At 39.9% G+C, this 113,104-nt stretch overlaps 6 protein-coding genes and 2 non-coding genes across 18 annotated transcripts; 4 read left to right on the plus strand and 4 right to left on the minus strand.

Annotated features, from left to right (window-relative positions):
• The first annotated feature begins 528 nt into the window (after nucleotides 1-528).
• Nucleotides 529-1,079, plus strand: LOC131222632 (arabinogalactan protein 14-like). The gene has a single exon (XM_058217776.1). The coding sequence runs from the start codon at nucleotides 633-635 to the stop codon at nucleotides 819-821; it is 189 nt and encodes a 62-aa protein (XP_058073759.1). The 5' UTR covers nucleotides 529-632; the 3' UTR covers nucleotides 822-1,079.
• Nucleotides 1,080-22,621: 21,542 nt separating this feature from the next.
• On the plus strand, nucleotides 22,622-22,764 carry LOC131224585 (small nucleolar RNA U19). Its single transcript, XR_009161058.1, has one exon. It is a non-coding gene; the product is annotated as a small nucleolar RNA U19 (small nucleolar RNA).
• Nucleotides 22,765-26,945: 4,181 nt separating this feature from the next.
• Nucleotides 26,946-28,449, minus strand: LOC131222633 (uncharacterized). Of its 2 annotated transcripts, none has more exons than XM_058217778.1 (2): nucleotides 27,533-28,449; nucleotides 26,946-27,305 (listed from the first exon to the last, which is right to left on the minus strand). In XM_058217778.1, exons 1-2 carry the CDS (start codon nucleotides 28,289-28,291, stop codon nucleotides 27,264-27,266), a joined length of 801 nt encoding a protein of 266 aa, XP_058073761.1. In that variant the 5' UTR covers nucleotides 28,292-28,449; the 3' UTR covers nucleotides 26,946-27,263. The 2 variants fall into 2 exon arrangements, with proteins under 2 accessions (XP_058073761.1, XP_058073760.1); XM_058217777.1 differs by having other exon boundaries at nucleotides 26,946-27,337; nucleotides 27,533-28,446.
• A 13,278-nt stretch (nucleotides 28,450-41,727) lies between these two features.
• On the plus strand, nucleotides 41,728-47,880 carry LOC131222634 (cadmium/zinc-transporting ATPase HMA2-like). Its single transcript, XM_058217779.1, has 10 exons — nucleotides 41,728-41,978; nucleotides 42,412-42,672; nucleotides 43,164-43,261; nucleotides 43,524-43,779; nucleotides 43,866-44,003; nucleotides 44,296-44,623; nucleotides 45,256-45,458; nucleotides 45,551-45,678; nucleotides 45,786-45,854; nucleotides 47,122-47,880. Exons 1-10 carry the CDS (start codon nucleotides 41,771-41,773, stop codon nucleotides 47,713-47,715), a joined length of 2,283 nt encoding a protein of 760 aa, XP_058073762.1. The 5' UTR covers nucleotides 41,728-41,770; the 3' UTR covers nucleotides 47,716-47,880.
• Nucleotides 47,881-51,159: 3,279 nt separating this feature from the next.
• On the minus strand, nucleotides 51,160-66,241 carry LOC131222635 (5'-adenylylsulfate reductase-like 7). Of its 2 annotated transcripts, none has more exons than XM_058217780.1 (4): nucleotides 66,001-66,241; nucleotides 52,947-53,131; nucleotides 52,715-52,839; nucleotides 51,160-51,917 (listed from the first exon to the last, which is right to left on the minus strand). In XM_058217780.1, the coding sequence occupies exons 1-4, from the start codon at nucleotides 66,163-66,165 to the stop codon at nucleotides 51,493-51,495; spliced, it is 900 nt and encodes a 299-aa protein (XP_058073763.1). In that variant the 5' UTR covers nucleotides 66,166-66,241; the 3' UTR covers nucleotides 51,160-51,492. The 2 variants fall into 2 exon arrangements, with proteins under 2 accessions (XP_058073763.1, XP_058073764.1); XM_058217781.1 differs by lacking the exon at nucleotides 66,001-66,241 and adding an exon at nucleotides 55,259-55,588.
• A 19,656-nt stretch (nucleotides 66,242-85,897) lies between these two features.
• Nucleotides 85,898-93,712, minus strand: LOC131222637 (pentatricopeptide repeat-containing protein At4g28010-like). 7 transcript variants are annotated; one of them, XM_058217788.1, is made up of 4 exons: nucleotides 91,291-93,712; nucleotides 86,622-86,853; nucleotides 86,373-86,495; nucleotides 85,898-86,278 (listed from the first exon to the last, which is right to left on the minus strand). In XM_058217788.1, exon 1 carries the CDS (start codon nucleotides 93,502-93,504, stop codon nucleotides 91,360-91,362), a length of 2,145 nt encoding a protein of 714 aa, XP_058073771.1. In that variant the 5' UTR covers nucleotides 93,505-93,712; the 3' UTR covers nucleotides 85,898-86,278; nucleotides 86,373-86,495; nucleotides 86,622-86,853; nucleotides 91,291-91,359. The 7 variants fall into 7 exon arrangements, with proteins under 7 accessions (XP_058073771.1, XP_058073770.1, XP_058073766.1 ...); XM_058217787.1 differs by having other exon boundaries at nucleotides 85,898-86,284; XM_058217783.1 differs by having other exon boundaries at nucleotides 85,898-86,495.
• Nucleotides 93,713-96,681: 2,969 nt separating this feature from the next.
• Nucleotides 96,682-96,763, minus strand: TRNAS-CGA (transfer RNA serine (anticodon CGA)). The gene has a single exon. It is a non-coding gene; the product is annotated as a tRNA-Ser (tRNA).
• Nucleotides 96,764-98,123: 1,360 nt separating this feature from the next.
• Nucleotides 98,124-112,079, plus strand: LOC131222638 (uncharacterized). 3 transcript variants are annotated; one of them, XM_058217789.1, is made up of 11 exons: nucleotides 98,124-98,475; nucleotides 104,442-104,493; nucleotides 104,605-104,618; nucleotides 104,729-104,779; nucleotides 105,324-105,393; nucleotides 105,763-105,829; nucleotides 105,957-106,024; nucleotides 107,243-107,366; nucleotides 108,520-108,559; nucleotides 110,329-110,396; nucleotides 110,493-110,812. In XM_058217789.1, the coding sequence occupies exons 1-11, from the start codon at nucleotides 98,287-98,289 to the stop codon at nucleotides 110,557-110,559; spliced, it is 810 nt and encodes a 269-aa protein (XP_058073772.1). In that variant the 5' UTR covers nucleotides 98,124-98,286; the 3' UTR covers nucleotides 110,560-110,812. The 3 variants fall into 3 exon arrangements, with proteins under 3 accessions (XP_058073772.1, XP_058073774.1, XP_058073773.1); XM_058217791.1 differs by lacking the exon at nucleotides 110,493-110,812 and adding an exon at nucleotides 111,632-112,079 and having other exon boundaries at nucleotides 98,146-98,475; XM_058217790.1 differs by having other exon boundaries at nucleotides 98,151-98,475; nucleotides 104,463-104,493.
• Nucleotides 112,080-113,104: the final 1,025 nt, after the last annotated feature.

A 113,104-nucleotide genomic window follows, 5' to 3' on the forward strand; every position in this document is an offset into this window, starting at 1 on the left:
ACCCATATACTGACATCACGATGGATGGCTTACATTTAAAAATAAAAACACATGAAACAAACACATATTTTTTTTCTATATTTTATCACTACTAATTTGACCGTTAAATGTTTTAATTATCCACCGTTACTTTAATGGAGAAAATTTTCAGCGGCATATAAATTTCTGATAGGCCAAAAATTTTAGAATTATAATATCCATGCTGTGTCTCTCTACATGGACGGACCAGATTTGAACATAATCCTTCCACGTTTCATATAGAGAGATGGTCTACCATATTCCGGTTCATCCGGCTCGCTCTACCGTATCAACTAAAAAAATAGTAAAACACAAAAGAAGGGAAGGTGGTTGAGAAGGACAGCCAGGTGTGGGGACCACAAAAGCCTCTGCCAGTTGTATGGCACCAAACGGCGGACACCCTGTCAACAACGGGCAGCACCAACCACGAAACTGGATATCGTAGGCCGGGCAGCTCGGGCAAGAGGGGCAACCCCACCGCACATGTATAAAAGCCCAGCCCCTCTTCGTTTCTTCCCAAGATTCATCCCAGCTTCCGTCTCTACAATTCCTCTTCTACACTTACAAAAGAGGAATCGTAGAAAAAGCTCCGAACCCCCCAATTTCCCAAATCAATGGAAGCCTTGAAGGTTAGAATCTTCGCTGTTGCCCTGATGGCCGTGATCATGGCCACTTCCATGATCGAACGGACCGCAGCCGCCGACGCTCCGGCTCCCAGTCCTACATCCGACGCCACCTCCCTCTTCGCTCCAACCCTCTTCGCCTCCCTCACCGCTCTGATCTTTGGGTTGTTCTACTGCTGAGAAGATTTTAATTCTTTCTTTATATCTTTTTTCGAATTGGGTATGATTCGATGATTATTGTGGTGGTTGATGGCGTTGTATTTTTATGATGGTTGGATTTTTTTAGATGATTAGGAAATAAAGGAAAGAGGGAGGGAGAGAGAGAGAGAGTAGAGGTTGGGGTAGTTTCGGCATTCAATCTATTTCTCTCTCATCGTCTGCTTGTATTTCTTACATTACATGTGTAATGACAAATAAACGATTTTGTCTATTGATCAATGTGGAATCCTTGTATTTACTATCTGCTTTTTGTGGGGAAAAGGTTTGTGTTGGATGGCTGGGATCGATTTGGTTGTTTTGTGGGACATCTCGCAATCGTGGTGTGGGACCCATCTCATCACCCAACCATCGCACGAACGTGCCGAACGTAAGATAATTCCTCTTCTGATATACGTGTAGCAGTTCTAGTTAGAAACCCCACGAGCGTACCTCATGGTGGGTCCTTAACGGGTTTCTTTGGCAAACCAAGAGCACCTACCTACGTGCATGTAACACTTTCAAGAGATCCACACCGTCCATCAGGTATGCTGCCTCATGTTCACTGTTGAATCCAAGAATAAGGAAAATGCAAAACTACGATGGGCCACGCTTAGGGAACAGTTAGGATGGAACGAACGATAAGGCCTGCCGTGGTGTTTATGTACCTCGAAATCTATTCATCTAACGTGCCTCGGCGAGATGATAGAATAACTTTAAAAAATCATACTTCCAAAACTCAGATGGACTATACCACATAAATTTAATTCGTTTTCATGTTTCGTGGGGTGGCTTACCTGACTGTAAATCAAGGCCGGACAGTGGGAGTGTAGTGGGTGGAAGGCGTGGATTCCATGTACGTTAAGTCGTTTTCCCGTGTCAGGAAGGTAACCCAGGTAGACGTGGCGCGAGGTGGGCAAGGGTGTTTTCCCCTAACCACCGTGTTTTTTAAAAATGGTAGTCGTGGTACGGTAATCTTGACCGTCCAAAGCTCTGACCCAACTGCGGGTAGATAGTAACCCAAAATTAACGCTTGTGTTTTACTTGTAACCATTCTTTCATAGTTAGGAATTGGCCGGCTAGGATTACTTGATGGTGTGATTTTAAAGATGCTCCATTTGGAATCCGGAGGACCGGATGCACTTGGAAACGGATTGGCTAGTGGTCGGTGTTCCGTGGGCCCCACCATGATGTACGTGTTTCATCCAAGCTATTGACCCATTTTTTCGGATCATTTTATGGAACGAGTCCAAGAATGAGGTAAATCAAAATCTCAAGTGGACCACACAGTGTTGATTGAACTCCCGCCGTTAAAAACTTCATGGAAGCCACAAAAGTTTGTTTTTTATTTTTTTTATTTTTTATTTTTTATCTAAGTTAGATATTTAGTTTTTTGCATTCATCCATGTCCGTATGACCTCAACAAGTTGGATGTCAAATAAACACTGCAGGCGGCCGGTTTCCCATGGTGTGGTCCACCTGAGATTTACATCTGTCTCATTTTTGGTAACAGGCCCTAAAATGATCTTTAACAATGAATGAACGCATACATCACGGTGGGCCCACCGACACGAGCCACGTAGCTAGTGACAGCTTCACTAGCCAAAGCGCATCCGATGCACCTGGGGCGCGGATTGCGTGGTTTGGCACCCACCACCGAATGGGTGAAGAGAAGAAATATCGGCTTAACTCAGAACTGTGTTTTTTTTCTTAATTGCCTAAAGCAGTTTTCAATGTTAAGGGTATAATCGTCACTAATTGTTTTGATGTGCTTTAATTGAGCTTTGGATCTGACCTTTTTTTAAATAAAAAAAAAACCTCAAAGCGAATGCCTGGTTTAGGCAACTGCATTTGGTGGGATTACGGAGGATAGAATTGCAATAGTTACAATAAATGCATGTGTAAGGTATCGTCTTTGAATTAGGTGTATCTCACGTTTTCTAACTCCATGTTTGGAATATATGCATTACGAAATAAATTTCGATATTTACTTTCAAATTATACTTGAATTGAACTGGGATAAAGCAAAAATTCATCACCCATGCTATTTGTAATCCCATCTCACACTTTCCAATACATGTTTATTTTCCAAAGCCACTAAAGTTAATTTTCATCTCATCTCACACACTTTTCAAACATGTCATTCTCAATTTCAAAGTGAGATTAGCAATGCAATCTTATTTAATATAACTCAATACCCCTAGCCAAACAGGCCCTAAAATGATCTCATGGAATGGGTGGAGGTTGAAGATATAACACTGTTAACACATACATCATCGCAAGGACAACTAAACTTCGCCACTTCGACACGCTACCGAGGTTGGTGTACCACCTCCATTCACTTGTAGGTTTGACGTCCCATCATTTCTGGTCGGGATTTATTTACCGTACTTTAGATCTGAGAGTGAAAGATGGACCACGTCAAAAGCACAGATAGATGAATGAGATTGATTGGCTATGCTTGTTAGTTATTCATTGGTTGAAGATCCTTGTAATTTTTTAACATGCAGATCAAAAGAATCAAACAGTCAGTCGAGTAAATCTAGCGGAGAGTGGGTATCTGTCGTAATTACAAATTAATGTAGTTATTTACAAACATATTATTTTAATATAGTCATTTGCAAAAATATCTATAGTTGGCAGCATCAGGTCATTGAGTTGGCAACGTTGCAATATGCAAAATTGCTTACAACAACTGTTTTTACATAACACATAGGACATCCAACCTTTGTATGGGGCCATCATGTCATACTTCTGACATCCCCACTCTTCATGGGGTGAGAACCCTTCCGCTAACCAGAAATATAATAAATTAGCCAAATAGAGAGAAAGATGGACCACCTTACTCTAAAAAATGTAAAATTAGGTCTAAAATTATAAGATTTTGCTGCGTGATGGTCTGTGTGTTGGATTCTGACGATTGTTACTCCTTTCGTTTCTGTAAGTCACACATGGGGAATGGATTTAAGGAAATATATACACATCATCATGGTTTTGCACGTAATTCTTTGGTGGACATCCCATGCCATTATGCATGTGGTGTGACCCACCTGAGTTTGCATCTCAATAATTTTTTCTCTATCCGGTGGTTTGTGTGTTTGCATAAAATAGTCTGTAGGATGCTGATGATCTCTAGTGCATTGGTTAGGCAGATGAGCTGTCCATTGTCCATGTACACATGATTAGGGATGCTGACTTTTCTAGACGCAGATTGCTTGCAACCAATTTCCTACAGGCCTAGCATTGTCCAATTATCAAGCGTCACGTATGTCATTTAAATCTGCGTCATGTATGTCATTTAAATCTAGTCTTACAACTAATGTTCAAAGTATTAATATCACTATAAATTTCACTGGCTAGAGATATGGAAACAATATTGATATTGCCGATAATATCGCTGATAACTAGAAATGCGAAGAAATATAGAAAAAACGGTGGAATTTTCAGCAAAACTTTAACAGATGTTAAAATGTAAATATTTGTATATTTAGAAATAAAAAATTTGCAAAAAGAATGCAAGCATAACAAATTTCTATTTAATGGAGCCTTAAAAGCACGTGTTGTTGTAAGAAATTAGTCCAACCATCCCCTCCGACATATTTAACTATCTAACCTTTCATCCAAACATCCATCGATATTGCAAAATTTCAACAACATATGATATTTCACCGAGAAATCATTAACAATTGAAAAAGAAATGAAAGATTGTGGTCTCAATATCTCGCATGTTGCGATATCGTTAATATCGAGATATTCTCAATACTTTCAATGACAAATTGAATACTGCATACAACCATGTGCCCAGAAAAAAAAAATTTAATGATATCAATACGTTAGCGATATTTTAATTTTTTTTCCTAATAAACAAAATTTTAATGATATCAATACGTTAGCGATATTATTGAAATATCATTAATACACTTATGATACAAGCACTACTTAGAATTTACATAACTAAGACATTGGTGATATTGATGCATTGCCAATACAAGCGACATCTATAATTTATGTAGTTGAAAATATTGACGATTACATTAGCAATATTGATACGTTGCTGATACTTAACGATACATTGCTAATACCTAGAATTTCTGGTATTACTAGCGTTATCAGTATCGCTGAGCTATAGATAAAGATAATATCGAAGATAATTCAAACACTGCTTACAATTGAGTTCAAAGATTATATTAAATGAAATCATATTTTTATTTTTTAATAAGAAGCTCACATCTAAAAAACACACATGATACATCATCATTGAACTACATTAAAGAAAATTCTCTATCATTAGGATAACCTGAAGTTTGAATTTCTCACTCACCTATTGCAAGGAGCACATGCAACAAAAGTTGTGAGGCCCATTGAAATATGGGTGACATCCACTCTATCAGTCAGTTGAGCCAAATCATACTAGGACTTAAAGCCCAACAAATCAGGTTTATAAAAAACTTCCATAGGACACAAAAAGGAACATTGGTGATGGGGATATGGACCATTGAAAGCTTCCTTAGAGGTACCATGGCTAATATTTGGTTTTACTGTTTTTAGCTTTTGGCTCACCTTAGTGAGGAGTTGGATTGCATATCAACATCACCGTGGGGCTAGAAAGTTTCAATGGTGGTTGCTTTCATCCCTGCTATGCTGTGCGGGGCTAGAAAGTTTCAATGGTGGTTGCTTGCTCCAGTAGAGTTTTGGACTGGCGTGTGTTTTTTTTACTCAGGCCATAACATAAGCTTGTCCAACGGATGGATGGGTGGATGCCACGTATCCATCATGGTTGCCCCACAAAGCTTTTTGTTGAACATGATCCCAATACCGTGGACATTAGCACTTCTTTCACCTTCGCCCTCCAACAAATCTGCTGTACAGCCGTACAGGTGGTTGGTCGGTACAGAAACCATGCAGACAGGAGTTAGTTGTAAGCCGAAAAAATCAGAAATCGATGGTTAGGACTGCCCGGTCAATGTAATTTTCGCCTACAGTCTGGCCCATGACTTAGAAGGTGCGGGTCCGTTTGAACATGTACCACTTGAGAGCTGGCCTACTTAAGTTCAGTCGGCGTGTCACCATTGGAACCAATGTGCTGTAACTCACACACGCTACCAGCCAGACAACTATTTCATTTGCTGGACGAACCAAAATATGGCAAAGCCATCTCTCCACGGCAGCAGATTGTGTCCTGGCAGGCAGGGGCTCCGTCGGCCCACCACAATGTATGGGATTTATTCACTCTTATACATTCATTTTTATTGGATTATTTTAGAGCTGCCAAACTTAGGCAGATTCAAGGCTCAAGTGGTCCACAACACATGAAGCAGTGGTGATAATGACACCATCATCCAGCCTATTCACATAGTTACATGGACTTAGATAAAGGAAAAATACAAATATGAGCTTGATCAAACTTCTTGTCTCTAAGGAAGGTTTTTTTTTTTTCCCCCCTTTTAATGGTCAGCATTCAATCCCAACTATCTAGTCCCACTGGATGTGATTCTGGGGGCTATGCCCTAAAATGGGTGAAAACTCATACACTGGGAGCGCTGCCTGGACCTAGGCAAGATGGAATCGCTTCCTCTGTCCACCTCAGGACACCTGTACGGATAGCTTACTTTTTGAAAGAGTATCTACTCATCTCATCCGGTGCTTTTTGTACAGGTTTACCACCCTGCATGCATCCTTGGCCGGTAACTGCTGCTCTTTTACACTGGATATTAAACGGCTCCAGGTCTAACAGCTCTATGTTAGATGGACATGATTGCCTGACGGGTGTAATTTTTGAGAAGCAAACCCTCCATACCTGCCCATGGGAAACGGACTGCGTGGTGTGCCGTGCACCACCGACTTTAGTGGTGTATTGACGTCACCAAGTTATGTGGGCCCACCATAATGTACGTGTTATATTCATGTCATCTGTACATTTGGCAAAATCATTTTAAGGCATAGGGCCAAAAACGAGACATACAAAGCTCAAGTAGACACTGCAGAAATTAGTAATAATAGAACGTCTACCAGGAACCAGTTTTAGGGTTATAGGTACTTTCGATGAATCTGAATTTATTTTTGCCCTTTATCTAAATATGTGCGATCTTGTGAATAGGTTGGATGGCAAATAAATATCATAGTGAGCCCTATGAATGTTTCAACGGCAGGAATCATAGTCATTATCCCACTGTTTTTTTTTTTTTTTTGAGCTTTGGATAGATCGTTTTTAGGTTCATACCCTAAAACGATATCTCTAAATGAATATACAGTGTGTGTATAATAAATACATCGTGATGGGCCCATGTCAACACACCATGATGTCAATGGTGTGTGGCACACCATGCAATCCACTTCTGTGCCCTGGGCAGATCCGATTTCCACATCACCTTGCCGCGTGTATTGTGAACCGTAGAATGTTGGACTCCCTGAAGGTTTGATTCAGAGGGCAGGCATTTACTTCCCATTTTATGACGCTTGAGTTTTGATTTGCCTCACTTTCCCCACTTTTTCCTCTGGCGTGGATCTCAAGAGTGTTGGATCCACTTTATTTTCTGTCCCTTGACCTAGAATGAGAAGTTAAAAATTAATTGATAGGGTGAATTTCTCACGGACATCATAGAGCCTCACGTAACTTCGGAGCTGGAATTTAGTGGGAGACCTTGTCGTAGGGAATCAACTTTACTGTTTTTTGGTTACTCTTATCTCTTTGGTATCATCCGTTAGGTCCCTACTATACAATAACAACGTAATTTAATCATACAACTCATTTTAAGAATTTTTTATTATAATAATATATAAAAGGTGGAGATCATACCTATACGCAATGTGCACGAATGAGATGCCTACGAAGCCTATCTCTTAAGTTAATAATTATCTCCCTAATTTATCTCAATACCAGAAATTTAAGATAGCCCAACGTCTAATCTTTTGATAAGTATTAAGGAAGACATATTATCCATAAAAATGAACCACACGTGAGAATAATAGAAAATTGTGGAGTGAATCTCCACTCTCTCTTAGAATTTCTCTCATTTTCCCTGGTCTCACACATCTCATGGGGCGGGACGCCCATGACTAGCTCTATCTTTCTTTTGAAATATGATCATATAAATAAGGAGTGGTTAGGATTTCAAGGGTACACCTAGTATGGTATTTTGTAACTTTATGGACTTCGGTGTAATTTATTGTGAAAGATCACTGTCAATCCCCCTCATCCATGTATATACTCATGATTCAATACATCCACTGTCATGCCATATTCACTAATTATCATATCACATGTCAATCAAAAGTAGATAAGCTTTAATAGTTAAAACAAAACTTTAATGGCAAAAAACTATTAAAAACCTATTTAAAACATTTCAAGGATTGGGTCTAGTGGAAAAACTACTTGATGAGTATTAGATTTATCTACATCAAAGACATAAACATGTTCCTAGGCAAACTAATGGATCCTTTATTAGCCTGTGCAAGAATCAATAACTCATGATGGAAGTTCTAATTACGTCTACTTTTTTATTGGCCCATATATGGACCTCGTAGAAAGAGCCAAATTGATTAGTTAAGATCATAACCCTTATATGTCTTCAGATTTAAGAATCAAATAATTTTTTATGCTTCATCAAGTATTAATATAACGATCAAAGTCCAAGCTAATGAGCCTCCAGACAATTCACTTGATCTCAATCCACCAATGTGAATTACCAAAGATCCGAATTTAAATCATTTATTCATGATACACTTATACTCTTGTGCAAAGTAATAGTAAGGCATAAATTGACACCATGCTGGCTCTCAAAGATATAGACAATCTATACTAACCCAAGTCAATCCTTCACATAAGACAACAGTACATCTTATGAAATGATATACATGAGTAAGCTCCACACACCTTTGATGGTTATAGTCTAACAGAATATTGAGTTACATGAACTATATCTTCCAAGTAATAACTGTCGTATCCAATTTCAAATTTCCAAAAATGACTAGAGGAATCACTCAAAGAAACCAATGAACTTAAGATGAAAACAACCCCTTGTTGGAAATTATACAGAATAATAATATTTCTGTAAAATATGGAACCCGAAAAATCAAGATGATCTAAACTAAGGACAGGCTGAAGCATGTCTGAGATGCTGTCTTTAAAGCGTTATTTGCCCTTACTTAAAAAGATTGAGTATGTTGATAGGTTACAGGCAAACCACTTCTAGGATACGACAAGCCTGATGTGGGTCTGTGTTTAGCAAACACGAATGCCCACTAATGGAGCTCTGTTATACACAGTATGGCAGAATTACAATAAAAGAAAATTCCCAAAAAAAAAAGAGAAGAGAATAATTTATTTATTTTTAGACCACTGCACTGGTCAGTTCTTCAGTCACTAGTTCAGTTGAACCGTTCTAAACCACATCGCTGGTCTGTTCTTCAAGCAATGGTTCAACCTTACTGTCTTGCTGAATTCACTGGAGTATAGGAGAGGAGTGGTTGTCTTAGTTCGTATGGGTCTGCTGGAGTGGATTGAGAGATGGTTTGGAATCCCATCCGGACCTTGTTTATATAGGCTGTGGCGGCTGGGGGGTTATGGTCCAGGGAAATAACTCCCATTAAGTCATTTCTAGCTGTTTGAAAACTAACCGTTTTATGGCCGTTTTCTGATGAGTCATAACCACTGCTGCATGTGACCATTCTGAGACAATAGCTATCTGTTTTCTAACTGTTGGGCTAGCCATACAGCAGTTACAGCTGGTCTCTGCACTAATGGCATAGCTGTTACAGTTTCTGCTGCAACAGTTCTTTTCAGTCTCTTTATATATACTGGAGGACTCTCATTCAGTCCTCTAGTCTTTCCTTCGGCCAGCCATCCTACTTAGCCAGTTAGTCGCACTGCGACTTGCACCTGTCTCACTCTGGTTCGCGAAGGGAGAGACCTTCTGCGACACGATGCGCACGTGCGAAGTGCAAAGTGCGCCACTAGCGCCTCTACAACCACACTGCCTCACATGCCCACTCCCTTACACCGAGCCCATGACCGAGACCGAGCTCGAGCCCATGCTCATGCAAAGTGCATCACTAGCGCCTCTACAGCCACACTGCCTCACATGCCCACGCCCTCGCACTGAGCCCGTGATCGTGACCGAGACCGACACCGAGCCCGAGCCCGTGCAAAGTGCGCTACTAGCGCCTCTACAGCCATACTGTCTCACATGCCCACGCCCTCGCACCAAACCCGTGACCAAGACCGAGACCGAGCCCGAGCCCATGCCCGTGCAAAGTGCGCCACTAGCGCCTCTACAGCCACATTGCCTCACATGCCCACGCTCTCACATCGAGCCCGTGACCGAGACCGAGCCCGAGCCAGAGCCAGAGCCCGAGCCCGTACAAAGCGCGCCACTGGTGCCTCTACAACCACACTGTCTCACATGCTCACGCCCTCACACCGAGCCCGTGATCGAGACCGAGACTAGCCACATCACGTGCGAAGTGCAAAGTGGGCCACTAGCACTTCTACAACCACACTACCTCACATGCCCACGCCCTCGCACTGAGTCTGTGGCCGAGACCAAGACCGTGATCTAGCCCGAGCCCGAGCTCGTGCCCGTGCAAAGTGCGTCACTAACACCTCTACATCCATACTGCCTCACATGCCCACGCCCTCGCACCAAGCCCGTGACCGAGACCGAGCCCGAGCCCATGCAAAGTACGTCACTAGCGCCTCTACAGCCACACTACCTCACATGCTCATGCCCTCGCACCGAGCCCGTGACTGAGACGAGATTGAGCCCGTGTCGGTGCAAAGTGCACCACTAGCGCCTATACAACCACACTGCCTCATATGCCCATGCCTTTGCACCGAGCCCGTGACCGACACCGTGCAAAGTGCGCCACTAGTGCCTTTACAGCCACACTGCCTCACCTGCCCACGCCCTCGCACTGTGACCGTGACCGAACCAGATCCCGTGCCCAAGCGCGGGTGTTCGGGTGCACGTAAGGTCCATTGTCCTTGGACTAGGTAAGCAAATATTATATTACTCCACTGTTTTCATTTAAACGACAAAAATTTCTCTTCCCTTTCTCATGTGGGACTATTCTAAAAAATCCCACGGAAGCTTTTTTACAAAACTTTTTATATATTTTTTATTTAAAATATATTTTATAAAATCACTTTATTTTATAACACCCCCAAATATAAGACATATCATATGTCCAATCTAAAATCCATGATCACCATAATCAACTATTGAGATCCGTCCAATCAGATCCTAGATAGTTTTTTAAGACACTAGATCCAACGTCATCTTCCTTTGAATAGTATAGTATTGAGTGAGGTTCAGTACATCAGTCGACCGTTTATGCTATTTACTGGGGGCTCTGCGTACTAGGGCTGGAATGCTATACCTGTGTTACGCAGACAGCAGTTTGAGTTGCACTAGGATGCTACAACGTGGAGCATGGGAGAGAGAGTTGTGATGGGTTTCAAACTCCCTCTCCACAGACTCTATAAAAGAGAGCTGGGTCCTCAATCCTACACCACAGCAGAAATTCGAGTCACATCTACTGATTTGCAGAAAGGGTGTGAAGGAGAGGAAGATCCTAAGTTCTACAGGTATTCTTATCCGGCTTCCATGACGGCGTCTCAGCTAGGTAAGCTATCCGACCCCTGATCGCCATGTCCCATGCACAGACAGATCCGTGGGCCTATTCCGCATCTAGATTAGATCCCACAGTTGGTATCAGAGCCAATGTGCATAGGAATGGATGATCAAATTCGTCAATTAGGGCTTTCAAATTCGAAACCCATACAGCAATTAGGGCTTTCTAATTTGGATCCCATATCAGATCAGCATCAGGGATTTTCAAATCTTTGAATTCCTGAAACAGATCAACATTAGGGATTTCGAATCCCATATCAGATCAACATCAGGATTTTTCGAATTCCTGAAACAGGATTTCGAATCCCAAATCCAGATTAGGGATTTCAGTTCCAATAGCCCTAAAATCTGAGATTTTAGATTCGAACCCCTAAATGCAGACATCCGATTAGGGACTTTTGATCCAGTAATTAGGGATTTGAACCCCAATTACAGAATCCAGAGTTAGGGATTTCGAAATCCCCAAATCCGGTTGATTAATTAGGGATTTCCGGAATCAGATCCCCAAATACAGATTAATTAGGGATTTCGGAATCCAGATCTCCAAATACAGTTTGGGAAATTTCGGATCAGATGCCCAAAATTCTTCTCGTTAGGGTTTTCCATACCCTCACCTGTGTCTTTAAAGGAGGCAGCCATGGATACCCTATTCACCGCCGGAGTTATGCATCATCTTTGACTTCAGCAGATCCGAGGTTACAACCTCCATTGATGGCCGACTGGATCCTTGTATCCACCATCTTCCATCCATGGCAGCGTCTCAGCTAGTTGTGTTCTTCCCTGGCCACGGTGGCCATCATCGTGACTGGAGATTCTTCCCGTCGGTCTGGTGATGGACGTCGGACATCCGGTCCCAAGGATGGCTGGCAGCGACGACTGCTTCGAAACTAGGGCGAGCAGCAGCAACGGCTGTTTTTTCTAACAGAAACAGCAGCAGCAGCAGCTGTTTTGTTTTCGAACAGAAGCATTAGAGGCAGGGATTTAACCTACCCGAATTTTTAGGTGACGGGTTTGCGGACCCGTTTGAATGTTAGTCGGGTCTGCAATTCAGGACCCGAACCGGATTTTCTATTATCCAATATTTCAATTAGTGGGCCCTAACATCATTCAAGGCCCATTGGTCCGATAATCTAGTCCACTTGATATCATTCTGATATAATTTTATTTTTTATTTTTGGCCTGGACCATATATGGGTTCAATCATGAGCGTATGATCTAACTCATTCAGGAGGATATGGACCATTTATTATGATCTGACCGTTTATTTGTTTGATCAAGAACTTTCATCTGACTTTTAACTCATCTATTCAAACTTATGGACGACCATACACAGATCTACCCATCAAATTTATTCAATCCATAATATCGGTCCATTATTAGAATGTCAAGAGCTCGATTTAATCATGCTCATTTGAACAAGTACAGATCAAATGAGAGTCCTGATTCGGCCATATTATTTGCCCATCACCCATATTTAAGAATTGATATGGACCGTTGGAATGTAAGGTGTGAAACCTATTTATATGTTTCACTTAAGGTCCATTTATTTCCAAAAAGGTCAGTATCAACTAACTTATGGGCTGCATCAGACTAATTAAGATATAATCCATAAAGAGGCAGGATTATAATAGCAATCCTTAAGTCTATATTTGTAGTTTTGGATTCGGTTGTGTTAGCCACCATAGTGACCTCAATCGATGAAAAAATTGCAAGTACAGACTTGTAACATTGGGATAAGTGGATTGCATACAGTTGCGTTCACATTTTCATGCATACGGTAACGAAAACACAGACGATTACCATTTTGGCAGTCAAGTGAACGGGTGAAGTAAATGGTGCTGGTAATGTAAAGCTGAAAGACTCATCTCACCCACAGGTGTTGAGTGTCTCAGATTTACATGATTGACATCACTTAGCTTCATGTTCAGGAGAATCACTAACATGTTGTTATTACCTCCCACAGGAAGAATGATGATGATGTAACAGATTCTCACTAAGATGTGATGGTTGGGCCCATCTTCATCTTGGATGATTCAGCCAATGCCTCCCTTAGCAACTGAATCAGTTATCTCTGCCTGATATTTGTTTACATTCACTAAATTGCTTTGTGAAATAATGAACTAATGTGAGTATATATGTATCTCTTATATTTCAGTCTCAATTCCAACTAATACACATCAAGTCCCTGCTTTAAATGGATCTAATTATACTTAATGGAAGAACGCCATTGAAGTTGTACTGGGCTGTTTTCAATTAAATCTTGCCACGATAACACCGTAACCGCCAAAGCCATCTCGATAATGCCACCGAAGTGAATATAATAGATAGGTTGCATGGTTTAGATCAAATGATACATGCCTAAAAGTCATTAAATATTCAATTTCGAATCGATGAAGGGTGTCATGCCCGAAACAGATAAGGCTAAAGTTTTCCTAATCGAAATGGGAAAACGATTCAAGAAATCGAATAAAGCTATAAGCATTCTTTTGAATAAATTGACTCGTTCGTCCTACGATGGAAAAGGCAACATCCGTGAATACATTGTAGAGCAGATCGAAGTTGTTTCTAAGATCCGTGCTCTAGGACTTGTACTCACTGATGATCAACTGGTTCATTTGATCATGAATAACCTACCTCCCCAATTCGGCACGTTCCTGGTAAACTATAACACTCTGAAGGACATGTGGACATTGGATGAACTCATCACACAGTGTGTCCAAGAAGAAGACAGGATCAGACAGATGATAAAAGTTCAAAATGTTAATATGGTAACTTCAGGACAAGGGCATGGGCAAGAGAATAAAGGTAGAAAGAAGAGGAAACAAGGTTCTAATAATGGATTCTCTGGTCCTCCATCTGGAAACCATGAGAATCAATCTGGAAATGGATCTAAACGCAAATGGGTTAAAGGCAAACCGTGCTACTTTTGTAAAAAGACGGGTCATCTAAAGAAAGACTGTGAAGGTTTTAAGGAATGGCTCATAAAGAAAGGTAATCATTCTGTTCTTGTCTGTTTTGAATCTAATCTGACCGATATGTCAGTGAATTCCTGGTGGATAGATTCAAGAACTACTATTCACATATGCACTTCTATGCAGGAATTACTACAGGCCAGGCCACCAACTGATGCGGAGCGCTCAGTATACGTAGGCAATGGTGTCAAAGTTGACGTGGAGGCAATAAGAGTTTATAGGCTTAAATTGAAGACTGATCATTTTTTGAATTTAGTAAATACATTCTGTGTGCCGTTTATAAGGCGCAATTTAGTTTCAATTTCCTGTTTGGATAAGTTGGGATATTCGTTCCACTTTGGAAATAAAAGTTTTAGTATTTACTTTAATTCGATTAAAGTTGGAACCGGCTCTTTAGTAAACAACTTATACCAGTTAGACTTGATTGCCTCTCACGTCTATAATATTAATACCTTGCATGGAAATGTAGTGGGATCCAAGCGAAGACTAGACTATGAGAATTCCTCCATGTTGTGGCACAGGCGGCTATGCCATATATCTCGTGAGAGATTAGACAGGCTTGTGCGAGAAGGAATTTTGCATTCTCTAGACTTCTCTGACTATAAAGTATGCATTGATTGCATAAAAGGCAAACAGACTAGAACGAGAAAGAAATGTGCAACCAGGAGTGTAGATCTATTAGAGGTTATACATACAGATATCTGTGGACCATTCCCTACAGCCTCATGGAGTGGCCACAAATATTTTATTACCTTTATAGATGACTACTCTCGCTTTGGGTACCTATACCTTATCAGTGAGAAATCAGATGCCCTGGATGCTTTTAAAATCTATAAAGCCGAGGTTGAAAATCAACTCGATAAGAGAATTAAAGTTGTCAGATCTGACCGTGGTGGTGAATACTATGGCAGATATGACGAATCAGGACGCAATCCAGGGCCATTCGCTAAATACCTATAGGATTGTGGCATTGTTGCTCAGTACACTATGCCTGGTACTCCAGAGCAGAATGGAGTTGCTGAGAGACGTAATCGCACCCTTATGGATATGGTGCGAAGTATGGTCAGCAATTCAACATTACCAGAATCTCTGTGGGGTGATGTGATTAAAACCGCAATTCATATATTAAACAGGGTTCCCAGCAAAGCAGTAAACAAAACTCCTTTTGAGTTGTGAAATGAGAGAAAACCAAGTCTCCGATATCTACATGTTTGGGGTTGTTCTGCTGAGGCCAAAATTTATAACCCGCATGAAAAGAAGCTTGATCCTAGAACCATAAGTTGTTTCTTCATTGGATACCCAAAAAGATCAAAAGGCTATCGATTCTACTGTCCTTCCCACTCCATCAGGATTGTTGAGACTGGGAATGCCAGATTCATTGAGGACACCGAAAACAGTGGGAGCACGAACATAAGAAATTTTGTATTTGAGGAACAAAGGATTGTACTTCTGTCATAGTCAATCCAGATCACGTGGATATTAATAATGCGGTCAATTCTTCAGTCACTGCAAAACACCACGTAGAACCTCATATACAAACCATTGATGAGGAAAATCAAGATCAGACCCAACAAGCTGAACCATTAAGAAGATCTGAAAGAGAGAGAAGGCCTGTAAATCGAGACGATTACATCGTATACTTACAGGAACACGACTTTGACATAGGAGTGGAAAAGGATCCTGAATCCTTTACACAAGTCAAACAAAGTGCTGATCCTTTTCGTTGGTTTAATGCCATGAAAGATGAGTTGAAATCCATGCAGGATAATAAAGTATGAGATCTTGTAGAGTTACCTATTGGAATAAGGCCGATTGGTTGCAAATGGATATTTAAAACCAAACGGGACTCCAAAGGTAATGTCGAACGATATAAAGTTAGACTTGTTGCCAAGGGTTTTAACTAACGTGAGGGCATTGACTTTAAGGAGACTTTCTCACCAGTATCAAAGAAAGACTCATTCAGTATCATAATGGCTCTTGTAGCTCATATGGATTTAGAGTTACATCAGATGGATGTAAAGACTGCATTTCTCAATGGAGATCTAAATGAGAATGTGTACATGTTGCAGCCCGAAGGTTTTGTAGCTACTGGCGCAGAACATTTGGTTTGCAAACTTAAGAAGTCCATCTATGGGTTGAAATAGGCATCACGACAGTGGTACCTTAAGTTTCATGAAGTAATTTCTTCATATGGCTTTGTAGAAAACACTGCAGATGAATGCATCTACATTAAAACCAGTGGGAGTAAGTTCGTTATGATGATTTTGTATGTTGATGACATTCTGTTAGCTAGCAGTGATACCAGGATGTTGAGCGACACTAAGAAATTTTTATCTCAAAAGTTTGAAATGAAAGACCTTGGTGAAGCTTCTTACCTCATTGGCATTGAGATTCGTCATGACAAAACACTTGAATTGCTCAGCCTGTCACAGAGGGCCTATATTATTAGGGTACTCGAAAGGCATGGCATACAAAATTATGCTTCCAGACAGTCGCCCATTGTGAAGGGCGAAAATTTTGATATATTTCAGTGTCCAAAGAATGATTTGAAAAAGAATCAAATGAAAGAATTTCCGTACGTATCAGTACTGGGGAGCATCATGTATGCTTAAGTCTGTACGCAACCGAACATTGCCTTTGTCACTAGAATATTGGAAAGATACCTATCTAATCCAAGAATGCAACATTAGATAGCTGTAAAGAAAGTATTACGGTATCTATAAAGAACGAAATACTTTAGACTCACATATAGAAGATCTAATCGGTTGAAGTTGATCGAATATTCAGATGCAGACTTTGTAGGCTGCGTTGACACTAAGAAGTCTACTTCAAGATACATCTTGATATGGTGGGAGGAGCTGTGTCGTGAAAAATCGTGAAACAATCTACCACAGCCTCATCCACTATGGAATCTGAATTTATTGTCTGCCATGAGGCATCTAATCAGGCACTTTGGTTAAAAAGTTTCTTCTCAGGTTTGCGGGTACTGGAGCATATCCCGAAACCCTTGAGAATATTTTGTGATAATTCAGCTGTTATTTTCTTCTCTAGTAACAACAAGTATTCATCAAGGTCGAGGCATATCGACATCAATATCTTGTTGTAAAGGAAAGAGTTCAGAATCATCAAGTGTCCGTGGAATTCATCGGCACTAAGCAGATGATTGCAGATCCGCTCACTAAAGGGCTCCCTATTACGCCATTTCAGGAGCATGTAACATCCATGGGAGTCATTGATCCCACAGATGTTTTCAGTTAGTGGGAGTTGAGCGTACTTTGATTTTCACAGACACTTAGAGATCTCGTTTTATACAGTTTGTTTGGATGATTTTGATATAAAGATTTATTTCTACTTATTTATATATATGCGCAAATTTTGAATAAGTGGAACTACAGTTGTGTCTCGTTGGAGACATGAAAAAGCTTCAGGACCTCTTAAGGATAGGCACATATTATCACACTAAAGTGTGTAATCCTTATACCACATTTCCTAGTTCGTGATCTATGTCGTTAAGATTGAAAGTATTTGTGATCGCGCTTAGACTCACTTCGCCTAAATTAAATGTTGTGATGACTACCGCGTTTCGATACTGACTGTTTTGATGGACCAGATTGAATAGCATTACTCATATTGTCCAACTGTTTTCATTGGTTAACCATTTAGATATTTTCTTAAAATATCAAAACTTGTTTACAAAATTATTATATATATGACTATCATTGACGTTGCTCAATGAGGCCCAAGTGGGAGAATGTAAGAACTCTATTTAGTGGGCTTCACTGATCAACGATGCTGGATTGTTATACGGTTGATGGATGATTGAGTAGACCGTGGGCCCCACTTCGGTGATGCGCCGCACTATCTGCGTAGCTCTGCGTCTTAGGGCTGGAATGCTATAGCAGTCTTACAGACAGCAGTTTGAGTTGAATTAGGATGCTACTAACGTGGAGCATGGGAGAGAGAGTTGTGATGGGTTTCAAACTCCCTCTCCACGACTCTATAAAAGAGAGCTGGGTCCCCAATCCTACACCACGAGAAATTCGAGTCTCATCTACCGATTTGCGAGAAAGGGTGTGAAGGAGAGGAAGATCCTAAGTTCTACAGGTATTTCCAGTATTCTTATCCGGCTTCCATGGCGGCGTCTCAGGTAAGCTATCCGACCCCTGATCGCCATGTCCCATGCACAGACAGATCCGTGGGCCTATTCCACATATACTATTGAGATCCGTCCAATCAGATCCTAGATAGTTTTTTAAGACACTAGATCCAACGTCATCTTCCTTTGAATAGTATAGTATTGAGTGAGGTTCAGTACATCAGTCGACCGTTTATGCTATTTACTGGGGAGTATATATGTTCACTACCAATTAACAAAAAAACGAAAAAACCATCAAATGGCAATAAAAAGTGAACTATGATGAATTTGGACCTCCAGCTACCATCAAGTGGCCAGGCATATCATTTCAGTCGAGGTTGACAGCCCATCTAAACTAGGGCCCACTTTTTGGACCGGTAAATTTAATTCATATATGCCACGTGTGAAAATTAATGTTCACGAGTTTGAACCACCCCGACTAGCAGAGCATGAAAAAGAATTTATCTAGGTAGGGTTGGGCCCATTGTATTCGACATAACATCGACTCTTCCCTGTAGAACGTGCGGCCAGGACAGATTGACAGCTGTATGCAGAGGATTTGTTTGTTTGCTTGCATTTAAACAACTAAAACAAAGCGCACACCATCTCTCATGGAACATTATATCAAACGTCTCTACCATGGGACCCACATGCACTTCATCCAACCAGTGGGCAAAATGTATATGTGTGGATGAGGACCCTGGAATTCCACATGGATTATATATTTGACAAGGAACCTCTGGCTAGCTGTCCGTGTATTCTTATTCATCTGCTCACATATTCGAAGATTACAGCTATCAATCGAGGGGTATTTGAGGTAATGTGGACTGTTGCTGTGTTTCTCTACTTAACTGTCCATATAAAGGCTGCAAATGACGAGGTTAGACCTGTCCTTTGGAGAAGATTTTTGGAGCAAAGTCATTCCATGGTGGGCCCTCGGAAAACAGTGGTCTAAGATTACCGAGCCATGGTCCCCAATTGTCAGAACTCAAACCCGCGCATGCATAGCTTTTAAAACCGTAGGTGTCTCTGCTTTAATATCTCGCGAAGAAAAAGATGCGGGTGGTGGGTCCCAGCAATTAGTGCCAGCATGTTACCTGTGCTCTCTCTCTCAAATTTCAAACAGAAAAATAGTGCAGCCACTTGTGATGGTAAATTAAGAGTTTTTTTTATTTTTTATTTTAAAACCCTGGCAGAATCTAATGGATGATTCACAGGCACTAAGAAAATGTACATGTGGAATGTGGTAATTCGTATCAAACCGTCCAAATAGTGAGAGGAGACTTATATGATTAATAAACCAAAGTTTATGCTGATTCGATTGCCATATCATCAGAATGGTGCACATTGTTAATGGATGTTTTAAATTTGTAATTCAATATGCCTGTCGATGACAATTCGATGTCATCGAACAAACTTTTGATGTTATCAAAGTCTTGCTCGATGTCATTGAGAAATTTCAAATTTTTTCATGTTAGTTATCGGACACTTTGGTGTCCTGCTCGATGCCATCGAAGGTTGTTCGATGGCATTGAAGGCATGCTCGATGCCATCAAAAAAATTTGAAAAATCCATTATTTATTGTTGGAGTGTTTTGGAATTATTTTGATGTCATTGATGGTATATCGATGTCATCGAAATCCCATCAAAGGTGTCATCGAACGTATACACAAAGTTATGCAAAATTGCATATCCGTGGAATTTGTTTTCGATATTGTTTGTGATTCTTCTAGAGACTATATAGAGAGGAATAATTGGGATCAAATGGTATTTTAGAGCTTTGTAATTCATTCATATGGTTTTCAAGTGCTTGTAAGGGGAGATTCGAGGATTATTCAAATCGAGTATTCCGTTGATCTAAAAGGATTTTTTCACATTAAATTCGGAGTTTTTGTGGTTGTGTTTGATTGTGCCATTAACATTCTTTACTTGATTCTTTTATGTGTGCTTCCGCATTTCCCCAAACATACATTTCATGGATGATCCAATGGTCCTAGTTCAGTAAGCATGTGTCCACTAATCAGTGGCTAGGATTATATAAGCAATCTGATTTAGGTCCCACAATTTGGAAGGTTTAATTTCGCTTAATATATGATACATGTATGTTATAATTTCAAACTATTAGGTGCTGGGGAGAACAGCAGCATGCTCGGCAAAATCGTGTGAGATCTTGGCAGAGTGGGCATTCATATGGAGTGGCAGACCGTCAACAAGCCCTGACTAAAAATAGAGGTGGACCACACATCACGAGGGTCGCACATGTATGAGAAAAGTACTGTCAGGAAAAAGATGTGCACCAATCCATATTCAGTGTACATGTCCGGCTCACCTTTATTTATTTATTTATTTATTTTGGGTTTGCTTCTTAGTACACATAACACCGTCAGTACACACTCCACTGTTAGACCTCAGGCGTTGAAACGAGGTATCTCCTCTCAGTCTACCACTTGAGATATGGATGAGGGTGTCATGTCGGCTCACGTTATGAATGTACCATCTTGATATGTTGGGCAGGTAACTGTCAGAGTGGTCCCCACCAGATGAGCGGCTAGGAACATCACACGTGAGCCCATTGGCTCATCTTACGTGAATCCCTTGCCTCAGGTCTCCACCCGCTAGCTAATAGCTTCCTGATTCCTCCCGAACATATGCTGGTCTATGCAAGTGGTAGGGCTCAACTATGAGTCTCGGGTCCCAGCTTGATGTGGACCGGGCTCGGGACACCACCACGTCGGCCAGAATTTGGTGGGCCAGCAAGCCCGTCTATGATGTTAGAGGGTGGACTTTTATCTGAAATTGAAGGGCCAATCCCATGACTTTAGGCCTGATTATTGAGCGGGCCAGGCATGGGCTGACCCTGCCTGGCCCATACCTAGCCCATTGAGACCCTTAGAAACACCTACAAAATTTTCTCAGATTGAAAGTCTTACACTTGTTCATTAATGTCCTACAAGTACACGGTAGAGAATATAAATTGAAGCCCTCATGTTCTAATGAAAATAGACACTGGATCCACGGCTAGGATTGACTGATTTGGGGAATTTTTGGGGCAATCTCTATGGATGGTGGGAACATCAGTTAAACTGTCCAAACCACTCATTATATGGCCACAGTTGCATGTTGAGTCGGACCATCGATTGCCCATTAATTGTAATGGTGGGGCACCTGATAATCTGATGGGCCTGACAATTGTGCCTGGTGATCTTGATAGGGCCTACTGCTTTGCATGGTATGAATGTCTTGAGCAAGTGGGGATTTACAGAGGCAATTTTAAATATACAAAATATAAATAAATAAATAAAACCCACTCCTTCCATCTCTCTCTCCACGACAATGCTCTCTCTGGTTCAGCCTCCAGCTTAGGCTGGACTCCGGGCGGGCCAACATAAAACAATTCAGGCTCCAGCTTCAGCTGGACTATTTTGGCCCGTCATGTGCTTGGGCCGTGTTTGGGCTTACGTACAACAATGCGGGCCTGGCTTTAACAAAGCTTCTCCTAGCCCTAGTGTGACCGTTGACACCCCTTTACACCTATATCCAAAACACTCACCACCCTTTACGGCTATAGTGTCTCGGTACCAACTTTGTATTTTTTACCGTTGATTTGATGGACACAATATAAATGTTTAGAAGCACCTAGTTCGTATCATTTTTTGTTTAGTCCTTCCATATTAAGGCCATCTATATGAACGGTTTCCCTTTTTTTTTTTATTAAAAAAAAAAAATCATAGTTCATCCATGTTAGGGCTAACTATATGAACGGTCTCGATCCGATGTATACACTTCCAGATGTACGAATGAAGGAGAGGATCTATATCATTTAGCCACACAGCCGCTTCCATCATATCATTTTCCTATAAATTGTAGAATATCCCTCTTCCATAAAACCCTAACCCTACATAGCCATCCCCCGAGGGAAAATAGGGTTTGTAGCAGCCATCTTTTCCCTTCTCCTTCCCTTCTTCTTTCACTTTCTTTGTATGTAAACCGCCTCTTTGAGTAGCCATGTGTTGTCGGAGGGCACAGTGCCTTCCATTTTTCTCTAACATCTGGCTTAGTTAGGAGGCATACATTGATAGAGATGTGAGGTTGAGATTATTCCTCTCTTCCTCTCAATCTCTTCTCTGGCCTTTTTTATTGGACTTTAAAGATATTCCAATCTATTGTCCTCCAAGAAGCCTTAGACATTTCATTTCAAGATTCTTTCATTTCTGCTGTATTTGATTAGCATAGGTTGATTGCCTCTCGAATAACCGGACGTTTGAATACGAGTCTGCGTTCGGCTCAGACGGAGGCGCATATTAAGAGGGGGGGTGTCTTGCGCACCCCCACCCGAATCGTTTGAGGGGAAGGAACGACTCACCTTTAACAGTTCCTTTCCTAGATAACTTCGGATACTCTTTTAACTCATACACTGAAACTCTGTGAATGATATGTCTACTCTCTGTTAAGAACCGGAGTCAGGGTGCATGACTCACATCGATCTCGGCGGTTCTCGAAAAAAATGTTCAATCCGAAAGGATTCAAAACTCATCTGCCTCGCAATATAGCTTATGCATTGATTTTTTATTTTTTTTGCACTGAGATTCGGTGTATAATAACATTTGGTTGTCTACTTAGTTTGGATGCCTAAATCGTTCCAGCAATGGCATCTAATTAGTCCACGCGATCCTTGATCTGGGATGTGGTTGCAACATGGGTCCGATGGGCCTACTTTAGGACGGGTCGGATTGGCTGTATTGAGGTAGGTGTGGCTCATGTTGAAAATCCTCAACCTGACCCGGCTCATATTTCTACTGAATATGTTTCTTGGCTTAAAGTAGATTTTGGAAAGCTGTTTAAATTGAGAAAATTTGTAGGATAGGAACTGTTTTGGATTGAGACAATATATATTAAAAGGCCTGTTTGGACAATGGAAATGATAGGAAATAATGGGGAATTGCATTTCCAACGTATCAAAGTTCTTGCAGAATCACCAAAATGTTTTCCCACCCTTGGGAAAACTTTATTTGATTTCCCAATCACCACTTTGAAGGTAGAAATCTCCAATCTTCTTCCAAAGTTGAGGGTACTTTTATTATTATCATTATTATTATTATTTACACACCTGAGCTCACACCCCAAACACAGTCACACTACCCCACTGTGGAATTTCACCACAACGGGTACGGGAACCCATTATCTCGTGACTCTTGTGATTCTACCACCGAGGAAGTTGAGGGCACTTGTGTTGAATTGATCCAGATAGTTGATATGGTGGATGGGTCGTGACACAAAATCATCTCCATTAGATATTTCCAACTAATGATGTAAATACTTTCAAATGGATAGCTAGGAAAGGATAGGACTAAATGTGGACAATTAGTTGAAAAAATGGTCCATCAAATAGAGCATGGACCATTTGTGATGAGGAATGCAAAATGAGCAATCTGTGCATCTCTATCAAGTGGGCATGCTTGTTCTAATTCTCCGCCAGAAAATGGTTGTGTGATTTGTAGGCTACCATCCATCCAAAGGATGGTTTGTGTATTTAAAGTCTACAGGACGCATTCACTCATTCAACGGCAGATGCAGTTATGTGCACTAAGCCCCAGAGCTCAATTTTGTACATTCATATTACAAATTGCAAATTGCACAAACCGGCAGCTCAATTTTGAAAATTAATATGCTGCGAATTGCATCAATTGGGGACGGCCCACACATGTTCACAAAGCATATCTTCATGAAAGTTGCCCATTTGAAAAAGCAGGCATGTTTGCTTATTATGTGGCTCATGATTTTAGAAACAAATGGATAGCAAGTAAAAACAAAGCCTATTTTCTTCTACTTGTGCACATGTGTACATGTCTTGGTTTTTAGAGCGGGTTAATATAAATTGTGGGACCATGAAGTCCTGATAGACCTGGCCCATCAGTGGGTGCAGGGACTGTTTTCTTGCACCCATATGCGCAAAGTATTCTTCATATGCCATTGTTCATCTTCAATTCCTTGGGAATATGTGTTAAAAAACTAATAAAGAAAATGATAGAAGAAGTGGCATGTGCAACTCTGTGGGGATATAAAGAAAAATGGAGGATATAAAGAAAGTGGGAGAGATTTTCGTTGTGGATATTAAAAAAAAATGAAGGATGCTAGATGTGGGAGCATACACACAAAAAGCAGTGGAGGAGAAGAGGGTAAAATTAGTGTTTTATCAGTGTTTTTATATGGATAAATTCAAGCCATCGGTTTATGAGCACAAATTTTCAGCTTTTCTCGAATTCCCTACAACACCCATTTTATATATTGTGTAAAACACCAAAGCCTGTAGGACCTATCATGCTTTAAGTGTAAAATCCACTCTATGGTGTGTAAAACACCCAACTACGTGGAGCCCACCATGCTTTAAGTGTAAAATCCACTTTGCTCATTATATTCCATCTTCGCTGTTAGCTCTTGAGGTAAAATCTGCTACATCTGCAACCATGTGCCATTCCAAGTAGAATGGGAGGTTGACTGGAAGTTTATGTGTGGACCACTATGTGATGTATCTTTCATAAAATTCATTAATCAAGCCCAACTCATTGGGATAAAGAGAAGATATAAAAACTATCCTCTTAAAAAACTCAAGTGAGAACCACATTGAGTGAACTTGGCAGTTTTGGGAGCAATTTTACATTGTTCCCATTATTAATGATCCATGAGTATTTTATGGGGGCTAATATTTTCTATATATAGATTAAATAATGGTTCTCACCATATGGATAGAATGGATTTTACATATACCACTTTGTGCATACTCTTGCTCTGATGGTAGACTCTAAGGAGTTTCAACACCTGGTCTTCGAGTACCCATAGGTGGTGAAATTCCCATTGAGTGTGTTGGGGTGTGTGCATGTGTAAAAATAAATAAATAAAAATAAATAAAAAGGTAAGGAGGAGAGGAGAAGTCACTCTTAGCTACCTTCAATAAAAGAAGTGAAAAAAGCAGGTTGAATCTTAACCATGGATTGCATTTGCATGTGAAATCTTAACTTTATGTTGCTTTCAAATTCTCGGAATGCTCATAATTTTATTTAAAATATCTTTTCATGTCCCTTGACCACGCAAGGTTATCTGATATTGGAAACTGATTGTTGCCCCCACTATTAGGGTTGTATTGTAGCTAGAGATTATGTATTAGACATCTTAATATCTAAGACATAATGAGTTGATTATAATAAATCATGTATTGGAGATTTATTAATTCAAATGAGATCAACTCGTATTTAGGAATCTAAAAATAAGGTTAACATTCGCCGGGGAACATAAAAATCAAGGAATGAATTCCCAAGAACCAACTAAGCCGTTAGTTTTTTAAAGTGTCTTAAGCAATCTTGTTAAAGGGTGTGGAAAGGTTTTTCAATTCAAGGTATTTTGGTAATTTAAAGAGCAACCGAAGCATTCCTTGAAATGAGTATTTTGGTAATTTAAAGAGCTCGGATTGGAGCTGGTATTGGGCTTTTGGGTCAGTCTTTGTGGTAGGCTTTTGGGCCAGCTTGAAGTGCTGAACTCAAGCCCAGGTATCTCCTTTACAGAGGGCTCAGGCTCTGGTCAACCTCAAAGATTCATCTTGTCCTAGACTCATCCTTTTATAGAACAGTTCTTGGGTGACAAAGTTCCAAAGGCTGGATGAATTGCCCAATTTCTTATTTTAGTCTGAGCCTTGGAGAATTGTAGTTTAAGATATAAGCCTGTCAAATAGCTGTTTGTGAAGGGGAGTATGGTGAAACATCAAGACTCCGAGCAGACTTAAAGAATTCAAACTAATTAGTCCATGTAACTCAATCTATCAGATCTTTTATAATAGGAAATTTTTATTTTTATTTATTTATTTATTATTATTTTTAAGTTCTCTAAACAAGCAACTATCAGATAGGCAGCCCAAGTGATGCTTGATCAGCTCAGATTTTATGGGCCAGGACTTTTGTGCCAGCCCTGTTCAAAATTTTGCTTTTGCTTGCCCAAGAAGCGCTCATTCCCAGTCTTGGTTGATGGAATGACAGAATTGGAAGAGAAAGAAATCCCATTCTCTCAAAACCTTCTCCTCCGTAAGATTAATGCACATATCTGTTGATTTTGGACCATCTGGTTATTTGATTTGCCCATGTGCCAATCCTGCTCTGGAAATATACCATGGAGGGGGCCTTCTTTTGGTTACTTAAGGGAAAAAAAAAAAAACACTGATTGGATGATTTGAAACTTTGTAGTTAATAACTACTAGTGGCATTTTATTACCATTCATAATTAAATGGTCTTGCTTATCATGAAAGTCATTTGATCGAATCAATCTCACCCTTTCATTGTGTTCTGTTTTGATTAGCAAGCAGTAAATTTCCACACTTTCCGTTCATTACACTAAAAATCATTGTTAATAGCATAACAAATTCTAGTAATTGAGTGTAACTGTAATCATCTGGAATTACACTCTTACATTAAAACTCATTTACCACCAGATTTTCTTCCAGATAAATTAAACTGCTCATGATAAACTATGGAAGTTTTACACAACCTTCTCATAATATATCCATCATTTACTTTTCTATGTACAAATACTTGAGTAAATGATAGAATACAACATGATCAATACCAATATATCTGATCTTCATGAAGGGATTCAACATTAGGTGCTCAACGACCGTCGTAGGAACCTCCGAATGTTATATGTGCTCTAGTCAGAGGGAGACTTGCAGCTGAAATCGCCTGGTTCAATCTGGTAGCATGGTGGACCACTTGTTTAATACTCTACAAACCACAAATCGAAACAGTTGAAGAACACAACATAAAGAGATTAAAATTGATTAAATTGAAGATGATCGACTAATATTCAGGACCTTGATGCAGAATTTTGAATTTGATAGGCAATATTTTGAAGATTTTTAATTTTGGTATGCTAATTTGATGAATTTTGGGTAATGGGTCTGTGAAGAATCTGCATACCTTGTTGTCGGCGTAGATCTGAAACTGAAGCTTCTGGTTTTCATGTTGCTTATGCCTTTGGTTGCTGCCCAAGATCAATACACAAATAGTAGCAGCAGCCATTCCAATTGAGCAAATTGCTCCAATTCCAGTGACCCTCCATTTCCAAATGTTAAAACCACAACCTTCCCAACAGCCTCTCTCTTTGATCTCTGAACCCATGTAATTCTTTCCATTCTCTTGTTCTGTTACCTCCTTAGAAGGCTTGTTCTCTTCAACACCATCGCCTTCATGGGCCTCTTCTTTCTCCTCAAATTGGAACGGTCCCACCTCAATTTGAGGCTTGAGTGACCTATTGCTGGACCTAGGGGAGTCCATTTTCATGTCGACGAATTCATTCTCCTTCGCTTTCTTGAAGAAGACTTGCGAGATCATGTCCTGATCTGCTGCTAATTTTGGAGAAACCGTCGGTGAAGATAAAGTTCCAATCTTGACTAACGGAACTTCACCGATATCTTTCACCAATTCCGGATATGGGTTCTTCTCCACCATCGAAACCGGCTGATTTCCATTACCCAAAAGACTCGAATTCTCCGATTTTTCTATCCCACTAGGAGAAAGAAGTGAAGGGCATATGAAGTAATCCAAATCATCCGCACCTTTTGGATCAAAACCCTTCTTTCCATTTCTATGTGGGAAATCAAGGTAGCCAGAATCAGGGAGGAATTCCCACTCTTCCAAATCCATCTCACTTGAATCTTTCTTCATAGAGGGAGCCATAAGGTTGGTGAATCAGATATAGGTGTGTTTGGATTCCAAGATTGAGTTGAATTATTGGATCAAGGTAGGAATCTTTGGCGGTATTTCCACATTAGCAACCTTGTGATGTGTCCTGTTGTTCTGTGGTGGAAGGTTTGTCCAAACAAAGAAGAAGATGGGAAGCTTATCTTTCCAAATTCTGATAGATGGAGCTGGTCCCATGGACCCCACCAATGTGCTGTGACCCTTTTGATAAGGTTGCTTCATAAATTCTTTTCTATTTGTTATTGTTGATAGAGCTTCGCCAAGCTCACACGCGTGTGCAATAATGCTTAGATACGTGCCACACATGTGCTTGCAAACCACGTTTCCAAGGTCCAACATCACCACCAAAGAGCCAGATTGTTCCACTGGTCAGGTGGGCTATAGTTTGTGAAACTAATTTTGGGCTATGAAAAACTTGGTTGATGTTTTTTAGTACACCCATCTGTTTCAAATATTGGACCCCACATGTTGAGTGGACTAGATTTATCTTTGGGAAAATGTGTGAAAGGTCGACCAACCTGATGGATGGATTGGATCTCTCACTCATTTCCATGATGACATGTATGGTGTGAATATAAAATTTATTGCGCGCGCGTGTGCTTAGAAAATTTCTTCTCATTGAATATTATTTGTTTGAGTGGGAGGATGTGGTGAGATTGCTTCTCTTTGATCTTTTGCTTTGTTCCAGGATTAGAACATGAGATCTGCTGGTATGCTGCATTGGTATTGTTACGGTATATGTGGGGAATATATCCTTGGATATGGGATCAATTTTTGATGATCCAAACCGTCTGCATGATGGGCCTCACCATGGATAGGTGATATCTGAAAAATAAAAATAAAAAGAGGAAAAAAATATCATATTCGAATATTTCAAATATTTGATATTTAACTCTCTTCCTTTGAATATAGGTGTCAAATATTTTCAAGGTGGCCACCATCATCCGTATTTTTCATCAAATTGACGGTTTGGATCACTGAAAAAATAACCCACCATGATATCAACCATCATAACAATATTGTGGGGCACATTGTAGCAAAATCTCCTCAATAAGGGAAGAGAATTTTACAACTGTACGACCCATTTATGGCCCATTTACATTTGTAAACAGACTTCTTTTTACCTCTCAATAATAAGCCCCACACGTACGGACGGCTTCCCAAAGGTCGAAAATGCCCCTGCTTTTCCTTCCGCAAGAGGATCGGCTGGTGCTCGAAGACGAGCGCTGACGCTCTTCGAACGCCGAGCTGTACGAACGGTTCAAAAGACATCAAAGTTATATGGGCCCCACAGTTATGTATTTATTATACCCGCAACGTTCATCCATATTTCGAGATCATTTCGAATCATTATCAATAAATAAATAAAAATTCATACCCAAAGATCAACTAGACCACACCACAAAGAGCAGCGGGAAAATTGATTTTCACCGTTAAAAATTTTGTAGGGCCCACCATAACATTTATTTTCCATCCAATCTATTCATAAGGTCACAGAAGAGGAAAAACAAATTTCTTAATGATCCAAAACTTCTACGACCCCTAAAAGGGTTTCAGTGGTAGACGTTCAATCCTCCACTGCCTTTTACAGTGTGGTCCACTTGATAGCTAAATATGTCTTATTTTTCGTCTCAAGACTTAATACGAGTTCGCCAAATAGATGGACGGTTTGGATATAACACATACCTCATAAAAGGACCCACAAAAAGCGGTAGGGATTACAACAAGAAAAAAAGCCAGGAACCTATAGCTACAGATTATAACCGTAGCCATAACCACATCCCATGCTTTTTCAACATATCCTTCGCTATGTATTGAAGGTCTTTCGACATGGTCGAAAAAGATCTAAAGCTGTCCAACGAATTTGCCTAAAAAAATCCTGCAATTTTTTATGCAAGCTGATTTTTCTCTATACCTACGGATTATAGTCGTAGCCATTACTGTAGTCCGCAAAAGTCAATGCAATTTTATTTAATTATTTATGTATTTATTTATTTTACACATGGAGAACTTTATTCTACCTACAATTTTCTCTAATACATATTTATATAAATAAGTATGTATAAGCATGTAAACTTTTTTTTCTCTCTTTATTCATTTCTTTCTTTATTTATTTAAAAAGAATATCTTCTAAACCAAAATTAGTTACTTGACGTACCCTATAAGATTTTGGGTAGGGGAAGCTACTTTAGCCAACCAACCTGATTATTTTCCAAGATTCCATCAGGTCAATGGTTGAAAATCCATTTCATTCGCTTCGTGATCAATTTCAATCAGCTTGCGGTTAATTTCATTCATTTTATTTACTACGCGATCAATTACATGCATTTCACAGTCATTTCCATTTATTTCAAGGTGACCGTGAAATGCATGGAAATGACCGTGAATCTAAACGGAATTGCCGAAAATGACCATGAAGTGAAGTGAATTGACCGTGAAATGAGTGGAAATGAACGTAAAGTGAAAGGAGTTGACCGTGAAGTGCATGGAAATGACTGTGAATCTAAACAGAATCGCCGAAAATGACCATGAAATGCATGGAAATGACCCTGACGTGAAACGAATTAACCGCGAAATGCATGGAAGTGACCGTGAAATGAATGGAATTGACCGTGAAGTGTATGGAAATGACCGTGAATCTAAACGGAATCGTCGAAAATGACTGTGAAATGCATGGAAATGACCGTGAAGTGAAGCGAATTGACCATGAAATGCATGGAAATGACCGTGAAGTGAATGGAATTGACCGTAAAGTGCATGGAAATGACTGTGAATCTAAACGGAATTGTCGAAAATGACCGTGAAATGAATGGAAATGACCATGAAGTGAAGCGAATTGACCGTGAAATGCGTGAAAATGACCATAAAGTGAAGGGAATTGACCGTGAAGTGCATGGAAATGACTGTGAATCTAAACGGAATCGCTGGAAATGACCGTGAAATGCATGGAAATGACCGTGAAGTGAAGCGAATTAACCGTGAAATGCATGGAAATGACCGTGAAGTGAAGGGAATTGACCATGAAGTGCATGGAAATGACCGTGAATCTAAACGGAATCGTCGGAAATGACCGTGAAATGCATGGAAATGACCCTGAAGTGAAGCGAATTGACCGTGAAATGCATGGAAATGACCGTGAAGGGAATTTACCGTGAAATGCGTGGAAATGACCGTGAATCAACACGAAATTGTTGGGAATGACCATGAAATGCATGGAAATGACCGTGAAGTGAAGCGAATTGACCGTGAAATGCATGGAAATGACCGTGAAGTGAAGGGAATTGACCGTGAAGTGCATGGAAATGACCATGAATCTAAACGGAATCACCGGAAATGACCGTGAAATGCATGAAAATGATCATAAAGTGAAGTGAATTGACCTTGAAATGCGTGGAAATGATTGACTTCACGGTCAAATCCCTTCACTTCGCGGTCATTTCCATGCATTTCACGGTCAATTCGCTTGACTTCAGGGTCATTTTCATGCATTTCACGGTCATTTCCACGCATTCCGTTTAGATTCGCGGTCATTTCCATGCATTTCATGGTCAATTCCCTTCACTTCACAGCCATTTCCATGCATAACCGTGAAATGCATGAAAATGACCGTGTAGTGAAGCAAATTGACCGTGAAATGCATGGAAATGACTGTGAAGTGAAGGGAATTGACCGTGAAATGCATGAAAATGACCGTGAATCTAAACGAAATCGCCAGAAATGACCGTGAAATGCATGGATATGACCGTGAAGTGAAGCGAATTGACCGTGAAATGCATGGAAATGACCGTGAGTGAAGGGAATTGACCGTGAAGTGCATGGAAATGACCGTGAATCTAAACGGAATCGCCGAAAATGACCGTGAAGTGAAGCGAATTGACCATGAAATGTGTGGAAATGACCGTGAAGTGAAGGAAATTGACCGTGAAGTGCATGGAAATGACCGTGAATCTAAACGGAATCGCCGAAAATGATCGTGAAATGCATGGAATTGACCGTGAAGTGAAGGGAAATCACCGGGATTGACCATGAAATGCATGGAATTGATTGCGAAGTAAATGAAATTGACCGCAAACTGATTGAAATTGTCCGCGAAGTGAATGAAATGTATTTTCGACCATCGACGTGATGGAATCTTGGAAAATAACAAGGTTAGTTGGCTAAAGTAGCTTCTCCTACCCCAAAATCATATATGGTCTGTCAAGTAACTAATTTTGGTTTAGAAGATATTCTTGTTAAATGAATAAAGAAAGAAATGAAAAAAAGAGAGGAAAAAAATTTTATATGCTTATATATATACATATTTATATAAATATGTATTAGAGAAAATTGTAGGTAGAATAAAGTTCTCCATGTAAAAAAATAAATAAGTAAAATAAAATAAATTACATAGACTTTTATAGGTTACAGTTCTCGACCTTTTTCGATCATATCGAAATACCTTGGATCCATATCGTAGGGCATATTGAAAAAGCAGAGGCTACGGTTATAGCTACGGTTATAATTCGTAGCTATAGGAAACCCAGCCTTCAAGATCACATTTCTGAAAAAGCAGGGGGCATTTTCGACCTTCGACAAGTCGTCCGTACGCATGGGGATTATTCTCGCGAGGTAAAGAGAGGTGGCTTCAAAATGTAAATGGGTCGTACAGTTGTGAATTTCTCATAAGAGAACTGAAAATTATGTGATGTTTTGTGAAGGATGGTGGATCATGCGCATGCAACGACCTGCTGTACAGATCGTACATGCATGCATTTGAAAGCCTGATTACACTTCAATCAATATCACTGGCTCACCGCTTACAAGCCAAAAAACCACATCAATAATTCTAACAGTCTAATTGGTGACCACCAAATGGACAGTCCAAATAAAATCAGTCAAAGGTCCAAAATTCATGTAGCAAATCTCAGTTGGTTGGATGGTTAGGATCTGGCTGTTGGTACTTTTGTTTTTCTGGGTCGTGTACTCTCTACAGAAAACCCATGATCGAACAGCTTTGGCCCGACTATATATGCTACTTGTACCAGGTCGACATCTGTGTATGATCAACTATACTCCGCCAGAGTATCATTTATTTCCTCGAGAAAGAAACCGAAAGGATGAGAGCTACAGGTTTTTTACCAAAGAGATTCCTTCTTTTAGAAAAACAAAAAAAACAAAAGAAAAAAGAGGGCAGTTGCTTGCGGGTCTTGCGTTGGAACAATGTTGAAGAGAAATGCGAAGTGCTCTCCACCAAGTTGCAATTTCCATACACTCGCGGCTCACATATGCTAATTTTGTTGATTTTTAAGAGATCCAATCTGTTCATCAGGTGGGATCTCAGTATACATGTCTGAGAGATAAATCAGGCTATTCTGATAGTCTTGTGGGCTATACGAATGCATGGGATGTGGACCATTGGTAAATCATTTTTAGCTGTCTGTTTCTTTCATACAAATCTAGCCTACTTGATGTTTCCATGGTTGCCTGATTTTTCTGCTATGCACATACGCGGTTGCGCTTCGATCATGAACGGCTTGAATCCCAGGCACGTATATCACGTTGGCACATGCAAACAACATGCGATGCAAAGTGCAAACAGCAGGGCTGTGATAAGGGAAGGGGCGTGGAAGAAAAGGTGAAAGCGAAAGACAGTGCATGCATCAGCTGGTTATCGGGTCAATACTGTACAGACAGTGAAAGATGCCTCCTTTTGTTTTTATTTTCAGGAAGGGGTTTTATTTTATATTCCAACAGCAGAAATTATACATGTGGTATGCATTTAAATTAAATTAAACCGACTAAATTGTGGAACATACTGTCGTTAACAAACTGTCCCGAAACCAGATTGGTTGAACAATTCATGGACACTTGTTTGTGAAATAAGATGGTTGGATATTTTATATTTTTAAATTTCCAATATATGTCCACTAGTATGATGGTCAGAAAATTGAGAAGCTTAAATTTGCTTCTTTTTTTTTCCTTTCTTTCTTACATTGTCTCTCACACACACAACATGGGCACTCGAACTCATAACCTGAGTATTGAAACACACTCCATCTAGTATAGAATTGGATGTGGATTGCCTACTAAAGCCTTTTACAAGTATTCTTGGAGCTCATCGTGATGTTTGTATGAAATCCACACCGTCCATCTATTTTTTCAGATGATGTTAGGATTTGTCAAAAAATGAGGCAGATCTAAAACTCAACTCAGCCTGCACAACAAGAAATATATATCATGGTGGGCCTCACTTAGCTTCCACAAACAAACAGCTCTTGCAAAAGGCCTTCGCAGAAAATCTGCATCCATGGGAACCTATGTAGATAAGATTTCATAAGTTAGTTTAATATAAGTTACTTGTGTGCCATCCAAGTTATTTTTATTGCCTTGAATCATCTATCATGTTGCTTGAGTATCAAAGTATTTCTCACATTGGAATTTACTAAAATGTACCTGGTGGATTATCATCATCATTTAAGCGTTATCCCAACTAATTGAGGGCAGCTACGCAAATCCTTTTCCACCATCTACTCTACCAGGAGCTATAAAATAATGTTGTATTGGTTGGATTCACGCTGAAAGTTATGGCATACATTTGATGCTAGCAGCCTACCCACTAAGGACCCGTGATGAGAGTGTAAAACTCCCAGATCTGCAATGTAATATATTATTGTATGGGTTGTTTAGAGTCAACCACTATATAATAATCTATATCGATTACTATGTCTTTTTTTTTTCTCACACAGATGGGTGTTGGCATGCCAAATTTGGGATTATGGCTCCAATTCAAACCGAACAAGAATGACTTTTGAGTGCCAAGTAGGCTTACATAAAGTATGACTGAGATCTAAGAGATCGGTCACCTATTTAACCACTCGCTCAATGTGTAAATGGATCAGGTGATAGTTAGAGGGTGAGGTTCGTCCTCTGATGATGGGTTACTCATTTGTCTTCCGTATGAAAGACTTTTCAGTACATATCATACGAAATGAGAAAGAAATCTTTACAATCGACCACTGCTAGCTGCTAAAGGATACTCCTCTGATGATCGGGTGAAATCCAGCATGTGAGCGTGAACTTTAATTACATCTAAGATTGCCAACTACTGAATTAATGATAAGAATTACACTACGAAATATAAATGGCAAGTTCAAAAAGTAAATGATTATACTAAGAACATAGTTGACTCGACTGGGAAAGGTAAATTATTACACTAAGGAATGTAAATTGACGAGATAATTACAAGGATAATTGAAAGATAGATTTTAGTTTGATTGGTTTGATATGAGACGAATTATTTTTTTGTGTTCTTCTTCTATTTATAGCTATAATCCCTTCATTCTAGATTATTTCCACGCTCTGACGGTTATGGTAACCGTTTCCCACTACTTGGCTTCTGGATGCTTCCCACATTCCGCTTCTTTTGCTTTCTCTTTAGCCTCCTGTTGAGCGACCGTACAAACTCGATTGCTTGTCATCTATCATTTAACCGTCAAAGCTCAGCCACTTATACTCCCGAATGTTTTTTTAGCATTTGGCCATAATTGATACATTATAGCTCTGCTTTTCCCAACATAACCGTACATATCCGCAAAAAACCCTCTGGCCGCTCCATGCATATCTGTACACATCACACATACTCTGCCCTTATTAGCTGAGACAGGACTCGGCTGGAATAGGCACGAACAATTAAAATTAACAAGTTGATTACCATCAATAAGTTAACTTACCATAAATATTACAATTAATATATACTAATATTAGGCAAGCAGCTTTTGGACATTTTGCCCCTGCAATTATTTTCATGGGTGGAAAAGTTTGAATATTCAAAGTACACTTTGATATGATTTATGTCCCATTTTTAGTTGGGCAATTAGTAAATTTAACCAAAGTTTCAAATATATTAATCTCCTAATTTTTAAAATTGGAATTAAAAGATTTCCAAATTCGTGATTTGGTACCCATCCAAATGCACCCTTTGGCCCAATCCAAATCCACAATTACCTGCACCATTGCATTGACTGTCCATGGTTGTAATTCATTCACTACCCACTTTCTCAGCATATTCATCAAATGACTAAGGATGCTTTACAGTTGCATTTCTCGGTTGGGTTCTATCCATAGGGCTGTTGATGGTCTAGGCTTCACTCGAGTCTAGGCTAGTAAGCCAAATCCATGCTGTTTATCTTTTAGGCCTGAATTTTTGGGTCTGGGCCAAGCCAAGGCCCAGTACATGACATGAAAGAAATGCATGAAATAGGGCTGTAGCCAAACCCTCCCAAGAAATGGTATTAAAAAAATGAAGACGGCTCATAGAAATCGGCACAGGGACCATTTAACTATCTGAATTTTGGAAAATGCGTCAAATCCAAGCCACCCATTAGGTGGACATTGACATAAAGGTAATCTCACCCAAGAATCATACTTCTCTGCTGAACAGGTAGAACACACGTATGCTGAAGCGATGATCGACGATCTACATCATCACCTTCACCCAAGTAATAAATGGACTGGCCAAATTCTTGGGCCAGCCCATTTGCACATTGTGCTGCACCAAATGGACGGGTTCAATCTTGCACAAGTGTGCCACACTAGCACGTGGACTTGGTAAAATTTCCAAAAAAATAATACCAAACAGCGAAAAACACTCAAACATCAGGTAACAAGGAATAAATTAGTACCAAGTCATAAAATTTTAAAAGAAGAAAAGGTCTATCCTAGTTTATCTAATGTACAAGACATAGGTAAGACGTGTCTAACAAAAGAACATGACAGACTGGCCGTCGATTATTAAAGACGGATTCTGATCGCTAATGAACTTTACCTAGCAAAAAGACGGATTATGCGACGGTCGAGAACCGTCTGTAATTTCTTCTTAAGACGGTTTTGAACCGTCGTTGTTTAACTGTGCCATTCTAGAAATGAAATTAATTGAATATCAAAATTCAAAACATTCATTTGTCAAATATTAATATGCATGCGATATTTAGGATACAATTTCACTTTATTTGTTAGTTTATGATCTATCTAAAGTAGGATCCACATTTGATTGCCTACCCCTTGGAGAATTTACTTTGATTTCTTTATCCCAACCATTTAATCAATGTTGGGGAAATGGACGATCTTTATTGGTTACAAAGATGAAAGGTAGATCAATGATCATGGCCTATCCAGCATCAAGGGCCATCTTGATTTTCTATTCCTCTAAAATCACTTTCATAGGATGATTTGAACCATCTCTCAATGGTCGTGAAAACGGGCAACCGATATCGATTAAAATAAGTAAGATTTGATCGATGGTTTAGACCATTGATAATGGGGTCCCACCTTGGATGATCCATCCATCTTAAACACTTTGATATGATGATCTGAACCATCTGATCATGGCTAGGAAATTGGAAGATGTGTGTGTATGTATGTATACAATAATTAGAGGTCTAGCAACTGATCAAGACCATTCATCACGGGCCTTTGATTGTCCATCCTCATAAGAGGAACTAGACTTGATGATCTTAACCACTAAGTAGCTAAAAAATTGGAAGGTTCGTAATCATGTTTGCACAATGATTTGTATAGCCCTCTCAAAGACATGTTGATCATGTGCCCAACTTCGATTGTGCATTCCTCTCAGAGGTACTTCGATCTAGTGATCCTAACTATCTAATTAGTGGCTAGGAATAGGATAGTCCATATTAATTTATAATAGAGAAGGCCCCGTCATTGATATGGACGCCCATCTTGTGGGCTCACCTTTGCTTGTCCAACCCTCCTGAAAAAATCACTTCGGCTGATCAGATAGCCATCCAATCATTAGCTAGGGATATATAAGATCTATGTAGATTATAATAGAGTAGGTGGGAGTCATTGATGTGGTTTGTCAACAATGTAGATTCACCTTTGATTGTAACGCATAGAAGGGTGTGAGGAGGAAGATCAACGGCTACCTCAAAATGCAAAACCTTGAATCCATAAGAACATTCTTGAATCTACAAGGAAAAAAAAAAAGAAGATCTAAACACTAATAAAGAAAAGCAAAAACTCTAATTAGAAGTCTTAATTCGACTAAACTAGAATTTAAACAAAATAATAAAATAATCTAAAAATAGAAGGTCCTAATTTAATCATGCTGATGATTCTAGTACGATTAGAAACTGTTGATGCAGAAAACTGAACGCCCTCCTTAGACCACTTGATACCTACAAGAGAAGACAGAGATGAAGACCTTGGCTGCAGCAGAGGACCGTCCAATGCCAAAGTCAAACATGAAAGCTAAGTCTGGTAGAATGTAGGATTTTAGATGTGATTTTTGTACGTACCTTTCTCCATTAAAGAGGTGGCATTTATTTATAACTGACAAATGCGGTGGCGTAGATGGCAATCTCCCTACTTGATAGGTGCGTATCGTAGAGGGTATCTTATCCCGAGCACGTCGCGGTAATCTTTTGAGATTTTCGACAAAGATCTCTTTGATAAACTCTGAGTGGTCGAGATTAGAAGAAACATATAGTAAGAGGCTGAGGTCGAGCATTCGAGGTAGCTTATACATAGTCATCCCGAGGAGTAGTTTACCGACCTGGATTCTCTAATGGGTCATGGTCGAGCTTGCCCTTAATGTTGAGTAGATTATTGACCTGCCGACCTGCCCTTGAACGTCATATCTGGACATTGAAACCGAGCTCCCTTCCTTAGTAAGACAGACGAAATCAGGGATGATCATCCTCTTCATCTTATCGTACGATGCAGGGACTCTTGCGAGTTTTTCGAGCAGGACATGCTCAGTCTTATACGGGATCATGCCTCAGAGGCTTCTTTAGGAAATCTAAACATTAGCTCGAACATAAATATGGCCATGGAGGACCATGGCGTCGAGCTCAGGGTCGTACAATAAAGTATAACAGAATACCACTTCTAGTCATTGAGGAGCTCCTTGGTCATGATTGGCGCTAGCTGACCATGTGACGCACACAGATGTATAAGCCGACCTCATACTTCTAACCAACTCATTTTTACCCATAATAAAAACGATTCTTAAAAAGACTGCATGTGCTAAAACTCTAAAACAAATGAGATATGTCCAAATTAAAAATATGAAGTTTTTCTTAAATTTGTGACTTTGATTTGGAAGAAAGATTTTTTTTTTCACAAAATAGACTAAAGCAACCTGCTCGTGAGAGTCGGTTGAGATTAGGGGTGTACAACGGGCCGAATCAAGTCAAACTGAGCTCAACCCGGCCCGGTCACCTGTCAAACCCAGCCCGTTCACCGGGCCAACATATACAGCCTGAACTTGGCCCTTTCAGCAATCGGGCGAGTTCGGGCCAATTTCGGACATGCTCCATCTACAAAGGGACGGGCGACGTTCTCACTTCTTTGTCTCAAATGATTAGGGTAAGAATTTAGATATATATATATATATATATAGATATATATATATATATATTTAGATATATATATATATATATATATATATATATATATATATGACCGAGTCCGGCCGGGCCTGGCCAAGTTGGATTTCGAACCGAGTCGGGCCGAACTGGGACATGTTCGAACTCGGCCTGAACTTAGTTTCGGGCCGAAGAAAATGGCCCGTCCCAGACCAAACTCAGTTCCGGGTCGGGCTGAGTCGAGCGAGTTAACCGAGCTAGCCCAGTTCGTGCACAGCCCTAGTTGAGATCGAATGGCCTGTCCTAGTAAAAATTCATAAATCTTGCATCCCGTAACTAGGGGTGTACATCGGTTGAGATCAAATGGCCTGTTATAGTAAAAATTCGTAAATCTTGCATCCCGTAACTAAGGGTGTACATTCGGTCCTGCTCAGTCACCAGGCACACCCAGCTCGAACTCGGCTCGGCTCGGTGACCGAGCCAGCATCTCCAGCTCGGCTCAGCTCGATCAGCAATTGGACCAGTTCGAGCCCGTTTCAAGCTTTCGAGCTTTTGCAGGTGTTTTACCATCCGATATTGAAAATGTGATCATACCATGTCCTGAATCCGCTAACGATCTTCTTCACCAAGTATGAACTGCAGCTTCACGTGTATTAGACCACCACCTTCAGGTGGAAACAAATCATCCCACAAACCCTTCTGAACCACCGACATGGTTGCAACATCTGCCAAAGCGGGCCACTCCACGTTTATCCCCTCCATCCATCAAGAAATCCCAAGTGGACCAATCCAGCAAGCAATTCAAGACAGAAAAAAAATTCACAATAAATCCAAGGAATAAAACCTGTTCGAGATATCTCATTCCCCTCTGCGTCGCAAAGCGTAACAATTAGGTTGTCCCGGAGGGTCGTTAAGGGCTGCACCTTAGAACTAACATCTATCAAGATAACTAACATCTATCAAGATAGAAACTAACACAACGCAATTCACCGAAAGTGCGAAGTAACAGTAGATGCACGAATTCAAAGAAGCAAGCGCCCAATGACATCGCCCACCAATCAGTAACCTTGCGGGCAGTAGTAGAAGGATGGATGAATTTACCAGTCGGATTCGCTCGGGCGTAGGTCTGGGACGAGCAGGGGCCAGGGAGAGAGGGAGCAGGGAGAGGGGCAGCACTCGGTTGTGTATTTTGAAAAGAGGGAAAGGGATTTCATACCGAGTTGATCCGAGTCCAGTCGAACTGCGGTCAGCTCGAACTCATTTTCGAGCCGTAAAAAACGGCTCGGCCAGGATCGAACTTAGTTTCGAGTGAAGCTGAGTCGAGCTTTTTCGAGCCAAGTCAAGCGAGTTGACCGAGCTGGCTCGGTTCATGTACACCCCTACCCGTAACGATACAAGATTTTGAAGTTTCAATGCACTGAAGGTCTCTCCCTCTCTCTCTCTCAATGGGACGTCACCAGCAACACCTGCCCCAGGGATTTTCTTTTCCGAATTAAATAAAACATCTTCTGAATTAAATAACACATCTGACTTAGAATGAGAAGAGTAGCACTGATACTCTCTCTCTCTCTCTCTCTCTCTCTCTCTCTCAATGGGACGTCACCAGCAACACCTGCCCTCCGAATTAAATAAAACATCTTCTGAATTAAATAACACATCTGTCTTTGAATGAGAAGAATAGCACTGATACACTGATGGACCACGACGATCCATACTCAATCACATATCAATCTTTTAACATGAACCGTTCAAACTGTCAGAAACACCGTCGATGCGTTATAATCCAGAAATCACACTGAAAGGTTGATCTTCACCATCCAATTATGTCCATCACAAAAACAGTTAAAATGAAAGACATCCAATTGTTTAGACTGACAAAAATGTCCACTAATCAGAGGTTAGGATCATCTAATCTAACTTTTGGTCATATGCACCATTTACGGTGGGACGTATTCTGATCAAAATAAATCTGTGGCACATGTATGCTGGCTATGTGAACATATATGGATTGATGTACCCTGCCAGCTTCTTAAACAATTCCTCTAGTATTACAGTTGACAAACTCCTGGTTGCAGCTCCAAAGAGATCAATGGCGGTAACTGTCGAAGCCAAAGTACCATCGGCCTTGCAGAAGACCACAACATTCCATGTGTTGGGCATGTGCTGCAGTTCAGAGGCAGCGATCATACACAAGATACTGAATCCTCTGCCAGGAATTGAGAATGTCTCTGTCAATGTTTCGGCAAAAACTGCAACTATTGTCCATGATCCCACCTTAATTCCAGCTTCTCAGATAGGTCCACTGATCTCGTGCTTTTGTTGTTGTGGTTGTATTAGTAGTATTAGTAGTATTTGTAGTTTTAAGTAGTAGTAGTTGTTATTGTTGTTGGAGCAATCGGAACCATTTATCTAGTGGACCATCATGAGGATGGAGGCTAAAAATCACACTGATGGAACTATGTTAACTGTCTATTTAGTGGTTTTGTATATTGACAGTTAGGCAATGGTTGAGAAAAAAAAAAACAAGCAATATTAGGATTCGATGAGCTAGAATTGCATCGATCGATAGGATTGACAAATCACCATGAATTTTGGGCTAAGCCAGTCCATCTGTTATCCCACCAGGTCAATGATTCTGATCATTGTAGATGTTTATCACATGTATGGTGGATATGAGCAGGCTGACATACTTTAACTGACTACTGTTCTTGTTTATATTGGAATATTCAGTGAACTCTCTGAACGATGCGAGATTGAATGCTGAAATTCGAGAGCTTGGACAATTTAAGACCAGAAAGCTGTCGTGGCCCAGCACAAACACTCTATGCTCCGGGGCTTTGATGGTCGTGGCCCTGTTTGGTTACATCTATCCTCCACTGAAATGGGTTGCCCTGGCTGCAATTGCTGTTGGAATTCCTAACATGTTGCTTCGATCAGTAACTGCTCTTCGGCGCTGCATGCTGGATATTAATGTCCTCATGGTGATCGCAGGTCAGTGATCATTTCATTGTAAAATCAAAGTTTGCTTAATCTCATCACAGGGAAGAAAGAGGAAGTATATGATTCTGTGCAATTCTAGACCATTGATCTGATGGTTCCCAAAATGGATGGACAATGCAACTAAAATCTAAATTGGAACATCCTAGTATCCAGTCTTTCGTCTTATTTTATTTGAATGTGGACTGTTGTTGTATTTATTTTCTCAATCATCAACTAGTAAACTCCGATCAAAGGGTTAGGAGCTTAGAATTGTCATGTGGAGATCTCTGGGGTATGGGCCATCCACAGGTCTGTCAGACTAATGATCCAGATCACTGAATCATGGGCCCAATTCTATAGACAGAAAACATGAGGATAATGAGCATGTAATTCACTGGGAAAAATGTTAAGTACATGTTTCATAAGATTAGATTTAGAACAAGGTTTCATCAAGATCAAAGGATTCAAAAGCATGACTGAGATCGAATGCAACATTTTTGTAGTTTCTGGAGCTGTCGCTCTTGGAGATTACCTTGAAGGAGCATCCGTCGTCTTCCTCTTCACATTAGCCGGGTGGCTCGAAACCAAGTCCACAGAAAAGGTAAAAATGCATTTGTATGCTGTGCTGATTTTGAATTGGGTGTGCGTTCTGATGTACGCCAAAATCACTTGCAGAATCTAATATTTTCTCATTTTGGAGGGTGTAGGAAAACAGAACAACATCAACAGGACTTAAAAAAGTTTTTTGTGTCCTGCATTTCACACCATGCCTTTCTAGGCACATCCAAATGTATCTTCAATCTGTTCTTGAAAGCTATGTTGGTTATTCCCAACATGGAGTGATTTTCATGTGATGTTTTCAGGCCCGAGCTTCATTGGAGTCACTCATGGAGTTGGCACCTCGAACTGCAGTTATTGCAGAAACGGGGGAGAGAATACCTGTGAAAGATATCAGGCTGCATACAGTGATTTCAGTTAAGGCCGGAGAGTGCATCGCCGTTGATGGAGTGGTGGCGGCTGGGCAGGCTGCTGTCGATGAAAGTAGCTTGACGGGAGAATTCATGCCTGTCGATAAGGAGATTGGTTCAAAAGTATGGGCTGGAACCATGGTCCTCACAGGTGGAGAATGGAGAGTTCTGTTTCTTTTCTTTTTCCTATTGTGGTATTGGTATCTTCGTTTGATCTCTATGCTCGGCATTTTAAAGGGTTCATAAACGTGCGGACGGAAGCGCTAGAAGAGGATTCGGCAGTTGCTAGGATGGTGAAGCTTGTGGAAGATGCACAGAATCAATGCTCGCGCATGGAGCTGTTCATAGAACGCTTTGCCAAGTATTATACACCAGGTGTGACAGCTTCTCCTTTCTTATAGATTCTGATTTGGGTTTCCTGGTAACACCGTCGACTTTGAAATTTTCAATCTATTTCAAATGGGTAGTTTTCATTGTTAATCTACAGCTCGTTCTTCCATGAACAAACAAAATAACAATTTTCAGCCGCTCTGCAGAAACATTTTAGAGCACACTCCAGAATGCAGACTAATTCATTGGAGTGGAATTGTGGTTTACTGCATTTGGGATTGTTGTGTTTTAGAAAAGATTCATCATACTAAAAAAACTGTCTTCACCATACAATCAGGTGTTGTCTTGATAGCTGCCGGCCTCGCAGTTATACCATGGGCATTGGGTCTGCATGATTTTCAACAGTGGATCTATATTGCACTTGTTCTCCTCGTGGTGGCATGTCCATGTGCGCTAGTGATCTCCACGCCAATTGCCACAGCATGTGGTTTGTCAGCTGCTGCCAAGATGGGTCTCCTAGTCAAGGGCGGAAACTACTTTGAGGTGTTAGCGAAAATAAAAACCATAGCATTCGACAAGACTGGGACATTAACCCAAGGAAAATTCGCAGTCACAGATATGCAGTGCATTGAATCACAGACCGATTCCAACCAAATGCTATATTGGTAAGACAGAATGCTGTTGGCTTAGCTTGTGACAGTTGCAAGTCCGTCTGCTTTCTAAATAGAGAACTGATCAACTACAGATGCCTGCACCACTAATAGTGGTACAAGGTTTTCTAGCCATTGGATGCATTAAAATAATTACTTTTTCTCTCCCAAATTAATCGATCCAGTGGCTAAAAAAACCCTATACCACTAGTAGTGGTACAGTCACCTGTAGGCGATCAGTTCTCTTTTAAATAATCATGGTCGTCCACGATACATGTGGCATACAGGTACAGTAATTCAGACCATTCATTTAGTGAGGTCCACTGTGGATTGAACATACCTCAGAAAACTCAATGGGATGAACTTCACTATTTGAGTTTGCCCTCCAAATTTCAACTGCTAACGTATTTGTTTTAGCCCTCAAATTGATGTCCCCCATTAGATGGTGTTATTGTTTGAACGGTATATTTTTCAGGGCGTGCTCCACTTGCTACCTGCCCTGTGATTTGGACAGTCTAGATTGATTTACATGTACACTACATCTATGGCATATAAAAACCACGGTGAATGCAAACAGTCTTGCCAGTCAAGGTTGCACATGCACTTATGCTTTCGGTTAAAAATCAGAAACCATTTTGTTTCTCCAGGATCTCGAGTCTAGAGAATCAGTCAAGCCACCCCATGGCGACATCCCTGGTCACATACGCCAGGCTCCATGGCATTGAACCGGCAACCGAGGTACAAAATTTCGAGAGCATTCCAGGAGAAGGGATATATGGTCTTGTAAATAATCACATAATTCAGATTGGAAATGCACGGCTAGCCCAACGCAATGGGTGGATGAAAGAGGGTAACCACGACACCCGTTTTCAAAATCATGAAGAATCCCAAGATTGGCCCTCATATTCAGTCGAAATTTCTAATTCTTGCTATAAATTACAGGTCAATGCCATATCAATGAAGCAGGAGTCATGGTTGGATATGTGGGGGTGGACGGACGCCTTGTTGGGTTCTTCTGCCTAGCAGACCAAATACGCAGCGAAGCAATAGCAGCAGTCCAGGAACTGCAGGTAAGAGAGGGAAGGATGATATGAATTCAACTCTAGTTTCCATATCCATCTGGGAATTTCCTATCTGGTTGGACAGAACTCTTAATTACTTATCTGATATGTTTCAGAAACTAGGGATCCAAGTGATCATCCTAACCGGAGACTCTAATGCCACAGCGGAACTGATCGGACAGCAGGTGAGAATCCAAATGCAGGTATTCTGATTGTAAGTTAGGATTGGCCGATCGCTGCTGAAAAGCAGCAGAGATTTCTCTTAGATTAAATGCTCTGAAAATCGATTTATATCCTTGTATAGACAAACTCAAATGCTCTGAAAATCGATTTATATCCTTAGATTACAAGCAGAAAAGAGAGAATTAATCCCATGTCAGACGCAGATAGTAAGAGACTAATTTTTAGGAAATAAAGGATAAGAAGAAATCTTAAAAGTAATCAATAATACATCACACATCCAAAGACGCATAGAGAATATGGAAAACTCAAATGCTCTGAAAATCGACTTGGACATTAGATTGTAGATTCTAAGATTCTCATTTTAGGAAATAAATAACTAATAAGAAATCTTAAAGGTATCAATAATGCACAGCATATCCTCCTGTGCAATATCCGATCATCAATCAAGACTATATGATCAGTACTCCCTACCTTGGATTGCTGATGACCGAAAGTTCATTCTGAAGAAATTATCTTAACCATACAATCAGCTGGATTCCTAGCCATTGAAAGTGATCTTTGCCTTTCCTGACTGTCCATTTATACGCTCTTCTTTATTGGACAGTCAGTCCAATCAGGCCATTGAAAATGAGACCCACAAGGGAAATAGTCCAGATGGATATGGTGGGTTCCACCTGCATGATAGGGACAGAACAGACACCCGTATGAGATGTACTGGATCCTTCCCACTTCAAACAAGAACCTAGCGGAATTTTGGCAACATTCAATAGTCAAACCACCTATTAATAAAAGGGGAATTAGAAGATATATTCATAATTCAAGTCTTCAGTTACTGCAAGTGCGGCCCTCAGTGATCCAGACCATTGTTCTGTTGGGCACCACCATGGTGGGCCATGAAAGTCTGTGTGGAAGAGTGGGCCGTCAAGATCTGACAGTCTACACGATATGGGACCTCCACAAAGTTGAGGATGGAAGGTCCAGATATAGTGATCCACCTAACCACTACTAGAGTAGATGGGTCCAATCACCACTCTGATTCTACAGTATAGATGGCCTCGGATTACAACCTATGGCTTACATTGTTCGGAGGACAAGATAGCTGGACAAATATTAATCTCTCAATTTTCTCTTTTTGCTCTTGTTGTTGCTCGATTACACATGCTCAGTGGACCAGATTTATTTGACCACCCTAGCAGATGGATTAGATCTTGCACCTAATTGTATTAAATAATTTCCCATGTAAAATCATCCTCTGCTTTTCTTTCTCAGATTGGAAACGTAAGGGTTGAGTCAGGTCTGGCGCCAGCGGAGAAAGTGAAAAGGGTCGCCGAGCTCAAGAAAGAGGGCAGCCCAACAGCTATGGTGGGTGACGGAATCAACGACGCACCAGCTCTTGCAGCTGCAGACCTGGGGATAGCAATGGGTGTAGCAGGGTCAGCAGTGGCAATAGAAACAGCCGATGTAGCACTGATGTCAAACGATCTCCGGAAGATACCAGAAGCGGTGAAGTTAGCAAGGGAATGCATGAGGAAGGTATACCAGAATGTGGGCTTCTCGTTGGGAGTGAAAGCAGTGTTCTTAGGCTTGGCATTTGCAGGAGTTGCATCGTTGTGGGCAGCTGTGTTTGCAGACATGGGAACATGTCTGCTGGTCATCTTCAACAGCATGCTGCTCTTACGACAGAGGAAGATGGAGCAGCAGCAGAATGTAAGAATCAGTGGTTCGAGTTCAAAATCGGAGAGGGAGGATGACTTGCTTGAACCTCTGCTATCATTAGAAGAGGGTGGAGAAAGGGAGGAGAATGAGAGTTCATGTTGTAGGAAAGGTTGTTGTGGGGAGAAGCGCACTGCAGGATCTGCTTGAATTGGCCTTGGATATTGGCTGGTGTGCTCTTACAAGGAATTTGGTATAGACCCATTCCATGGTTAGCGAACATATGCAGGGACACGATCTCATGTTAAACACCCAAAGCAGAATTTCATTCCTAGTGAAATGCAGGACGATCAGATGGTGATGGGAACTTTCTAAGAGGTGGCAGGATTAAGCAGGTCCCTGTTTCTAAGATCAGAGATAAGATTCACCTATGGTGAACTTCTGCTAGGGGTGTTCCGCACTGGATCCCTGTCCACATCAATGATGCCTTTCATAAAAAATAAATAAACAAGAAATTATTATTATTATTATTATTTTGAAAGATGAGAGTTTTTTTGAAGCAAGAAAGATTACAAAAAAGAACCTACAAAGAACAGAAAAAGACGAAGGGAAGGGTCCAATCCCTAAAGAGGGACTAACACCCTCAAGAAAACCCCAACCGAAGACATTCTAAGATTCTGAAAGCATCGATTGTTTCTTTTAGCCCATGCAGCCCACAAGACAACCAAGGGAAGGGTTCTCCATTTTATTTTTCCTAGAATTCATCCTAGCTCCGCATGCCAATGATAGAATAGCTCATCCACATAATCAGGCATTGCCCATGATACTCCAGCCAAACGAAGGACATTCCACCAAATGTCCTAAGAAGAGCAGTGAATAAAAAGATGATCCACTGTTTCCTCCGTTCCTAGATAGAGAAGACACATTTGTGATGGATAATCCTCTTTTTCTCAAGTTGCCAATCGCCAGAACTCTATTCCGGCCCACCAGCCACCTGAACGCTGCAACCTTGGGAGGCACCCTGTAAGACCACAGAGGGCCCATGTGGCAAGTAGCTGAAGAGATCACCAAAGCTAAAATGGATCAATAGAGCAATCTAACAGAGAAGAGGCCAGAACCCACAATCAACCAGCGAAGGATGTCTTCTAAGTTAGGAGGGGGCGAAAACCTGCAGGCGAGCAAGCAGAAGAATAAATTCCTAAATTTCTGATTCAAACAGGTTCCTACGAAAAGGGGGAAGCCAAACACATCCCCCTGCATCCTCCACAAAACAATCACACACTAAAATATTTGGATTTAGACTAACAGCCAAAAGAGTTGGAAAAGATTCGGCTAGGGTGGGAGCATCGCACCAAAGACCCAACCAAAATCTTATTCTCATGCCATTGCCAAGAGAGGGAGACCGTATCAAAAACAATCGGAGCCATCCTAGCTATGCCTTTCCAAATAGAGGAAGATGGATAGAGGGAAGTGTCTTTAATCCACCACCCTTGGAGAGAGACGCCATATTTTGCCACTATGATCCAACGCCACAAACTGTCAATTTAATTTCCAAATCTCGATATCCATTTATCAAGGAGGGCTTTGTTCACAACTTCAAGGTTTCTAATATCCGCGCCCCCTTCACTGTAGGGAGTGCAAACCTCATTCCAAATCAGAATGAGAATTTCATAGCTGCACAACTACCTTGCCATATAAAGTGCCTTCTAAGTTTGTCAATCTTAAGGATGACAGACTTCAGACAGAATAAAGAATAAAAAAGTATATAAACAAATTGGAGAGAGAAGTCTTTATCAAATTTAATCTGCCACCCAAATACAGTAAGTTGAGTTTCCAGCTAGAGAGCTTCCGTTCCATTCTTTCGATAATCTTATCCCAATGAAACAAAGGAGGTTTACCATTGCACAAGTGCAATCCTAGATAAAGAGTGGGGAGAGAGCTCATCGTACAACCAAAAGAAACATCAAGAGAAAAAGATACCTCAGGGGCCAAATTAATCCCAAATTACTCACTTTTGGAGAGACATAACTTTCAAACCTGAAACTATCTTAAACCAACAGATTATCATACTCAAAAAAGTAACTATATTTTCATCAGCTTCACAAAAGAGAAGCGTACCATCAGCAACTGTAAAAGCGCTATAGGAAAAACAAAATTTTCCACAGAGAAACCTCTAAATAGGCCCACCTCCTATCCCCTAGATAGCATACTACTTCATGCTTCCATAACTAGAACAGAGAGGTCAGGGGACAACGACTCGCCTTGCCTGATGCCCTTAGAAGCCTTAAAATATCTAAAGAGAGATCCATTAGTTAAAACAGAAAATTTGTGAGAAGAAATGCATATTCTTATCGAAGTCTTTCACTTAAAACCAAAACTCATCATCTCAAGCATATAATCAAGAAAAGACCAGTCAACATGGTCATAAGCCTTTCCAAGATCCAACTTTATATAGAATCTCTGATTTTCACACTCGAGAGCAAAAGTACAAACATTCATTGGCTATCAATACACAATCAAGAATGTCTTCCTTCCACAAAGGCAAATTAGAATAGGGAAATAACCTTTGAGACAAGTCCTAAGCCTTTGGATCAACACTTTGGACAGAATTTTATATGGATTACCAAGAAAACTAATAGGTCAAAAATCTTTTGAGTTCTAGGCTCCTTCCAGTTTGGGGATTAGGGCTAGGAAGGTGCTGCCCATTTTGTTAGCCAAACATTTATGTTCAAAAAATTCTTCAATAAAACAAAAAAGATCTACCTTCCATAATTCCCAAAATGATTGGAAGGAGATTAGTGGAAACCCGTTCGGCCCAAGAGCTTTATCCCTCCATAATCCCCCATCCTGCTTTTTTAACCTCTTATATTTCAACAGGTCTTTCTAGAGCTGTACACGAACCGAGTTAGCTCGGTTAGCTCGACTTGACTTGAAAAAAGCTCGATTCAACTCAGTTCGAAACTAAGTTCGAGCCGAGTCGAGCTTATTTTTTGAACTTGAAAAAATTTTGAGCCGGGTTCGAGCTTGCCCGAGCTCGACCCGACTCGGATCAAACCCCAACTCAAATCAAACCAGTTCGGTGACTCAATTATTTTGATATTGATGTTGCTCAGCAAGTGTTTGATGAAATGACTCAACGAAGTGTGAGCTGGTGGCGATGACAGTATGGATACACTTGTATCTTGATTTTTATGTTGCCTACCGAGTGTCTGATGAAATACCTGTAAACTGATGCTGCTGTTTTACATTCCGTGAGAAATTGAAGGTGCACGCCATGTGTTTGAGAAAATGCCACACAGGCTCGATCTTGGCTCGAACTTAGCTCGAACTGGCCCGAGCTGCTGACCAAACCGAGTCGAGCTGGCCAGTCAGGCTCGAGGACCAAGCCGAGTTCGAGCTGTGATCAGCTAGTGGCCGCACAGCTCGACTCGGTTCGACTCGTGTACACCTCTAGGTCTTTCTAATGCCATCAGCTTTATCCCTCCATAATCCCCCACCCTTCTTTTTTAACCTCTTATACTTCATCGGGTCTTTCTAATGCCATCACATCATCATCTGAAATTGATCGAAAAGGCAGATCATCGATTCAAGAATGAGCCACTTCATCCGTAAGATTGATGCCTTGAATGAAATAAAATGAGATGTGAAGATGTCTTTGTAAGAACCTTCTTGTATGAATAAAACATATAAGAAAACCATCCAAACACGTGAGTCCCTTCCCAAATGAAGTACCCCATGAGTACAAAAGAGAAAGTCTTCCCAAAGCCCATTGATTTAATTTACAGAAGAGGTTCTGAAATTTACATTCTCCCCATATGCCCAATCTCAAAAGAAAGCAGCTTCGGTTCACCAAAAGATAAATATAACAAAAAAAAACCCAAAAAAAAGAAAAGCTACCTACTTGAAAATCACAGCTCTCTATCCACCCATGCAGCTCTTTCTGTTCTTTCAGTACTGGAGTTCTTTGAGGTGACGGGCTCTAAGAAATCAGGAGTCCAACGGTGCAGTTCTTGTCGATGATGACTCACCCAAGGACACAGAAGCCAATGACGATGCCCAGACTCGAGCATTCTTGGCCCCATTCTGAAAGTTTCCTGTCTTGCACAGCCTTAGCTTGCTCCATGCCCTCTTCATGTTGACGACATGGAGAACACGCTCCAACAGCTGACTAGTTTCTCCAAAGATGCCAAGGTTTGGATGCCAACCATAAGAAACCCAAACGGCTATAATACGTGATAACATCCCTGGGAAGAAGTAGAGGAGTGCCTTTAAGCAGACAAACAGTAGAGAAAATACTAGGTAGGGCTCCCTTCTTAAGATCTCCCTTGGAGAGCCATCCCATAGATGAAGGGATTTCTGACTTCCCAAGCTGCCAGATTGATCGTCCTTGAAATATTCCATCGGTTCAAGACCTAGATCAAAAACAGTCAAAGACACCGTGTTATTTGAATTATGAGGAAAGCGACAACATCCAACCCAGCACTTGGCTTGTGGATCTTGCTCATCAGAAAGTGCATAGTTTGCTAACACAAGATTTTCTGGATGTGGGACCATAGTTGGGGATCGAAGTCATTGATCCATTGGGCCTTGCCTTGGATAAGAACTTCCCAGAATCACCAAGATCAAAAGGTTCCAAGCAATCTGACTGTTAGGCCTTTTCTCATTGAATCTGAATGGTTAATAAAATTTTCTTATTAGCCATCAAATTATGGGCCATTGATTGAATAGTTGTAATCTACAAACAAAGTTTTTGAATCCTCCCTATCCATAGAGGGGAGGGTCAAATCAAAGGTTTTGATCACCGATCTATCACCCTACATGTATGGAATCCTGCAGATCAGCAACCATCAACAGTGTACTTGCTAATGAGCACGGCCTATTACCCCTTCCTGGTCAGCACATTAAACTGTACATGTGGCCCATCTTTTGGTTTTCCAAATCATTCATACGGTGGAGTCGATGGTGGATGACAGGTGCTGCAAAAAATCTCCCTGGCACCGATCATAACTATGCAGTTGTGCCCATTGAAATGTGGCCCATTAGTTATCACTGACCAATTTCATCAGTTGGCCGCTATCATCTGAAAAGGGGAGGCCCATCCCATGATGGGGCCTACCAGATGAATGGCTTGAGTTAGCAAAAGTCAGGCCCCATCTGTAAGACCGCCTAAAATATTGAGTCAAGAAAACCTGGTCCAGGAAAAGTATACCTGTAACCCTTTTGTAGAAGAGTATGAGGGAGCTGAGATCTTTTGAACCATAATGGCGCATCCTCAAGGTCCGATTCGCTATCAATATGGCAGGCAAACTGTGAACTCCATATCTTGAAAATACACTGCATATGGGGCAGGAAACGGGTGAGTGGTTTACAATACAGTTAAACAATAACAACAACAGAAGAAAAAAAAAAATGGAGTAAAGAGTATGCTTAAGCATCCTCACACTGGCATGACTGAAGATTCTTCAACCACCAAGTGTGTGATTTGAGGAAACATGGAACTGAGCACGTCAAAGGTAGATCGAGCACTGCGTGAGAAAGGACACCAGGAAGCATAGAAGAGGACAGAGGTATATGCACTCCTCTGGTCAGAGGTGGTCAAAGCTCTGTCAAGGGACTCTCCATCCACCTTCGAAGAGAACAATGACATCAGATCTCCTTTTGTACTCGATAACCAGCAAAGGAAATGCAAACTCATAGCAAGCCTTTGATCTTTTGGATACTCAAGGCACAGTTAGGTGGGGTTTCGGAATATTAAATACCTTGGAATTTCATTTCCGAGGAATCCTTTTCCCCATTTGCAGGAAAAAAAAAATGGCATACAAGGCATTAAATCAATTTCCGATGCAAGGAAGCAAGCCAACAACAGTCTCATTTAAGTTTCCAAATTTTTTTCCATGAAAAATCTCGCTCCAAAACAAACAAACAGCAGTATTAATTTCAGAATCCACAGATTTCAATTTCCACAGTACTCGTTACTTTTCCATATCCACCTTTTACTTTGCCTCCCATCCAAACACAGCCTTAAGGCAGACCAAGCTAAAGACACCTCTTAGACATGATATTGGGACATGCTGTTAGGTCCTAAGACCATAAAGTAAACGAGTACCTCGGTAGCCAACCTATTTTCAGTATGGTTCATGTTCTTAATGCACACTAACAACTCATGCTGTTAATATAAATGAAATATTTAAGCATTTATCTTTATTGAGAAAAAATGCATCTCTAAACGAAAGAGTTCAGAAAAATTATTCTGCTGAAAGTCGGATTCATCCTGACTTGTCTAACATTAATAATCGGCTTCCCAACGAGAATATGGAAAAGAGAATCAGTCAGCTATCTAAAACATAAGTTCATGATGAACAGTGTAGTCAAAGGTGTTCCAGGTGCAAGCCTAGGCGTTTTGGCCCTGTTGTGCATTGCCTGGACCCAGGGCGAGACTTTACCTCAGGCGTGCACCTAACACCTAGGACTTGAAGCCGGCAGGGGGTGCCTAAAGCACCTGCAGCTTTTTACATATGGGTGGTACCTCATACGTGCGATTTTTATTTTTTTTTTCCTTTGTGTGTGTGTGCGTATCTTACCACCTAATAAGGGTGCGAATAGACAAGAAAGATATTTTAAACCCAATTTCAACAACTTTTCTCATTTCTTTTGGAGATTAAAACTTGAGGTATTCTTTCCCAAATTTCAACAACATTTCTGATTTCTTTTTTTCTTCTTGATTTCTTTCTTGAAAGCAATTTTACGTTTTGTTGGTTCCATACAAGAGATTTAAGGTGAATCGGGATTTTGGGGGAATTGGAAAATTTAGGTTCGAGGATTTGGGAATATTGAAAAATTGGATTACAGGGTTTTGAAAATTTTAGGGATTTGGGGAAAATTTATGGTTGGGATTTGGGGACATTAAGAAATTAAGATTTAGAATTGGAAATTTGGGGGGGAATTTGGGGATATGGGGCTTTGGGCTAAGAGGAACTGAATGGTATTATTGACTTTGATGATTTTAAAAAATAAAAATAAACCCATCTTATATCTATAAATAACTAGATATTAATAACTTTCTATATAAAATTTTAAAAAAAAATATAATGATTGCGCTTTGGAATCTAGGCATGTGCCTAGGCAGGCATAGGCATTTCATGGGCTACGGGGGCAGGTGTGCCTGCCGCCTTTAACTACGCTGACAATAAAAAACATGGTGAGACAAGTCTGGTCAAACTATAATTGCAGCAACAGGTTCAAATATGATAGCTGGGTAGTGTCCATTTCAAATATTAGCAAGTATAAACAGCTAGGTAGCAAAACCAGGAGAACCACTAGTTAGAAGGATGATGCAATTAAGTGCTAAAATAGCCTTTTTGGTAATCTTGAGAATTCAAATTTCAAATGAAATACAACTTGGGTGCTCCTTGGAAGAATTAAAGATTGTGTAAAGCATAATGTCGATTGAACTCTTTGTCGAATGCAATACCGCAAATGTAATATTGTGGAATTCAAGAAGAATCATGCCCATGAAAGTTTGCAACTTAGCCTGTATCACCAATGGAATTTTGATGTCTATCGGCATTAGAGATCTTCTTGAGTCAAATCACATGCAAGGGTAATAAGATAACCAGAACTATTGGTAAAGGACCATCTAAACCTGCTTTACATATTAAAAAGGCTCTCCACAGTTGCCTCTTTGTTCAAAAATAAAGTCATTATTTTCAAGAGAATAAATGAAAGAGGTCTCTGTAATATTACAGGGACAAACCATAGGAAGGAGCCAAGTAGTGTAAATTATGATTCTTTTCATTTTCTTTCCTACAAGTTGAAAGGCAACCATCCTCGCAATTGCTAATCTGCATCTTTCTAAGACAATGAATATAAGAGAGTGAATACCTCATCTGGAGGTTACACATGCTAAATCCATCAAAATAGAACTTCCCTATTGATTGAGAACAATGTAGCCAAGAGTAACCACATATGCACGCACACATGCAAGCATGTAACCCACATAAAGAAAGTACTGGTTCCAGAGCTGCAAGCAGGGTCTGAGAGTTCACACCAAGTAATCAGAGTAAATTGGACAATTTTCTGGATTGCCAAAAATCAGCTTCAGCTCCATCCTGACAGTAAGAAACTACCTATCAGATGTCTGCAGCACTGATGCAGAATCCCAAACAGTTGTGGAACCAGCAAAATTTGGATGAACCAGTTTTGTTACCAAGAAGTTGTGGTCAAAATTCTGCGAATGGAATTGATCTGGTCAACAAAGTTTACATACTGCTTGTTGAAGACAGCATGATGTTATCATAGGCCAGGCCCCTTTTTATTGTTTTCTCGTTTAAGCAGGTTCCTTTGGGGTTTATTTCAAATTTTGCTAATAACTTTAAAATGTGGGATATTTTTGGGTTCAATTGGTTAAGGGTCAGTTTATTCATTTTGAGCCAGGGTAACGTTACCCTTGCGATACCGGTTTAAAAGAAAAGAAAACTCACCAGTATCGGCTCCATAATGGCCTGTTATGGGGCCACTATGGGGCCATTTTTATGATAACGGCTGTTACAGCCCTGTAATGCATAAAGATTCCCACCATTACCGCTAGGGGTGTACACAAACCAGGCTAGCCCGGTTAGCTCGCTCGACCCGGCCCGAAAAAGCCCGACTCGGCCTGACCAGGAACTGAGTTCGGGTCAGGACGGGCCAATTTTCTAGGCCCGAAACTGTGTTCAGGCTGAGTTCGGATACGTCCCAGTTCGGCCCGACCCGGTCGGGTGTGTGTGTGTGTGTGTGTGTATATATATAACCTAGCCCTACCCATCCCTTTTCCCTTTCTGAGATCGCCCGACGCCAGCAACAATGCCTAACCCCACCAAACCCTCCTCTCTCTCTCCCTACACGACGGCCCGACCCCACCAAATCTCTCTCTCTCTCTCTCTCTCTCTCTCTCTCTCTCTCTCTCTCTCTCTCTCTCTCGTCCGACCAGCGGGCGGACGCTGTCCAACCAGGTGACCACAGTCCGGTGCCCTACTCGACGCTCTCACGGTCTCACCTCTCTAATCTCGCTCTCTCTCGTCCGACCAGCGGGCGGAAGCCGTCCGACCAAGGTATGATCTCTCTCTCTCTCTCTCTCTCTCTCTCTCTCTCTCTCTCTCTCTCTCTCTCTCTCAAATGGATACAAATTTTTCTTCTTTTTTTTGAATGGGTTTTGTGCAATTTATTGAATGGATTTGATTTATGTTATTTGGATAGAAATAGGTTGTTGAGTTTGATGGGATTGATAGAATGGTTATTTATGGGTTTGAATCTCTATTACATATAAGCAGAGCTATGGTTAAGGCAATCTGAACTATTTATCTCGTGGGTCCTGTTGCAAATGGCATGCTCTTGAAACATATAAGGTCCTTTGTGAAATTGTGACTAGTGTGGATTGAGTGTGGATTGCTAATCACGTTTGTTGCAGTGATTGACTATGGATTGCTCTTGAAAAAAGTTCATTCTTCAAATTATTTCTCTTAATGTGGCCCACTTGAACTATGGATGGGCCTGAGTTTTCAGACTATAGGCTTAACTTTTGGTGTGGCATTAGGTCAATCGGACCTTGATGAGGGGAAAACAAAAATATTAGCTTTATCTAAAACTCCTATAACTCTATAGAAGTTATAAAAAAAAAAAATAAGTGTCCAATCCCACTGTTCCTTGTGGTGTAGACCACTTGAGCTCTGCTTGTCTAAAATGAGCTGGCAAAATGGATGAATGGTGTGTATAAAACAAATACATAAAGGTGGGCCCCAATACTCATGTGTATGGTACGTACTCATATGCCTCAGGAGCACTGCATTTTTGTGCTTCCAAATTCTTAAACATGTGTACGAGGATCTAAGTCAGGCATCCTATGGTTCCATCCTTTGATCAGCCTTTTATTAGAGTTACTGGACTATCTTAACCATCTAATAAAATAATCATTTCTTATTTTATGTCATGGAAACCACTAGAAGTAAATGAGGGGCAACATCAATGCATTATTGCGAATTAAAAGTGGTACCTATCTGTGGTGGTGGATTATGCCATGGAAACCACTAGAAGTTAATGATATAATCCTAGCCGATCAATAGCGTAGCGTTGTGGCCTCCTTAAGAATAGCAAAATGCATCTGTGAACATTGTTTCCTATGAAACTTCCCTCTTTAATGAAATATTGTGTGATTGGGAGCATATGGAAGGGGAGTAGACTATACAAATGTGGCACTCATCTACATGTAGTAGGACCCACATCGTGTAGCAATTGTAGGTGGAGAGTATGGCCAAAGTCAATTGATCAAGAAATCCTAGTCATCCAACCAAGAGTAGAAAGATGGTCAACACTCCATGTGCAAAATTAAAAAAAAACTTTACTATCATTGTTTCAGTCAAATCATTGGTCATGCCTTATTAATTGTGGGAACAAAATAGGCCTAGGTGATGTTTGATTATGTCAGTCTCATGTCATGTTGTAATAGGCCAAAACCACTTTCAAATATGCTCTACGTGGTTGGTTGAACATCACAGCATCAGAATCTCAACCCATTGGCCACACCAGCTTTGTCAAATGTATGTAAATGTAGTAAAATTATAATATATCCTCTCTCTCTCATGAACTTGTAAATTGTAATGGGACGCGGATTACCTGCCAAAGCTCTTCCCATAAACTTGCCGTAAGGTTCAAAACTGGCCCGAACTCGAAGGTTCGAAACTGGCCCAAACTCAGCCCGAACTCGCCCGATTGCTGCCAAGCCGGGTTCGGGCTGGAGATGTTGGCCCGGTGACCAGGCCGGGCCGGGTTCGGGCCTGGTGCGGCTGTTGAACGGGCCTGGACGGGCTGAGGCCAGTTCGACTCGGCCTGACCCGTGTACACCCCTAATTACCGCCACATAACAGCTGTACATAACCGTAAAAAATAATAATAATAATACCTTATTTCACTTATAAATTTAAAATTATTATCAGAATTAAATTTTAGTTCTAGTTCAAATTCTACAGCCTGTCCACCCTCAACTGTGGCTGGTTGCAAAAGCCTGGGTATAAATAGGACGGTTGATGTCTAGTGGGCAGCCAATTGTAGAATTTTTGCCGATTTATCATTTAAAAGCCAACTCCAAATGTTAGGAGAAATGCTAAGATGGTGATGATGAGTAGAATTAGAGTTTAGGTCATATAAGACCTCATTATGCGGCTCTACTGGTAGTTTTCTGTTTTTGTTTTGTCTCATCCTTTTGAGAGCTGGTTGCCCCTTTTTAAGGATTATGAAGTCCTAGCATTTATTGTTGGGACCTTTCTCCATCATTAGCTGAATATTGTTTTTTGGACCAACAGAGCAGATTGCTGATTCTTCACCTTCTCCACATGTGATTGGCAAGGAACATGGCACCAGTGATTATTAGTAGTTGAAAATAACATATAAATTGCTGCATTTAGTTGAAGATTGTAGTATGTTGTGGAGTATTGGGTTGCTTTAGGGATCATTAACATAATTTGAGCAACCTAGTGAGGATTCTCTCCATTAGATTGCATTAAAGTGACAGTAAACAAACATATTCCAAATGTGGTATATAATCTAGAAGTTATCAAGGGTCAGTTATGAGAGAGTTGATAACCCCACGCAGAGCAGAAATACCAACCTGAAAAGCATGTGGAACATTTAGTGTTGTACAAGGTGGTCCCACAACGAAGATAAACAGGGGAAAATCCGGTTGGTCCAGTCTTCCAGTAGGGCACCCCTATACAAAAGGTATGGATGATTTAAATAAACTGCCAACAGTCCACACTAAACATATATGCATGGCTAGCCTCATAAGAGGACCAACCTGATTTTTTCATATGGTCATCTTCACAGTGAGGGCCACCACCTTAAGCACCGCTCAGACATTCCACCAACTTACTCATAACTTGAAGGCCACCTCTATATGCAGCACGCACATTCTGGGAGCACATCTACCCAGAGAACCTTTAAGTGAAATAAACAACCCAGTACTCTACAACATGGAAGTCAGCCATGTAATAACATGCCAAAATGCTGAAGTGAATAAATTGAAACAAAAAGACCGCAGACAATTAGACATTTCAAACACGGATGATGTTTTTGACAAGATCAGTTGAAACCTTTGACATCTTCATGCAAGTTAATTAATTTTCATACCCATTGCCCCATATATCCTTGGGTTGAAAAGTACATACAGTTCTAGCATCATTCCTTCAGGAAACCATGACATGCTCTGGTAAACATTAGCATTTAAGCGAACAGATTGGTATTCAGCCAGTAAGAAGTGCAAGAAAAGGGGTAAACTTTATAACAATACAACAGATAGCTCGAATGGTTTCCAGTTCACATAAGTCTTTGTGGGCCAATGCGATCAGACCATCAGAGGTAAATATGGCAGTTAAGATAGCTGGCAGTTCCCAAGGGTGGTTTCAAGGGGAGCAGGGTTTGTCATGTGGGAAGATGTTAGCAAGTCCGTATGTGCCCAAATGGGGGACGACAGAGATTTCAGAGATAGGGTCGGCCATATGATGTGCAATGGTGTTCGCTTCATGGTTGGTGTTGGTAACAGTGGGAAGACCCCTGGGTCAGAGACGAATCATACGATCCTCTAGCTACAACATCCTAGACAAAATTCTCTCTTTCTTGCTTGAAAGAAGGCCTCATTCAGGAGTTTCTTTGAGACAATTGCAGGGGTGATTGTTTGGAACATCGTTTTTCATCAGAAGTTGAAAATTGAGGAGATTAGTCACTTTGAAGATGTGATGGACAAGGTATTCCAAAACAGTTAGGTAATGGCCATTATGTAACTGTAACAGTGACAACGCACACATTACAGGCCCGTAACGACCGTAATCGCCGCTATGGAAAAAATGCCCCATAGTGGGCATTACAGGGTCAATTTTTATTTAAAGGCTGTAACAACCATCAACAGCCTGTATTGAACAGCTACAGTGGTGGGGCTGTTACGGCCACCATCACCATTATGGAATACCTTGGCGATGGGGATTCTTTGGGAAGTCCAAGGTCAATGCAAATGCTTAGGATCAAAAGATATGGACAAGGGATCCAAAGGGCTGTTTCTCATTGAAGTCTTTTTTTCCATCTGTTGCACTAGGGGATATGGAATTATCTCAAAACCCCCTTGCACCAAAGCACGGGCAACCAAATCCCTCACAAGTGGAAAGCCTTTGCTTGGACGGTGCAACAAGCAAGCAACTTTTTTTTTTGGAAGAAAAGGAATTTTGTCCTCATAACCATATGCTTCATGTGTTGGGAGCAAGGATTAAAATGGATGCATTGGATATCATATCATCCATGATCGATACCTGATACATACCTGACAATATGTCCAGGTTTCAGTAAAAAAAGTGATCCTAAAAACCCACAAAATGGAGTACAACATGCTAATAGACATTTCCTAAAAACCCACAGAAGCCTCCCTCTGGGCTTCTAACAGGTGAATCAGGAGGTTCTTGGTGTGGCTGACTTGTTTCATTGGGCACTAGAACCAATAAATGCGAGCAATGCGCATTGGTTTCAGAGAACCTTGGTTGGGGGGATGAGGCATCCTTAGACCACCTCTTCCTGCACTCTCCTTTTGTGAGGGAGATATGATACCACTTCTTGAAGTTTTTTGGCATGGCCTGGGTTTTTCATGGGAACTTCAAGAACTTCGATGTGGTCTTGGGGGGGCTTTTTCTCCCCAGGAGAACATTTTGCGGAAGATGCTTCCTCATGCTATAATGTAGGAGTGTGGAAAGCAAGTAAAGGAAGATTTTTCAAGAGCAAAGTAGTGCCAATATTAGAAGTAGACTTGCTTCATTAACAGGGAATTGTGCTATAATGAGACTGATTTTCATGATGTCTAGAAAAATGGAGCTTATCGGCATTTGGAACTTTTTGAAGAAAGACGAAATAGTGAACAACTTGTAGTATCCCAGTGCTATCCCTTGGGATGCGTTTTATGCCTTGTTCATCGTTTTCTAGGGATGAGTTTTATGCCTTGTTCATTGTTCTCTATTCTTATTGTTTTTGGTCTTTTAGGATGTGGACACAATTGCTTGCATCATGTTTTGAGGGATTAACAACAGGGTCACTCTTGCCGGTGTCATCAGTCTTTTATCTCCTTGTATAGCTTTTTCTCTTTTAATAGATCCGTGATTAATTTTCAAAAAGAAAAAAGAAACTTTTCCACGTAACTAAGTAAAAATCTTTCCACCAATAGGATGAAGACAGTATCCCCTTCTTTCTTCAAACACTGGCTTCAAAATTTCAAACAAAAAAACATCCAAGGTGCAACGGCAATCATCCACCACCATTCGGCTAAAATAGCAAAATTACATTTTCTCATACATTAGGCCTTAACCCTAATGCCCCAAACCACCTATGGTTTACAGAGTTCTCCCTATGACACTAGATACACACTTTACTTGTGATAAACCGTCAAATTGGAGATCACATTGAACTTCCTCTACTTTCTTCACAATTGAGTCTGAAATCCCATATGAAGATATAATAAATATGAAAAGTAGCTATCGTTGCTTTATCTGAGTGCTAATGTGTCCATTGACGGACTTAGATCACTCAGCAAAACAGCCAAGAAAGAGAAATTTCGGGGTCGTCACTAGCTCAATATCAAAGAGGAGCTAGAAACCTAAGTGATGGAGGCATGAACCAAAAAACTAAGTAGGAGAGGCAATAAAAGAATTATAGAAAGAAAAGAAAGATGATGTGGTGATTGTAAGTTCAGCTCCAATCCTAACTGTCCTCAGTTTGCACCGGAAGGTCTTCTTCCAATCTTCTCCTAACTTGAACCATTTGCACCAAAAGAAGAAATTGATGTAGTGATCTTAAGAGGTGTTGCTGCAATAAGGAGGTTAGTAGAGCCATTTCTCAAAGCCACATGGCTGAGATGTGCTCATTAGCCACACCCAAGCTAGAGATATATAAGGTCTCTGCATTTCAGGTACAATCCAATCCTCTGGTCTTGCCATCCAGTGCTGATGTGCTTGCACTTGACTTGAGAATTTTCAACTAGATGGAGTTTTGCTTGCAGAGTTCTGGCTAAATGCAGAAGAAGGCTCTTTGTGATGGTTTGTACATTTGAGCTTTGAGATCCCAGAGATGCCAGACCTGTTTTCTGATGGGGGGAATATTTATAGAAGATTGGGGTGGCAATTAGGTAAATGGAGAGAACCTTTGGGGTTTGATAAAGGGTAGAGTTTCTAGAAATATCTTACATTTGAATGAAGGGGATGACAATTGATGAGAGAAGGATAGGAAAATTACAACCATAGTTAGTTAGAGGGGTAAATTGAGGAATTAGAAGTGGCTTAAGGTAATTTAGATAGAGTTGATTCAAAAATGGAAGGAAATTGGGTTTGGGATTTGAATTGTCTGAGGGGCAATCTGGTAATTTCTTCTGAAATTCAGCAGGTAATTCACACAAACCCTCCAATTGCATGGGCCACAAAGCCTCACTGAAACATCGAATTGGAACAATCTAGGGCCAATTGGAAAGGTTGACAAATGGGCTTCAAGGTGGGCCCAATGATCACAACAATTAATCTTGCCGACTTGAAAATAGAACTTTGTGATAGCTGCAACCTCATTCGCAGGATAAGTATTCCCACCATGTAGAATACTTCACAAGATATCTGTGCCAAGAAAACTGTGCGGCGAGAAAAATCCCACCAACATAAAAGTTCATCAAAACCATGTGGAAAAAAATATGGTTGTGGGTTACAGAACATTCTCGCCAACATAAAACTCCATCAAAACCATGCAAAATGGGTGGGACCCACCCCTCCCACTACAATCCAACTGTGATGTGATGTGATGTTTTTGATGAACCTTGTTGGGGTTTGACAGCTTACGTGGGTTTAGGCTGGAATTTAGGATTGAGTTGAGGGTGAATTTAGGGTGAACTCACGTAGGCTTTGGGCAGGTTTTGGATTAGAGAATAGGTTAGAACCCTAGCAAAATTTCTGCACCCACACATTGGAACAAAACCAACATTCTAATTAAGGCTATTGCTCTAGGCCATACATGAAGTGGGGTGTCTACACAAAGCAACCAAGCCAGGAAGCAGCCTATTTGGAACAAATTGTCTCATTTCCTAGTGACGCAGCAACTAAAACATTCAACATTGTGCTTACAGTTCTAAATCAGAATGCAAAGAATCTCATTTCCATCCTCAGGATTCAAGAACTTCAAGGGTGAGATTCACATCATATCCTTCAAACACCTGAAGGTTCATGTATTCTGGATATGAACCATGTTGGATATGGTTCAGCCATGCCCTAATGTTTTACAGAAAAAAAAAAAAGTAAAAACGAGGTGAAGTAACAAAAAGTATAGAAAAACTAATAATATTTATTTGTATATATGATCTCATGTGGTGAACTTTGTTTTCTTTCTTTCATGCCTTAGTCAAGGAAGCAGCAAATCTTCACCCATAGATTGGAAAGTGAGGAAATGGAGCTACACAAGAATTGGCAGATGACAGCAAAAAATTTATTGAGAAGAGAAACGATTAAATGCATAAGATGGGATGCCCCTATATAGATACATTAGCCCTATCCCAATAACCTGAAATATTGGGGGCCTAGCCTCTCTAAAACCTAGAGCCATACATTTATCTGCCACCTAGACCCGTAACACAGCCTTGAGGAAAGGAAATCTCTGAGGGTCTAAAGAACTGCCACCCTTCACCACGTCAACACAGGGGTGGGGACTTCAGGGAGCACAGAGATGAACTGGAGGGTGTGGTGGGGGTCCCAATTCCCAAAAAAGACCAAGACAAGTGAATCATCCCTCCCCCCATCAAATGAGCATAAACAGGAAAAAAACTGCAAGAAGGAAACCATAGAAAAGTAAGTCGGTGAGGACAGAGGACAAGAGCTGAATCTGACTCTCTACGTTTTTGTTTGGACCCTCTGATTCAATTGAATTGCAATAAATAAACTCAATCAAGATGAAATGAAAAATGTTGGTGTTGTTCCATTTTAATTCAAAATTATGACTACATTAATGGTAAATTCATGTGTTTCAAGTTGGATTTTTCTATAAGCAATGCATTTCTATTGAAAGGAGAATAGATGTTACAATATCCACCAAGGCAGTGGATGAGACGAATTGATCAAGAGGGTTGGGCAAGGGACCTTCTTTTGCAAGGGAATCCCCCAACCATCTCACAACTCTCAGGAAATGCTTAAAAGATACATCAAGTAGCAACACAAAACATCTAATTCCGAATACAGTGAAACAAAATCCGCAAGGTTCCAAAACCTTCGAGGATGCTATCATGATTGAAAGTTTTGACTTTTGAGTCACCTTCCACAATTAGAGGCCAGGTAAAAGGATTCTTTGAAAAACTTTAACATGCCATAATGACCAAGATGCCAAGGTCTCCACTAGATCAGATCACCTTCCCCTAAAAGGGACCAGAAAAGTGTAACTTGATATTCCCCTTATCATCTAACGGAACTCCATCAATACCCAAAGCTTGCGGATTATTGATTGAACTTCCATCATTCTGAAGGGAGTGTAGTTAACCCCACAATCATCTTTCCTTGTGTACTGAATTTAACTTATTGAATTTCATCTTAATTGGGTAAATAGACCCTTTAATAATCCGACCAACTACAGCCCCATCTCCATAAAACTATGCATCATAGCATCAGCATCACAACAATAGTGCTATTTTCTTCATGTGCCTGGATTTCTTTCAAATAGCATAACGTCTTATGACTACTCTCCTAAGAAATATAAATAATAATAATAAACAAGAAAGCATCCTTAATGTTCCACCAAAGAAAAATAGGCAGGATCAAGAAACCCAAACTTCCAAAATCGAAAGCAACGAGAAAGTCATATAACTCGACAGAATTGAATTCAAATATTCTGGCGCAAGCAAAGTGAAAGAGAATCATGCAAGTACCTTTTGACTTTTCCTTGGAAACGCTTATTTGACAGAGAGAAAAAATAATAAAAGTCAATATTGCTCATCAACAACCCAATATCCATTTTCCTCTCTTCATTAAAAACCATCCAAATTCGAAAATATCCGGCCGGAAACACAATTCACGCAAAGTGCACGAGTTTTAAATTATATTCATGAAGAAATCACCCTTTTTTTTTCCAAAAAAGGCAGCCAATGGAATTTCATCATGAGAAATTCAAAACACAAATCAGGAATCCAAAATTCCTACCAATTCCTAAACGACCCAGAAGCAAAAGCATCCAATCAATTCATTTCTTACAACAACAACAAAATAAAAATAAAAATAAATAGCCATAGAAACAAGAAAATAACATAATCCGTTCATTCCCATTTGGAAAGAACGCAACTTCTGCCCATTGACCAAGGAATCGACACCGACCCAACAGCATTTGGATCGCGAGTTATAAAATAAAAGCGATTTCCAGAAAACACATCAAACCAAAAACAATAAAATCGAAAGAAAAACCAAAAAAGATGGCAAGAAATCGTACCTGTGCTGGCGGAGATGGGGGGATCGAAAGAGGGCATTGGGATTGGAGGGCAGTGATGAAGACAAGAGGCTGAGGATGGCAGAGGAAGGATGATGATGATGATGATGAGGCGAATCCAAGCGCGAAAATGGCAAAGATGCAGAGAAGGAGATTGAAGGATGCCATTGAAATTGGAAAACGAAGAGAAGAAGGGGGAAACTCTTTTTCTTTCACCTTTTTCTTTTGGGGTTTTTTGTTTTTCGTTCCTCTCTCCCTCTCTCTCTCACGCTCTCACCAAACCTGCCTTTGCAGCTCATACATACATGATACATCAGACCACAAAGAATACGGAGTTATATGATACTCTGGCTACGTGTGATACTTGATACTCATGCGCTTAAAAATGGTACACGTGGCATATATTGACTCAAATAAACCGACTAAATGCGGAACCCACTGTCAGTAATGACTTTTCTAAATCCTAACCCTTGATCCTTGGACAATTTTTTGTTGGAATCACACCATTAAATTTTCTTATGTTCAACCGTCTAATAAATGCTGAGCAATCTGATAATCAGATTTAACCAAAAATCGTAATGTTTTTAATTCACGATTAATCTAAGCTGCTAATAATATTTGTACGGTTTCGTTTAATTTGATAGCATGGCACGTATGCAATTTCTAAGTGCCTGCGTGTCAAAAATCACTTACTGCCAGAGTAACAAAGTTTTCCATGTAGAATATGCATTCGAGAGAGATTCTGACTCCAGAGGTCTCATCTTCAAGCACCAAACACAAACGCATCCGGCGTGCATACTTGTCACGCGTGCATGCTTGTCACGCGTGTAAGTGATCTGATACGTTCACCATAGTTTCGTCAGACGCGCAGATATCCTGGTCTAAAAATCAGGCCATCCTTATCATCAACATTGTGTCAACGCATGCATGATAAATGTTGACCGTTGGTTTCTAGCCCACTTGATAAATTTACGGGTGGATTTTGGATTAAAGATATTCACTATAGAAACACCCTTTGATTGTACAGGATTCCACACATGCGCCATTTTTGGCACGTTTGTTACGTTTGTGATTGCCGTTTGAAGATGAGGCGTCCGGACTTCGCATCCTTCACCGTACATGGCGAGAGCATTGCACATCATACCCATCCACATACTACCTCAACCCAAATCGTTCAAATGATGGGATCCACTGAGAATGGGGTAGATCTCGAAAATATATTTGGATTGAACCATCTTCAAATTACGATTATTTTTTCTTCCTAACATCTGGTCCGTTGATTGATTTTTCAGGCTAATGGACATCAAAAGAGTGGTTAGAATCCTTCTTCCAATTTCATTTGGATTTATACAGCATTCAAAGTGACACATCTGATTTTGACGACTTGGATTGATGTTCAAGCTTGCTAAATGATTAGCGGTATGTGGATGGTTATGATATTACATATTCTGGCAGAACATGGGATGATTCCTCTCGATTAGTCACACGACCAAACAGAACATGTCTGGACGTTGATTGGGTAAATAACCCCAACCCTGTAGGAACGGACGAAATCGGATTGGCTACTGAGTTACTAAGTTCGCTCCAAGAGTAAATTCAATTGGGGACACGTTGAATGTATGTGGTCTATCCACACCGTTCATCCGTTTTTCGATCTACTGTAAAGGGTTGAGCCCAAGTTTGAAACACATCCAAAGATCAAGTGGATCATACCACTGTTTCCCGTGGGGATAATGATTTCTACAGTTGAAACCTTTCCAGGCCCCACATTAATGTTTATTTGTCATCCAATTTATCCATAAGATCATACAGATATGGATAAAGGTAAAACACAAATATAACCTTGATCTAAAACTTAGGTGGCCCTAAGAATTTTTTAACTATGAATGTTTAGTTGAACTGTTTTCAGTGATGTGGTCCATTTGAAAATTAGATGTGCTTTGTTTTGTTTTGTTTTTTTATTTTTTTTTCATATACAAAATTATCTACGAAAATGAGCAGATAAAAGGGATAAAATACATAAATCGTGGTGGACCTCGCAGAGTTTAGTCGGTACGCTGCAGGTAGTTACCCGCTAGGCAATCGGCTTCCCAATAGGCACATGATGTACGTGTTTTATCCGGACCATCCATCCATTTTTCCTATATCATTGCAAGGTGCAATTCTAAAAATGAGGCAATTCCAAGGCAAGAGTGGACCACACATAATAGACACTAGACACCTGCCATCAAAAACGTTGACTAGCTAGGGATGAGATTTTTGGATAAGCTGATATTTGTGTTTTCCCTGTTAACATGTGGAATGGCAATTAATGGGTAGGACGGATCGTAACGTCAATCCAAAAAATAATGGCAAAACAACATTAACTTTATCCAAAACTTCGGTCGGCCGAGCAGTAGCAGTCTCCATCCCCACTTATCCATGTGGTATGGCTTACTTAGCTTTTGGCTGAACCTTATTTTTGGAACCACATGCTAAAATGATCAGTGAAAATGATAAACGGGTGGATGTCGCGCAGATCACGGTGGGCCACGGAGCTTTTTGTTACCCCGGCAACCTACCGTGGGAAATTCGCGTCCTTACAACATGATATTTATACAATGCTCACGCAGATCACGGTGGGCCACGGAGCTTTTAAACCATGGCTCCCAACCATGAGAGTTCGTCGTCATACAGTCCGTTTGAGTTTTTGGTTTGAACAAGTGGCACCTAGTCCAATGATCTAAACCGTTGATATGATGGTTCTCACCTTAGATAGTGCATATCTTAGAAATCCCTTGGTAGGAAATTTCTTGCGGCCTTTTCTCGTTAACCATGGTTTTTAAAACATTTTGGCGCATCGTATCCTTCACCACTGATGCGTCTCATATCACGCAGTTGGGTGTGGATTTTTCTATCGCCTACATTGGATGAATGGGTCATCCGTTTGAATGACATGGGCTCCACTTGTACAAACCTAGAGCCAAAGGTATTCTGTATCCTACAAACGCAGGACCAGGATGCCTGGACAGCTGGGATAGCTGAGTCCAGCCCGTAGCCGGCGGTAAAAGGCCTGCGTTTCAAGTTTCAACGTGGAAAACGCTTGCTTACCTCACATGGTACCTTCTTCCATATAGGGAAAAGGTACTGTGCGCCCGACCTCACGATAAGCTAGGTATGTGCCCCACCGTGATGTATGTCGACCATCAACACTGTATATTTGATGGGTCCCCTCTAAATTATAAGATATCCGAAAAATCAGCTGTATAAGGAACTAAGGTGGGCCATACCATCTAAAATCATGTGAAGACACCGTTAAAACATATAAAAGTACTTGGTAGGGTCCACCTGAGTTTTGAATGCCGCTGAAACTTGGTCTGAACCCTCATCCAAGTGGGACACACATAATGGATGGTCTGGATTTACAAACCACATCTTGGTGGGCCCAAAAAATGATTATGAATGTTTTAATGGTGCACGGCCCCTCCCCACTTCTGTATGTGGTGTGGCCTACACAAGTCACTGATTGACTTGATTTTTGAGACCTAAGTCCAGGATGGAATGGTGCATCTGACTGATGGGGTAGATGTTCGAAAAACGTCACGGTGGGGCCCACAAAGCTCGACCTCATGGGACAGACTCGTGAGGTCGAGCGCATAGTACCTTTTCACATATATGTGTCTGTGTGTGTGTGATTTCAATACTTAAAGTAGACCACTTCAAAAAATCGTACCTAGAACTTCTAAATTCGGGCGGCGTGGCCCTTGAGTTTTTTATTACTGTGAATTTTGAGCAATTCTTTCAACTTGGTGAGACAAATCAGACTAATGGATTGGATGGCTTGTAAGCACCACGGTGGGCCTACAAAAAACTGATGATGGGCCTTCCATCCCAAGAAGCGTGATTTGGCCGCTACCCTATGTGAGTGAGAACCTAACCTCCGGAGCCCACCTCAATGTATAAATTGTATATCCACGTCATTTATCTATTTTTTCAGCTTATTTGAGGCCATAATCTTAAAAGTGAAGCAAATAAAGATTTTGAAGTAGATCACAAAGTAGGAAACATTGGTGATGGACCGTTAAAAACTTTCTATGAGCTACGAAAGTTTTGTATCCAACTAATTTTTGTTTTGTTTTTCCTTCCATTTAGGCATGCGTAACCTTTTTTTTAAAAAAAAAAAATTCTTTTTTGGGTTAGCTTGTTAGTACACACCCATATTCCTACACACACTCCATGTTAGCCACCCCCACTAGGGGGATGTGTAACCTTATCAACATGTTAGATTGTCAATTTAAGCCTCTAAGTATATCACCAAGTAAGTTAATTTTTTCACTTATAATAGTAGATAAGTGACTTATTTTAAATAAGTTTGATTTATTATTAGTTATAAGCAACTTTTTTTATTAAAATTTACATAATCACTTCAGCTAAATTTTTTAACCTTTTTACTTTTCATAAGTAATTGAACAAAGGCATTAGGAGAAAGGGAAGAGAAGGTGCTAAGTATGTTACTTGTTAAACATACTCATCTTCTTAACCAGTAGAAACTAAGATAAGCTAGCTTATCTTAAGCAACTTAAAGATCTAAACGGCTGAACATTTGAAAGTCTTTGATGGTGGGCTTTCAATGACCACTGTTTCCTGTGGTGTGGTCCATCTGAAATTTGTATCTACTTTATTCTTGAAACTGTGTCTTAAAATAAGCTTTATATATATATATATATATAATTCATACATCAAGGTGGACCTCATTGCTAGTGTCTCATCCACATTGCCGGTCTGCCAAGACCATGTCCCCCTTACCATGGGTTACTGTGGAGCCCACCTTGATATATGCATTATGTATTCACATGGTCCACCACTTTTTTCAGATTATTTTATAGCATCATTCTAAAAAGTAAGAAGATTTAATTATTATAAGAAATTATGGTGATTGACTGTCCTACCATTAAAAACTTCCGTGCACCTTAATGTTTCATCATGTTTATTTACCATCCAATATATTGATAAGGTCACATAAGCCTTGGTGAAGGAAAAAAATATCAGCTTCATTCAAAGTTTTGTGGCTCATTAATGGTCAGTCAACACTTTTTCCTATAAGATGGTCCACCTCATAATTAATCTAGGCCATTTTTAGGATAACTTTGTAAATGATCTGAAAAGCATATGGGCAACTTGGATTCATAATTAATACATCAAGATGGCTCCACAGAAACCTTCTGCTCCATCCCGACTGCCTGGAATGTTGGGGCCGCTCAGTTTTTTAATTACTGTGATTAAGGATCGGAATCCTTAACGCGTAAAACACCCAATGACCCAAGTCTGTGGGGCCTACGTAAATTCCACTATCAGATGTTAAGTCATACCGCCCAAAGTCATCTACATCCTCTATCAGATGTTAAGTCATACCGCCCAAAGTCATCTACATCCACTACTTACGTGGGCCACACCATTTAGACAATGGAGATGGGATGTCAACCATAGGTTCCTTTGTTGGGCCACCTTAGTTGGTATCTTTCATCAAACCCATAAATCAGGTCTAGCTTATCAAAATTAAGATAAAATACAAAAAACCACTCTGTATAAAACTCACGTGCGAGACACCACGTAAATTTAGCGGTTATGGGAGAAGTTTTACATTGTTTCAATTAGCGGGGAGCCATATGAATTTTTAATTTGTATCATCTACCATATGTTTTGTCCAAATAATGGTCCTTACCTGATGAACGGAGTGGATTTTACTTATTCGAAGTAGTGGACCCCACAGAGCTTGGAAATTTTACACGCTGCTCATAGACGTTTCTGGTCCCATGGTTTTTGGGCTCAATGGCTGACATGACTCATTGTACCTGATGGACGGATTAGATCTCACGAAAGTTTCACCCACGTAGCTCTTGGCATGCGAAAGTAACCTCCGTACGATCCTAACGCGAGGTACGCGACCGCATGGTTCTTTCCACATCGACGGCGGAGCGCAGGTCATACGCCGAACAGAAAAGTCTGGTATGATAGCTCCCCGTCGTTTTAAAAATGGTGGTGACTCGTCCACCGTAAATATGTTAGTTGTCGTGTCGTAAATCCCACCGTACAAATCGCTGACCCGATTGGAAACGTCAATAGGAACCGCGCATATATTGCGGTTGTACGTACCGTGTAACTTCCATGAACCGAGAGCCACGTGGGTGGAACTTTCATGAGAGCCATCCGTCCATCTGTTAGGCAGCCTCATGTTAACCATAGGGCACAAAAATTATGATAAAATACAACTCAGGTAGGCCACGCCATTGGAAACAGTTGGGATGGAACGCCCACCATTAGTTTTGTGTAGGGCCCACTATGGCGTTGATATGCCATCTAATCCATTCATCTGATATGCCTTAGTACGATGAAAGAAGTACCCGAGAATCATAGGTGGGGCATAACACATGAATTTGTGAATTTAGAAGTTTTAGTGACGATTTTTTGTCTGACCCATCTGGGTTGTTGAATCAGCCTGAATTTTTGGATCAAGACCAAGCAAGGGGTAGTGTACCTTACAGACGGTGTGGATTTTATACATGTTAGGTTGTTTACCCTCCGCTGGAGAAAATAACCATGGTAGTTTCCCAGGTGAAGTACCAAAGTATTTTTGGTACTTTGCCTCCATTTTAAAAAATGTTGGTGGCTCTCTAACTATGCACATGATACAGTTGTCCAATGATCAGACCATCCAAAGAGCTGACCTAATTATTAATGGAGCATGACAGGAAATATTACCTAAGAAGATATAATAACCATATGATTTTTGCCCTTGAATTTTGGACCATTATTTTCTTTTAACCATTGATATTATAGCTATAAATCGAACGGTTAGGATTTCTTCATCAACAAGATTTGCAAGGGTAGGGCAACTCAAAACTAGGAGTTATTCGTACCAGAGCTAGTCTTTATAAGGGATAAAAATAATAATAATACAACTAATTTATTTGATTTCATCTCACCAGCTGTGCATACCATACTCCTAATTCAACAGGGATAGTAAGTAATCTACCTAACACTTTTCTAACTTGAAACCTAATCACACCTTAACTAAGACTAACTTATATCTGTCACCAAATTTAACCAAAGCTAACTTAATATTCAAGTTTAACTATAATAACCTTCATACTTGAATTTTTCTTTCTCATCATGGTCTTCCATTTTAGAAAATATACGGTCTTCAAAGACTTGTAAAAATATTTATTATATGATTGTGAGTTGTACATACTCTAGCTTGGAAGGGATTAGGTGAGACCTGAGTTGTACATTCTCTAGCTGGGAGAGGATTAGTGAGACACCGCTTCACCCAAGACAGTGTGGTCCTTACCGTAGGGCACACCTTGATGCATCTATTCTGTATCCATGCTATCCATCCATTTTTCTAGATCATCCTACCGCATGATCCCAAATATGAAGAAGATCCAAATCTCAGGCGGCCCATATTCTAGAAAATAGTGGTGATTGAATGCCCTACCATTAAAAACTTCTTAAGTCGCACCTTAATGTTTCCATAGTATTTATTCGTCATCCACGCGGTTGATAAGGTAAATTAAGCCTAGGTGAAAGGGGGGGAAATATGGCTTGATCCAAAAATTTTGTGACCCATTAATGGTCAATCACCACTTTTTCTTATGGTATGGTCAACTTGACAACGGGATATGCTAATTTTTTAGATTATGCACTAAAATAATCAGATAAAAAAGGATGTACAGTGTGGATACAAAATAGATACATTCAGGTGAGCCCCACATAAGGGCCGCACCATCATGGGTGAGGCCAGTGTCTCACTTAATCTGCTCCCACGCTAGCTCCATCTCTCTATCTTTCATGACCTTAGATATTTAGATCATGTTCTTATAGGATCTTTAACTATTAGCGATCTTGTAAAGTTTGACCACATTCTCATTTTTTGATTTTCAAAATATAAACTTCATGATTTGAGTTGACAATCACATTGCCATTAAGGTTGATGTGCAAATCACACTTGGTGATCTTGTCATTTTTGCCCCTTTCACATTTTGCCAGAATATGAACTTTGCATATTTTATCAACATTTCTTATATTTATTTTTTATTTTCACATTTTCCTCAATTAATTTAGAATTTATATAACTCCATCATATCTTGATATTTCAAGAAATAGTGTCTCCTCAGTGCAAGGCACACAACAATTCATAACACTCTTTACTCGTAGAGCTTTTAAAATTAAGAAGAATAATTCTTTTCTCACTCTTCTCTCTTTCTTTCTTTTTTTTTTTTCACAAAATTCTTTATAATAGACTCACAATTAATACTCTTCATCTTGTTGGATTTGAACACTTATTGGTTTTAGGGCAAGTGGAAGATTTTTAGAACTAATGACTAGGAAAACCAATGTACGCCCTAATTCACTAGTCATGTGGATGTAATAAAGCCGATCTCAACCATTGATCTTGATAACCATGCGTCCTTTCTTAAATATATGTTATATGCCTTAGACATATTTAGTACTGCATTTAATCTTATACTCACAGGATTGTGTGAGTACACAATACATCATTTGGTCCTGCAAAACTTAAAATTGGATATAGTGGTCATTGACCTAGAAAAGTTGTGTTCTATGAATCTCAGTAATCAAATGAGTCATGACCATCATATATGCTTTAGATACACTTATAAATACTGATATTAGAGATATATGGTCATCTCGTGTAAGGGGACTGACTTAGGTCTTTTTATCATTGGAAATCAGCTTAGTATTTATTGTCCATTTTACATTTACCCTACACAGGAGTATGAGAGTGTCATGGATATGGGAATCGGGTATGAACCCTTGGATACTCATATTGGTGGTTGGAGGTTCAAGTCAATAATCTGCGAGCCCGTTAGTATAAACTATGATCATAAACTTAACTACACATTAATTGATCAATATTTAGATATATGGGCATGTGAGGGGTCTTGGATATTGATTGGGCGGCTTTGGCTCGCTTTATAAGGCTTTATAAAGATCACTACAAGTAATTGATGCTAGATATATCCATCAGTGTTCATTGATTTTTTGCATGGGCCAGCAAAAAATCCACTAATTTTACTACGAAACTTATTTAGGAGGGGGTCTAAATAAATTAGGAACTTATTGAGTATTTTTTTTGTTAGACCTAATGCTTAAAAGGTTTTAATTAACCTTTGAAAGTTTTTCACCCATTAAAATTATTTTGATCACACTTGATGATAATTTAATAGCCTGAATTTAAAGGCCCACTTCTTGATTAACATGGAATATGGATCATACATAAATGACATTAATAGTGGAGGGATTATATCATATTTATGTGCATTATATATGTAGTTTGATATACTTCTTCGATAATAAAGTATACTGAAGTTTGTAGGGTGGCAATGCATCATGCGAAATGCACCCCTAGAACCCTAACCCATCCATTATATATAGATCCTATTGATCCTATTGGAAATAAGAACAAGTTCAAAAAAGGAAAGAGAAAGCTTAGACCACCATCTGTTAAGACGAGAAAGTGCGCGCATGTGAGATAAAGACAGAGAGTTTTCCTTTCCTCATTCACATCACCACTATCCATTCTTATCTAACACACACACACAAATCTCGACATTTGTCCAATTACTGCAAAAAAACCTCTTTTCACCTTCTCACTATTTCATGTGGAACTTGTTTCGACTTAAACCCTATAAGGATATATTAAAGTTTTAACTGAGGCAACTCAAAACTACGAACCACAGTTATTTACATAAGAATTAAACTTCATATGTGCAAGGGATAAAAATAATAAACTTTATTTAATCTCACCTCACTAATTGTGCATGCCATTTCATAAATGTAGTTGCAAACTCTACCGTCGTGCCTAATTCAACTAAGAAACTACGTAATCTATCTAGAGTTTTTAACTCAAATACTGAAAACCTAATCGCATGTTTACTAGGCCTAACTTATATCTAATTACAAGATTTATTCAGAGCTAACTTAATATTCAAATTTGACTCTTGACTCTAATATGCACTACCCCACAAGCTGCTTAACCCATAATTTAGATGGTAAGAACATCCTCACAAGAGTGCCACTTGTGAGAGGATGAGTCACACTATTTCTAATATGGCAGCGAACTATTATACGGTCTTGCCTTCAAGGTAACTAAGCATGTATGCTATAATTTTGCCCAAATGAATTTGGACCATTTACATTTTTCCTTTTACCATTCTTTTGATAGCCAATAATTGAATTGGTGCAATCATTTAATAAATAAGATTTTTATAGGTTAAGTTCCGACCACAAAGTTTCCCAAAATTTTGATGGTATGATAGTTGTACATATGCTTCTCATGTCACGGAAATGAGTAGAGAATGATAAACTACAAATGTCTTGTCCCTCTTTGCAGACAGTGTGGCTCTAACACAGATGAAATTACCTTAGTTGGAAATCACATGAAAGAACCATTTGTAAAAGGCTAGAAGGTAGAAACAAAATCCATTTAATAGCATCGAAAGTTTAGTCTTAAACATCATGTCTAGGTCAAGTTTATTTTGATTTTATTTGCCTCAGTTATGTTATCTTGGATTAATTATTCTCACTACGCTTCTCAAGCATCTAGGATAAAGAATGATTATTTGGCAAGCAGAACATGAATGCTAGAAAGCTGGCACATGCCACGCATGTGTAGCACTTGAATATGTAAAGAGCCTATGTGGCATGTGTGGGATGCTGGAGAATGTAATGTGGCACATGTGGTATAAGTAGATAGTTTATTGATGTATGGTAGCACAAGTGCTATATGTGTTGCATGTACAACTTGATGTGTGTGTGTGTGTGTGTGTGTGTGTGTGATACTTATTACGCATTTTTTGTGCTTAAAGACAAATTGTGGCACTTCTAGCACATTGGCATGTATCATACATGTAATGCACATGGCATATGTGAACCACAAAAGAATAGTTAAGTATGTATCACAATAGGAATAATTATAGTTAAGTTTTAATATTAGCATGGGATGAATCTAAAAAAGTAGTTACAAATCTCGGGACGTTTATGCTTGTTGGTGGAGCTTTGGGCTATTTGTGAAGAAAGAAATGAGAGATGTTTTAAAATTTTGAAGTTGTTGTGCTGAAAGTCGAAAGCCTAATTATTAAATGGGCTTCAAATTTTGAGGAGGGAGAGGGAATTAATTACTCTTTCTTTATGTAAATAGTTGGAGTGGTTCTTGCCTTCTATTTGTGTAGTCATTTTTCTTTAAGCACGTGTTTACAATATGCTTTTATTACCTTTAAAAAAAAAAAAAGACAAAAAAATATTTTAGTGATTCAAAAAAAGAAAAAAGAAAAAAGAAAAGTAAAAGAAGACAAGTCATCTAATTTTTTTTATGCATAGTAGTAGAAAAATTACAAATAAGAGTTTTATTCCAACTAGCGAGTCAATGATTGAATTTTTATTGCAACCAAACTACCTAAATTTTGCTCAAAGTGAGCAAAAAGCATTTGGATTTAGCACTGGGCACAAACACAATCAAGAACTATTCTTCCAGGCGTGATTCTTTGCACACATAAGGGTTTGTATGGATTTGGGCAATTTTCGTTACCAATCACAGCAACCGAACTTGTCCAAGGTTAGTCAACCACCTTGTGCATAGTAGTCAATGCAATTTTGGACAAATAACCATGCATATGGCCATTAAATCATGGATTGAGTGTCTCCTATGTAAAAGTGTTACTACATTTTCATGACATTATTGTTTCGATGCATATAACCATCATCTTTATTCTTGTACATGCATGACATGTTATAATAATGTTTCATGTGTGTAACTGTTTAGGTTCAAGTATTCCACATGTGCATTTTCACAACCATCGATCTTTAAGAATTAAAAAAAATGCAACGTGTGTAAATGTGTCATCAATCAAGCCTAACCTCCCCCACGTGTGCCACATTGTCATATCCATATTCTGAGGTATTAGACAAATGAAATCCAAAACTAGTAAGTAGTAGCATATCCATTATCTGCTAACCCCGCCACAGCATACCATAAATTATCAATTGCCTCATAAATTTGTCCAAATCAAAAGCAGCCCTAAAAATCCATGAGTTGGCTTTGGTCAATGGTCCATCTTGTACCCAATACAGCCCCATGTACTATTTAAACACTGAGATCATGAGATCAAGTGCCCATATAGTGTGGGCACTGTGTTAACATAGGGAACTTCCTTGGTGTGCCCCGACTTTGTACATATGGTACCATTAATGGTTTATCAAAATCATTAAAATAAGGGCCCCCATTATAGGTAGACCTTTAACCAGAAAAATAAAAAAATAAAATCCAAATTGGGAGATCCAAACCATAAAGTCTTTGCCTTTTCTCCATTGAATGTGTGCATATCTTCTCAACCATGTTTCTACAAGCCAGCAAATGGAAAGGCCAGAGTTGACCAAATGAAGAGATTTTTGGGCATGGTTTATCCATAGTGGGGTCCATCGTATTAGTGTCTTGGATTACCCAATCATGGGCCCCACATGTGCAGAGTCCGCGAAACTCAGCCTATTGTTTATTGGAACAAAACTTGAATATTAAAATGCTGTGACCCGTCAAGAAAATTAAAATTGCTTGCTTTAAAAAAATAAAAAATAATAATTAATTTTTTTTTTAAAAAAAAAGTTTAAATCCTAATGATGTATTTGGTACCATTAAACATGGATTAATTGTGCCATATGATTCGTGTAATCACAGAGGCGTGGATGGTACCACTAAAGAAATATTGATTTTATTAGTTTAACATAAGCTGGTCATGGGATTATGATGTGGGATGATTGCCATGTGCTCGTGACAGAAGTCGGTTGGCTAGGGTGCAATCATGGAGACTGCTTTGTACGGTATGTGCTCGTGACAGACAACGGTAGGCTGTGGTGCCATCATGAGATGCTTGTACGGTGCAAGCGCAGGCATTGGCTCTTGCCACGTAGGATGCTGGGGACATGAGAGTGTCACGGCGATACATTAAGTACGTTCGATGACATGCAACTGAAACAATGGAACGTGGATTGCTTGGATTCCCAACGGCATGAAGTTTCTTGAGTTTAAAGCTATATCGGCCCCGCGGTAATGTTTGTGAAAAATCCACCGGTTGATCTGTTTGGCCAGTTCATAGTAGGACACGAGCCAAAAAAGGAGATTGATCTTAAACTTAAGTGGGCCACATCAACTGTTGAAACATTTGTATGGCTACAAAAGTTAAATTTTAAATCAGGCCAATATTTATGTGTTTTTAATTCATCCGGTGATAATTACCTTCTGAATGGTTTGGATGGAATATATATATATATATATATATATATATATATATATATATATATATATATATATATATATATATATATATAGAGAGAGAGAGAGAGAGAGAGCAGTGGATCCACTCTATTCTCCGGCACCTTTTCGTACGTGGATTGCATGCTGATTGGATCCTTGCTCTTGCTCGGGTGGTAGACTCCTGAGAGTTTCAACACCGGGTCAAGGGTTTGAGTATCCATAGGTGACGAAAGCCCACCACGGTGTGGGTGTGCGTGCGAGTTTAAAGAAGAAAAAAAGATTGTAGGCTGACTGATACTATCAGGAGTGATGCTTTGTGAGCCCACCGTGATGTATCTATTTTATCTAATCAAGTCATTCTTTACTACTCATTTTAAACCATGAGCCAAAAAATGAGGTTGACCCAAATCTCAAATAGACTGTGTGGTATGAATAAGTGGAGATTGAACACCTACCATTCAAAACTTCATAGGGCACAAAAGTTTTGGATTAAGTTGGTATTTGTGTTTTACTTTCCTCTAAGTCCATGTGACCTAATCAATAAGTGGGATGGCAAATAAGCATTACAGTGGACCTTAGGAAGTTTTTAATGGTGGGTGTTCAATCCTAGCCCCACTATTTTCATACGGCCTGGTCCACCTGTGTGCTCATTTTTTGGGTTCATGTTCCAAAATAATGATCCAAAATAGATGTACAGTGTGGATATACCCACTTGAATCATAAGATGAACTGGCAAACAGATGAAAGAGTGTATATCTCACAAACATCACATTGCCCCACCTTGACTTCTTGGCCTCCCTAAGAAGGAAATGGCAATAGTTGAAACCTTCCTAGGTCCTCTGCGATGATTATATGACATCAAACCATCCATAAGATCATTCGCAATGACATTAAATGAAAATTTAAAAATACTGTCCTGATCCAAAATTTCAGTGGCCCATGAATGTTTCAACTGTGAACATTCAATTCCCACAGTTTTCTGTCAAGTTGCTCACTTGAATTTTGGATCTACTTTATTTTTGGGCTTATTTCCAATATGGGCTGGCAAATTGGATGGACAGAGTGGATTTATCACAAACATCAGGGTGGCCCCCACATATCTTTGGACCGCAGGAACTTTCCAATGGGATCCAAGGCTATCCTCATCCGAAACAATGAGACATTTTCAGCGGAAGCGGATTGCGTAGTGAACAACTCACTGCCCTTACCGTACTGAGTAAACTCTGTGGGATCCATCATGATTTATGTATTTTATCCGCTCCCTTCGTCCCTTTTCCCAGCTAATTTTAGGACTTTAGCCCAAAAATGAAGGATATAAAATTTTCAAATGGAACACACCATAGGAAACAGTTAACTTGAACTTCTACCTTTGAAAATTTCTTGGGGGCATGGAAGTTTTGGATCAAGCTTATATTTGTTCTTTCCATTCATCCATGTCTTTATGATCTTATGAACAGGTTGGATGACAAATAAATATCACCGTGGGACCTAGAAAGGTTTCAACAGTAGAAATCATTATCCCCACTGTTTCTTGTGGTATGATCCACTTGATCTTTGGATATGCTTCAATTTTGGGCTCAACCCCTTAAAGTAGATGGAAAAACAGATGGACGGCGTGGATAGACTACATACATTCAAGGTGGACCCAACTGAGTTTATTCAGTATGATAAGAGCGTACTGAGTAATTAACTCAGTACGCAATCCGATTTCATTTGCAGCGACTGGTAGGCTGATAGCTCACATGCGTACATGCAATGACTGTGTGTGGGGGAAATGTACATACCACACTCCAAAATGTCCAAATGCGGGTTCCACTTGGGGATGGACAATCCTAACCTCTTAAAAGTATTTTTGCTTCTTGTATTTGACCAGGAAACTCTCATTTTGGGGGTCCATTTGATGATCACAAATTAAGCAGTTAAGATCATCTATTTACTATAATTTGTGACATTTTTCAGCTATCCATTTCACAATGGCCCATATTTGGATGGTTTGGATTGAAGTAATTGCATATCACTTGTATATTAGAGCCTGCACACTGTTGGATAATCACACTATTCAGGCTGTTTGTAGGCTCACAAGCTGCGCTTTATAGATAGTTTGTGCATAGCTTACCAAGATCTTTTCTACATTTAAACAAGAAAAAAGAGTATCCCATTTATTCAAAATATAACTATTAAACAAGAATAGTTTATTCATGTTAAGGAGGGATTTTTTTTTTTCAATTACACATGTAAAAGGGGTAAATAGTTAATAATTATTTTTTAATGGTGTTTGTTTAAGAGAAAGAGACCTCCTTAATTACACTCTTGAAAACAATGCTATGAAGTGTGAAATTGAACATGGCCTCGTGACTTTCAAAATTCATGGGTTCCCACGGTAATGCATGTATGTGATCTACGCTACCATCGATTTTACCATCTCATTGCTGGGTATGAGCCCAAAAATGAGACATATTGGAAGCTCAAGTGAATCACACCGTAGGAAACAAGGGGTTAATGACATCCACTATTTAAAATTAAAACCTTTGTAAGTTTTATGGGAATGTGTATCCATCATCCAACTCATTCATAAGATCACACTTACACATATGAAGGGTATACACAAATATCAGCTTGATCCAAAACTTCTGTGGGCGCCCAAGGAGTTTTCAATGCTAGGGGTTCAATTCTCACCATTTTCTATAGTATGGTCCACTTGAGCTTCAAATCTGCCTCACTTTTTGGCTCATACCCTAAAATGAGCTGATAAAACAAATCTACAACATGGATAAGATAAAAATATCATGATGGGCCCGAAAATTTTTATATGTACAAATTATACAAATTCCATGCTCAAGAATGAAAAGTTTAGCAAACAAGCTCATTGTCAACATCAACCTTGGGACCGATGCATAATTACATGGGTAAATATTCATTACCTATTTACATGTAATTACAATATGTACTTACATCACATGTGTCAAATCCGATTCGCATATGCAACCATCTATGTCTCAACACTTATTGTATCGAATGCGTCCCTACTAATCTTCATAATTTTCAAATGAAATACATGTATCAATAAATATACAAATGCACCATAATATAATAAGTGCCATTAACTATCTTAAGCTTCCTACTGTTCCATCACACTATTCCAAGAGCATGACAAACAAGCTACAATTTAAGTGGCCCCACGTTGAATGACCTGCATGACATCTGTAGTCGAATCACACAAGTTATTATCACATGTTGATAGAAAGTGAGTGAAAATAACAAAATAGCAAACATGTGAGTGAGGATACTAATCGAGCATGGAAGAGGAACGATGCGTTATATTGATCTTTGGTCCACTTGAGCTTTCAATCTACTCATTTTTGGACTCATGCCCTATAATGAGATGGTAGATCGCATACAAATGGACACGGATTAGATACTGTCAGGTTGAGTGGTGAGACGCGCTACTGAAGTGACGTCACCAAATTCTGTAAATCCCACTATGATTTATGTATTGTATCCACACCGTCCATACATTTGAAGAGATCATTTTAGGGGATAAGTTTACATTCAAACTGGCCCAATATTGATGGCTAGGATCTTCTAGTATGATAATTCTCGGGTCCCACACAGTGGGGACCACGGATCAGCGATTCAGATCACTTAAAAAGCAGGCCCCACTTGCACAAGATGAAAAGTTGAGTATATCGTGCATATCCTCCTCCATTTCTTCCCAATAGAAACATGCGGTCCTGTAGTCAATGCGGATGCGCCCACTTTGTCAGACGTCGGTATATTGAATTCATTAACCTAACATGTGGATATGATTCTATTGCTGGATGCCACAACCAAACGTCCATTTAAAGCGCCCAACCAGATGAATGGTACGGATTATAGGTCAACCTATTGAATGAACGAATCACAGCTCGAGCCATTTATTCTTTTTCATGAGAGGGGGCCGAGTGCTTCTAGAAGAGAATTTTCTTACTCGGTCACAATTAATCAAGATAGTTGATACGCACGCACTAAGAAATAGAAAAGGTAACAAACATGTAACTCAAATCAAACCGTTCCAATCGTGGGCCCGAATCTAAATAGCCAACAAATCAAAGATTACACTCACTTGGATTTTTAATTGGCTGATTGGTGGATATTTAATGAACAGTCGAGGATCATTCAATCAATTCAACTTGGGTGGGATGACCAATTTACAGTAGGCTATGAATTGGATGGTTTAACGTTAATTCAAGCAATGTATGCCACGTTCAAGCCTGCGTATCAACCATCACACTTTTCCAGACTATCAGATAACTCCCCGAGAGTATATCCCCTGCTTGGAAAGGTGACTTTATGGATTCATTGGAAAGTCTTACTTTCAGTGACTTTTCCTTTACACAATCAAATAATAATAATTCTATTACTTAGTCCATAAATGACTAAAACAACCATAATTCATTAGGACTCAATGTACCATAAAAGCTTTATGTTCTCTTTCATAAAAGTCCAATCTACATGAAGAAAAAAAAACACCATTTTACACAATACGAAGATAAAATAACATATCATGAGAAAAAGCGAAAGCCAGATGCTGCGGCATGATTTGTGGCAGTATGTATTAGGAGAATTTTCTTTTATTTCTCTACTAACTCCACTAACTTAAGTGAAAGAAGAAATTCTGCTGCCTTTCCTCCGCCGAAGTTCTAAAAAGAACAAGAAAGGCCACTAATTGTGTTTACTGAGAGGAAAGTATTGCTTTGGTGAGGCGAATCTTACGGGGAGTAGATGGGGCTGGCCACAATTGGGATTAGACTTAATCTTGATTACGTGCCATTGCCTACCTGGATAGACCCTTAAGTCTGCAGAAGAAATTATTATAGCAGTCATGGCCAGGCGGTTTCATGGCCTACGTTGGCACAGGATAAGTAAGAACCAGGTTTCAAGGCCAACAAATAAAACAAGCTAGGTCTAGGCAAAGGTTTCAACTGTCATAGGTTGAACTCAGGCTCAATCAATAAACAAGCCTGTGGGCTCTTTATTGATTGGTTTTCAGCAAGTGGGCCTTTTATTACCTACTTGAAAGAGTAGGGAATCAAATGAGGCTTGTGAAAGTGCATCCAGATGCAAATGCCAAACTAGGGTTTGGCTCAAAATGGCATTTTGGCATTAAAAAATTCCTTTAGAAGGCATGCCCAAGTGGGCCCTAAAAATCTTATCTTTTTCCTCCTTTTTATCTAGATAACATCTATCCTCTTCTTCAGCTCTGAATGTTCTATCTTCTGTGCTCATTCTCATCCTTGGTGGACCACAACCTCATCCTTCTTACCTAACCAGCTGAAGGAATTCCCATCAACATCAGTAGCCTCTCAATAAACTGGAGTTACTGCCATGCTATTCAAGAATAATTTAAAACATGAATTTCACCAAGGATAACTAGATTCCTTACATCTATGATTGTATATGATGTCTGATCCGGCAATCTGTGAAACACCATGTTGATCATCTGATCAAAAACTCAAGCCGGTCAACTCAGGTAGGCCACACAAAACAAGAATAATGGATGGCCTCGAAAAACATGCAAGACTGTCCATTGTTTTCATTCATGCGTACCCAAACCAATAATTGCAGGCTATGGTTTTGATCAGATGATCCATACCATGCTTTCCACATGATAGACAAACGGCATGTCACACATAACATATCAGGTGTAGCTGCAAGATGTGCCAGCAAGGCTATCAAACCTTGAGAAAATAAGCAAAGAAATCATTGGAGATATGAGATTAATGTTTAACTAATCAAGGTCTATAATATTAATTTGTTAGGAGTAAAAAAAAATCATGAATTCATCAAGACAAGGATTAATTTGCAAGGCTTGGAATAATTAACCTTGAGAAAGAATCATCCACGAAGTAGTTGGTATGTCATTCTTTGCAAAGAAGAAAAGGAGAATGTCGATTCAGTCTCACTACCAAAATGATTGCTACTGCAAAATGTACATTCACTGCAATTTCCCAAACTGGACCAGATAGTAATATGTTTGAATTTGGTAGTATGTATGTATATATTTTGGTAGCCATGCTATTTTTATACCTGGGACAAGGCTCTGAAGAGGAGATGATGATGCCATGCTTATAATTTTCAACATCCATATACATATTGAGGCTGCACCATGTGATTATAATGAAGAGGTTTCTTAATTCGACATGCATGTAGAGCCGAGCTGTACACATCCACGGGCAGCACGCATGCAAATATGAAACATGTTTGTGAGATCTGAGCTTTTCACATGGTTAGAATAATGCTTAGATCTTCTAACCTGAAAAATCAAACAATTTCACTCCTCTGATGGACCACAATGTACAACGTAAATTTACAATTCTTCTGCTAGCCATTATTTTGTTTTGAAATGCTGTAGTGCACCACAGGTGTGAAATGGCCTGAATTGTATGCCAAACAATCTACACAGTCTGGCCCACCTGATGGAAAACTCAATCTCGGACGTGTGTCACATTATAAGATGTGCTGGTGTGTGGATATGTATCACTCCCACATGGGTGTGGAATTAGCAAACTTCAATAACTAAATACTCATTGACAGAAATTTAAATATCGAAAGAAGATATGGGAGATACAAGAAGAGATGCTTTTAGTACTTGGCTTTTCTCTGGACATGAAACACAGAGGATCTGCAATTAGCAAATGGAAACAATGGGCATACCGCTTTGCAGCAGAAAATTAAGTCTAGTCCCAAATTGGATGTGAAGCATAAGCTCCTAAAAGTGAGTATGAAGGACTCAATTGGTGAAATCTGTCTTAACAAAAGCTCCCATGGTTGTCAAGACGACAACCACAATTTCAACTACTTGCATGTCCTTCATTCTTGAAAGCTGCACTATAAACACAGCAATCACCTTTTCTTCAATCTCCACAAATCGTCTCTAAGTAGGTAGAACCAACCACTGCCACAAGCCCAAGTCATCTACGTCCACACTCTACATAAAAGCTGTCTCTACATGATAGATGAGAAGAAGGCAAAAGAGTACTGAATAACCAATAACTTTGGGAACAAAGCAGTGGAGTTCACTTGAAAAACAAACCTGTCGAACTATCTAAGAAGAAGCTGCAAGATAATTTATTTTCCACTTTGACATGATAGTGCAGTCACATTCTTCCCATTTTTCCAGTGCTTTGTCATGACCCACTTAGTTATGTTTCCATCCCTGTTCAAGAAACAGAATTTCCTGTGAGGTGGTGCATGAAATGTTAGGTAAGACCTCCACCTAGCTTTAAAGAACATAACAAGGATGGGGCTGCCAGAAGAACATAGAAGCAGCCTAGTCACATACTTGATCTGTACCATTCTCTTCTAAGTCAACTGAGAAACAACTTGTCTGGAGTGATTCTTGTGCAAATAGTGACCCATTAGCTTGTCATGTGCATAGTCTGTCAGAAAACCCACCAGAACCAGTCTAAGTTCCCTCATGGCGGCAACTTCATGTAATCCATCCGGATTGCTCCCCATTTGCATCTACAGCATATCTATAGAAATCCTCATCCTTGATCTCTCTTGGTTGGCTTCTGTTAGAGACAGTATATTAGAAAAGAAGATTGCCAAATGCAAGACCTTGTATTTTCTAAAAAGTTCAAATAAATAAAAAGAAAACTATAAAGTTTTTTTCGTATTAACAATTAAAATATGATCAACATCATCATCATCATAGCCTTCTCCAACAATTTGGGTCGGCTTTTAAAAGCTGGATTAGGAAAAGTTCTATGATTGGCTACCCGCCATACATCGACCTTCCTCTTTTAGCCAAGTACTTAGAAATTGGCCATGGAAACATCTTGTGGTTTTACCATAAGATCCATACCTGATTACGCAAAAAAGTTGTAACAAATAACTAGCATACATTTTAATAGAAACCAAAAGTATGTCTTTTAAAGATGTCTAGAGATGCCTGGTCGGATACATCATATCCTGACATACCCTCACCCTTGATCACCTTCATCATCAAGGCATGGACTTCAAAGCGGGGTGCAAACGGGCATGGTTCACCCGTTGCGTCATTGGACCCACCCGTTAATAAATGAGTAGGGATCTAATTCTGGCTCTTTTTGGTCGGTCTATGTCCAAAAGACCACCATTATTACCAAATAGGTCATGTATGGGACCTCTCGAAGTCCACCTTATCGACCACCGCAAAACCCAACTTTTAAATTTACGACTTTTATTATCTTTAGTTACTTCTTAGTGCTCTCATAAATTCACAGACTATTTTGTTTTAAGTAGCTTCCTTTAATTAAGGAAATTAACTAAAACCTAAAAATCTACCTAAAGAAAATATGATACAGTGCTAAATAGGAAGTCTATATCAGATAGGGAACTAGAGACTAGGCACAACCTGCCTCAAACCTGATCCAGATAAATGGGTGAGGTTCATATCCTCTTAGTCCATACTCAACGCATACCTTCTTCTTCTTCTTCTTCTTTTCAAGGGAGGAAAATATAATTTTAAAAATAATGTGGTTCTGTTGGATAAGATAGTAGAGAGTACAAAGGGTCATATTACCATGTGCCAATAAAGAAGGGGATCCAAAGGAGACAGTCCAAAAAAGACTATTGGTTTGGTAAAGCAAGTACCTTTCACTTGGAGGCATATCAAACTGATTAAGGCGGCGAAGTCCAGTATGTGGGCTTACTTCATGTTACTTTTTCATTGTCTAGAAAGTGTGATATACAATGAGGCCGCGAAGAGAATTTTTGGGAGAGAAATGGAGGAGAAGCCAAAACTCCATTTCATGGAAGAAAGAAGTATTCAAGCTAATTATCAAGGGAGCAACATATGAAGTCACTTCATCATCATCTTTTCTTGCAAAATGGCTGTGGGAATCAGGGAATGAGGAAGGGTTTTGTGGAAGGAGGTATAATACGGAGCATCAGACAAGCGTGGTTGATGCAGTCAAATTTCATCCCACACGTGAGGTGACCCAAAGTGGGCCCCACATGATCACAAATGTGGTCGATCTACTCCAAAACAATTTGCATACTAAAAATTAGCACAAGTACAAGCTATTTGTACAGCTCCTATACCTTGTAAGCCCAGTAACTTTTAGAAATAAAATTAAAGAGGAGCCTTTTTAGCAAGTGGTTTCTTTCTTTTAAAAGTATTGGAGTGTTGAGACTCTTCAATAGCAGCTTCCTCACTCATTTTTGGAAGTTTTATGATCTTAGGTGTCTTTTATTAGTTGATTTTTCCAATTTAGAAGGTCCAAATTTATATGCAATAAAGAATTGAGATTGAGCTCCAAAAGGAAACTCGTATAAGAATATAAATATGGACTCAGACTATATGCAAGGTTTTATGTTATTATCACAATTTTGAATAGAAAATTTGGATAGAAGAATTCTCCTTATGGGTGGGTTGGATTTATCCACCTTTATTCAGACTATATGCAAGGTTTTATGCTATTATCACAATTTTGAATAGAAAATTTGGATAGAAGAATTCTCCTTATGGGTGGGTTGGATTTATCCACCTTTGGTGCATGTTCATAGATGATTTTTGGATCTAAATCTGGTGGGTGTTGTTCACTTTTCTGCAACTACATAAGATCCTACTTTCATTAGTGGTTACTTGTGCGTTATCTAGATATTGAGGGTCAGGGGTGTAGAAAGCAAACTTCAATGTGGAGCGGAGCTCATTAAAAAATCAAGTCTGAAACTGAAGGCAGATACAAATTAGATTTTGAAGGATAAATGGTGCGCTGAAAGGTTGATTTGTTTGGAGTTCGAATCTTCATATGTCAAAAGGTACAATGATAAATCACCCCATCAAGTTGAGGTTGCTAATTTTTGGAAGAAATATGAGGGGCAATGAAATTAAGGACTTGGTGGTGCTTACAGAGATCATGAAAAATGCGGACTTTCAAGGAGAGGGAAGGGACAAAAGGGTTTGGAGATGGAGCCCTTCTAGTGTCACTTTATTCCATCCTGCAACACCTAAATGAATGGTAGTAGGGAGGCGAATAAGGAATTCTCTTGGATTTGGTTGTCTAACCACCTCTGAAGGCAGTGGCTCTCAGTTTGGGGGCGGCCCAGAAAAAGATTTTGACAATTGGCCACTGAGGAGTAGGGAATACATTCTTGTGAATGGCTACATTTTTATTTTTATTTTTTCTTTTGAGTGCAGAAACAATGGAGCATCTTCTGATCCATTGTCTCTTTTTGGCAGCGTCTATGTTTGGTGTATTAAGCAATTTGGAGTAGATCAGTGATGCCGGAATTGATCGAAATGGTGATGGAGGCTTGGGAATATGAATAGGATGGACCAAAAAGAGGCTTTTATGGCTTCTTTCAATCTCTTTTACACTTCGATGTGCGGTTATCCATAGAGCTATTCATGTCTAGCCTTGCCATCCATTTTTCTTATAGCTTTCCCTTATTTCGATATCCCCCTCATGCTTTTTGAATGAAACATCTTCTTATTTATCAGAAAAAAGAAGTAAATAACTCTCAATCCTTTTATCAACACTACACACATATATAAATACATGGTTGTGACGTCAATTTTGTCAGTACATGTCCTATAAAACAGATGATCCAAACAGATAAAAGTATAGCAATGTACAAATAACATTATGCAAGCAGAAATTACAACATCTCATATTGTTCAGATTCATGTTGGAAGTTATGGCATAAGTTTGACTCCAGCTGCCAACCTGACGCAACCCTCCCATATCCAGCAATGAGAGCACAAAATGCCCACACGTGCAATGTAACAGACTAAGCACCATCTAATAGTCTTTTATTTAGGTTGATTACAATCAATGAGTTAAACAACAACATCATCTGTTAATTGAAATGAGTACACCACCATCCACTGCGTGCTCTAGACATCAACTGCTTGCAAATTCCCCTTTGTGGGTAGGGATGGCAATGGGTCAAGTTTGGGCCGCCTGGCCTGACATTAGAACTAAGGCTCAAGCCTCGCATGGGCCTAGCACAGCAGGCCAAAGCCCAAGTCTGAGAAACTTGGTTGGGCCCAGCACTCCTCAAAAATTGATAAAACCCGCATTTCCCACTTGTATGTTCATAATATCCATTGATCAAGTGGGACACACATGCACAAAGAAATAGACGTTTTTAGAGGAATGAAAAGATAGACTGGTTGCCTAACAGAGGATTAGAATGGCATATATGTAGGACACAACACATACATATAATGTCGGGTCAAACTGGTTGAGCCAGGCCGGGTCAGGGTAAATGACTTGAGCCCAAGCCCGACTAAAAATTGATCGGGCAATGCATGCAGCGCCCAAGCCTGGTCCACGGGCTAAGCTAGTAGGTCCAAGCCCGGCCCAAAGCCAGGTCAAGCTCGTTGGGTCTGGTGGGCTACGCAGCTCAATGCCAACCTAATTTGTGGGTAGTGTGTAACAGTTGCACTAAGGTGCAGTGTGGTGCAAACTGCGTTGGCACTGGGTTCGTGTTGGTAGTGATGTATAGATGGGTTCCCTGCTATTTTGAGAAGCCCAGTACTCAAGCATGATGTGCATTAGTACTTCATGCTTAAATGTTCAGAAATAAAATAAAATAAAAATAGTATTTCATGCCTAGCAGTTGCCTCACAGCTACTCCTCTATGACCCTATATTTCTTGTTGGCACTTTGGGGAGTGAATGAAATAGTTGGCTGGGGGCAAAACTGGAAGGGACTCTGTTGGCATGTGATTGGTGTAAATGTGAGACTCTGCCATGGCCAATTCCAAGGGTGCAGGTGAAATAGGAAGGCTGATGTCTGGTGAGCAGCTGATTGTAAATTGTTGCCAATCTACGTTTAAAAGCCAACCCCAAAATTTTTGGGAGGAAAGCTAAGATGATGATGATAATGATGAGAGTAGCAACAAAGTGAGATGATGCAATTAAAGAAACTCGCTTATTCTGTAAGAAAGAATATATTATATATACAAGAATATATTATATATACAACATCCACAAAATTGAATGGCTGGTTACTTACCTAGTAAATCACTGGAAGCCTATAAAAAAACAGATCCACTGACATTCTTATAACCACAAGTCACAAGCATTAAGCAGCTTGTAATTGAAGCCCACTATTTGACTTGTGGAGTTTCTCCAACAACTCATGACATGAGATACTCATCTGCTTGGGAGCTTGATTTGAAAAGGTAGGAAGAAATTCGGCAAAATCAGAAGATTTCGTAGCAAGGCAAAGACAATTCAAGATAGTAGAAATCAGTCCCACATCAAGGGCAACATCCTTAGCTGCCATTTGACGAAGCAAGTTAATGACTTCTTCTGTTTCACCCTTCGCACTGAAACCGTTTAGTAGAGAATCATATATGACAGCGTCCGGAGAAAACCCACTAGCAATCATTCTCTCAAGCAGTCCTTTGGCTTCATCTAACTGCCCGAGTTTTGAAAACCTATTTATTAATATAGAATATGTCATAGTATCAGGAGACAAACCCCTTTGAAGCAGGTCACTAAGCAATCCTTTTGCAGCTTGAAGATCCCCTGCTTTGCACATTCCATCAATTAGTGTATTAAAAGAAATCACATCAGGTTCACATTTACCATCTTTCATTTCCTGAAATAAAGTCATCACACGGTCCAGATTGCGTTCTTTGCACAAAGATGACAACAAGGTGTTATAATCAACCAAAGAAGGAGTGAGACCTCGAGTTTTCATTTCATAGAGAAGTTTTTCTGCAGCATCAACCATTTGCATTTTGCAAAGTCCATTGATCAAGATACTATAGGTAAATGTGTTTGGCCTAAACCCCATATCAATCATTTCTTGTTGGAACTGTGTAGCCATGTCCACCTTGCGAATCTTGAAAGCCCCATCGATCAGCATGTTGTAAGTTACCAAATTCCCGACATTCCCTCTCTTAACCATTTTCCGATAAAGCTCTACAGCATCAATGAGGCGGCCTTCCTTGCAAAGCCCATGAATCAGCATGTTAAAACTCATGGCATCTGGTTTGACATTGCAGTCACCACCAAGCATTTTGTTAAGGAGCTCCATAGCCTCATCAACCTTCTGACTATTACAAAGCCCCGCCATCAATGAATTGTATGTCACTACATCAGGCATCTTTCCTCTCTCAATCATCTTCTCAAAAAACACAAAAGCATCATCTGTCAACCCTTCCTTACACAACCCATTAATCAAAACGTTATATGTTACAGTGCTCGGCTCTTGGCCCTTCTCAATCATCAAACCTAAAAGCTTCAAAGCTTGATCAGCCCTTCCATCTTTACAAAGGCCATCGATCAAAGTAGTATACATAACAACATCAGGCGAAAGCCCGCGTTCGGCCATACCATTAAACATCCCCATCACTTCTTCCCAGCGACCCATCTTGCAAAGCCCATGAACCAAACAAGTGTAAGTGACCACATTCGGCAAAATCCCCTTCTGGGTCATGTCATCGAAGACTTCAATACCCCTATCAACACTCCCTTTACCACAAAATCCGCTTATAAGAACACTGTACACAACGACATCTGCATCTAGACCTCTCCCACGCATCTCATCCAACAAAGCCATCGCTTCATCGACTCTACCAACCTTACAAAGGCCATCCATCAACGTGCTATAAGTAACCACATTGGGTTGGCAATCCGCCTCTGCCATCTCAGCCCGCAAGCCCAAAGCATATTCCAATCTCTTTGCTTTACAAAGCCCACTTACAAGAGTATTATAACTAACAATATCTGGCGAAATCCCATTTCTCCTCATATCGTGAAAGAGCTCTACTGCTCTTTCAACCTTACCCCCTTTACACAATCCTTTCAGCATCACGTTGAAAAGATACATGCTAGGAATGTAACCTTGCCTCAAAACCAATCCTAAGACTCCGAATGCGAATTGCGGCTTTTGGGTATGTAAGAAGCAGTTGAGTAACGCATTCAACGTGCGGTAATTCGGCGAAATTCCGACATGGGTCATGGTTTTATATGCCAAAATGGCTAAATTGTAGTCGCCTGATTTCACCTGAGCTTCAAAGACGGTGATCGCCTCGCCGAACTGGCAATTGGGTTTCTCAGGGAGGGACTGGAGATGGGTCTGGAGGTCGGTTTTTGGACGGCGGGGATTGAAATTGTAGGGAGGAAGAACTGAAAAGGATGAGCAGCAAAGGTGGGCGATGCCCTGGAAGGGGAGATGAAGCTGGTTGAAGCGGTTTGGGGTCCTTTTCAGTATCATTTTGCAGAGAGAGAGAGAGAGAGAGAGAGAGAGAGATTCACCTGTGTTAGGGGAGAAATGGGGAAGGGTCGGGCTGCTGCATCTTGCGATGGCTAAAGGGAGACTGGAGAGAGCGCTCCAAGAGGCGATTCGGACACACGTGCGTCCTGACACGTATAAGAGGTCTAGCCCCACCAGTACCCAGCTAGAGACGGAAGGCACTGTCGTGGCTCCGTGGCCCCAAGCGTGATGTATGTATTTTATCCACGCCGTCAGATATAATGCTCAGGTGAAGCACATCACAGGAAACAACGAGATTGAATGCCTTCGGCTGAAAACTTCTCTGGGTCACGGAAGTTTTGGATCAAGCCTCTAGGAAGGCATCAAAGGTGGAGGTCATTGTCACCACTGCTTTCTGTGGTGTGGTCCACTTAAGGCATCGATCTGCCTCCTTTTTGGGCTTATACCATAAAACGTTATTTCAAGATAGATGGACGGATTGAATGAAACGCATATCACACTGGCCCCACATATCCCCATGATAGGACCATCCGTCTCTAGCTAAGTAAGAAGGGGCAGGAGTGTACATCGGGTCAAACCGAGTCGAGTTGGCTTCAGCTCGACACGGCACGGCTGCTAGCTGACCCCAACTCAAACTCGGCTCGGCTTGATCCTCGACCTTGACTAGCCAGCTCAGCTCGGTTCAGTCAGTAGCTCAGCCCAGTTCAAGCCGATTTCGCCTATGCAACATTTTCACAAACACATAAATGACATCTTCAAAATTTCACCGTATGTAAAACAACAGAGGTGATTTTCTAAATATTTTATCAAACACTTTCTAAGCAACGTAAAAATCAAGAAAAAAATATATTTATGTTATATACATACCTTCCTTGCCATTAATGACACGTCACTGAGTCATTTCATCAAATACTTTCTGAGCAACATCAATATCAAAGTAACCAAGTCACTGAACTATTTTGATCCGAGTTCAATTCGAGTTGGGTTTGATCCCAGTCAAGTCAATCGGGGACTAGCTCGAACTTGGCCCAAATTCATTTTCGAGCTCAAAACATCAACTCGACTCGGCTTGAACTCAACTTTGAACCTAGTCGAATCACGCTTTTCACGTCTAATCGAGCGAGCTAACCGAGCTAGCTTGGTTCTTGTACACCCCAACTGAGGGGTGACACCTAATCCGTGCAGATCTAGCCATTCGTGGATGCAAGCTCCACTCCGAAAAATTGAACGGTCAATTTAACAGCATCTACGTCCCCCTGATGAATCGGAGGCGGATTGCGTCCTCTCCCTGTCCCTACCTGCCTAGACGGACTTGGTCCGGGCGGGGGTTCTATGGGGCCTGTTGTCACATATGCATTTTTATCCACATTGTCCATCCATGATTCTAGATGATTTAAACCTATGAACCCAAAAATAAGGCAGATATAAGGCTCAAGTGGACCACGCAGTTGCAATTGAGCGGCCACCATTAAAAACTTCTTTGGAGCCACATAAGGTTGATCAAGCAGGGGCATGACTTAGGTACTTCCCCCACCTGTGTGCAGAGCTCAGGATAGGCTATACATGTATCCCATTAATTGATGGAGAACGGTTACTTCAGAAGGCGGATGACACGTAAGCAACACAGAGGCATTAGCCCGTACATCTCCTCTTTTTCTGTTTTTTTATCTTTTTTTTCCACGCAGATTTCTTGCCAAAGCCTTTCGCTTGGGAACCCCAAGTAGGACCCACTGTGATGTTTGTGAAAAATCCTTCCTGTCCATCAGTTTTGTGATTTCATTTTAGGACATGATGCCAAAAACGAACCGTATCCAATGCTCAAGTGAGCCGTGATAAAGGAAAAGATGGTTAGGGAAATTCCCATCGTTGAAACCTCCATGGGTTTGACAGTGATATTTATATGCCATCTATACCATTAACAATGTAATTATAACCTGATGCTATGAGAACAAAAATATTAGCATGATTCAAAACTTCCGTGGCCCCATGAATATGTCAACTGTGTACGTTCAATTATCATGTTTTTGGTCCACCTGACCATTGAATACGGTTCATTTTTGGCATCATGTCTTAAAATGAAATTATAAAATTGATGTACGGGAAGGATTTCTCACAAACATTACAGTGGGCTAGGTTCCTAGGCAAAAGGCTTTGGTAAGAAATCGGCGTGGGAAAAAAAGATAAAAAAATGGAAAAAGAGGAGACATGTGGGAAAAAAAGATAAAAAAACGGAAAAAGAGGAGACATATGGTATAAGGCTTAAACGTGTCCTCTGTCTTCTAACGTAACTGCTCTCCACTAATTAATTAATGGGGTATATGTATAACCCATCCCGAGCTCCGCACAAGCAGGGGATGTACCCCAATCTGCGCCCATCAAGCAGATATTTGTTTTTCCATTAATCCAGGTAAATGTGACCTTATGAACAGGTTAGATGCCAAATTAACCTCACGGTGAGCCCTAGGAAAGTTTCAACGGCAGGCATCATTATCAACACTGCTTTCTGTGTGGTGTGGTCCACTTGAGCCTTGGATTTGCCTCGACTTTCTGGGATAATGCCCTAAAATAATAGGTCAAAATGGGTTGACGGCATGGATAAAACCCATACATCACGGTGGGCCCTACAGAGCCTTGGCCGGACGGGCAGGACGCCATCCGCGTCCTGATGAATTCATGAGGTGGACTTCTGTGGTGCCATTTTCAAAGTGGCACGCCCGATGAGTGGTGCAGGTCTCAAAAAAAGAAAAGCACCAAAAAAAAATAATAATAAAATAAAATCCAGTGGTAATGCCTTCGACCAAAATAAGCCGTCCAATTATCAGCTAAGCCACATGTGTGTCACCAGATGTCGAACAGGCATGTTCAACATCCACGTATAAGCGCGTAACGTATCGGATGAGTTGATTATTTTGAATTTATTTAATTTTTTTTTCTTGGTGTCCCCATATGAGTAGACTCATCGGATGATTGAGAACGGGCATGAGCAGGCAAGAAAGAAAACAGTAACCAAGGTAATCATACGTTTATCAAAATTTAGGGAATGACAGTGGACGGTCTATCTTCGACATGCATGTGGCATCACGTGGGTGAAAAAGAAAGAATCCCCCGTTGAACGGTCCTGATCTCGACCGCGTGTGAAACAATAGAAAAAGGATAAAGAACGAAAAAAAAGAAAACCGTCGACAGCAGGATTCGAACCTGCGCAGGCAAAGCCCAACAGATTTCGAGTCTGTCTCCTTAACCACTCGGACATATCGACGAGATGGATGACTCATAAAGTTTTTATAATACAAGGCTAAATTTTTTATAAACGAATACTTCCCTCCACCTTCACCGGCTGAGAAGTAATAGCGTAGTAGTACACCTAGGGCGCGTTTGGCAAGGCGAATCCCATAAAATTAGGAGGGATGGGATGGATTTTAAGGTAATGATGGTGGTGTCAGTAGATTGGTTTAAGATCCATGGGATTACTATATCTTGGGACAAATTCACTGGGTCTGTTTGGCATGCCCGGCATATCCCGGGATTTTACCGTTCCAATCAATCCAAGGGATGGGATCAATTTTAAAGTAATGATGATGATGTTAGTGGATTGTTTTAAGATCCATGGGATTGCTTATATACCAGGACAAGTTCACCACGTCTGTTTGGCTCGTCATGCATATCCTCGGATATCGCGATCCCATCTCTCTTAAAACTGTGGGATCGGTCCGGCCAAGCAGGCCCTTGTGTGGTGAGTAAACTTTACAAGGTTCATCATAATTCATGTATTTGATCCACTCCATCCATTCATTTTACCAAATCATTTTAAGGCATATGTTAAATATTGAAGCTTATGGAAAGCTTAAGTGGACCCTACCACATGAAACAGTATTAATTGAACTTCCATCGTTGAAAATATTTTAGGGGTTACGGAAGTTTTGGATCAAGCTTATGTTTATTTTTTCCCTTCATCCATGTCTGCACAGTTTTATGAACATATCAGATGACAAATATACATCACTGTGTAGCATAGAAAGACTTCAATGGTGGAAATCATTATTCATACTGTTTCACGTGGTATGATCTACTTGAGCTTTGGATATGCTTCAGTTTTGGGCTTAACCCTTTAAATGAGCTGAAAAAAAAGATGGACGGTGTGGATAAACCACATACATTCATAGTGGCCCAATCGAGTTTATACACGATGATGAGAGCATATTAAGTAACTCAGCAGGCAATCCGATTTCCACCAGCTACGTGTGCCGTGTTTGAGAACGTTGGTCCTTTCATCGGGGCCACTGGCCAAGATACATGTTTATACAATTTTAACCGTCCAATCCTCAGCCCAAGATCAAACAGAGGAGTTTTCTTGGTGCTCGACTATCCTGTCTTGCAATTCGTTTTTAGACTATTCAATAGTGGTGCCGTATACACAACGATGGTACATACGATAATGTGTGGCAAGTGCTACCGCCAATCTTCAAATGCTGCAAATGTATCATAAATGCCACATTGGTAGACACTGAATAAATGGTTAAAATGAAAAATAGTCGGGCAAAAATCTACTTGTCGTTGATTAAAACCGTTCAATCCAATTTGCTTTGGGTGATATGACCTCCTTGCTGTTGCGCCCACGATTTGGACGGTCTAGATTTGAGTTTCTTATGGGCATGTTTATGGTCAATTACACACCGCCAGAGTATTAAAAAAGGCTCCATTCGAGACCTCCTTCGACTCGACAGCGGCCTCTGCATTTCCCAACATAAAATACGAGGGAGGGAGGGAGAGAGGGAAGGAGAGATGCAAGCTATTGTAAGAAGACGCCTGCCTCACACTCTGTTCTCAGCAGCTTCCTCGTCTACAAGACTCCTCACCCTCAAATCAGCAAACCCGTTTACAGAATCGCCCCATACCACTCTGCCACGTGGCACGCTCTCTGCCCTCTGGTCGGCCGTCCAGCACCGAGGAGCCAAAGTACTGGGTTCCGATGTACGTTCTCAGCTCGATCCCCCATTCTCATCTTCATTCTTGATTCCATGCACTATATAGTACAAAGCTGTACCATTTTTATTAAAAAAAAGTAGAAAAGCATGGGCTAATCTATCAATTCCTTTCTTTATCTGAATCTTGCTCTTGCTCCACGATCGCACAGTTTGTTGAACTGGTAAAAATAGAGAAAAAAAAAAACTTTCATACTCTGGTAGAGCGTGATGGTTGATGGTCAGGCACTAAGAAATTGCAATAGCAAGGAGCATGGGTTATTCACATTTCATCCGATGGTCGGATGCGAATTGAAAGCTAAGCAGTAGTAAATTAGAGATGTCTCGTATGTTACCAGTGCAGAAGTATCAACGTAATTTCATACAGTCATCCGGTCTGTATGCTACATGAAGAACATAAGCCAAATGGCAGAACAGGGAAACCTAGGATGTATAAGATCATAACATGCGTGATTCAAACTGATATGGATTCCTATACGTGTACGGTCTTGGGATATAGTACATAACGGAAGAAATGAAGAAATTTAAAATGAAAATCAGATTTGTGGATTCAAGTCTTGACTTGAATAGTCAAAGTCTCAAGATAGATTTGGTGATCCTTTTTTTATATATATAAAGATATTCCAGCAAGTGCAAAAGAAGGGAGATGGTGAATTGTCTTTAGGATACAATGAACTCACAAATTCGAAATTCAACACGAAGATTTGTAACTCTTAAGTGCTAACAGATCTCCAAGTGTAGACACTAATATGCTTTTACAAAAAGATCTCAAAAGGATAGTTGTAAGAAGGTAGAGATGAGTTCACAAGGCTTTAGATTGCTTGATCTAGGAAATTTTTTGTGTTCTCTGGACTATAATGTCCAGGATCTATAGAATTTGAAAGGACATGGATTCCTTCTTGGAGAGACACTCTTGTGCCTCTTTAGAACAAACACACACACCCATTCACTGCAAACAACTGTTGCTACATGGCAACACATGTAACTACCACACAGTCCTGGTTAGCTCAACTTGCGCCACATTACAACATGTGGCACTGATACCACATGTATAGCCATGTGTCAAGGACAATCAACCAACACTATGGCTAGAACCTTAGACACGTGTCAAAAAAAAAAGCTCTTTAGGCTCTTTGCAATGATGCGTTCATGCGAAGTGCAAAGTGCGTCTAATAAAGAGCAAAATTTACCACTAATCCAATGAGAATTTTTAAGACTGTTTCCATATAGAATATATTTATCTACTTTCTAAAAATAAATATTTAATTATTTTTTTTTCTTATAAAAAACAACAATACATCCACTCATGTGGTACTTCAAAATACAATTCATATAATGTCCATTTGTCTAGATATCATCATATACATCCAGAAAGTTGTATACTTTCGGAAAAGGGCTTGTACAGTTTGGGAAGGGGTAATCTACTTCAACCGATGTGCCTTTAGGCCGAACCATACATAACATAGAAATTACACATGGAAAGGGTGAACAATTGGCTATAGGAGTAGGTGTTGAAGTGAAATTGATTGCAAAAGCCGGTAAATCAGACATATTAAGATTACCATATGGGGAGGCTAGTTTAATATCCAAAAACTACTTAGTAGTAGTCGAACAAGTGGTTGATGTTGAGTGAACCAGAAGAGTTTGGGTAGAGCCGGATATAAGTGTTGGCCAGGTAAGTGTCTTGTAGTTAATAGTAGTAGATATGAACCTTAGGAACATCTGCATGGGATGGAGAAGGGAGGGTCCTCTTGGTGGGAAAAACTCACAATCCCTTGGGGCTATCTTGTGCTTGGAAGAAGAAGTGGTAAATTGTGTCATATAGATAACTTAAGCTAAACCATCCAAATTGTAGGTGATGGATCTTAAACCGAAAAGAACGCTAATTTGATTTCATAATGTCTGATTGGTGGATAGAGTTGTACACGAGTCGAGCTAGCTCGGTCAGTTCGCTTGACTCGACTAAGAAAAGCTTGACTCGCCTCGGCTCAAAATTGGATTCGGACCGAGTCGAGCTGGTTTTTGGAGCTCGAAAAAATTTCGAGCCAAGTTCACGCTTGCCCGAGCTCGACTCGACTCGGATCGAACCTCAACTCGAATTGGTTCAGTGACTCAGTTATTTTGATATTGATCTTGTTAACCGAGTGTTTGATGAAATGACTCAACGACATGTTGTTTCGGGTGCATACATTCTCCACGGGATCGGCTGGTGGTGAGGAAGGAATGTATATGAAAAAAATCACTACAACAAAAAAAAAATACATTATAAGATTGCCCTCATATCTTGATTTTGATGTTGCTCGCTGAGCGTTTGATAAAATACCTGTAAAGTGTTGTTACTGTTTTGCATTTTTGTGAGAAATTGAAGATGCATTCTATGTGTTTGAGAAAATGTTGCACATGCTCGAACTTAGCTCGAATTGGCCCAAGCTGCTAACCGAATCGAGCCGACCTGACACAGGGATGAACGTGATGAGGTTGATCACCGTCTTCCTCAAGGATAACTACTCTGAATCCACGGAGTTTCTTTGGACTCCTCACAGAGACTTCTCGAATCCACGAGGAAAAGAAATAGAAATAATTCTAAAATATTTGAAATAAATTTGTTGATGATTGATAAATGAATCTACAACCCTTTAAATAGGGATACCAAGACTTGGAAGAAGTTTATGAATTAAACTATAACTAAAACTCCCTAACATTCATAACTTACTATAAATAGTACATTTACTATTTATAGTAAGTGTCCTATGTGGCTTAACCACGTTATTCTCCTAAATTTTCTAAACACTTTTCATGATGGACACAACTTCTAAAGCCCAACGGATGATGAGTTACAATCAAACCAAAACTTATTAAAAATAGTAAAACAAAAATAAACATGGAATTCGACCGTCGATCTGATGGAATCTCGCAAATTCGGCATGGGCAACCTGGTTATGCCGGGTTGTTGGCTAAAGTAGCTCATCCTACCCCAAAATCATATATGGTACGTCAAGTAACTCATTCCGGTTTGCGAGATATGCCTGTTTTAAGGTTCTAACGATCTTGATGACTTCTGCCTCCGATTGGGCCTTCTTCGATCCATCTTGGACATTGAAGTGTTTGCGACCCGCTCTACATCACGACCTGGTCAGTCAGGCTCGAGGACCGAGCCGAGTAGAGTTCAAGCTGGAGTTAGCTATTGGCCGGGCCGAGCCGAGCCGAGGTGTGCCAAGCTCAACTCGGTTCGACTCGTGTACAACTCTATTGGTGGACATTTACTGGACAGTCAAAGCTTAAAATAGTCAATGGTTGTGATTCAATAAGAAAATGGCCATTAATTAGAGGTTGGGATTCTTGAATCAGCCTTACTTTCAGATGATGAGCCATCTATAGAGAGTTGCATTTTGAACGGTTTAATTTGAGTTATATATGCCACATGTACAATTGTGAGTGCTTGAATTATCAACAATCACACTCTACTGGAATATCATATAACTCCCTAAAAATAATAGAAATAATTATTTTTATCAGTCCGATATGTGCAATTGCATCTTTGCACAGTATAGGTAGGTTTCAATTATGGGAAGTGGCAGGCATGGTTCGGTTTGTTAGACATTGATTGGTTGCTTCTAGCTATGGTTGTGTTGCCCACCAAATTGGAAGATCCTAGCCATCAATCCTTTTTTTTTCTTCTTTTTTTTTTCAGTTGCACATGCACCATTGTCTAAACCATTTACTTTTGGGCCATGAATTGAAAGGTTATTGTGGCCCATTGAGGAGATATTCAGGGCAGCGTCCATCCATAGTGGGGCGCAACAGACGGTGGTTTAGGTTGATGAACTATGGGCCCCAACTGTCATAATTTAGAACTCGCGTGCGTATACTATGCAAAGACACAAGCAACATATCATACTATTCCTGTTTTCTTGAAACCAGTCAGAGCATAAGTAATGCTACTGTTGCTTAAAAACAGAAATACGACAAATGTCCACATTCAACTTGATAGCAACCGTAAATTGGTGGATCCAAACATATAAATGTTTGAATCACTAAGACATGGGTCCCTCTCATAGTAACTGAAAACCTGAGTTTACTATGCATATTTTTGGCTCTACAATATTGCAATTAGATAGAGTGGAATGGAGGAAAAAAGATTCATGTAGCTAACCCTAATTAGTTGGGATAAGGCTTAGATGATGATGATGATGATTGTTAGAGTTTTGGAAACATAATGGAAAAAATATATACATATATATATATATATATATATATATATTTTCTAAAAGGTTCAGATTAATTGATTAAGCCTTATGGGTCACTGCTTAGATATTATCAAGTTTATGCATTGAGTCGAATAAGGGATTTTAGACCTAAACACACCTTTTGATTGCTACTATCAAATATGGTTTAATCATCAATGATATATTTTCAAAGTAAAATGTTCTCTCTCAGATGAGGAGAGGAGGAAAGCCTACACACAAAAACCCTAGAGTAGGGCTAGGGCCTTGCACAGAGAGACATGCACAGTGGGTTGTACACGTGTGGATGTGTGGGTGCAAGGAAGGGATGAGAGAGGATTCTCTTTTTCTCTTCTCACTTTCCTCTCTCTATCTCTTTAAGTGGTGACGCCCTAGGGGGGGCTTGGGCGTCCAAGGCTCTCTTGTGTGAATTCTTTCATAGGGATAAGATCTTATTTATAAAGAGTCGGGGTTTTAGGGATCGATATCAATATGCTACTTCACCACCTTACAAACTTTGGTAATGCCCCATTACATTTAAAGTCTGTGAATCTTACCTAACTATATATCTCAAGTTGACTCCATCTCTTCACCGAACATGGCCATCCATCCTTAATCCAATTCCAATGCAAATTAAGTGATGGACCTCAAGATCTCAACTATCAGAATTACCATCTAGTGCAATGAAAATTTTTTGACAGTCAAAACAAAAGATCAATGGTTGAAAATATTTGTAAAACCATTTGAAACTTTTGGGGTACTTGACCAGTGAAAAATCACTTGATGAGTGGTCTAATTTACTCGATCTTAGCTATAAGTGTGTCCCTAGCAGACCAATGGATACCTTATTGGATCATGTGGGCCTCAATTGTATCTTAATGCATGAACCTAACAATGCCTGCATATGAGCCATTGGCCCATAATGTCCTCAGATATAAGGATTAGTTAAATCTAATACATACACAAGCGGATCATAGTCCATGCATAATGAGTCTCTTGGTCTAGAGACTTGAATTGATCATCCAATGCAAGTGTCAACATGTATTATACCATGAGTCATTCCCATAGCACACTTACACTCTTACATAGGATAGGGGACAAACACATTAGCTCATGTCGAACCTGATGGTGGAGACCTTCCATCTTGATTCATCATTGGCCCTCACACAAGATGACCATATAAGAATGGCAGCAACCACGGGTTTGGCATACATCCTACCAGATGGTCATAGGACAATAGGGTACTGAGATCCATAGGGCTCAAGTCTTCCTTGACAAGTGGTCATTGTGTCCAAACTCTAGTTCTAAAGGACAACCAGAGGAATCTCCTTTAACCCATATATATGTAAGGTTTAAGATATACCACATTCTGATTATGGCGTTGGTGACATGTCCATATGGGAGCTATGGTCTGATCTATGGTCAAGATCAACACATTGACGGTTAATATTAACTCATTAGCTTTATAGGGCATACAACATATGCGATCAAATAAGTTCTTATGCGATCGCATACAACACTGCTTGACACTCAGTTATGATCTTTATTAGCATTTACAAGTGCTACAGCGTCTCACTCTTGTTGGTGACGACCATTCTCCTCGATTAGTTCATTCATGGATTTCTTTAATTTATTTTGAAATTTTAATGTATGGACTTCCATTGCTCGCATTCTATCATACACTACTTTGTTAATTATATTTTTCATTTGACTAAGATACGTAAGTTCATAGCTTCAAGTTGGCTTGATGCAGGTCAGACTTGGGAACATAATCCAGAGGAAAGGTCTTCATTCCTATCCAAGCTCTCAAATTTAGTTCAAATTCTCTGTAATCCGATATATTTTCTAATAAATTTATCTTTCTCAATGATTTGGGTGGACTTCATCTTCTTCAGGCCGTATTTATCAGGTAATGATGATTTGTTTGTGATAATTGAAATGACAGATTGCGTTTTTATTTGTTTACAGATGGGATTATAGTGCCTGACTTTGTTTTTGGATACAAAATCCATCATATAGGTTCTAAAAGCACAACACACACAACATGGAAGAGGTGGTGCAACAATTCAGGTTAATCATCTTCCTCGTCTGGCAACATTCATTAATTGCTATATTTTGAATCAACTGATACAACGGTTGTGTAACTCATGCGTGCTTGACCTAGGCCGTGTTTGGATGTAGAACTGAATGAGATTGTAAATATTCTGTTCCATCAAGAGGAAATGACAAAAAAGAAAGTGACATTTCCTAGAATTCATATGAGGACATATCCCTCCAACTGCACTTATGTTTCTTTCAGGTCTAACTTGAAAGTGACTTAACTGCAATTTGTAGACCATGCTCTCAACATGAATGCTAAGGAGGAAAACCAATATTTGGTAATGTCCCCGTTGTTAGACTAATGTAGCAATTCAATTCCATATTGCATCCAAAAGCACCTTTACATTCTCACGCTAACCTTGATTTTTTAAGCATTTAAAAAAAAAAAAAAAAAAAAAAAAAAAAAACCTCGTTCAGTATGTCATTCTCTGGTTCCATTGTTCACCTTAGCTTCGGAAATTTATATGTTTTAAGTTTTGGCTGGCTGAGGTTGTTACCCTTTTTGGCTTAATAGGTGGAGCTGCGGGATGTTGACAGCGGAAACAAAATAGCTGAAAGATTTCGCACTGATGAGGCTATTGAGAGTATGCATCTTGAGCACTGGGATTGAATTGAGTAATCGACAATAGCTATTGAATAGGATACCCATTATTTTTGTTCTATGAGTTTCTCTAATTTAAGATCGATTCAAAATCTCAATTACATTGTAATTTACTGTTGTTGCATAATTCTAGGAAATTCTCTACTGTGCCTCATTTGGCTTTCTAGAATACCAATAATAATATCTATGTAGTTGTTTTAGATCTAATTAGACAGATTTTATTATTTATTTTTAAAAAAATCCTTTTATTCTGGCAAATTTGGATTATCTGATAAAGGAAAGGACAGATGCTGGTCATGGTTCTCAGTTGCTTCCGGCTGAGGACAGATGCTGTTTGCTATTTGTCTTGCAGGGGTTTTTGTTGAAGACAAGTCTTTCACATATTTGTATACAGAAGGTGACTCTATAGTGATAATGGAGTGAGTTCTATTGGCTGCATTGCTTTATGCTCCTTGTTATTTTGTGAATTCTGTGCTCATTTTACAAAAAAATGCTTGTTCTGATCAAATATGCCAAAATTTCTTGTTTTTTGTAATTTGCAACCAGGCCTGATACCTTTGAGCAAATGGAAGTACGCAAAGACTTATTTGGCAAGGCTGTGGCCTACCTGAAAGGTACATCTAATACTAGATTAGGCAGTTTGCTAGCATCATTGTTCTCTTTGGCAGGACTGCAATTGTAGTATGATTCCTCTATAGGTCAAGTATGCATTTGCAATTCAAGATTTCACTCGGCAATAACACCCCGTGTTGCAATGTCTTGCATCTTTATACCAATTCATTTAGGTTAAGCTTGGGTGCGTGAGTGAATTGAGTTGCAAAGTTCAGTTCAATTTCAAGAAAAGTTTATGGTGTTTCCTTGTACTTACTACTTGCAATAGCCCACGATTATGTTTACTTTTCTTTCAAATACAGCTTAAAAGCAATATAGTTGCAATTTGGAGCCCAGACCTCAATATGGATATTAAAGAAGGAGACTAAAAAAATTTTATTGACTAACAATTGCAATCGAATTTAACAGTTTATCCAAATGCATCCCTTAGTGATCACTAAATCTGGTTACATCTCGTGGGCTTCTGATTTGCATCATTTAGGATTGCCATGTAGTGCTGCCGATCTTACTATTCCTCCCATAATGCTGGTTGCATCACTGAAACTATCCACATCTATGTGATTGGCAAACTCACAATTTTTATGGAGATAGCACTTAAATCTGTTTCCCTTGTGACAGCCACTACTAATTTTTGCAGCTTCCCTGTCTTTCTTGGTATAGCATTCATGGTCATGAAAATTGGAGCCCATACCTCAATATGGATATTAAGGAAGGAGATAATTTATTTATTTTTTTGACTAACAATTGCAATTGAATTTAACAGTTTATCCAAATGCATCCTTAGTGATCACTAAATCTGGTTACATATCTTGGGCTTGTGATTTTCATCATTCAGGATTGCCTTTGAAGTGCTATAGATCTTACTATTACTCCCATAATGCTGGTTTTATCACTGAAACTATCCACATTTATGTGATTGGCAAACTCGCAACTTTTATGGAGCTGGCACTTAAATCTGTTTCCCTTGTGACAGCCACTACTAAGTTTTGCAGCTTCCCTGTCTTCCTTGATATAGCATTCGTGGTCCGTGAAAATCTTATTTGGTGAATTGTATTTACTGCTGTAGCTCTCCTGTGTTTGCTCATAATGCAAATTAAGTCATTCTGAATAGCAATTCAACTAATGTGAAAGGATGCACATGTGCACTCATGCACACGTTTCCTGCGACCATTTGCCTGTGTTTTGTGAAGTATTAAATTCTGATCTCTCATGGTGAACAGATAACATGAAAGTTACCCTTCAAACCTATGATGGAAAACCAATGTCAGCATCTGTTCCGCAGCGCGTGACATGTACTGTTGCTGAAGCACAGACTACTTCGAAGGGTCTAACTGCCACTCCACAGTATGTTTCATCATTTTTTTTTTCTGCCTCCTCATTCACCGACATTAGGTTTTGTTTGTCAATGATATACTTATCGAAAGATCATCATGTCTAATTTGAGTTATCTTTTGTGCAATTCTTTTATTTTTACTTATTTCTTGAACTTGAACCTGAATAAGATTACATCATTAATCAATCTATTCAATTTGTGTCAATTTGAGCATCAGCCCACAAGAATGCAGGAAACCTAATCCAGATATGTCCCATTTCTTTGGCTTCTTCCGATTTCATTATTATGATCTAAGTATGCACGCTTCACCAATTCACAATGGAGTTGTATGCCTGTGATGTCTCCACGATCTGCTTGTGTTCATGTCTTCTTGGTTTGTAATGCATGTTGATTTTTAGTTTTCCTCTTGTGATCATCAAGGGGCTAATACATAATTACAAGATTGACTCATGGTATCCTGAAGTAGTGATGTCTGGTGGCGTTGCAAGTATGCCAATCATCCGATTGGCCTTTTGATGAGATGTTGGTACCACCATGAAGTATGTTGGTACCAATTTACCCGGGGGGGGGGGGGGGCCCGGGGGTGGAGGGGATGAAAATAATGTTGAGATATCAGTTTGTTGGTTTGGGGTAGTTTTGCCTCTTTTTAATCATTTAAAGTGACTTTTAATTGTATCCTATCTTTATTATAGGGTTTAATTTGATTTCATATCTGAAGCTCAAATTGTTGTACATGGTATGTGTTTTCGGTCTGATGAATTGCACAATTGTGATATTCTGTGTAATTGTTGAAGTTAGAAGATACCTTTGGAACATCTTTTAATGTTATTGTTTAAATGTGGTGAACCCAATTATTTAGGATAAGGCTTCGATGATGGTGATGGTGATTGTTTAAATGTGGTATTATTAGGACTTTGTTATTTTTCATAAACTTGGAGGTGTTATTAGGTTCAAACTTTTGGCCTTTTGCCTTGTAATATCCTTTTTTCTTCCCCTTTTTAATAAAATCACTGATTACCGATCAAAAGAAGAAGAAGAAAAAAGAAAGTTTGTCATGTTCAAACTTTGATTTTACATCTAGATGATGAGTGTGACCATTAGTTGCTCTTCCAATTGTGATTGTAACTTAACAAAGTTCTTTGATGTTCCTTGTGTAAAATACAGGTATAAAAGAGTGTTACTGGACAACGGGCTCACTGTGCTAGTATGTTCGAACTATAACCTATCAAATGAGTTAATTGCATTCTAATTGCAGCAGTCTCATCAGAAGTTTAGCTACTCGCATGCTTCTGCTGATTTATTGATACTAAAGTTTGTATTATTGTAGAACTATTTCCATTGCTGCATACAGAGGTTACCTACTATTTAAATGAACTATCTTTTTGAGAATGAGAGTAGGCAACCATTTATGGTATGGTTGGAGTTCCCATTTCCCAAGGTCAACACGAGTCACTAACACCAAAGTGCAAGTGATGTGTTCAGGACCTTCTGGTGCATATGTCACTTGTCATTTGGGGCTGAATAGGTGGCAAATTTAAGTCCAGTTCATGCGGGTTCTATTCCCATGCTGCCACAAAGGCAGCACCTTGTTGACTTGAACTCATGTTCTGTCAACTGCTTTTCAGCACGTCCAGATACTATCTTCATAATGTATTAAAACAACTCCATGCCTGTGGAATTTTGGGTGCCTCCATTGCTGTGAAATATTTGCTTGTTTTCCCTTTCCTTTTTAAAATCTTTCTTGTATTGGTTGGAGGAGAGATCTAGTCACCTGAAGCAACTGTGTTCTTTCCCATTCCTTGAGACCAGTTGATTGCGTAGTTACAGCCCTATAGTTAAAGCACAATCCCCTGATCCTACAAGTAATTGTATTTTTTTCCTTATTTACAAAAGCATTGTAAAGTGATGGTCTTTGTCCTAGCTATTATTACAATGCATTGGTTGTTAGCATTGATGATCAGATATCCCAACTGTTGCAACAGTGATCAAGTCCACCATATTTTCTACCAAAGCTTCATGTTGGCTGAAAAAAAAAAGGGGGGGATACGAAAACCTTTCCATTGAGACTTGCAAAGGTGGCACTTGGTAATGAAGTTGAATAATGAGATCTGCGTCATGGGCCTCCCCTACATGGAAGATTATGCATTTCTAACAACCTGCATGCAAACCAGGTCTTATGCTGCCTGTAAATCAATTCAACTCCTATTACTATGTTTTTGCAACAGAAGAATCACGTATTTGGGAAATGGCACTGATGCATGCATGTACCTTTTTGTATATTGATAATCAGATGGATGGATGGATGGATAGAGAATGAGGCAAGATACCATTCAAATTTTCCATGTCACAGTGAATGGTCTTGACTGGTACAACTGGAAAGGACTGGCTGTTTCCTGCTCATGGCCCTTTCTATGCTTCAGTAGTGGTTTCCCCATATGCATGCCATTATCTCATGAACCATTTCTTCCATAGATGACGGTGTTCTTCAGCCACTAAGAGATAACATGTGGTTGACAAAATGTAATTAAACGTTGTTCTGCAAGAGCAGAAGATTTGTTCCCATCTTTTACTTTGTCCTCTCAGGCTTGCATTTGCATTTGGTTGAAACTGATATGTCATTGGATCGCATTTAGAAGTTCAAAATGTACACATTTGTTTTCTGATCCTGGCCTGAATGATAACATGTATGGTATCTTTTATAGGTTCATTTTTTTGTTTCCTGCCCGCAGCCACCCCCCCCCCCTAGCACCATTTCATTTCTCTAAAACACCTATTTTGACGTGTTTATAAATGCATATTTCTAATGTTAGCAATTCCAATTCTTTACACCCTAGGGCATGGCTTCTCGATTCTTCAGGTTATTAGTTCACTGTGTTCCATATCATATACTTATTCCTTAGAAGTATCCTTTGATCATTCATCTACAACAGAAATGTTGCCTCAGTTGTCTTATTTATTCAGTGAAATTGCCAGGCACCTTCATTTATCAAAACCGGCGATATGATAGTCATCAATACTACTGATGATTCATATATCACCAGGTGAATTCCCATTGCTTCTCTGAATTTATAATTCAAGTATTTCTAATGTTGCACCGTGTAGACTCTGCATTTTCCTCATTAATACTACTCTGCCAGCAACTTGCTTATGGACAATGATACAAGTTTGAGCATCGCATGGAAAGGCGAGTCTTCTCCATTTTAGTGAAGATTAGTATTCATCTAGTAGCATACCTCAAGTCCTCAGCCCTTTCAAATTTGCTGAAGCTTGCCATCTATCAGAGTTGATATGATTTTTCGTGCTTCATACACATTTTTCATAAAGAAATGATGGTTAGCAAATTGCTGTTAACTCATCAGCTTGCAAGAATGCAATCAATACATGTAGTATTTGAATTTGGAGGGTGGAAAGCATCACTAGCATGAAAATCATCTTTATAAAGAGAGGAATTGTTTGATATGCTGGCAGAGTATGACTGTCCATGCAAATGCAAATATCCATTGTGCCTGTGACATATATGTGTCCCTGAATCCAAACTATAATTTCTTTATAGCAAATTCTCATAACTAATAAGCTTGCAAGAATGTAATCAATACATGGTATACTATTTGAATTTGGAGGGTGGAAGGCATCACTGGCATACATATCATCTTTATAAAGAGAGGAGTTGTCTAATATGCTGGCAGAGTACAACTGTCCATGCAAATGCAAATATCCATTGTGCATGTGGCATACATGTTCCTGAATCCAAACTTTTCAAATGAGGCCTATCATGGAGGGACAATTCAAAATTTATGCTGAGAGGCATGGTTGTGACCATCCGATTAGTGGGCATCACACAGATGGTTAAAATGAGAAGTAAGCCGAAATTCAACTAACAAATGTCCGCCAATCAAAGGTTAGGAGCATTCAATTGATCTGATTTCAGGGCAATGTTCCTGTCTAAAGCTGGGCCAAAGATTGGGATGGTTTAATTTGAGGTACATGTGCCAATTCTTCCCCCAACTAACAAAGAGATCTTGGTGGGATTGCCACATATGAAACTGATGCTATGATCCTATTTCCCTCTGCCTCTGCATTTGTATGGATTGTCACTCGTTAGACACTGCAAGAGTATACTTCTCTCTTTTTTAAAGAAGATGCAAACAGTCCATGCATTTTTACCTGGCACCTGATATACTTGGAACTCTGGGATTATCTTTGATAACCTGCTAGTTGCCTCTCACCTTTTCTGTTAAATTTCATGACTTGGGGTTCTTCTCCTTCATCTGTTTAGGGCTAAGGAGTAGTATTTGTGTGGTGCTGCACTGCAAATTCAAGGAATCCAAACTCATATATCTGTTGTGCTTCCAATAAAGAAATTCCCAGATGGGTTCCATGGATTTGGTGGCCTGATATTAGAGCTTCATGGGCTTATATCATTGTTTCAAATTCAAACTCCGAGAGGTTTGTTGTATCGATTCATTATTTTTACAGCACGCACAAAATTCTGCCTTTACCATTGAGTTCAGTGTAAAACATTCCATAAGTGAAAGAAACATTTTTGTATGGTAGGATTCAAAGTGTGTACGGGTTTTTAAAGGTGACAATGAGTTTCCAACTTCCTGTTGTAACTAATAAGCACTGTTTTGGTACATCCAATCATGTGATTTGGTGAGCTGCTGTATACTAAGCATACAATGCGTCAGCTGTTGATAAAATTCGCTGTGATATTCTTACAGTTATTACTAGCTCTTGATGGCATTTTCTAGGTGGCCAATCATAAAACTTTTGCCAATCTACCTTCTAAAAGCAAACCCAAATTACTGGGAATGGGCTAAGGCCTTGTTTGGTAGATACCTAAAAATGAGTAGATCTCATTTTAGCTCACAGTAATTATGTATTAGAGATCTCAACTCATTTTTAGGCGTCTACCAAACAGGACCTGAGATGATGACAGCAATGTTGTTGTGGTTTGATTTTCTGTTTTCCTTTTTTTTTTTTTTGCTTGTACATATTCTGCCAGTGGACCTGTTCTAGTGTGATGTTGGTTGGTTGATGATTATAAATACATGTAATCACAAGGTGATCCACTTGAAGATGATCAGAGTTTTTTTTTTTTTTTTGCGGCACACGTGCCAGATCTAGTCCATTCGTTAGATGCATTGGCCCAGTAATTGGGCTGGTCTACTCATCTATGGTCTATGTATAAAAAATATGCACTTAGAAAAAATGACACAGGTTTCACATTCGACGCGCATGTGGGTCAGTTGATGAATGGACCAGCCTTTTCTTTGGGCCATGGCATATTCAGGGAGTTCCAACCTGATGAAAGGTCCACATGTGCACGTATTTGCTGCAATGGTGCATAATCCGTTACGAAATGAGAAATCCTTCTGGCATCCTCATGTCTGTTGGTATTTCTCTTGGGCTACCTTGCAAAGCCATGTCATGTCCGAACTAAATGGGGCCACATCTGTGCTACATGAGCAGCCGTTTAGGGCCTGTTTGGTTGACACTTGAAAAAAGATTTTGTGAAGCATACCTTTGAAAAAAAAAAGATTTTGAATTCTGAAAACCTAGTTTAAGAAATTTAAATTTTTTGAGAAAATTGTTTGGATGACAGTTTCTATTTTATCTATATTTTTCTTAGATATTGTTTAGACATTGGTGTTTGGTAAAATAAAAAATCAGATCCATTCATCAGCAACTGGTTAGACTGGAATGTGCAAGTGGCCCACAATCAGGTCCCTACTCATCCTCAGGCTCA

The sequence above is a fragment of the Magnolia sinica genome, chromosome 13, assembly GCF_029962835.1.
Source record: "Magnolia sinica isolate HGM2019 chromosome 13, MsV1, whole genome shotgun sequence".
NCBI lineage: Eukaryota > Viridiplantae > Streptophyta > Magnoliopsida > Magnoliales > Magnoliaceae > Magnolia > Magnolia sinica.

What these genes read in the sequence shown, in the direction of transcription:
- LOC131222638 (XM_058217789.1), top strand. Translation starts at nt 98,287, where the DNA reads ATGCAAGCTATTGTAAGAAGACGCCTGCCTCACACTCTGTTCTCAGCA. An exon ending in CACTGATGAGGCTATTGAGA is followed by an intron (nt 105,394 to 105,762) that starts GTATGCATCTTG and finishes TTTGTCTTGCAG; the next exon opens with GGGTTTTTGTTGAAGACAAG. An exon ending in GATGATTCATATATCACCAG is followed by an intron (nt 110,397 to 110,492) that starts GTGAATTCCCAT and finishes CTACTCTGCCAG; the next exon opens with CAACTTGCTTATGGACAATG.
- LOC131222633 (XM_058217777.1), bottom strand. Translation starts at nt 28,291, where the DNA reads ATGGCTCCCTCTATGAAGAAAGATTCAAGTGAGATGGATTTGGAAGAG. An exon ending in AGATCTACGCCGACAACAAG is followed by an intron (nt 27,338 to 27,532) that starts GTATGCAGATTC and finishes TGTGGTTTGTAG; the next exon opens with AGTATTAAACAAGTGGTCCA.
- LOC131222637 (XM_058217788.1), bottom strand. Translation starts at nt 93,504, where the DNA reads ATGATACTGAAAAGGACCCCAAACCGCTTCAACCAGCTTCATCTCCCC.
- LOC131222635 (XM_058217780.1), bottom strand. Translation starts at nt 66,165, where the DNA reads ATGGCATCCTTCAATCTCCTTCTCTGCATCTTTGCCATTTTCGCGCTT. An exon ending in CCCCATCTCCGCCAGCACAG is followed by an intron (nt 53,132 to 66,000) that starts GTACGATTTCTT and finishes TTCTCTTCGAAG; the next exon opens with GTGGATGGAGAGTCCCTTGA. An exon ending in CTTCTACAAAAGGGTTACAG is followed by an intron (nt 51,918 to 52,714) that starts GTATACTTTTCC and finishes TTTTTGATCTAG; the next exon opens with GTCTTGAACCGATGGAATAT.
- LOC131222634 (XM_058217779.1), top strand. Translation starts at nt 41,771, where the DNA reads ATGGCGGTAACTGTCGAAGCCAAAGTACCATCGGCCTTGCAGAAGACC. An exon ending in TGTCCTCATGGTGATCGCAG is followed by an intron (nt 42,673 to 43,163) that starts GTCAGTGATCAT and finishes ACATTTTTGTAG; the next exon opens with TTTCTGGAGCTGTCGCTCTT. An exon ending in TGGAACCATGGTCCTCACAG is followed by an intron (nt 43,780 to 43,865) that starts GTGGAGAATGGA and finishes GGCATTTTAAAG; the next exon opens with GGTTCATAAACGTGCGGACG.
- LOC131222632 (XM_058217776.1), top strand. Translation starts at nt 633, where the DNA reads ATGGAAGCCTTGAAGGTTAGAATCTTCGCTGTTGCCCTGATGGCCGTG.